This window comes from Eschscholzia californica, unplaced genomic scaffold (genome assembly GCF_041429995.1).
Source record: "Eschscholzia californica isolate CP2 unplaced genomic scaffold, dmEscCali1.0.p SCAF_2, whole genome shotgun sequence".
Classification (NCBI taxonomy): domain Eukaryota; kingdom Viridiplantae; phylum Streptophyta; class Magnoliopsida; order Ranunculales; family Papaveraceae; genus Eschscholzia; species Eschscholzia californica.
The window spans coordinates 16,281,311-16,383,743 of record NW_028238309.1 but is presented as its reverse complement, the minus strand read 5'-3'; the positions used below and the strand labels follow the sequence as shown (position 1 = coordinate 16,383,743).

Genomic DNA, 102,433 nt, shown 5'->3' with positions numbered 1-102,433 from the left:
TGTTGATTATGTTAAGGGGAATTAAAATAATCTAGAAATGCATAAAGGTAATATACGAATACCAGAGGAATGCATTTGACCGTCGTACGTGCTCATCAAAATAATACATCCAACCAATTATTTTTGTCCCAAACTTTATTTATCTCTATATCTGGCCGTCCGCTTTTTATTTATTAAATAATAAGAATATGTTATCTCATTTCCACTCTTTGCTCTAATTGTACTCCCTCACGTTGTGGTTCTCAGTTACTTCTACTTTCGTCATTGTTTGTAGTTGAATCCTACATTTAACCCTTTAAATTAGATCTATTAAATACATGGTTCACAGTATTAAAATCGACATGTTCCTAAAAAGTTAATGCACATGCAACCATTTTTCTTAAAATTGTTTTCTTTCAACTAATTTCATTATATATATATAAGTGAAATTTGAAAAGACGGAAGGTTATTTTTTTTAAAGCTTCTGATAATCATATTATAAGTTTGAATTTGAGCTTTTACCTTGCAGGATAAAAACACAGAGTCAGTTGCCATCCACATTCAAAAACTTTCAAGTCCAATCTAAACAAACGTCCTGGTTTCATTCCAACAAAGAGATGGAACAAATGTATATGCGGAAGATATTGAAGATGGAAAAGTGATTGGTATCATCACCTTGGAAGATGTATTTTAAGAACTTCTGCAGGTAATGAACATGGTACTCCAGTTCTTAAATTCCATGGTTCTCTCCTCTCATGCATGCATGTTCTTCGATCTGGAATATTCAACTAACCGGTCGTTTTTTTTCAAGATAATGTTAAGCTCTTTAGAGGAGTATTCTGCAACACAAAATTGCCGAGAAAAAAGTTAAATGCATTGCTATCAATCATTACAATCACTTTATTCAGGATATCTCTGAAAGGCTTGGTAGACTTTAGCATACTTGGGACGGGATTATACAATAAATTAACCGCTGTACTCATTAACAATCATAACACTTATATCTGCGTGGATATATATATATACACACACACATATATATATATAATATAATATAATATATATATATGTATATAATATATATTAATTTTGTTCGAACTATTGTCTTACACATGATATTATTATGGTTTTATACTGATGCAGGAAGAAATTATAGATGAGAGGGATGAATATGTTGACCTACACAAAAGGTAATCGGACTAAAGATGGTTTATTTTACCATCGTGACAAATTCACAATGGACGAATGGTTGCATAAGAATTTTTCTCATTCTCTTTAGTAGTGAACTTGTAGTTGTTTAAAATAGTAAGTCTTCTTTATGTTTATTCCCAGGGTACGTGTTGTTGCAGCAGCTGCTGCTTCTTCACTTGCAGGAAGCCCATCCGAAGGATCACTAAGAAAGGAATAGTAAGTGCATGTCTTAACTACTGCTTTTCTTCTTTACGTTTCATTTCCTTGTCGTTAATAGAAAAAAATCAAACCAACTAAAAAACATGAAATGGAGATTGAAAGGGTTTGAAAAAAAATTTAAGCCCCAAAACACCCACAACTTTATCATGGGAAAAAACATGCATATGTATTAAGGACACTGTAGAAAAACATGCATAAAAAGGAGATCGGAAGGTTTTTAAACAAAATTTCTCTTCTAAGTACGGTAAAATAGATTGTTAATGGATAATCTTCATTAAAGCATGAATAATAGCATTTGTACTTGCAGTAATAGGTAGATAATCATCCGATATTTGAATTTTTTTCTCCTTCTCAAGTCACATATCATATAAAATTTTGTACGAGATGTTCAAAAGGGTTTTCAATTTTACCTTGAGACACTTTAAGATCAATTTCATGGTCTACAACTAAAAATAGACTTAGTAATAAGGATAAAACAGAAACTGATTCAATAAGGTCATATTGGGATCTTCAGTATTTTATTCATAACATGTATATGATTGTAGACACAAAGAAGCTAAGGCTTGTATTTTATTTTTATCATTTACTTTTTCCAAATTTGTAATTTAGACTTATTGGACGAAGAAATGTATCAGATTTCTCAACCACATGAAGGTTGGAGTTCACGCTTGAGATTTGAATTTCTTTTCAAACGTTAGATATTATCGCATTTGTGTCCGAGTTGTATTTGTTTTATTCCATTCATCACATATGCGAGACAAGTAAAAGTTATACACAAATGAGGTCAATATGACTAGGACATAATAATTACATAAAATCTGACTAGGACAAATATAATCTGATTAGGACATAAATAATGTGATAAGGACAAAATAAATTTACCCCTTCAATCTTCCAACTCGAATGAAATCCAACGGATTCCGATAATGCATCAATCAAACACTTTGTTACCCCCTCACTCGTAACAGATGCATTCAACGGTTCATTTCCCTCGTGATTCTTATTTTTCTTTTCTTTTTCGCGGGAATAGTGACTTTCTCTCTTATCTAAATAGGTTAGCTTCACTTGTCCATCTCTTCATATCATTTTCTGTCTTCGCTCTTGGTACAATTCTATTTTTCTCCCATTACTCCCAGGGTTAGGGTTTTGATTTAGTTTGGTTAGAATATTTCAGTATTAGGGGTACCAAAATTTCTGAGCCTAATTTGGCTGAAGTCGCTCTCTCACTACGGCTGCAACAAGGTTATATCATTGATAGGTTTCAGGAAAGAGGCTGCTGATCAGTCACCGAAAGCATATCAGGTATACTTCTTCTGCTTTCTTTTGATTTGTTAATTATATTTAATAAGGGACTGATGAGATATATCTGGAAGAGTTTCAAATCGTTTCTTAACCTCATACTGCTTTCTTTTAATTTGGCTCAATAAGATTTCATATTTAATTAAAAAATTCTTAACCTCATACTGATGGAGATCTCATTTTCAGTTTATGTTGATTTTATTAATGTATGCGTTTTCTTTTTTGAATGTTATAGTTTTTGAATTATGATGTCCTTGAATATTTTCAGTATTACCTATTTTAATGATTGAGTTGGTTCTGTTTATCATATCATTTGTTCTTTAGATGAAAGAGATTTACGGGTTATCCGCTTTTATAAATATGATTTTCATAAATAGGGTTTAATGGGTTGTTGGGTTCTTGATGTTGTAAATATGTTGTAAAAAGACTAGAAATTTCGGGGCCTCTCACTTTCGTAATCTTTTTAGCTACCATCTTTTTTAGGTTCGATTTAGAGGTTTTCTAACTATTTAAGCATCCTAATCATCCATTCGAATGCTTATCTATTTGGTTTGTAATTTCGATGGAAGCATAAGTTCGCTTGCTCAGCTAAAGTCAACAAGATGGCATCGAAGTGTTAACAGGATATCGTGTTATTGGGGTCTTTGATGAGGCTATTTTCTCTTAAGAATAAATCGAACGAAGAGATTTCTCCTCTGACATGTGGGATGGTTGTATGATCAACTGGTATCCGCATCCCTTATGTTATAAGGGATTTAATGAAACAAATTTGTCATGTTTGTTAATGAACTTGAGACTATCTAGATGTTCTAAAATTTGTCATCAACACGGTTGTCTATATGGTATTTCCTTCGCGGATTTTATAAATATGATTTTCATAAATAGAGTTTAATGGGTTGTTGGGTTCTTCATGTTGTAAATATGTTTTTATAAATAAGGTTCAAATGGGTTCCCTATTTAGAGTGTCCATTTTGATATCAGTAAAAAGGATAGAATTTTCGGGTTCTCTCACTTTGGTAATCTTTTTAGCTATCATCTTTTTTAGGTTCGAATTAGAGATCTTCTAACTATTTTAGCATCATAATAAGCCATTCGAACTCTTACCTATTTGGTTTTGTAATTGCGATGGAAGCATAAGTTCGCTTGTTGAGCTAAAGTCCACAAGATAACAGTGTTAACAGAAAATCGTGTCATTGGTGTCTCTGATGAGGCTATTTTCTCTTAAGAATAAATCGAATGAAGAAATTCCCCCTATGCAATATGGGATGGTTGTATGATCAAATGGTATTCGCCTCCCTCCTTTTATAAGGGATTTCATGCAACAAATTGGTCGTGTCTGTCAATGAACTCGAGACTATCTAGATGTTCTAAAGTGAGGTACTCATAATTTTTCCTCTCGGTTACAATTGCAGGTTCTCCATATGTAGGGCCATAGACGGGCTGTAGCAACCGATGAGTGGCTCCATGTCAAGGACTGCAAGGGCGTCTATGCACTTAGTGACTGTGCCACGATCGACCAACGTAAAGTCATGGTATGTGCAAATTTTGGTTAATTCGTTAAGTATATCAGTTTTAAAAAATATTGTTTTACAATTGAGTTATTATGATAATTTGTTTGTTTTCATTAAATAGGAAGACATTTTGAAGCTATTTAGTATTGTCGACAAGGACCAACAATGATACCTTACCGTGTAGACATTTAGTAAGGTATCCCCAAGTTGAAAATTATCTTAAGAGTAAGCATCTGCATCATATTATAGATTTTTTAAAGGATTCCGAAGAAAGTGATATGAAGGATTTGGGTAACAAAAAGTTCAATTCACATTTTCCCATGAGATTCACAAATGAAGAGTCTCCTTGCAACTGCCGAGGTCAAATCTCTGTCATTTTCGTCGAGCCAACGCTTCTAATTATAATCTTTGATACCCAAAAGTTATCTAATCTAGGAGCATATTTTTGGCATTTTAGTTTGCTGCCCAACAAGGCACATATCTTGCGAAGTGCTTTAACCATCTCCATGAATGCACAGTTAACCATTAAGGGCCACTTCTTTTTCGAGAATCTGGACATCATAAGTTTCGTCCATTCAGGTACGTAATTGCTTGTGAAGTCCATGAATTGTCATTAGGTAGTTGATACTTATGTGATCTTTTTCGCAATATTCTTGATATCTAAATTTCCTTACTTGAAAAAATCCCATAAACTATATATTATAAAGGTACAAGCATTCAGGTCAGTTTACACCTTTGGGAGGAGAATAAATAGCAGCAGAACTGCCAAGGGACTAGGTTTCAATTGGTCATAGACACAATTGCCATGGTATTTTAAAGGGAAACATTTAGATGATCATTTTCGGCTAAATCGAACCAGTTTTTCAGTTAATTTTTTTACTTGATTTCGTTAGAATCTTTTTTAGGTTCGATTTAGAACTTTAACCAAGTATATTTGTAATTTTATAACTATATTTTGTACCACAATTGATTTCTTTGTTTCCTCATATACTATTTAAATGGTTTATATTTTTGTTAAAAAAATAGTACATAAAAATCAATCTAAATGAATACTTGTTCTTTTCATGTCTATATTAGTGTAGAGGTTGATTATAAACTACTCTATTATATAATACAGCTGGACGTTGGTTGCTTGGTATTAGAATCAAACGGCTCTTCCATCACCAGGTATTTCTTATTCTTTCATTATTTCATCAATACGGTTGGTATTTTCTTCGCGGATTATCATCACACAAAGGCATAAATAACCATTCTAGGGTTTGCTATTTCTTCTTTCAATGGGCTCGTATACAATGGTGAGTTTGTAATTTAGTATTTTTATCTCATTGGATCTGCTTACGTGCGATTCTGCTTTTAGGGTTCTTTGACCTCTAATCGTTGTACTCATGGGTATTAGGCATCGCCAATTGATGATGACGATCTTCTGAAAATAGTAACGAGGGAGAAGAAGACACATAGGTTGCAGCGTTACTGTCTTTCATCTTCAGAAACTATCTTCTAAGTAAGGATTCTTTTTATTAGGGTTTAGTAGTTGTTCATGCATATCATATTTGACTAATGAACTCTATGTGTTGTAGGTTGTGAAGAAAGAACATGAATTATTTTGTAGGTAAGGCTTTACTTTGTTTTAGGGTTGAAGTCTCTGATTTTGTTTTAACAAATGCAGGTCCTGTTTTACCCGGAATTTGCTCGAGAAAAAGAGCCATATTATTTTCCTTCCTTACTTATTGGGGTAATAAGTTAATGAAATCAAGCCTGAATGTACACTTATATTAGTATAAATAAATTTAAATAAGTTTTTGATCTTGCCTTTTAGGTGGCGCATCACGGAACCTTAAAAGAGGAGTGTCGTGTATTTTATAATTGTTTGAAGGTTATTGCAGACTCTTTAAACTAAGTTTCCTTATGACTTGTTAGATTCATACATTTAAATTAGCTTCCAAATACGCTATTATTGTTTTGGAAAGTAAGCTAAACTCGTGCTTAACTTATTTGAATTTTATAGTGTTAATCCAGGGCCGTGTGGTGGGGGGTGCGGGCAGGGCGCCCGCACTGGGCCCCCCACCACTCTGGGCCCACTTTCATTAAGCTTTTAGTTACTTATATATAGTTAAAAATAATAGAACAGATCACACAGTTTTCTTTGGCTCTCCTGGTTATGTTAAACATTTTCCACAAAATTGATCCAGGTTCGATTCACTCGGACGTCCTTTTGTTTTTCTCCTGTTTTCTTATGAGGTTGAGGGTGTAGTGTTAAGTCAATCCATATTTTTACTCCGTCCCACTCTTTCTTAAATAATTTCTTATTTTGAATGGGTTTTAGATAATAAAAATCTAACTTTTAGTAAACAAATCCCACCAATTGATAAACCGTAAATGAATGTGAAAATAAGATTACAAAAGCTACCCATACTTAAAACCCGTCTTTAGATTTTAAACTATCTGTTGTAACACTTATCATTTTCAGCTATCTATGCACATATTAGGATCCAATCATACTATACAAGTTTGAAGTTTCAATGTTATTCGTAGTATAAACGTTTGATCATAGATCGAATAAATAGATATATTTGCTTACAAGTGATTGTAGATTCTTAGGTTAGATTTCTTATAAAAATGAAGTACCAAAGTAAGAAGTTTTCCTACAAGTGCTTTGTTCATAATAATTTAGATTCATTTACAGTTTTCATCCATATACTAATAGTTCTGTCTTTTATTTTTGTTTGTAAATTTTTTATTGTATGACGAGCCTAGATTTAAGGTTCGCACCGGGCCCCCACATTCTCAGGCACGACCCTGTGTTAATCTAGGTGATTCGTAACATCAGTGAAGAAAATTGCGTTATGAAGCACTTCCGGATTCTCGTAAATTATGGATTGCGGTTGTGGTGCGTACTTGAATTTTTGGTATTTAGATGGCGTTCTCTCTATAGAATTAGTTAGATTAGCTATCAACACATTCTAACGATCCATGTTGCAATGTTTGATATTTCTTTCTTCATTTTATCATTCGTTAGATATGTATCCCTTTAATTATGTAATAGATACAAAATATAGTTGAATAAAACTATATTTGTGTGAATATATGTCTTTTTGTTACGTTGTTCTACTGGCCAAACATCAATGTCTGGTAATCTTACTATTTATTGACTAATTGAACTGAACGGGGATGATTGAAAGTTGAAAAAAAAAAGAATAACACAAGAAATTGGTTGTAAGTTGCAGCCCTTTAACATTGCTGTATGAAGTGAAAGCTTTGACAAGTGGAATTTATGACAAAATTACCCGCAGTTTTTGTAAGGTAATGTTTTAAGTATTCTTCATGTATTTATCATTTTTACAGCTCCTGATATGAAAATTTTGCATCTCTTTTGTGATATAAGATGATTACTTGCAACAAAAAAATATTTGTAAATGAATGGAGATGTGGGTTCTGGTAAAAATTTTGTTTATCTTACATTGGTATGTTTCAATTTGGGGTTTCGGTAAAAAAAATTAGACTGTATTTTACATATATTTTTCATACTGCGTAAGGGGCATTTCCCCGCCCGTAGGGCGGGGATTATGCCTAGTATAAGAACAAATAAGTAATCAAATGTATAGTATAATAAGAAAAGAAACAATTAAAGATACAGCAAAGAACAAATATGTGGTTAACTGTTCCAGATTATCACATTCTATATCATAACCATTCATCAAAATATTCAGAGCAAAAACTATATTCAAATGCCTTTTTTTGATTGAAGGATTGTAGGAGGAGAAAATTGTGTAGATTTTTTTAAAATGACAACTTAGAGATGATAGATTGTAACCTACAAATAGTTAGTTATTTGCAAGGTAATGAAAAAAATTAAAGATGGTTAATAAATTATAAAAAATGCTACCTTCTTAATTTATAAACAAATTATTTTGACCCGAAAATTGATAAAAGATAAAATTTATAAATTCACGTAAGAAATTATTAGCAAAGTTTACATAAAAAAATTCAGATAAATTATAAAAAAAAAACTTAGTAAAAATTTACATATGAGGAGGAGATATGCCGCTATCAATTTACATAATTCTTAATGTGTAGTTTAAAGATATAAGAATATCAACTAATGTATAGATTTCAAATGATCAAGATTAAAAAAAATAACAATGAACTTTCCAAAAGATGTTCTTCCACACCAATTAATTGGAAACGATTCGAGTGTTACGAAAGATTGAATAATCAAAACTTCAAAAAAATATATTTGTTCACTACAAAAAGATAAACATAGAAACCAAATCGGTAGGTAAGCCAAAATCACCATATAATTTGTATAATAGGATGAAAGTGAAGAAAATGACATAGATGAGGAGATATATATAAACTATAGAGAGAGCGAGAGATTTGTTTAGTATTTACGATTAAATACTTGTAAACATTTTACTATCTGTAATTGTATTTACAATTAAATTGATAAAAGAGTTATATTGAAATTTCGGAATTAACCATATACCGAAAATTACATAATAATAATATCGAATACTAAATAACTAAGAAAAATTAAAATTGAATTGTGAAGTTTGTTTCATTAGTCTCTCTTAATTACATTTTGTTATCTCTTCTCTTGACGAGGCTCACGGAGATCAACAATTAAAATGAAAAAAGAGAATTTCACCATCAACTAAGTACTCCTGACCCATTGTTTCTAGCAATGTTTTTTTTGTATTAGCTAATATTTCTTTGTAGTTCTTCTACTACGAAGGAGAAAGAGGTGTGAGGATGAATGGTTATGAGAGAAAAGTATACATAGAGGAAAGTATGGAATCCATTAATCTTATTTTTTATAACCGATGAACAATTACTTCTTCAGAAGTTATAGAGATGAAGAGGTTATGAGTGAAATACCAAAGGCCGTGATTAAAAGAAAAAAGAAGGGTTGAGATCTAAGGGTCATGTTTTCATAACCTAAAGAACAATTCTTTAAGGAGTTATGGAAAAAATTTAATGACATTTATTTAATATAATATCCATTTAGTAGAGGTCATTTAAAGGAGGTTTTTATGAGTGGTATGCAAGAGGGTGATCAAATTTTACTTTTTTGAAGTAGGTAATAGATCGAACGGTTAAGATGATAGAGAAAATGTGATAAACGGTTGGATTTGTTTTATTACATAGATTTAAAGAAACATTTGAGTATGCTGTGATTTTTTTCAAAAACATATTTGAACTACAGGATATTGGGTCGGAGGCCTAATTTCCTGTTTTATTTTTTAAAAAAGACAAATTAAAGTTTTCTTCTTCTAGGCACCATGAAAACTTTAGAAATAGGCTTGAAGGACAATTTTAAAAGCCCCTCATTTTTTATACCTTAAATAACCTTTATATTTGGGGAAATTTACAACAAACCCTAAGATTTGGGATAAGTTCTAAGTTAGAGAGAAAAAACGAGACCCGTGGGTTGGGCGATAGTTTGAAGATAATTTTGCTAGGGTTTCGATCGATTTCTCTATCAAATCAACAATTTACTTTAGGTTTAGCTTTGAATATCTGGATTTGGTGTTTGAAGTTGAATTTTATGGTTTTCAATTAGTCTTTGGGAAAGAATTCTAGAGAGAGAAAGTACATTTAGATAAACTATTGGAAGATTTTTCTAGAGTTTAACATTGTTTTCTTCATTATTGGACTCATACACAACAGTGGAAGGAGAATCTGTTGTTTCAAGGTATAATTTCTTCTTAGTTGTATATTTTTATTCATCAACAAATATAAGAAATATTTTTCACAACAGATTATGAGTTATGATTAATAATTTAGATTTATTCATGATAATTTATTTAAAAATACAATTTGATTTTGATTTCTTTAAATTTTGTTCTATAAGATTAATTCTGTTTACAAGAGTTAGGAAGAGGTTTACAAGACATCGCAAATTGTTTGCATTGCTTTTGCAGTGATTTGCAAATAGTCGGTTGTTATTTATTATAACTCATAACTGTTTCTTTGTTACAGTTTGATGGTTCCGACCGTTCTCGGAGTATTTCAACATGTGGTTAAATTAATTTGTTTGAAGATTGGAAGTGATAGTACTATACTCCATTTGGAAGAGTTCTTATGCAAACAATGAAACGATTTAACTTCATCAATTTTTGAGTGGAGTTGGGAAATGAACAACCAAGTTATGAAGGTAGATTCTGATTTACATTTACAATTAGTATTTTATTATTGTTTGGCGAAACATATTCACCTTATTGAAATACAAGTTACTGTTACAAATCATCCAAGTTGTTCTTCATCTATCGTTACTACGACGTCATCATCAAATCATAACACACGTCCAAGTGTTGTTCCTTTACTTTCTAGTACTTGGGCATTTAATTTTAAACATGTAGGTCAGAAATTTCCAGGTGGTGTACGTGAAATACGTATGGAGTTAATAAAATACTCTCTTGAGTCGGGTTATGGATTTCGTTTTGTGAAAAACGATCCTTATAGGGTTATAGTGGAATGTACTAGAAAGGAAACTAGGTGTAAATGGAGAATTCATTCCATGAAATTCTCCAAAGAGAGTGATATCTTTGTTATCAAAACGATGAATAATTGTCATACTTGTGGTGCTGGACTAAAAGATATCAAGAAACGTTGTTTCACAAGTGTTTTGATAAAAACATTGGTGATGCAAAGTGTTCAAAGTGATCTATCTATCAAGCCTAGGCAAATTAGTGATTATATATTGAATACATATGGTTTGATGTACTATTACTCTTATACTGGCAAGACACTAACTTTGAAGGATATTCATGAGGACTCATCATCGTCTTATCATCATTTATTTTCTTATGTTGATGCTCTACAAAGAAGTAACCCAAATAGTTTTGTGAAACTTGAGATGGTCTAATTCGAAAGAATTTCAGCGGTTATTTGTTGCATTTGGGGCTTGTATTCATGGATTCAGACTTTGCCGTCCGATTCTTTATTTAATTAGATGCAACAATTTTAAAAGGAAAGTTTAGTGGATGTTTATTAGCTGCAACGGGCAAGAATGTCGAAGGAGGTAAAACATGTTCTTTGTAGCTTTGTTCTTGTATTTATTTTGTTCAAATCATTGCAAGCCTTTGTGTATTGTAAACTGATTTGCAGTGCTTTGCAAATTGATTTGCATAGGTTTGCAAATTGATTTGCATTGTGGTTTGCAAACTGACTTGCAAGACTTCATTGTAACTTTTTTTTTTTTCAAACTATCGGTCACCTGCGGCTTCTATTGAAAAATAACTAAAAAAACATGTTAGTATGTTGTGGTTATTTTTTAAAGACCTCATTGCAACTGAGTTGCAAAGCTCTGCAAATTCAGTTTGCAAACCAATGCAAATCAGTTTGCAAACCGAATGCATAACACTGCAACTTAATTTAAACTTACTGCAACATATAAAAAGAAATATTAATCAACGTAATAAGAAAAAGGGGGTTATTTCCCAAATAGCCCCTAACTTTGTGACCAGCTTCCGGCCTAGCCCCTAACTTTATCAAATATTCTCATATGGCCCCTTTTTTCAGTTACCGTTAGCACACCATTAACACGTCATCACCTTCTCTCCTCCATCTCATCTTCTCTCTCTGCCACCTCATCTTCTCGCCACCTCATCGTCTTCACCGGCAAGGGTCGACGGCCAGCAAATTTTTCGACCGGCGACCTTCAAACATAAAAAAATATATATATTTTCTCTCTCTCTCTCTAAATTTTTTTTATTAAATCTCTCCTCTCTCTCTCTCTCTAAAAACTCCAGCGAAGGGGTTTCTCTTCGCCGGAGGGTCTGTTCATGAACAGAGCCGTTCGTGAACATACCTGCTGTTCACGAACAGCGTCGTTCATGAACATACATGTTGTTCACGAACAGATCCGTTCGTGAACAGACTTGTTGTTCACGAACAGATCCGTTCGTCAACAGCCCCTCCGGCGAAGGAAAACCCCTTCACCGGAGTTTTGAGAGACCCCCTCTCTCTAGATCTGTTCTAGAAAGAGAGGAAAAAAAATAAAATTTAGTGAGTGAGAGGAAAGAGAAAACAAGTTTTTTTTTTTTTTTTATGTCTGAAGGTCGTCATCCGGAAAATTTGCCGGCCGGCGACCCTCGTCGGTGAAGACGATGAGATGGCGAGAAGATGAGGTGGTAGAGAGAAGATGAGATGGAGGAGAGAAGGTGATGACTAGTTAACGGTGTGCTAACGGTAACTGACAAAAGGGGCCATATGGGAATATTTGATAAAGTTAGGGGATAGGCAGAAAGCTGGTTACAAAGTTAGGGGCTATTTGGGAAATAACCCTAAGAAAAACAAAACTGAAAGATACTTACACTATCAAAGTGGCTGATGTAAGTGAATTTCTTTTCAGTCCCTTCCTTCTTCAATTTATATGTAAACCTATCGATGATTGACCCATTAACAAATCGATTTGATAGAAGATCTTCTAATTGATCAACTGTTATGTTGATCCACTCTTCTTTTGAACACCATACAAGATCACTACAAAAATATTGACATACACTTTTGTTATTTTAGTAAAGTAAATTTTTCTAAAAACACAGAAAATGTGCATTACCTTCTACGGTAATCACACCAATCTTTCTGAATTGCATTTTTCTCTTTTGATGACGACATTTTGAAGATTCTCACCTTGTTAGATCAAAAATATTTCCACCTTCAACTAGTGGACCCTCAAAATCATCGTCATCCAAGTTGTCATCAATTAGCACCGTTTTTCTCTTTTCAATTTTTTGTTCCTGCATTTGATAGAATCAACAATGTCATCAAAAGAGTGGTTAGGCTTCAGATATTGATGAAATTTTTTAAAAAAAAACTGCAACTAAAAGACTCTGCAAACCAGTTTGCACAGCTCTGCAGTGAGTTTAGTTGATTTTCATTGCTCTCCGTCCTTTGCAAATTGTCTGAAGAAGAGAGTAATAGAGTTTCTTCATCACTAAGTTGTTGGAATTCATCATTTACTTGCATTAAGTGCATAATGAACAATTTATTAATAATTTATAAGCATGCATCCCAAAATTAACATTCAAAAAACTACTCCCTCTGTCTCATATTGAGAGTCTCACTTTCCTTTTAGAGATGTCTCATATTAAGAGTCCCACTTCCTTTTTTATCATATAAAATCCATCTACTTCCCCACAATGTACTTACCTTGAGTCAACTATAATTTGTTGGAATTTGGTTTTGCAGTAAAAGCACCTAAATGTGTAGTGAGATGGGAAAATGAGACTCTCTTTAGTTTAGATTTTTTTTCCTACAATAAATAAGGGTACAAATGGAAGAACAAAATATATGAAAAAAAGTTAGAGTTCCAAAGCGTGACTCTTAATATGAGACGGAGGGAGTATATGCAAACTACAAAGCAAAGCTCTGTAAACCAATTTACAAACCAGTTGCAAAACAGTTTGCAAAGCTTTGCATATAGTTTTGCAAACTGACTTGCAAATTGATTTGCAAACTGACTTGCACATTGATTTGCAAACTGACTTGCAAATTGATTTGCAAACTGGTTTGCAAGACTTTGCAGACCTCTTGCAAACATTCTCAAGAAAAATAATAACATTTAACAACAGAGATCTTACATTATCACTCCCAACAGTGGCAAGATCAACTTTTTTCAATGTTGATTGTAACATTTGAAGATCCCATCTAGTTACCCGTAGAGTTAAATGTTCATTTCCTTTAATCAGTTCAATAAGATTCACTTTTTCACATAAAAAGTACTACAAAAAATAAAAGATCATTAGAAATTTTTGGAATGAGCAATAATGTTGATAAGATAACGTTAAAAAGAACGGATTAGAAATTTACCAAAATAGCTACTGCACAACTACCCAAATATGAAGTTGTCTCACATTTTGACAACTTATCCACTAATTCTCTATGTATATCAGCAGCCCAATTGTAGTCATTGATTTTTTCTAAATCGATAATAGCACTCTATTGCATGTTGTGGTATAGTTCCCGGACCATTAGCATAGAAAAGTGTCGCTAACATGTAAAGAAGCAACAATTTAACAAAATCTTCATCAAGTTTTTCATCGTATTCTTCCTTCATCTTCTTTGATAGTTCATCCAAACAAGTTTTGACATGCGTCTTTTATATCTTTCCCGATCCATTGAAATATTCGCAGATGAATTCACTAACTTTTAGGTTTTCTTTTGGAAATGTAGTGTTCCCAATGTTTGGCACCCCAAACAATAATGCCAAATATTAGGTCTAAACGTTATACTTTTGCTTCCAATATGGAATTCAGAACTTCTAAAATTGAAGGTTTTTAGTACTTTGTCCACTGAATCGGCAGTGTTGTCCTTGTTACTAGTTGTAATCCTCTTTCGCAACATTGCATCAAATAAGTTTCCAAATGGTGTCTCTTCGAACATCTGGATGATGTTCTCATTTATGATTTCACTAAAACTCTTTAAACAAATGCACAACCCATTCAAACTAGATCTAATTGATATCTTACTACCTATTCTAGTAGATGTATCAACTGATTTACTTTTCTTGTTTCCTTTCGTTCGACCCATATTGTGCTTCAAAAAAAAAAAAAAAAAGTATTATGAAACCAATATAACATTTCATCTTAACAAAATCGATTATAACCCTAGCAAAATCAAGTATTATCTTATACCCCGAATTTTTCTAAGCAATGTGGGACTAAGTGTCTTTTCATTCATACAAACTATTATAACAGAAGCCCTCAAATTTTACCAAATAATCATTCAAATTTGATGTGAAAAACAAGTTACAAGATCACAATTTGGTACCAAAAAGATAAGAGATTTCACAGAGAATACAAATGAGCACATTTAAGAAAGTTATCAAATAAGTACAACTAATCTATCAAATATAATATGCAAATTATATAGAATAAGAATCCAATCAGAGAAGGGCAATGAGTATAAAAAATAATAAGAACAACTATAAATGAGTACTTGAGAACAGCTACAAGGATAAAAATTGAGATAAGAAGAAGTTGCCACAAAACTTGAACACTTGCCCAAGTTAGAAGATCGGTTATTCCAACTGCTACGAAGTTCTCTGGATCTGGGTTGAGAACATTTTACTAACAGTTCATCTTAACAAAATCGATTAAAACAGTACATCTTAACAAAATGGATTATAACCCTAGTAAAATCAACTTATAACCCTAGCAAAATCAACTTAACAAAATCAACAAACTCTCTGAAGTAAATCAATGAAAACCCTAGCAAAATCAACTTATAACCCTAGCAAAATCAAGGATGAAAATCATAGATGAGAACCTTCGATTGTTGAACAAGAGATGGGATAAAGAAAGAGGGGAATAGATTTTTCTAGTTAGAGAGAGAAAGACGGGTAGAGAAAGAGGGAAATATCATGACCGAATTTGATTTTTTAATTTTCTCTAACAAATAAGGGTAATTTAGTGTTTTTTATATGAAATAATTTACAAAAATGCCCCAGGAGCTGAAGCCTACACAAAGTTGATAGATCATTTTTAACCAAATCCCCAATTTTTTAGGGAGTTTTGGCCCAATTTCCCTGTCGCAAAACTATGTAAACCAGATTGCAAAGCTCTGCAAACTGATTTGCACTGCAAATTAGTTTGCAAAGTAGCGAAAACCAATTTCCAAAGCTTTGCAACTCAGTTTGATGAAGGAGACATCATATATACAGAGAAAGATGTCAAGGCGCTTAAATGAGACCACTTAATACAAGGTGCACAACAACAACAAGGGAGGCCAACTAATACTTCTAATTCGAGAGTGAGAGAGGGTTGTTGCCTGAGATTAAAACACAAGATAAACCTAAACCTTGATAGTAACATAACATTCCATAACTAATACCAACTCTATATATTTTTGAAATGTTTACCCAAAAGGTTGATCCTAACTGCTGTTTAACAGTAAGAAAATTGCACAGAGCAAAGGGGTCATGGCCCTCCCGGCCTCCCTGAGCTTCCTAGTGTAAATTAAATAATGTAGCTAATAAAAACAATTCTTTACATGAATGTTACTTCAAATATGATATTAGCAGCCAGGAAGTAATCTGAGTCTATTATGACAGACGCGCTATCATACGTTCCGTACTGCTTTGCAGTACCATTGAATGTCAACTTTGGCATTGCCTCCGACGATCCATAAAACATTATGAATGGCTTCTTCTGATCAATCATAATTTTTTCTTTATAAGTACCAGCACCAATCCAGATAATCGTTCTTTTGGTGTTTTGTTCTGGTATACTACCAAGAGCATCTGAAATAGTATCAAATTGTCCGGACCCATCTTTTCGAACTGTGATTGTTATAAGCTGCGATTCTGCTTCTTTTAGAGAAGGGTCAAGAACAGGATCTGTTTCTCGATCTTTGAAGGAGAGAATATTACTTCTCTCCCACTCTTCCAGACTCCTTGTGTTTTCTGGGATTTCAGTAACAACAATGGACAAGATAACATCAGTGGAAAGAAGAAGTAAGAGAATAGTTGCTAGGAAATTTGTCATTTTGAATGGTATTGGTTTTGATTTTGAATGCCAATTTCCTGTTTTTTTGTTAAAAAGACAACCCATCTTTTTAACTAGCTAGGCTCCAAGTAAGTTTTAAATATAGTCTTGAAGGACATTTTTAAAGGCACCCACTTTTTACAAGTCAAAAATACCCTTTCTTCAATTAGAAATACCTAGTAACCTATCTAATATATCTGGAACTTGAATTTTCTTCACCAACGAACCGAGAATGTTGGATTGTCGACGCCAAGCAGAATTTCTAGGGTTTGAATCGATTTTGGCTGTAAGATAGGTTGATGTTTGTAGGTTTTGGTGATTTAATCTATTTGCTTGTTGTTTGAAGAGGCTTTTAAGGGGTTTGATTTTGTTTTTGGTTCGAAATTCTAGAGAGAGAAAGTTGCAATTTCCTTCATAATTTGCTAGGGTTTCAAAAGTTTATATACTTGCAATGGAAGGAGAATCTGATAGTGTTTCAATGTATAATCTAACTTCTTCATTGATTTATTTTCATTAAACAATAGATTATGAGTTATGAATGATAATCATGAGTTATGAATGATAATCATGAATGATAATCATGTGTTATGAATGATAGTCTCTGAATTATCTTTAATTTATGTTTTACAATAGATTTACAGTTTAATTTTACAACTTAGTTGTTTGTAGTACAAGTTGTTTCCCACTTAGATGCAAAAGAATCTACAATTTGTTCGCAAGGCTACGCAAAGTGATTGCAAAGCCTTGCAAAGGCTTTGCAAGCTAATGCATACTCAAAGATGTTTGCAAGTTACTCACACAATCGAAGTGGTAGATGTATGTGAACTTTGTATACATGAGAACAAATATGAATTATCCTTAATTTATGTTTTAAAACATTATTATGCTTGGAAGAGATTTACAAGATCTTGCAAATATTTTACATTGATTTTGCGCTTCTTTGCAGTGCTTCGCAAACATTGATATTGAGTTTTTTGTTTTGATTTATTGTTTGATGTTGCCTATTGTTATTGGAGTCTTTCAATATCAATGTGATTTTGCTTGTTTCAAGATTGGAGGTGATAGTACTGTTCTTCAATTGAAAGAGTATATATGTAAACAATGGAACAATTTGACTCCATCCCTTTTCGAATTGAGTTGCAAGACAGGTAACCAAATTATGAAAATAGATTTTGATTTTCATTTACAATCAGTATTTCACTATTGTTTGGCGAACCGTATTCACATTATTGAAGGAGAAGTTACTGTTATAAATCATCCAAGTTGTTCTTCATCTATAGTTACTACTGCATCATCTTCAAGTCATAACACAAGTCCAACCACTGTTCCTTTACTTTCTAGTACATGGGCATTAATTTTTAAACATCTTGGTCAGAAATTTCAAGGTGGTGTAGAAGAATTCCTTATGGAGTTCATGAAATACTCTCTTGAATCAGGCTATGGATTTCGTTTTGTGAAAAACGATCCTTATAGGATTACAGTTGAATGTGCTAGAAAAGATACTGGTTGTAATTGGAGAATTCATTCCACGAAATTCTCGAAAGAGGTTGATGTCTTTATTATCAAAACGATGAATAATTGTCATACTTGTGGAGCTGGAATGAAAGACATTAAGAAACATCGTTTGACAAGTGCTTTGATAAAAACATTGGTGATGAAGAATGTTCAAAGCGATCCATCTATCAAACCTAAGTAACTTATTGGTTATATATTTAATACATATGGGTTTGATATTAGTTACTATTACTGTCATACTGGCAAGGCACTAGCTTTGAAGAACATTCACGGGGACGCATCATATTCTTATCATCATTTAGTTTCTTATGTCGATGCTTTGCAAAGAAGCAATTCGAATAGTTTTGTGAAACTTGAGGTTGATCTTATTTCGAAAGAATTTCAACGTTTATTTGTTGCATTTGGGGCTTGTATTCATGGATTTAGATTTTGTCGTCCGATTCTTTATTTACATGGAACGTTTTTCAAAAGGGAAGTTTAGTGGGTGTTTACTAGCTGCAACGGGCAAGAATGCCGAAGGAGGTAAACCATGTTCTTTTTATCTTTGTACTTGGTATTATTTTGTTTAAATCATTGCAAACAAGTTGCAAGACATTTCAGAACTATTTCAATCACTTCGCAAATAGTTTGCATGTAGTTTGCAAACACTTTGCACTGCTTTGCAAACACTTTGCAGACCCTTGCAAACACTTTGCAGAGCCTTGCGAACACTTTGCAGAGCCTTGCAACAAGTTTGCACTACCTTGCAAACACTTTGCAAACACTTTGCACTGTAGGGATTTACACCCTTCTACTAGTGTTTATAGCGGAAATATGACATCTAATGTCTACACTAGTAATCCCAGGATCACATGCAAAACTAGTAATTAATCTAATGGAGATAGTAGATTACCTTAATCGCTTTTCCCTCGAACTAGTTGAATTGATTGAAGAAGACCAAGAGCTTCAAGTGTAGCTCCTCTACTTGGGACACGAGCAATCAATTTGATCTCCCACCTTGTTGTATAGCTAGCACACCAATGGTGGTTGGAAAAGAAGAACACCTTCTTCTTTGACTAGATTGATAGTTAATGGGAATTAGCTCACTTTCTCCTCTCTACTTGATGTGGTAGAGTAAGAAAGCTTAGAGAGAAATTCCACACCTTATTCTCTGCCCTAAGAGTGTTTATATAGAACCCTAATAAGAATCCACCTCCTTTTAGGTTTCCTAAAACACCCTTTAGAATAAGATTTAGGGAAATAGTCGAAAATAGCAACTATTGGTATTTTCTCAATTCCCTAAGGAGGAGGTGCCCAAACACCACGAAAATTGGTAGATATAATGTTTATTATATCAGCAACTAACCCTCAAAAATTCAGCCCAATCCGAGTCCTAGAAGTACCCGAACCGGTCTAGGCCCAAAAACCCTGTTTTTGGCCTTTTTGTACTATCTTTGCCTAATTCCTTTTTAGGCCTATGAGATATGTTTATGGGACACTCCCATGATTATATCTCACTCCCACTAGTCATATCCTAGATCAATTTGTCACTCTTATGTGTAACCCGTTGTAGGATCCGATCGAAGTTAGCCGCGAATTACTCCGTAATTCGACGATCGTAGTTGGTCTCTAGCTACAACTCTACGATCCCTAAATCAATCGGACTTGATGATCTTCCACATCAATTGTCCTATCCGACAAATTGTTCGCATTGTCACCTTGGTCGAAGGACATCTCCTTCAACTCCTTCATGCACTGCCTTGCAAAGATGTTGATTATATAGTTGTTCCTTATATTATTTTTGCAGGTTTTTATCCACTTGCATTTTCCCTCGTAGACACGGAAAATCAAGCTAACTGGTTATGGTTTTTGGAGATTCTTCGTAAGATTATTCCCGAAAGAACTTACACATTTCTTACTGATAGACATCCTGGGTTGATAACTGCTATATCTACTGTATTCCCTTCAAGTCACCATGGTTATTGTGTGTGGCATTTAAAGCATAATATATCTACTAGAACAAGAGATAATAACTTTGCATCGTCACACATCCTTGAGCTTTTCACCCGATGTGCTTATGCACCAAACCATTTAGAGTTCACGCCTGTTTTTGAAGAATTGAAGTCTATTGGTGGCCAATCTTTAGAAGCATTTCTTAGGATAACACCTTTTGAGAAATGTGCAAATGCTTACTTTCCTGGCAATAGATATGGTTATACATGTTCTGGTATAGCTGAGAGTTTTAACTCATGGATTTTAGAAGGTCGCAGTTATCCAATCACACCATTGGTTGACTATATTCGCAAAAAGTTGATGGTTTTGTTTTCTACTAGACGTGATCTTGGGGATAGTTGGACCACTATTCTTGGACCAGAGATGGAAAAAGAACTTGATAAAGGATTGAATAAAGGTAGAGTTTTTAGGGCTATACGAGTTTCATCTTCGACGTTTGAGGTTGTTGATGGTAGATCTTTTCGAGTTGACCTTGAGAATCGTATATGTAGTTGTGGATATTGGAGAGTAAACGATTTTCCTTGTTATCATGCTCTATGTTGTATTTCAGCTGCAGGTTATAGTCCATATGACTTCATTAGTGAATTCTATCATGCTTCTCATTATCGTGCGTCGTATGAGAAGGTTATTGAACCTGTTGTTCATTATGACCTTCCGTGTTATCATCCCGACGAGCCTACTATTTTACCACCGTCTGAGAAGAAGAAACCTAGAAGACCAAGGCAAAAGAGGATACCGAACAGTGGATCAAAGTGGAAGAGGTCGATAAAGTGTAGCGGGTGCCATGCACGTGGTCACAACAAGAAGACTTGTAAATTTGATGTTTGAATAAATTTTCATTATGTTTTACTTTCTACCAAGAATACTTGTCAACTTAATTCATGAATTAGTTTTCATTATGTTTTCACTTACTATTGTCTTCATTGTGGCAGCAGCTGTAACATAATTGCAAACTCTGCAAGGTGTTTGCAAGGCTCTGCAAGGTGCTTGCAAGGCTCTGCAAGGTGCTTGCAAGGCTCTGCAAGGTGCTTGCAAGGCTCTGCAAGGTGCTCTTGCAAGGCTCTGCAAGGTGCTTGCAAGGCTCTGCAAGGTGCTTGCAAGGCTCTGCAAGGTGTTTTGCAAGGCTCTGCAAGGTGCTTTGCAAGGCTCTGCCAAAGCCTTCTAAGCTCTAGCAAAGCTTTGGAATTTTATATTGTAATTGTTGTTGACGTTCTTTTACGGGGGTTCGGGGGTGGAGCCCCCATTTTTTTAAAGAAATGTTCAAAATAATCATACTAAAAATATATATAACTTTAGACGACATTGCAAGTACTATGCAAGCTTTAACAAAACTTTGGAAATTTTCCCAGGATTGATCAAAATCACTTGTAATAACCATGAACTATATTCACATCATTTTCGTCTTCTTGCTACGGGGTTCGGGGGCGGAGCTCCCTCTTTTTTGAAGAAATTTATATGTATCTTTATAATTTAATCGTAAATATTGTCGAAGTTCTTTTTTTTTTAAGAAATGTTAAAAACAATTCATACAAAAAATATCTAACTTTAGATTTTGTAACTTTGTAAGGCATTGCAAGTACTTTGTAAGGCATTGCAAGTACTTTGCAAGGCTATGCAATGTGTTTGCAAGGCACTGCAATCACTTTGCAAGACACTGCAAGGAGTTTGCAATCTATTCAAAACATGTAAAGGTAATATGAAATACACAAACATTCTTCGTTTACATTGAAGTTTACATTGATTTTGCACTTCTTTGTAGTGTTTTACAGTTTAATTTTACAACTTAGTTGTTTGTAGTGTAAGTTGTTTCCCATTTACACGCAAAAGACCCTGGAAATTGTTTGCAAGGCTCTGCAAAGACTTTGCAAGGCTCTACAAGTACTTTGTAAGGCTCTGCAAAGACTTTGCAAGGCTCTGCAAGTACTTTGCAAGGCTATGCAAAGGGTTTGCAAGGCTATGCAAAGGGTTTGCAAGGCACTGCAATCACTTTGCAAGACACTGCAAGGAGTTTGCAATCTATTTAAAACATGTAAAGATAATATGAAAATAAAATACACAAACATTCTTCAAAATGTAATTATAATAAATACCTTCAATTTCTCAACCAATTAACAAAAATATTCATTCATTCATCAAAATATTCATATCCAAGAGACAAATTTAAACTTTTTTTCCTTTTTTAGACCAACAGTAATTCTCATCAGAAATGATATCAACAACTAACTTTGCTCTAAGTTTTGTCATCTCATATTGTTTGATCTACATTCCTTCAAAATCACCACCCTTCGTAATATTTGCAATAAACTGACACACGTATAAAGCACAGTCCACTCTGTAAAGAAAAGACAAGTCATTGAGTTGATAAATAACCAAAAGCATTACTTGCTATAATAAAAAAATGATGATTTTATACTTACGAAGTTTCTAATTATTGTGGACAGTGTACTTGTGTTCTCGTTATTCGCAAAGGAGGTTTTGGACGCGAATTATTGCTACCATAAGCATACAAAAGACAGGCATCTACAACATGGATCTACAATATAAAACAAATACTTAGTTTACATGGAGTTTTCAATGATCTGTAATCACTTTGCAAGGCTCTGCATGGACTTTGCAAGGCTCTGAGTGTGCAATCTATTTAACACAAACATGAAAATAAAAAGAAGACAAACACCAAGGGTTGAAATTTACCACTCTGTTTGCATACGTGAAAAATTTGTCAGGCTTTCTCTTAAAATCTTCATTTTCATAGTGTGTCATCATGGAGTTCAAGTGATACCATTTCCAAGGATTCATAGTCAATACCAAAAGCCACCAATGATAACCACTGAGGTCATTCTTTGACTTCGGATGATTGATTGGGAAGGAATCATCAAATGTTGATAATTTTGATTGAAGTCTATCGGTTCTCTTGGGAAGCTATTAAGAAATATTAATAGAACCATGTAAGTATTCTTTGAAGTCAAAAATCTCTTTCTTAAGTAGCACGGTTTCGCTTCCTGGCCTCTCTAGCTCTGAAGTCTCTTCTCTATCTTCTCCACCTTCTCTACTATAAGGTGTCACTTCCACCTAAAATCATTGGAAGATGAACATGTTAGTATAAGTAATTATAGGGTTACAAAGAATACGTGAATTATAAGAGGATTTGAGACAAACATCTTACATTTGGATCTACAAATTTTTTTCTTAATGATTCAAAAGTGGCAGGTTTGCATTTGGAATTCCACTTAACGATGGGAGGATCGCCATTCCCTCCTGCTTTTCGGTTTGCGCATTCTTCTGCAACTGTGGGTAGGCATTCGTATGCCCAAACCTGCAATCAATTACAACAAAGATAGTTTCACAAAGCTATTCTTTAAATTTAAAAAGTTACTAGATTTGAACTCATTGTGTAAATCTAATAAAAATTAGAAAATAAAATCAAATAACATTACCTGAAATTCAAATGGGCAGCCACTCAAATAATAAGTTATTCTATTTTCCTTCTTCTCTTTCTTTGATTCCATTGCACGAGGCAATGCCTTCTTCAGGCAAGATAAAGTGCGTTGGAAAACCTTAGGACCCCATGGAAATTTATTGAATTTCTCTATATTATCCACCAACTCTATATGTTTTGTATCTACACTCGTCCTACGAGCATCTTTACCTAACAAAAAATAGTTTAGGCACAACAATAAACAAAGCTTAACCTTATCTACATCAACTTCACAGTCTTCAATACATCTCTTTAAGACTTCCTTGTTGATGCTTAACTCTTCTGAAAAGTATTTCTCTCTCAATGATACCTCGTCAAGATCTTCCTCTATGTCTTCTACAAGCGTGTCTTCTTCATCTACTTTCACATATTTCAACCCCATAATCTTAGAGAAGTCAACAACTGAAAACTTCAATTCCTTACCCACAAAAAACTTCATCGAACCATCATCCATATCCGATGATTTAGTTTCACGCATCAACATGTTATGCACAAGTACATAATAAAACTTAAGGTCATTTACATCTAAAAGATGTCCAAAACAACTTTCTTTGAACATTTGCTTTTGTCTATCATTTTTCAAGTTATCTTTAACATAAATCATATCCTCGATCCTTGAAATGCATGTCACTTTCGCATGAGGTGCTTCTTTAGTCTTTAATGATAGGTTACGTGTCATCCTGCATAACAAATAAGAAATCATATTGTCAACCTCCAATTTTAATACTAAATATAACTTACCCAAACAAAATTTAAACAAACACCATTTTACAATCAGATATTGATGTGCATTCAAACACAATAGATTCCTATGAGGAAACATGTCTAAGTGAACAATATAATAAACATGTGAAGAAGCATATATAACACAATTTCATAATTCAGCAATCTCAATGGGAGTTATCCACACTTTTCTTAAGAACAACTATGAACATTATACACACTTTGCTTAAGATAATACAACAACAACAATATATAATGAATGTTAATAATGAGCTCATATATAATTACCGAAAGTCTAAGGAAGTAGATCACAAATAAATGAATACAACAAACTCAGTAAAGAAGAAAAATCAAGTACCCATGAATGAATAGAACAATTTAATCATAATTAACATATTATAGAGAGCAAGAATCGCCCCCTTAACAGCTCGTCCAGTGTTTATGAAAGGGATTTCCAACGATACGTTATGTCATCTATTCTCTTTTGCTAATTTTAGCACCTATTTTTAGTAGAATCACACATGTATATAGTTACATGAATATATTTAACAACTTCAATGATCTCATCTAAATTGTATCGCACACTGTGTATTTTAGCACCTATTTTAGCACCGTATCGCACACTGTGTATTTCTCATTTCTTTTAAGAAAAAAAGACTCCAACCCAAACCCTAATCAGATTCTTTTAAATCCCAATTTGATTTAAATGTTTCAAATGCTCATATTGATTCTATTGAATGGAATTGAAGTGTTATGCCTATTATGCCTTTTCTCCTCTTACTCTTGTTATATCTATTAATTACCTCAATAAATTCCCCTCATATCTTGTTCACAAAAATAAGCCATGGTTGATTCAACTTATTATTGTTGCTTGTCCATGATTGGCTGCTAAGTTTGAATAAAACCCATGTTTTGGTTATGGCCAGTCTTCTTACCATTCCTTTTCTCCATTTTCATTTCGAGTCTGAATCGAATCGGACCAAATTTCGAAGTGTTTGTTTTGTTTTTGTCTCGTTGGAGTTGTTTGATTGCCGTTTTGGATTGATTTTGGCTTTGTTTGTATCCAACTATCTAGATAAAGACGAGTCTGATTTGAAGAATGCAAGACAAACATACAACACCCAAGTCTCTTTCAGAATACCTCCCTTTTCTAAACCGAGTAAACCCCATAGCTAACAAGTGATTTTCAGTCTATTTCAGATCTATATAGAGATAAATTAATCCTTAGCCTATGATAATATGCACTTGCCCGATTTCAGTAGATTAATTTGAACAGGAGAACATATTATTCAGCTCATCTTTTCATATACAAAAGCGCAAAAACACACATAATTAAGACACAGAATTCTTCGAAAACACGAATGTCAATCCTCATCAGGATTATCTAAACCCAAGGCTGGCAAGTTCATATGAGGAATTTTGAGTTCAGGGAGATGAGTAGGGGTTTCAATACGAGGAACAAGTGAGGGTAAATCAATGTCATGTTCATCGTTCCGTTCGCCAACCTTAACTACAAGAGAGAAAATATGTATTGAAGCCAAAACAATTCAAACAATGGAAATTTAGGTCTTTCCACTCTTCATTGGAAGATGAATTCTGTAACACCACTTTTGTTCATAGAACATTGGTTTGAGTAATCATCAAAATCATACCAAGTTGAACCCAATAAATATTCCAACAAAATTTCATAACCAATTCATGGATATACTTAAAATCAACAAGGAAAAAGTGGATGAATGTTATCAACTTTCTGAAATTAACTTCTGAATTCAATGTTACAAACCCACTAGCTATTATCTTCACTCTGACATTTCTACAAACAGGTTATGTGCTATATTTATTATGTGGGTATTATTTCCCTAAACCCTAAATATATACTACTAATAAAATATGAGATGTCATGAACTCAAAGAAGTAAGAACCCTAGTTAACCTCCATTAAAACCCTAACTAGAAGCTTAGCCTACATTAAAATCCTAATTAGAAGCCTCCATTAAAACCCTATTAGAGCTTGCTCCAAAAAAAATCTAGGGATTTAGGATTTAAATTTGGGGGTTAGGGTTCCCAATTTTTAAGAGAGACAGAGGGATACCTGAATCAAAGAGAGTGATCGATTGAGAGTGTTGCGTGAGAAAGATTGTTCGATTCAGAGAGAGTGCCCGAGAATGAGAAAGATGAGAGAGTTGTTTCCCTTTTTCGGTCGACTAGAGAGAGAGAGTAAACTCTGATTTTGGCCAAATTAGGTTGTCTAGATTATTTAGACAATCTTTTATAGTGAGGAGCAAATATGGAAGTTTATGGCTAAATTAGGGTCATTTGACCAATACTTGGAAATAAGGGTCATTTTAACAAATTTGACCCAGTCAAAGCTCAATCCACCTAAATTCCCAATTTCTAGGGTGGTTTAGCATTTTATAGAGTTACTAGAATTTAGATGAATTACTTGCTAATGAAGAATCTTTACAAATCATGTCATCTAAGAAAAAGAAAGAAAACGGCTCTCATCTATTTTAGTTATAAATTGATTGCCATTTTCTTTCGTTTTTGATAAGTATTGTAAAGAAACTAGTTATAGCGCTGGGAGGTTTAGCATTGTACCAATATAACATTGTCACTTACTTGTGTCTTAATTTGAGAGGGCAAGTCATCATGATTTGTTATTCCTATAAAAAAAAAACACAACAACAGGAAATTAAAAACCTCATATAACAACTACTTAAGGAGACTTAAAAAAAATGCCTAGGAAAGAAAATATATATAGTATTATAAAGAATATCATACTTAGTGATGAGCAACACACAGGAACGGCTCAATGCTAATCCGATTAGAAGAGAGACCATTAATTAGAAGAAACATTATTAATATATCAATAAAGAAAAGAACTTGTTCAAGTAAAACTCAAAATTATTATGAAAGTTCACTTCAAAAAAATAAAAGAAAGAGACGATAAGCTAGTTCATGGCTACCTGATCTCTTATGTTGATGATCTTCTTGAAAATTTGGAGAAATTTTATGTAAGACATTTGAGGTTTAGGTGGGAGAAGAAAAACGTTTCAGATTTAGGTATAGAGAAGGTAAAAAATATTATAAGAAAATGAAAGGAGGGAGTGGGATATTTATTGAAGAGAGTTAGGGTTTCTATGTAGCAGCTGGTGCCGAGAAATGGTTCGTAGGTGGACATTTAGCTGAATGGTAAAGTTAGAGAGAAAAAATGGAGAGGAGTCAAGTTTCTATAGGCACCCCCTTCCACTCCCTCTTTTTTACAAATCAAAGTCAACGAGTAAGCCTGGTCAGTCAAGAAGTCTCTCTAATGGTAAAGAAGTCTCTTTTTTACAAATCAAAGGCTCATATATAGGTATTTAATAATTGGGTTAATACTATTTTGGCCCCCTAACGATGACCAACTCGCCAAAATAGCCCCCCAAAGATGACCAACTTCCAATATAGTCACCTAAATCACTTTTCTGTCTACTTTACCGTCCAATATTAGTTTCTCTTTTTGTCATTACCAATTCTACCCTGCTGACATTGATTTGTCCAATATTTATGGTCCCAAGAACATTAAATTTCATTATTAAATTTCACCTTTCACTTAACAATAACTTTTTTAAAACTTTTAGTTAGTTCTTCTTCTCTCTCTATCAACATCTCTATATTTGTATCTTCATCTCTATTATCATCACATTCAACATTTTCTTTTTAGATTTTTTTCGAAATCACTTTTTTTAATTTTATTCTCTCATAAATCACCACTCTTGCTGGTTGAAGATTGATCAGATGTTAAATAAAAAGTAATGATATGTTATTTTGGTACATTATCAGGATACATTCATTTATTTTTGTGTGATGAAGAATTTCCTAATTCAAAATGCATTGTATCGGAGTTAATAAATCATCATCCTTAACAAGTTCCTAAGTTTCACCAAGGTCATATCTATTTGGACCAAATCCATCACCTTTTCTTTAACTTGAACAAGGGAATCAAGCTACTAAACTCTTTTCAAAATCAACTACTCCATTAATATCAACCATCATCGGTAAATAGGTGTTTCAAAAACACCTAATCTAGACAAAGAAAGTATGGAGAATCAAAAAAAGTCATAGCAATCATAATTAATAATAAAGATGAAAATATATCCAGACAATATTAAATATTAATCGACTTAGAATACACTAAATATTAAAGAATGATGATGATGGTGGTGGTGGTGGTGTGGTGGTGGTGGTGGTGGTGGTGGTAGTGGTAGTGGTAGTGGTGATGACAATGAAGAAGATAAAAAAGGTGTTAAAGATGATGATGGTAATGAAGGAGGGAAATAGGAAGATCTTAAGATAATGGAGGATGGGATAGAATTAATAGGGAGAAAACAAATTATTTGTTGAAGGAAAATAAGAATTTATTAATGAAGGATATAACATGGTGATTAATGATCTAGAGACTATAAATATGGGGAATAATGTCAGAAGGGTAAAATTGGTAATAGATAAGAAAAAAATTTAATGTCTGACGGTAATTAGACGAAAAAGTAATTTAGGGGGTTAGTTTGGAAGCTAGTCATCTTTTGGGGGCCATTTTGGTGAGTTGGTCATCTTTAGGGGGCCAAAATGGAATTAACCCTTAATAATTTTAATCCTTTATGTAAACTGTCCAAATAGCCGCACTTCAAAAAAAACTCTCAAATACATATCCCTCCTGTTTTTCGCCCAAAAGTCTTGTCAAAACTTTCCATCTTCATCACAGAATTTGTTATATTTTCAAAAGAAAGAAAATATTTTTCCATTATACTTATTCCATTTTCTCCCTTCTCTCGAACACTGTTGTTCCTTTCTCTTTTAACCAAAGCTTTATGCTCATTTGTCTCTCTTATACTCTTTTTTTCTCTCTTTGTAAACCGAAGCTTTCACTCAGTGTCTTTGTGCTTCAAATCGGTGCCTCTGTTCAGGTGTAAAGGTGAAAGGAAGGGTGGTTAGAGGGTTGGCAAACAGATATGACGGTTTGCTAAGCGTATCACTGTTTGGGTGAGATTTACTATTCGATGCGTATTGAGATCACAAGCTAGCCCGATGAACGATGATGACGACGGGAGAGTTACGGAAGCTCTTATCGGGGTATTACGTTGATACATGTTTACACTGCATTAGTCAAACGTTCGATAAGGTGTCGCCTGCCTACATACTAACAAAGGTCGACCGACTCTTCCTAGCCGAATAGTACGTGAACCCGACTGAGGGCGTAGTAATCTTGGTAAGCTAGAAAAATTATCTTGTTATATTGCCTTATTTGGTGTGCATATTGATATCTCTGTATATATGTAACACTTATAACTATTGATATATCAAATTGTTGATGTGTGTGGTGTGGGTAGGTTGTCTAGGTATCCTACTGAGTTGGCCTTCGGGTTATCTCATTCCTATTTTATTTTGTTCAATTGCAGGTATTAGTGACTCGGAGTGACACAGTTTACTTCGATGGCTCACATTATGTAAGAATATAATTTCTATTATATTTTCAACTTACGATTTTATCACGACGTTAATATTATATATGTATCATCTAGAATAGTTAGGATCGTTCTCTCGCTTGTTTGTGATTGTACACATGTAAATAGTATGCAAGCTATCACTTTGAATTGATGTTATTGATAGGTTGGAGTTTATGAAAACATATATGAATGTTGACACATTTTTCAAGTTTGATGTGTTCAATTTATAGAGAAGATTCTGTCCAAATTCAGTCTCTTCTGTGAATTGTTCATATACATGAATTCAATTTGTTTTTCTCTTTATGAAAACTATTTTGGATTACACATTTTCCAAACATATTTTCAAAGGTTTCAATTATATTTGATTTTTTGTTGCGTTTGTTCTTGATTTGTAACCCGTGATGAGAGTTTTGGATTGGGTTTATATTTGAAACTGGTTTGAGTGAGTATTATACAGAGTTTCTTTTATAAACTGTCTGGCAAACCGTGATTCGGAACACGGGGCGTCACAATTGGTATCAGAGCATGAGTATGTGCATTGGGCCGACTGGCATCAGAACATACTTTTGAGCGCTAGTGTGTAACTAAAAGTACCAAGGCTTGTTATATCCGTAAAAACTTCAAGATAAAATATGAAAAGATAATAATATTGTTGATTTTTTTTTGTTCTTATTTGAGATTTTAAGATTTTGATTTTACCTTTGCTGACTTTTATGTGCTCAGCACATCTGAGTCATGCCTTCGTGAAGGACCACTCAGATAACATAATGTGAGTAAGGTTCATTTAACGGTAAGTTACTTACATTATAACCTTGTTTTCTGAGCACATTGCCTGCAGAAGATAGCGATGATACTGGACCGAGCTTTTCTAAGGTATGAATTGCATTCATATTAGGCTTAGGTTCGTAGCATTGGTTGGTTGTGGATGGACTTCTGTGATTTTCATTACCTACTTCTGTGATTTTCGTTTCCAAAAAAGAAACGTAGATTACGAATATGTAGTGAGACCTTTCTTGTTTTAGGGTTTAATTAGATTGCTTCAAACCCTAAGTCCACCCCTAGACATTTATAATGGAATATAAACCCTAGTTTTAGATTTTTTTTAGAAGAAAATTGGGGACTATTCCTAATCTTATGAATGAAGTTCAACTATCATAAAATACACAAAATGCATGAAACAAATTGTCTTTTCCTCTAAAACCGTATATCTATCGATCTGGACTAATCAGATAATTAATATCTAGGGCTGTCACTGACCTCTTCCGGAATCTCAAATTGCTCAAATTCAATAACAAACAGCTAGAAATCAATATTATGAAGTTATCAGTAGGAAAAATGAAAGCAAATGTTTATGAAGAACCCTAGATTTCAGTTTGAAGTTTGAATCTTCAATTTATACAAGCATTGTATTCGTTATACCAAACAAACAGGATACCCAGTTGAAAAGACATCGATGCAAAATGTTCATGGAATTCTTCAGTGTATTACGGTAGCATGTGGTAAACATGGAGCATTTAAACCGAAAGAAACCAATTTAGTTGGTCCCCAACCTAATGGTAAGAATGGATGCAAAACTAGAGTTGCGGCTAAATTACATAGTAACAGGAAACAGGAGACTACTATTGTGTGTCAAGTCCATAATCATAACCTTAGTCATGGAAAAGTCCGTCAATATAAATGTAATAGGAAGATCAATCCGTTTGTGGCTAGACAACTAAAAATCTATGATATGGCAGGAAGTCGAAGTTACAGGCAACAAGTTGTAGCAGCGGATGGACATGAAAATGTCCCATTTAATGAAAGAGATCGTAGAAATTACACCCAAAAGGCAAGGGTGCTACGTCTTGGGGAAGGAGATAGTACGTCGATTCAGGAGTATTTTGTGGCTCACCAAAGAAGAAATATTGGTTTCATTTTTAGAATGGATTTAGACGACTATTGTTGTGTACGTAATGTGTTTTGGGCAAACCAGAGGAGTAGAGAGGCCTATAAAGAATTCAGAGATGTTGTGACATTTGATACGAGATACTTAACAAATAAGTATGGTCTTCCTTTTGCTCCGTTTGTTGGAGTAAACCATCATGGACATTCTATTCTTCTGCTTTGTAGTTTGTTGTCTAACAAAGACACAAATACATTCACTTGGTTGTTTACGACATGACTTGCTTGTATGGAAGAAATAGCTCCGTCTGCCATTATTACAAACCAAGATAGAGCTATGCAAAATGCATTGCAGGCGTAATCCCAACACAAGACACCGATAGTGTTTTTGGCATGTAATGAAGAAAGTTCCTGAAAAACTCAAAAAATAAAAAATTTCGACGAGATATGTTATTTTCTTGGTAAGATTGTATATGAAACTCTAAAGCAATCTAGATGAGGTGGGTAAAAGATAGATAGACCGAAAGAATAAGATTAAGATCTCATACCTTGAAGTTTCCAAGATGAGTAATGTGTTGGATTTGAAATAAGGTGTTGCGCTTACCTCTCTATCTAGAACTCGATTTGGGTAACCTTCGGCAGCTTCGGTGGGGCTTGAAACCTTCGGCTGCTCGATTTGTGCTCAACGTGGTTAATTCTGTCCATCTCTGGTACTTGATTTTTTGTAGAGATGTAACGGAAGAAAGAAGAAAACCTAGCTCTGGAAGCAAGAAAAACTCACAGAGAGTTCAATTTCTGCTTGGTTTGGTGGGAGACTAAAATCCGGGCTGTTGATTTAGGTACGACGGACCAAAATGAAAACAATCAAAAAAGACGAACTAAACATGAATAAAAGCACGGAACCGAATTACCCAAGGAATAATAGCAGCTTATCCCAATATGTTTTAATTATTGGTCAGTGTGCTTCCAATTCTATTCATCCTACAAACTTCTTTTCTCTTCTTATGTTGTAGTAATCCTACTCACTAACCAAAAATGCAAAATCAACTAATAAGGACCACTCTTAAGGCATTCCTGGTAGTTCAAGTTCATTTTGTCATCTGTGACTGTACCCCAAAGCATTATCCACAATATCATTTCTCATGTTTTCTCATGACAATATGTTCTTATGGAATGAATTTTTTCGGTATTTATTCGCCAAAATTTGAGACGGATAATACGTATTTTCAAGAAATTTACTTCTTATGCAAAAACTCTCTCTCTCTTTGCAAGGACATGATTACAAGGAAAAAATCAAACAAAAGAAAGCCATTTATTGAGACATTTAATTGATGAGTGAATTACAGGACCCAAACCAATTACCACATTGTATCAGAGCAAAAGCCCATTTATAAACCTCCTCTTTTTACAATCAACAACAAAAAAAAAACAAGATTTTAATCCACAAGATCTAATTTCACACTGCACCAAAATAAGAACAAACCGATCTCTTCCTCGAAACCAAATAGACAAAATCAACAGAACCATAGTTGTGACCAAAGCACATTAATAGCTCATCTTCATATACTAGTAGAACATAACGTAAAGCAACTTCGTGAACATGAGAACAGTGAAACAATAGTGAAGCCCTACGTGATTCTCAAAATCCACATTCTCTCTTAACCATTTTATTAAAAGAATGTCAAGAATACAATTGAGAAGGAAAACAACAGATCTGTTATAAGGGTTCACATTTTGTCCATTGGAACGATGAAGACCCAATTTAGGGTTCTTATGATGAAATCCTCCTACGTTAGGGGATTCGACAGGTGGTGACTGATAACCAGTAGGAACTTCATTATCTTGACCATCATTAGAATCAAGAATATTAATCTCACCACCATAAAAAGAGTAATTGAGAAGAGACCCAATTCCATGAACCACAATTGCTTCATTCTTGTATAAATCAGGATGAGTAATAACAATATCGTCGATCGTAAAATTCAAGATTGAGTTGTTTGTGACAAGAATTGTGTTGTTGGGTAAGAGAGTTGGGATTCTTGAACCAACTTGGAAGGTTTCAAGGAGAGAGAAAGTGAGTAGTTGTGGGATGCTATGGTAAGCCATGATTGATGGATCAAGTTTGGAATATGAGATATTGAAGAGAGGATTGTTATCATCAGTTGGGATGAAAAGAGTTGCAGAAGAGAGTGGGAATGATGATGGGTAAGTTTCAGAGAGAAGTTTAGCCCAATAATTGAAACCCCCATTGTTGATTAAAACTTCAACAATGCATTGAAGTTGTTCTTGAGATTGTGGTGTTTCAGCCATGGAGAATGTGATTAGGAGAGAAGAGATCAAGAAAACAACCAGGAAATTAGTATTAGAGTAGTGGGTAGCCATTAAAAAAGACAATAGAGAAGAAGAGAGATGATCTTTCAATTTTCAGTAGACAGATTAATGAAATTATAGAGAGAGAGAAACAATGAGAGAGAAGTATGAAACAGAGGAGAAGAGTGTGTGTATATATATATATATATATACAGTATATACAAATAAAAGTCTTGAAGAAGAGAGCTAACAACTTTATAACTGAAATAACTGTATTTGTAACTAACTTATTCAGTTAATGTGAAGGACTGAAGGTCATGTACACTCACCCCCAGTGCTGACAGTTGCAACGAGTGAGAATCTAGTTAACCTACTTTCTGTTCTAAGGAGATGTTTGGAAATCTGTATGAGTGTCTTACTATCTCTGAAACCCACCCTGCCTTGATAGTAACTTGTTTGTATCTCCACGGCCAAGAGTGGGGTTCCAATAGTAAAAAGAAGGTAGATGTTTTGGGGGAACAAACAAATGTCCTGGGCACAAAATTTCATAAGATGGGAAATAAAAAATGCACTCCAAGCACACCCTTCTTCTCATGTTGCTGACTGACTCTCTGCCGACGACTTCTTTATGTTCTCTTTCTTTCCTCTGTCTCTCTCTCTCTTTCCATCCTTATCCCTGCTTTTCTTTCTCTCTCTCTAAGTTTCGGCGCAGGGGAGGGCCCTCTGTCGAAATCCTTCCATTTTTCAAACCATTTTTCGTCTAAAAAACCAGACGAGGGTTCCGGCGAAGGGCCCCTCCCCTTTATCGGAAGTTAGAAAGAGAGATAGAGAAAGACAAAGAGGGATGGAGAGAGAGAGAAGAGAAAAAAGAGAGAGTGACGAAGATGAGAGATGAAGGAGAGTGGTGGTGGCGCCCGAGAATGATGGTGACGCCGTAATTGGTGGTGGTGAAGTACAAAAAAGTACACTATAACTTACTCCTTTCAAATTGCAAGACACAATTTGCTCTTACAGCCTTCTCTCATCAGATAATACCTCATTGAAAAGCCTATTATCATGCAGATTGGGCTTCGTCACCTATATCATATGAAATTTACAAGCGGAATGTTGGTTAGTTATTATAAGCTCAAATTTTATTGCTCTGAAACTGAGTTACAAAGTTATGCAGACCAGATTGCAAAGCTATCCATAAATTAAAACAGGTTAGTCGGTTACATGAGGTATAAGTCTGGTCGTCTATTTTTGTTGGGAGTTTGACAGAGATCACATCCGACGGCTAATATAAAATCTTCTTAGTGTAAATTAAATCAAAATATAAGGGTATTAGTGTAAATTGACCAAAATCAGTTAGGATATCCCTACAATAACTAGTACCTATGTATTTCTCTCCTTACCCAAGATTTTCTGTCACTCTTCCAAAATCGACGTCATCTTTATTACTGATCGTTCTCTCTTTTTTCCATCTCAAGAGAGTTTTTCTCAGAAATTTTGATTTAAATGTCATCTCCAGCATTATCCAAGAGGGATACGTCGCGTCTGTAGGACGCGGCGGAAACCTAGTGCAAATTAAATTACAAAACTCTGCAAACCAGATTGCAAAGCTCTACAATGAGTTTGCAATGCTTTGGAACTTTGTTTTAAACTACTGCAACTGAAATTCATAACATATAAGAACAAATAAGTAATCAAATGTATAGTATAATAAGAAAAGAAACAATTAAAGATACTGCAAAGAACAAATATGTGGTTAACTGTTCCAAATTATCACATTCTATATCATAACCATTCATCAGAATATTCACAAACGCATTCATCAAAATATTCAGAGCAAAAACTATATTCAAATGCCTTTTTTTGATTTAATCCAACAATATTTATCATCTGAAATAATTTCAACAACTATTTGTCCTCTAAGTGTCCTCGTCTCATTAGGTTCAACCTTCATTTCTTCAAAATCGTGGCCTTTTGTAACATTCAAAATGCATTGACGTACGTATAGATCACAATCAACTCCGCAAAGAAAAAGACAAGTCATTTAGCTGATAAATCATAAAAAAAAATATGTGTAAGCATGAATAATTTATACTTACGCATTTCTAGTTGTTGTGGGCAGTTTAATTTACACATTCATCAAAATATTCAGAACAAAAACTATATTTAACCGCCTTTTTTATCTAATCCAACAATATTTATCATTTGAAACAATTTTAGCAACTATCTGTCCTCTAAGTTTCCTCGTCTCATTAGGCTCAACCTTCATTTCTTCAAAATTGTGGCCTTTTGTAACATTCGAAATGAATTGACATACGTATAAAGCACAACCAACTCTGCAAAGAAAAAGACAAGTCATTTAGCTGATAAATAATATAAAGTATTTTACTTGCTCTCTCTTTATTCTTAAATGAGGTTTTGGACGAGAATTATTTGTATTGTAAGCGAAATAAAGAAGGTCGTCCACAATATTTGTCTAAAATATAAGAAAATACTTGATTTAAACATTATAGTATAAGTTAAATTACACTATTCATTTTATTTTTGCGAATTGTAGTTTTTTTCGCATTAATAAAATTTGTCGCCCTTTTCTTTTCTTGGCATCATGGAGTTAAAGTGAAACCTTTCCATGGTTTAATCATGTACAATATCAAAACTGACCAATGATAACCACTTGAATCCTTCTTTATCTTCGGATGATTAAGCGGAAATATCAACATTTCAGAAAGAAACATCAAAGTTGCATAATTTTTATTTTAATCTTTTGGTCATCAAGGGCATCTATAGAAAAATACTAGTTATAACCCGCCCTTAGGGCACAAATAGTTGTGCCTAACACATCAATAAGAAAAAAAACGACTTGCTTCACCTTTGCCTTCACTTGTGTGTTCATTCTCTCGTACAAAAGATTAGTGATTTTGGAACCCATTAATATGAAAAAGGCGTAATTCACCTTCGCAAACAATAACAAATAAAAGAACCTGAACATGTATGGAGAATTGAAACTAAAAATTAAAATATGTAAATAGTTTTGGAAAAATATAGCTTTAAAATAAAATAAAAATCTGAAATAATTGATGGTTTTGAACATAATACAAAGAAACAAAGAATTGTAAATATGGTTTAAAGGATAAAAAGATATTGTTTTTTACTTTTAAATGAAAAAATTTTACTTACAAGAAATAAAAGATGAGTATGTAGATAAAATTTTGCAGTGGATAGGTGGAGAAGCAAACATAAGAAAATTGGATTGAAGGATTTTAGGAGGAGAAAATTGTGTAGATTTTTGTAAAATGACAACTTAGAGATGATAGGTTGTAACCTACAAATAGTTAGTTATTTGCAAGGTAATGAAAAAAAATTAAAGATGGTTAATAAATTATAAAAAAATTGCTACTTTCTTAATTTATATACAAATTATTTTGACACGAAAATTGATAAAAGATAAAATTTATAAATTCACGTAAGAAATTATTAGGAAAGTTTACATAAAAAAAAAATTCAGATAAATTATAAAAAAAAAAACTTAGTGAAAATTTACATATGAGGAGGAGATATGCCGCTATCAATTTACATAATTCGTAATGTGTAGTAAGTATAAAGATATAAGAATATCAACTAATGTATAGATTTCAAATGATCAAGATTAAAAAAAAAATAACAATAAACTTCCCAAAAGATGTTCTTCCACACCAATTAATTGGAAACGATTTGAGTGTTAGGAAAGATTGAATAATCAAAACTTCAAAAAAAAAATATATTTGTTCACTACAAAAAGATAAACATAGAAGCCAAATCGGTAGTTAAGTCAAAATCACTATATAATTTGTATAATAGGATGAAAGTGAAGAAAATGACATAGATGAGAAGATATATATAGACTATAGAGAGAGCGAGAGATTTGTTTTGTATTTATGATTAAATATTTACAATTGTATTTACAATCAAACATTTTACTATCCACAATTGTATTTACAATTAAATTGATAAAAGAGTTATATTGAAATTTCGGAATTAACCATATATCGAAAATTACATAATTATAATATCGAATACTAAATAACTAAGAAAAATTAAAATTGAATTGTGAAATTTGTTTCATTTGTCTCTCTTAATCACATTTTGTTATCTCTTCTCCTGACGAGGCTCATAGAGATCAACAATTAAAATGAAATAAAAGAATTTCACCATCAACTAAGTACTTATGACCCATTGTTTCTAGCAATGTTTTTTTTTATTAGCTAATATTTCTTTGTAATTCTTCTACTACGAAGGAGAAATAGGTGTGAGGATGAAAGGTTATGAGAGGAAAGTATATATAGAGGAAAGTATGGAATCCATTAATCTCATTTTTATAACCGATGAACAATTACTTCTTGAGAAGTTATAGAGATGAAGAGGCTATGAGTGAAATACCAAAGGCCGTGATTAAAAGAAGAAAGAAGGGTTGGGATGTAAGGGTCATGTTTTCATAACCTAAAGAACAATTCTTTAAGGAGTTATGGAGAAATTTTAATGACATTTGTTTAATATAATATCCATTTAGTAGAGGTCATTTAAAGGAGGTTTTTATGAGTGGTATGCGAGAGGGTGATCAAATTTTACTTTTTTGAAGTAGGTAATAGATCGAACGGTTAAGATGATAAAGAAAATGTGATAAACGTTTGGATTTGTCTTTTGGTTTGTCCCAGTCAATATAAAACTTTGTGTTTTATTATATAGATTTAAAGAAACATTTGAGTATGGTGTGATTTTTTTCAAAAACATATTTGAACTACAGGCCCAATTTCCTGTTTTATTTTGTTATAAAGACAAATTAAAGTTTTCTTCTTCTAGGCACCTTGAAAACTTTAGAAATAGGCTTGAAGGATAATTTTAAAAGCCCCTCATTTTTTATACCTTAAATAACCTTTATATTTGGGGAATTTACAACAAACCCTAAGATTTGGGATAAGTTCTAAGTCAGAGAGAAAAAAAGAGACCTGTGGGTTAGGCGATAGTTTGGAGATAGTTTTGCTAGGGTTTCGATCATTTGGAAGGAGAATCTGTTGTTTCAAGGTATAATTTCTTCTTAGTTGTATATTTTCATTCATCAACAAATATAAGAAATATTTTGCACAACAGATTATGAGTTATGAATAATAATTTAGAGTCATTCATGATAATTTATTTAAAAATACAATTTGATTTTGATTTCTTTAAATTTTGTTCTATAAGATTAATTATGTTTACAAGAGTTAGGAAGAGGTTTACAAGACATTGCAAATTGTTTGCATTGCTTTTGCAGTGATTTGCAAATAGTCGGTTGTTATTTATTATAACTCATAACTGTTTCTTTGTTACAGTTTGATGGTTCCGACCGTTCTCGGAGTATTTCAACATGTGGTTAAATTTGTTTGCTTGAAAATTGGAAGTGATAGTACTATACTCCATTTGAAAGAGTTCTTATGCAAACAATGGAATGATTTGACTCCATCACTTTTTGAATTGAGTTGCAAAATAAACAACCAAGTTATGAAGGTAGATTCTGATTTACATTTACAATCAGTATTTTATTATTGTTTGGCGAAACATATTCACCTTATTAAAATACAAGTTACTGTTACAAATCATGCAAGTTGTTCTTCATCTATCGTCACTACCGCGTCATCATCAAATCATAACACAAGTCCAAGTGTTGTTCCTTTACTTTCTAGTACTTGGGCATTCAATTTTAAACATGTAGGTCAGAAATTTCCAGGTGGTGTACATGAAATACGTATGGAGTTAATAAAATACTCTCTTGAGTCGGGTTATGGATTTCGTTTTGTGAAAAACGATCCTTATAGGGTTACAGTGGAATGTACTAGAAAAGAACCTGGGTGTAAATGGAGAATTCAATCCACGAAATTCTCCAAAGAGAGTGATATCTTTGTTATCAAAATGATGAATAATTATCATACTTGTGGTGCTAGACTAAAAGACACTAAGAAACGTCGTTTCACAAGTGCTGTGATAAAAACATTGGTGATGCATAGTGTTCAAAGTGATCATATATCAAGCCTAGGCAAATTAGTGATTATATATTGAATACATATGGGTTTGATGTTAGTTACTATTACTCTTATACTGGCAAGACACTAACTTTGAAGGATATTCACGAGGACGCATCTTCGTCTTATCATCATTTAGTTTCTTATGTCGATGCTCTACAAAGAAGTAACACAAATAATTTTGTGAAACTTGAGATTGACCCTAATTCGAAAGAATTTCAGCGTTTATTTGTTGCATTTGGGACTTGTATTCATGGATTTAGATTTTGCCGTCCGATTCTTTATTTCGATGCAACATTTTTCAAAGAAAAGTTTAGTGGATGTTTATAAGCTGCAATGGGCAAGAATGCCGAAGGAGGTAAAACATGTTCTTTTCAGCTTTGTTCTTGTATTTATTTTGTTCAAATCATTGCAAGCCTTTGCAAATTAATTTGCAGTGCTTTGCAAATTGATTTGCAGTGCTTTGTGGTTTGCAAACTGACTTGCAAGACTTTGCAAACTGATTTGGAACTCTTCTACAAATGCATTGCAAACATGTTGATTATAGTGTTGTTCCTTTTATTGTTTTTGCATGTTTTTATCCACTTGCATTTGCCCTCGTAGACACGGAAAATCAAGCTAACTGGTTGTGGTTTTTGGAGATTCTTTATAAGATTATTCCCGAAAGAACTTACACATTTCTTACTGATAGACATACTGGGCTTATAAATGGTATATCTACTGTATTCCCTTCGAGTCACCATTCGAGTCACCATGGTTATTGTGTTTGGCATTTAAAGCATAATATATCTACTAGAAAAAAAGATAATAACTATGCATTGTCTCACATCCTTGATCTTTTCACTCGATGTGCTTATGCACCAAACCATTTAGAGTTCAAACCTCTTTTGAAGAGTTAAAAACTGTTGGTGGCCAATCTTTTGAAGCAGTTCTTAGGGCAACACCTGTTGAGAAATGCGCAAATGCTTACTTTCCAGTCAACAGATATGGTGGTACATGTTCCGGTATAGCTGAGAGTTTTAACTCATGGATTTTAGAAGGTCGCAGTTATCTAATCACATCATTGATTGACTACATTCGCAAAAAATTGATGGTTTTATTTTCTACTAGACGTGATCTTGGGGATAGTTGGACCACTATTCTTGGACCGGAGATGAAAAAAGAACTTGATAAAGGATTGAATAAAGGTAGAGTTTTTAGAGCACTACGGGCTTCATCCTCGACTTTTGAGGTTGTTGATGATAGATCTTTTTTGGTGGACCTTGAGAATCGTACATGTAGTTGTGGGTATTGGAGAGTATACGATTTTGCTTGCTATCATGCTCTATGTTGTATTTCACGTACAGGTTATAGTCCATACGACTTCATCTGTGATTTCTATCGTGCTTCTCATTATTGTGCGTCATACGAGAAAGTTATTGAACCTGTGGTTGATTGTGATCTTCCGAATCATCATCCCGACGAGCTTATTGCTTTACCACTGACTGAGAAGAAGAAACCTGGAAGGCCAACGCAAAAGAGGGTACCAAGCAGTGGAGCAAAGTGGAAGAGGTCGATAAAGTGTAGCGTGTGTCATACATCTGGTCACAACAAGAAGACTTGTAAACGTGATGTTTGAACCAGTTCTCATTACATTATTACTTTTTAACAATAAGACATGTCAATTTAATACATAAATTAGTTTTCATTAGCATTCACTTGCCTTTTTGCATATATTGTCTTCATTTTTATTGGATGAACAATGTCGTTGTAATTGCTAATTGTTGTGCCCAATCGGAGTTAATGTGAACAATACGAGTAATCCAAGACAAGCAAAAGAAATAGTAAAGAACGATAAAAAACAGAACACAGAGATTTACGTGGTTCGGTGACCTACTCCACAGCGACAACGGCGCGATGATTTCCACTATGATAAGCAAACAAGTTTACACAAGAGATTCGTGAGATTGTGTCTTACTGATATCTCCTTAGGCTTTAGTTTATATACCCACTAAACCCTAATCCCACCGCCTCACCGACTCTCTCTTTACAACTGACATTATACATAGATACGCTAATTCTAATCACCGACATAAGCCTAGTTTCGCATTCTAGCACTGTCTCGGAGTCCTACTTTGCCTCAGAGCACTGCTTCGCATACCAGCTCTGTCTCAGTACTCCGCTAATGGGGTCCAAGCTTCGGTAGGTTGTACCGAGTTCAATACCAATCCATATTCGAGTCACTTCTAATAATTCTCCACCTTGACATGAATATGCTCCTCTTGACTTAGATCTGCCACCATTATAGCTCTGCGCCTCTGAGCCATCGTCGCTCCAGCCCTGCTAGGGCTAACATCTGGAAATCCCAATCAAGTCTAAGCAATGCTTAAACTTGAAAGTTGTAACTGCCTTGGTCAGCATATCCGCTGGATTTTCTGCTGTAGAAACCTTTTTCATCGTGATCTTCCCTTGTTCAATCACGCCCTTGATAAAGTGATACCTGACGTCAATGTGTTTAGTTCTCTCGTGATACATTTGGTTTTTGGTCAAATGCACTCCGGTTGGCGCAGTAGACCTCTGTCACCTCCTGCTTCAGGCCCAAATCCCGAACTAAACCACTCAGCCATATTGCCTCCTTCACCGCCTTTGTTGCTGCCATGTACTCAGCTTCCGTCGTAGAAAGCGCTACCACCGACTGCAGCACTGCTCTCCAACTAATGGCACTCCCGTAAAGTGTGAACGTATAGTCCGTTAGCGACCTCTTCCTATCAAGATCCCCCGAAAAATCAGAGTCTACAAATCCAACTACCGAACCAGAAGTGTCAGCCCTTCTGTCGTAAACAAGACCAACCTCCGCAGTTCCTCTAAGATACCACAATATCCATTTCACAACCTGCCAATGACCTTTCCCAAGTCTGCTCTTGGAGCTGCTTACTACACTAACAGCATGTGAAATATCAGGCCTTGTGCACACCATAGCATACATAATGCTACCTACTGCATTTGCATAAGGCACCCGAGATATGTACTCCGTCTTGTCATCAGTTGTTGGTGACAGTTCCCCCCAAAGCTTGAAGTATGTTACCAATGGAGTACTGACATGTTTTGCCTCAGTCATACCAAAACGTTCCAATACCTTCTCGATGTACGTTTTCTGAGACAAGAACAGTTTCCCAACAGATCTGTCTCTCCGTATCTCCATACCCAATATCTTCCTTGAGGCACCCAAGTCTTTCATCTCAAACTCACCCTTTAATTGACCCTTTAATATGTGGATTTCCGATATATCCTTGCAAGCTATCAGCATGTCATCCACATACAGGAGTGGGTATACATAAGAACCATCTGATAGTTTCCTGTGGTACACACAACTATCATACCTGCTTCTGTCATAGCCGTTTTTAACCATAAACGTGTTAAAACGCTTATACCACTACCTAGGAAACTGTTTCAGTCCATACAAAGACTTCTTCGGCAAACAGACCTGGTCTTCTTTCCCGAGAATCTCAAACCCCTCTGGCTGACGCATATAGATTTGTTCCTCCAGCTCTCCATGTAAGAACGCAGTCTTAACATCAAGCTGCTCCAATTCCATATCATACAAAGCAACCATAGCAAGTATCACTCTAATAGAGCTATGTTTAACAACAGGAGAAAATACTTCGTTGAAGTCTATCCCTTCTCGCTGTGTAAAACCCTTAGCTACTAACCGTGCTTTGTAAGAACGCAGTCTTAACATCAAGCTGCTCCAATTCCATATCAGACAAAGCAACCATAGCAAGTATCACTCTAATAGAGCTATGTTTAACAACGGGAGAAAATACTTCATTGAAGTCTATCCCTTCTCGCTGTGTAAACCCCTTAGCTACTAACCGTGCTTTGTAACGTGCATCTTCCACCCCTGGGATTCCTTCCTTCTTGAAAACCCATTTGCTACCGACAATCTTCTGACCCTAAGGCAGCTCAGCTAGATCCCAAACCTGGTTCTTCCAAAGAGACTCAATCTCTTCATTCATGGCAAGAGACCACTACCGTGAATCATCGCTCCTCATAGCTTCTTCATAGGTGCATGGCTCATCTCCATCTATGCTTTCTCCCACACTAAGTGCAAATGCAACCATATCTGCCATCCCATACCTTTCCGGTGCCCGGATGTCTCTCCTTCCCCTGTTCCTCGCAACACTGTACTGAACCAGCTCTGGTTCAGCTTCCTCAGCTTGCTCATCTACTTGAGGCCGAACCTCTTCCGGAGTGTCTATCTCAAACTCCACCTGTTCCCTATGATCTTCCTGCTCCACTTGTTTACCAACACCCTCCCGAGCATCTACAGGAGTTACCTTCTGAGTTACCATGGCTAACTCATCAAAAGTAACATCTCTACTTATGAGAAACTTCTTCAATTTTCCATCCGGATTCCATAACAGATAACCCTTAACTCCAGGCTCATACCCAAGAAATACACATTTCTTAGCCCTCAGATCAAGTTTACCTTCCTTAACATGTGCATAAGCCGAACAACCAAAGATCCTCAAGTTCTCATGATTACCAGGATAACCAGACCATACCTCATTAGGAGTTTTACACTCAATAGATGTACAAGGTGAAATATTTACCAGATACGCTGCCGTGTTCACTACTTCAGCCCAGAACACCTCCGGCAGCCCTACATTCGAAAGCATACAACGAGCTCGTTCCAATAGAGTTCTATTCATACGTTCCGCCACCCTATTCTGCTGTGGGGTCTTTCTGACCGTATGGTGTCTCACTATCCCTTCGTCTACACAGAACCTATTAAACTCATTTCCGCAAAATTTCATGCCATTATCAGTCCTCAAGCGTTTGATCGATTTTCCAGTCTGTTTCTCGATCAAGGTCTTCCACTGCTTGAACTTGACGAATGCCTCATCTTTGCGTTTCAGTATAGAGACCCATACTTTCCTGGAAAAATCACCTATTAAGGTCAACATGTATCTACCCCCACTATGTGAGCTGACCCGAGAGGGACCCCAAAGATCTGAATGGATGTAATCCAGAGTTCTTTTGGTATTATGAACCGTTGTACTGAACTTTACCCGACATTGCTTCCCAAAGACGCAATGTTCACAGAATTCCAGTTTTCCAACCTTCTGCCCACAGAGTAAACCCTTCTTACTCAGTATAGACATCCCCCTTTCACTCATATGCCCTAACCGCATATGCCATAGCTTGATAGTCTGAACTTCCTTGTCTGATGATGATACCGCTACAGATCCGGTAACAGTGTTACCCTGTAGCACATATAGACCATTCTTTTTCAACCCCTTCATAACTGTAAGACTCTCCTTAGAAACCTGAAGAACACCACCTTCACCAACATATTTGCAACCATTATCATCAAGAGTTCCCAAAGAGATTAGATTCCTCTTCAAATCTGGAACATGTCTGATGTATGTTATAGTCCTCACAACACCATCGTGCATCTTGATCTGAATAGTACCAATTCCAACCACCTTACAAGGAGCGTCGTTTTCCATTAAAACCTTACCGCCATTAATGACTGGGTAAGTGGAAAACCATTCCTTATGAGGACATACATGGAATGTACACCCAGTGTCCAAAATCCACCTATATTTAGCGAAGCAGACATTGATTGCCAAAACTATAGGCTCATCACATTCTTCAATGATTGCCAAGACACTACCATCATCTCCTTCGATGACTGCTGCCTCTGCTGGCTTCTTCCTAAGCTCAGGACAATTCTTTTAGAAGTGCCCCTCCTTCTTACATTTAAAGCATTAATACTTTTTTGGGTTCGATTTAGACCGAGAACGGCCCTTCTCATCGACCACATGCTGCGTCCTTCCCCTTACCACCAAACCATCACCTGAGCTGTTTTCTTCCATTGACCTCCGTCTCAACTCCTTCGAGTTCAATGCTGCTTTAACATCCTCAAAGGTTGTAGTTGTTTTTCCCGATATAAAAGAATTAACAAAGCTCTCATATGATGGTGGCAGGGATGCAAGCAATAGTACTTGCCTTATCTTTTTCTTCGAATTTGACATCTATATTTGCCAAATCTAATAATACTCGGTTGAGTTCATCCATATGGTCTTTAAACGATTCCCCTTCTAACATCTGTAAACTAAATAATTTCTTCTTTAGATACAAACGATTAGTTAGATATTTCGTCATATACCTTTTCTCCAGCTTACTCCATAGCCCATCTGCTGTAGTTTCCGTCGCTACTTCCCGCAAGACCTCATTGCTCAAACGGAGTAGAATCTGACCATGAGCTCTCTCTGTGAGATCTTCCTTCTCTGCTTTTGAACATGATTCAGTGAGTTCAGCCTTCCCATTCAACGTCTTCAGCAGACCCTTTTGAACCTGGAAGGCCAAGACAAAAGAGGATACCAAGCAGTGGAGCAAAGTGGAAGAGGTCGATAAAGTGTAGCGTGTGTCATACATCTGGTCACAACAAGAAGACTTGTAAACGTGATGTTTGAACCAGTTCTCATTACATTATTACTTTTTAACAATAAGACATGTTAATTTAATTCATAAATTAGTTTTCATTAGCATTCACTTGCCTTTTTGCATATATTGTCTTCATTTTTATTGGATGAACAGTGTCGGTGTAATTGCTTATTGTTGTGCCCAATTGGAGTTAATATGAGCAATACGAGTAATCCAAGACAAGCAAAAGGAATAGTAAAGAACGATCAAGAACATAACACAAAGATTTACGTGGTGCGGTTGGTGAGACCTACTCCACGACGACAACGGCGCGATGATTTCCACTATGATAAGCAAACAAGTTTACACAAGAGATTCGTGAGATTGTGTCTTACTGATATCTCCTTATGGTTTAGTTTATATAGCCACTAAGTCCTAATCCCACCTCCTCACCGACTCTCTCTTTACAACCGACATTATACACGGATACGCTAATTCTAATAACCGACATAAGCCTAGCTCCGCATTCCAGCTCTGTCTCGGAGTCCAGCTTTGCCTCAGAGCACTGCTTCGCATACCAGCTCTGCCTCAGTAATCAGCTTCGCTAATGGGTTCAAGCTTCGGTAGGTTGTACCGGGTTTGATACCAATCCATATTCGAGTCACTTCTAACACTTATAATAGTATGTGAACCTTAAATCTTGGTCTTGGCAGCTGATAAATAATTCAAATCAGTTTCCAACCCATATTGCAAATCAATTTGCAAACCATATTGCAAACTACTGCATACCAGTTTTCAATCGATATTGCAATTCAGTTTGCATACCTTATTGAAACCATGTACACTATGTATGTTAAATTTTGATGAATGACAACCTATTTGTATTACGTATTATTATACGGGGTTCGGGGGCGTAGCCCCCGTTTTTTTCTTGTTGAAATGTTAAAAATGATTAATTGAATAAAAAAATGTGAAGAACCAATCTTTCGAAAAAGATTCAAGTTTTATATTTTAATCTTTCATTCATCTATTGAAAAAGACTTAGCGAAACATGTTGTGAATATTTAAAAAGAAAAGAAAAATTGAAACTAATTTGCGAAGACATGCAAACCACTGCAAATCAATTTGCAAACCAATGCGAACCACAATTCAAATCAATTTGTAAACCACAAAGCAAATCAATTTGCAAACCAATGCCAATCAGTTTGCAAACCACAATGCAAACCACAATGCAAAACAATTTGCAAACCAATTCAAATCAATTTGCAAACAAATGCAACCCACAATGCAAACCAATTTGCAAACCAATTTGCAAATCAATTTGCAAACCAATGCAAATCAGTTTGTAAACCACAATGCAAATCAATTTGCAAACCAATGCAAACCACAATGCAAATGAATCTGCAAACCAATGCAAATCAGTTTGGAAACCAATGCAACTTAAATTCATAAGACCAAATAAGTAATCAAATATATATTCAACAAAATAAGATTAAAAAACTATTAAAGATTCATAAAAATATGCACAGACACATTCATCAAAATATTCAGAACAAATATTATATTCAAACACCTTATTTTGATTGAATCCAACAATATTTTCCATCTGAAATAATTTCAGCAACTATCTTTCCTCTAAGTTTCGTAATCTCATTAGGTTCAACCTCCATTTCTTCAAAATCCAGGTCTTTTGTAGCATTGGAAATTAATTGACATACATATAAACCACAATCAACCCTGTAAAGAAAAGACAAGTCATTTAGCTGATAAATTAAAAAAATTACTTGTCGATTAATAAGCATGATTAATTTATACTAACGATGTTTCTAATTGTTGTGGGCAGTCTACTTGCACTCTTTTTATTCTTGCAGGAGGTTTTGGACGCAAGTTGTCCGTATAGTAAGCCAAATAAAGAAGACTTTCCATAATATTTATCTAAATATAAGAAAATACTTGATTTAAACATTGTAGTATAAGTTAAATTACACTATTCATTTTATTTATGCGAATTGTAGTATATGTTTACCGTATTTTTTGCATATGTGAAGAATGTCATTCCCTTTTTTTCTTGACATCATGGAATTGAAGTGAAACCATGTGCATGGTTTCATCATGCACAATATCAAAACTGACCAATGATAATAGGTTGGAACCTTCTTTTCCTTTAGATGATTAAGCGGGAATATCAGCATTTGAGAAGAAACATCAAAGTTGCATAACTTTGTTTTCTAACTATCGGTCACCTGCGGCTTCTATTGAAAAATAATTAAAGAAACATGTTAGTATGTTGTGGTTATTTTTTAAAGACCTCATTGCAACTGAGTTGCAAAGCTCTGCAAATCAGTTTGCAAACCAATGCAAGTCAGTTTGCAAACCAATGTAAGTCAGTTTGCAAACCGAATGCATAGCACTGCAACTTAATTTAAACTTACTGCAACATATAAAAAGAAATATAATCAACGTAATAAGAAAAAGGGGGTCATTTCCCAAATAACCCCTAACTTTGTGACCAACTTCCTGCCTAGCCCCTAACTTTATCAAATATTCTCATATGGCCTTTTTTTTCAGTTACCATTAGCACACCGTTAACACGTCATCACCTTCTCTCCTCCATCTCATCTTCTCTCTCTGCCACCTCATCTTCTCGCCACCTCATCGTCTTCACCGTCGAGGGTCGCTGGCCGGTAAATTTTTCGGCCGGCGACCTTCAAACATAAAAAATATATATATATATATTTTTTTTTTCTCTCCTCCCTCTCTCTAAATTTTTTTTACTCCCTCCATCCCAAATTAAGAGTCCACTATTCCTTTTTTGGATGTCCCAAATTAAGAGTCCCATTCCTAATATATCGTATAAAATCCCTTACTTTTCCATTAATACCCTTTCTTTGATATTTTAATATATAGTGCATTAATTAAGCTAATTAAGATATTTGACATTTTGCAATACAAGAGTTGGTCTTTCTTTGTAATCTTTCTATTACTTTAAGAAAAGTTAATTATGTCAAGAAAAGTTACATGTATTTCTATGATGAAAATTATAATGTTTGAATTACTTCAAGAATAGTTGTCAAATAAATGAGGGTAAACTTGGAACAAGAAAAAATATGAAAATAAGTTGGATTACCAATATGGGACACTTAATTTCGGACGGAGGGAGTATTAAATCTCCCCTCTCTATCTCTCTCTAAAAACTCCGACGAAGGGGTTTCCCTTCGCCGGAGGGTCTGTTCACGAACAGAGCCGTACGTGAACATACCTGCTGTTCACGAACAGATCCGTTCGTGAACAGACTTGTTGTTCACGAACAGATCCGTTCGTGAACAGCCCCTCCGGCGAAGGGAAACATCCTTCGCCGAAGTTTTGAGAGACCCCCTCTCTCTAGATCTGTTGTAGAAAGAGAGGAAAAAAATAAAATTTAGAGAGAGAGGAGAGAGAGAAATTTTTTTTTATTTTTGAAGGTCGCCATCCGGAAAATTTGCTGGGGTCCGGTGAAAACGATGAGGTTGCGAGAAGATGAGGTGGCAGAGAAAAGATGAGATGGAGGAGAGAAGGTGATGACTAGTTAACGGTGTGCTAACGATAACTGAAAAGGAGGCCATATGAGAATATTTGATAAAGTTATGGGCTAGGTAGAAAGCTGGTCACAAAGTTAGGGGCTATTTGGGAAATAACCCTAAGAAAAACAAAATTTAAAAATACTTACATTATGAAAGTGGTTGATGTAAGTGAATTTCTTTTCAGTCCCTTCCTTCTTTAACTTATATCCAAACCAATCGATGATTGACCCATTAACAAATTAATTTGATACAAGATCTTCTAATTGATCAACTGTTATGTTGATCCACTCTTCTTTTGAACGCCATACAAGATGACTACAAAATATTGACATACACTTTTCTTATTTTAGTGAAGTAAATTTTTTCTAAAAACACAATAAATGTGCATTACCTTCTACGGTAATCACACCAATCTTTCTGAATTGCATTTTTCCTTTTTGATGACAACATTTTGAATATTCTACACCTTGTTAAATCAAAAATATTTCCACCTTCAACTGTTGGATCCTCAAAATCATCGTCATCCGAGTTGTCATCAATTAACACCGTTTTTCTCTTTTCAATTTTTTGTTCCTGCATTTGATAGAATCAACAATGTCATCAAACCAGTTTGCACAGCTCTGCATTGAGTTTGGATGATTTTCATTGCTCTCCGTCCTTTGCAAATTGTCCGAAGAAGACAGTAATAGAGTTTCTTCATCACTAAGTTGTTAGAATTCATCATTTACCTACATTAAGTGCATAATGAACAATTTATTAAGAATTTATAAGCATGCATTCCAAAATTAACATTAAAAAAACTACTCCCTCCGTCTCATATTGAGAGTCTCACTTTCCTTTTAGAGATGTCTCATATTAAGAGTCTCACTTCCTTTTTTATCATATAAAATCCATCTACTTTCCCACAATGTACTTACCTTGAGTCAACTATAATTTGTTGGAATTTCCTTTTAGAGATGTCTCATATTAAGAGTCTCACTTCCTTTTTTATCATATAAAATCCATCTACTTTCCCACAATGTACTTACCTTGAGTCAACTATAATTTGTTGGAATTTGGTTTTGCAATAAAAGCACTTAAATGTGTAGTGATATGGGAAAAGGAGACTCTCTTTAGTTTAAATTTTTTTCTACAATAAATAAGGTTACAAATGGAAGAACAAAATATATGAAAAAAAGTTGGAGTTCCAAAGCGGGACTCTTATTATGAGACGGAGGGAGTATATGCAAACTACAAAGCAAAGCTCTGCAAATCAATTTACAAACCAGTTGCAAAACAGTTTGCAAAGCTTTGCATATAGTTTTGCAAACTGACTTGCAAATTGATTTGCAAACTGACTTCCAAACTGACTTGCAAACTTATTTGCAAACTGGTTTGCAAGACTTTGCAGACCTCCTGCAAACATTCTCAAGAAAAATAATAACATTTAACAACAGAGATATTACATTATCACTCCCAACAGTGGCAAGATCAACTTCTTTCAATGTTGATTGTAACATTTGAAGATCCCATCTAGTTACCTGTGGAGTTAGATGTTCATTTCTTTTAATTAGTTCAATTACTTTTCACATAAAAAGTACTACAAAAAAATAAAAGATCATTAGAAATTTTTGAAATAAGCAATAATGTTAATAAGATAAAGTTAAAAAGAACAGATTAGAAATTTACCAAAATAGCTACTGCACAACCACCCAAATATGAAGTTGTCTGACATTTTGACAACTTATCCACTAATTCTCTGTGTATATCAGCAGCCCAATTGTAGTCATTGATATTTTCTAAATTGATAACAGCACTAATTGCATGTTGTGGTATAGTTCCTGTACCATTCGCATAGAAAAGTGTCGATAGCATGTAGAGAAGAACAATTCAAAAACAATCTTCATCAAGGTTTTCATCGTATTCTTCCTTCATCTTCTTTGATAGTTCATGCAAACAAGTTTTGACATGCGTCTTTTATATCTTTCCCGATCCATTGAAATATTCGCAGGTGAATTCACTAACTTTTAGGTTTTCTTTTGGAAATGTAGTGTTCCCAACGTTTGACACCCCAAACAATAATGTCAAATCATTAGGTCTAAACGTTATACTTTTGCTTCCAATATGGAATTCAGAACTTCTAAAATTGAAGGTTTTTAGTACTTTGTCCACTGAATCGGCAGTGTTGTCCTTGTTACTAGTTGTAATCCTCTTTTGCAACATTGCATCAAATAAGTTTCCAAATGATGTCTCTTCGAACATCCGGATGATGTTCTCATCTATGATTTCACTAAAACTCTTTAAAAAAATGCACAACCCATTCAAACTAGATCTAATTGATATCTTACTACCTATTCTAGTAGATATATCAACTGATTTGCTTTTCTTGTTTCCTTTCGTTCGACCCATATTGTGCTTAAAAAATACCAACAAAGTATAATGAAACCAATATAACAGTTCATCTTAACAAAATCGATCATAATACCCCGAATTTTTCCTAAGCAATGTGGGACTAAGTGTCTTTTCATTCATACAAACTATTATAACAGAAGCCCTCAAATTTTACCAAATAATCGTTCAAATTTGATGTGAAAAACAAGTTACAAGATCACAATTTGGTACCAAAAAGATAAGAGATTTCGCAGAGAATACAAATGAGCACATTTAGAAAGTGATCAAATAAGTACAACTAATCTATCAAATATAATATGCAAATTATATAGAATAAGAATCCAATTAGAGAAGAACAGCTATAAATGAGTATTTGAGAGCAACTACAAGGATAAAAATTGAGATAAGAAGAAGTTGCCACAAAACTTGAACACTTGCCCAAGTTAGAAGACCGGTTAATCCAACTGCTACGAAGTTCTTCGGATCTGGGTTGAGAACATTTTTCTAACAGTTCATCTTAACAAAATCGATTAAAACAGTTCATGTTAACAAAATGGATTATACCCCTAGTAAAATCAACTTATAACCCTAGCAAAATCAACTTAACAAAATCAACAAACCCTCTGAAGTAAATAAATGAAAAGCCTAGCAAAATCAACTTATAACCCTAGCAAAAACAAGGATGAAAATCCTAGATGAGAACCTTCGATTGTTGAGCAAGAGATGGGATAGAGAAAGAGGGGAATAGATTTTTCTGGTTAGAGAGAGAAAGACGGGATAGAGAAAGAGGAAAATATCATGACCGAATTTGATTTTCAGGAAATTGGGTCGGAGGCCCAATTTCCTGTTTTATTTTGTTAAAAAGACAAATTAAAGTTTTCTTCTTCTAGGCACCATGAAAATTTTAAAAATAGGTCCGAAGGACAATTTTAAAAGCACCACATTTTTAATACCTTAATTAACCTTCTTATTTGGGGAAATTTACAACATCCAATTTGGCCAAAGTTTTCAGTGGGAGAGAAAAACCGAGAGCTGTATTTGGGCGATTTTTTGCTATAGCTTTGTTAGGGTTTCGATTAATTTTCTCTATCAAATCAACAATTTATTTTAGGTTTAGCTTTGAATCTCTGGATTTTGTGTTTGAAGTTGAATATTAGGGTTTTCAATTAGTTTTTGGGAAAGAATTCTAGAGAGATAAAGTACATTTTGATCAACTATTGGAAGATTTTTCTAGGGTTTAACATTGTTTTCATCATTATTGGACTCATAGACAACAACGGAAGGAGAATCTTCTGTTTCAAGGTATAATTTCTTCTTAGTTTGTTTATTTTCATTCATTAACAAATATAAGAAATATTTTGCACAATAGATTATGAGTTATGAATAATAATTTTGAGTATTCATGATAATTTATTTGAAAATACTATTTGATTTTGATTTCTTTAAATTCTGTTCTATAAGATTAATTCTGTTTACAAGAGTTAGGAAGATTAATTCTATAAGATTAATTTTGTTCTATAAGCATTGCAAATTGTTTGCATTGCTTTTGCAGTGATTTGCAAATAGTCGGTTGTTATTTATTATAACTCATAACTGTTTCTTTGTTACAGTTTGATGGTACCGACCGTTCTTGGAGTATTTCAACATAATGGGCAATTTTGTTTGTTCGAAGATTGGAAGTGATAGTACTGTACTCCATTTGAAAGAGTTCTTATGCAAACAATGGAATGATTTGACTCCATCACTTTTTGAATTGAGTTGCAAAATAAACAACCAAGATATGAAGGTAGAATCTGATTTACATTTACAATCAATATTTTATTATTGTTCGGCGAAACATATTGATCACCTTATTGAAATACAAGTTACTGTTACAAATCATGCAAGTTGTTCTTCATCTATCGTTACTACCGCGTCATCATCAAATCATAACAGAAGTCCAAGTGATGTTCCTTTACTTTCTAGTACTTGGGCATTCATTTTTAAACATGTAGGTCAGAAATTTCCAGGTGGTGTACATGAAATACGTATGGAGTTAATAAAATACTCTCTTGAGTTGGGTTATGGATTTCGTTTTGTGAAAAACGATCCTTATAGGGTTACAGTGGAATGTGCTAGAAAAGAAACTGGATGTAATTGGAGAATTCATTCCACGAAATTCTCCAAAGAGAGTGATATCTTTGTTATCAAAACGATGAACAATTGTCATACTTGTGGTGCTGGACTAAAAGACATTAAGAAACGTCGTTTCACAAGTGCTTTGATAAAAAATTGGTGATGCATAGTGTTCAAAGTGATCCATCTATCAAGCCTAGGCAAATTATTGATTATATATTGAATACATATGGGTTTGATGTTAGTTACTATTACTCTTATACTGGCAAGGCACTAGCTTTGAAGGATATTCACGGGGATGCATCATCGTCTTATCATCATTTAGTTTCTTATGTTGATGCTCTACAAAGAAGTAACCCAAATAGTTGTGTGAAACTTGAGATTGACTTTAATTCGAAAGAATTTCTGCGTTTATTTGTTGCATTTGGGACTTGTATTCATGGATTTAGATTTTGCCGTCCGATTCTTTATTAAGATGCAACATTTTTCAAAGGAAAGTTTAGTGGATGTTTATTAGCTGCAACGGGCAAGAATGCCGAAGGAGGTAAAACATGTTCTTTTCAGCTCTGTTCTTGTATTTATTTTGTTCAAATCATTGCAAGCCTTTGCAAACTGATTTGCAGTGCTTTGCAAATCAATTTGCAAATTGATTTGCATTGTGGGTTGCATTATGGTTTGCATTGGTTTGCATTAGTTTGCAAATTGATTTGCATTGTGGTTTGCAAACTGATTTGTAGAGCTTTGCAAATTGATTTGCAACTCTTCTACAAATGCATTGCAAACATGTTGATTATAGTGTTGTTCCTTTTATTGTTTTTGCAGGTTTTTATCCACTTGCATTTGCACTCGTACACATGGAAAATCCAGCTAACTGGTTATGGTTTTTGTAGCTTCTTTATAAGATTATTCTGAAAGAACTTACACATTTCTTACTGATAGACATCCTGTACTTATAAATGGTATATCTACTGTATTCCCTTCGAGTCACCATGGTTATTGTGTTTGGCATTTAAAACATAATATATCTACTAGAACAAGAGATAATAAATATGCATCATCTCACATCCTTGATCTTTTCACTCGATGTGCTTATGAACCAAACCATTTAGAGTTCAAACCTCTTTTTGAAGAGTTAAAAACTGTTGGTGGCCAATCTTTTGAAGCATTTCTTAGCACAACACCTATTGAGAAATGCGCAAATGCTTACTTTCTAGGCAACAGATATGGTGATACATGTTCTGGTATAGCTGAGAGTTTTAACTCGTGGATTTTAGAAGGTCGCAGTTATCCAATAACACCTTTGGTTGACTATATTCGCAAAAAGTTGATGGTTTTGTTTTCTACTAGACGTGATCTTGGGTATAGTTAGACCACTATTCTTGGATCGGAGATGGAAAAAAAGCTTGCTGAAGGATTGAATAAAGGTAGAGTTTTTAGAGCAGTACGGGCTTCATCCTCGACTTTTGAGGTTGTTGATGGTAGATCTTTTCGGGTGGATCTTGAGAATCGTACATGTAGTTGTGGGTATTGAAGAGTACACGATTTTCCTTGCTATCATGCTCTATGTTGTATTTCAGGTGCAGGTTATAGTCCATACGACTTCATTAGTGATTTCTATCGTGCTTCTCATTATTGTGCATCGTACGAGAAAGTTATTGAACCTGTGGTTGATTATGATCTTCCGAATCATCATCCCGACGAGCTTATTTCTTTACCACTGACTGAGAAGAAGAAACCTGGAAGACCAAGGCAAACGAGGATACCAAACAGTGGAGCAAAGTGGAAGAGGTCGATAAAGTGTAGCGTGTGTCATACATCTGGTCACAACAAGAAGACTTGTAAACGTGATGTTTGAACCAGTTCTCATTACATTATTACTTATTAACAATAAGATATGTCAATTTAATTCATAAATTAGTTTTCATTAGCTTTCACTTGCCTTTTTGCATATGTTGTCTTCATTTTTATTGGATGAACAATGTTGATGTAATTGCTTATAAATAGTATGTGAACCTTAAATCTTGGTCTTGGCAGCTGATACAGTTTGCAAATCAGTTTGCAAATCAGTTTGCATACCATATTGCAAATCATATTGCAAACCACTGCATACCAGATTGCGAAGTCATAAAAAAATTCATAATCCTTTTGCAACTTCGATGGAAATTACTTTTGGAAATACTTACATATCTTTCAATTTTGATGAGTTCACGTATTATTTTACAAGGGTTCGGGGGCGTAGCTCCCATTTTTTTTTGTAGAAATTTTAAAAATAATTAATAGAATAAAAAAATGAAGAATAAATGTTTCTTTTTTTTTTTTTTTTTGGAAGTCGACAACGATCTACGTATGTCGTTACATTTGGCACTTGATACATCATAGATGTGATAAGCTCGATTACCGCCCACTCAAACACTAACAAGACCGGGCCTATAGCCCAACAAGACATGGCCTAAAGCCCAACACATTATTTACACCCTAATAATCCCAATTCAAATAACCAAAGATTCCACCTTCTCTGGGATTCGAACCTGGGACCTCCAGGGCTTTCTGGAGTTGATGAGTTCACGTATTATTTTACAAGGGTTCGGGGGCGTAGCTCCCATTTTTTTTTGTAGAAATTTTAAAAATAATTAATAGAATAAAAAAATGAAGAATAAATGTTTCGAAAAGGATTTAATTTTTCGTTCACCCTGCATCTATTGAAAAATATTTAAAGAAACATATGAGTATGTTGTGACTATTTTGAAAAAAATCTTGTTTGCAAACCACTGCAAACCATAATGCAAACTACTGCAAATGAATTTGCAAATCAGTTTGCAAACCACTGAATACCAGATTGCAAAGTCACCAAATAAATTTAGAATCCTTTTGCAACTTAGATGTTAATTAAGGAACTCAATTTATGTACACAATGTATGCAACATTTTGATGAATTACAAACTAATTGGATTACGTGTCTTTTTGCAGGAGTTCGGGGGCGTAGCCCTCGTTTTTTTTTTGTCGAGATTTAAAAAACGATTAATTGAATTACAAAATTAAAAGAATCAAGCTTGTAAACCACTGATTTGCAAAGACATGCAAACCACTGCAAATCGATTTGCAAATCACTGCAAATCAATTTGCAAACCAATACAAACCACAATGCAAATCAATTTGGAAACCAGTTTGCAAATCAATTTGCAAACTGACTGCAACTAAAATTCATCAGACCAAATAAGTAATCATATAAATACTCAACATAATAAGATTAAAAAGCTATTAAAGATTCATCAAAATATTCACAAACACATTCATCAAACTATTCAGAACAAACACTATATTTAAACGCCTTTTTTTGATTGAATCCAACAATAATTTTCATCAGAAACAATTTCAGCAACTATCTTTCCCCTAAGTTTCGTTATCACATGAGGGTCAATCTCCATTTCTTCAAAATCCTGGCCTTTTGTAGCATTCGAAATGAATTGACATACGTATAAACCACAATCAACTCCGTAAAGAAAAAACAAGTCATTTCTTCAAAATCTAGTTGTTGTGGGAGGTTTTGGACGCAACTTATCCGTATCGTAAGCATAATGAAGAAGGCCTTCCACAATATTTATCTAAAATATAAGAAAATACTTGATTTAAACATTGTAGTATAAGTTAAATTACACTATTCATTTTATATATGCGAATTGTGGTATATGTTTACCGTATTTTTCGTACATGTGGAGAATTTGTCATTCCTTTTTTTTCTTGGCATCATGGAGTTGAAGTGAAACCATTTCCATGGTTTCATCATGCACAATATCAGGACTGACCAATGATAACCAGTTGGATCCTTATTTTCCTTTGAATGATTAAGCGGGAATATGAGCATTTGAGAAGAAACATCAAAGTTGCATATCTTTGTTGTCAAACTAGCGGTCATCTTCGGCTTCTATTGAAAAATAATTAAAGAAACATGTGAGTATGTTGTGGTTATTTTTCAAAGACATCATTGCAACTGAGTTGCAAAGCTCTACAGATCAGTTTGCATAGCACTGCAACTTAGTTTTAAACTACTGCAACATATAAGAACAAATACAATCAACGTAATAAGAAAAACAAAAATTAAAGATACTTACACTATCAAAGTGGCTGATGTAAGTGAATTTCTTTTCGGTCCCTTCCTTCTTCAATTTATATGCAAACCAATCGATGATTGACCCATTAACAAATCAATTTGATAGAATATCTTCTAATTGATCAACTGTTATGTTGATCCTCTCTTCTTTTGAACACCATACAAGATCACTAAAAAATATTGATAAACACTTTTGCTATTTTAGTAAAGTAAATTTTGTCTAAAAACACAGTAAATGTGCATTACCTTCTATGGTAATCACACCAATCTTTCTGAATTGCATTTTTCTCTTTTGATGTCAACATTTTGAAGATTTTACACCATGTTAGGTCAAGAACATTTCCATATTCAACTGGTGGATCCTCAAAATCATCGTCATCAATTAACACCATTTTTCCCTTTTCAACTTTTTGTTCCTACATGTAATAGAATCAACAATGTCATCAAAAGATTTGTTAGACTTCAGATATTAATGAAAAAGATTAAAAAAAATGAAACTTGAAAGCAAGACTCTGCAAACCAGTTTGCAAAGCTCTACAAACCAGTTTGCAAAGCTCTACAAACCAGTTTGCACAGCTCTGCAGTGATTTTGAAGAGCTTTGCAAGTCAATTCAAAAAGTGATACCAAAATTCAAATTCATATAATAACAGTGAAGTAATCGAATGTACTCAACATAATAAACTATTAAAGATATTGTTTAGAACACATGTTTTTAATTGTTCTCATTCACCTTTGAAGTGTATCCTGCCTTTTTTTGTTTCTTTTCCTTTTTAGTGTAAACAAACATAGGGTCTTCCAGTTGGTTTCTCTTAGGACGCTCCTTTACACCCTTTTCAATGGATCCTTTAACTATTTCCCTCAATTCAACAACATTTTCATCTCTTTGTTCTTCCTCATTAAGGCCTTCCATTTCCACTTTCCCTTTTCTCTTCTCTTTCTTCATTTCGGCATCACATTCTGTTTTTTCCTCATCTTTGTTTTCTTTGTTTGCTTTTTCCTTTTCTAGTCCCTCATTTATCTCCTTCACAACATCAAATATATCTTTGCTCACGTCATGTTCATCCAATTCCTTTCCTCCTCTACTATCTTCATCTACACCATCTTTTTCATCTCCCTCGCCTCTCTCTTCATCTTCATGATTAGTTTGTTGGAACTCATCATTAACCTGCATTAAGTACATAATAAACATTTATTAAGTTTTACCTAAAATGCAAGGGAATCAGTTTGCAGACCATTGCAAATCAGTTTGTAAATCAGTTTGCAAACCAAGACACAAAGATCTTACATTATCACTCCCAACATCATCTTTACTATTATCTTCTGCATCATTATCCTGCCCATTTTCACCATCTTTTTCATAATTTTCTCTCCCATTTTTACTGCTATCTCCTTCTTCATTATCATCATTGCCGTCTTCTTCTTCTTTCTCATTTCCAGAGCTTTCTTCAGCATCTTGTGTTTTTTCTTCATCAGTTCATCAACTTGTTCACCACTTTTTTCTTCATCATCTTCTTACTCCTGCCTCAACTTTGCCGTTTTTTTTTTCTAAATACTTCACTCTTCTTTTTAATTTACTTAATTCTTGAGCATTTTGATTTCATTCGCTTGATCATCAATCCTTTTCTCAAGAATGGCAAGTGTTGTTTTTCCAGCTGAACCATCATTTACTGGCGTTGGAGGTCTTTCCTTTGGCATTGGATGATTTCTATTGCTCTCCTTTCTTTGCAAATTGTTCGAAGAAGAGAGTAATAGAGTTTCTTCATGACTAATTTCTAGGAATTCATCATATACCTGCATTAAGTGCATAATGAAGAACTTATTAACAATTTTAAAGCCTGCATTTCAAAATTAATATTTAAAACTATATTCAAAAACCTATATGCAAACTATAAACCAAAGCTCTGCAAACCATTTTGCAAATTGATTTGCAAACTGATTTGCGAAACTTAGCAGACCTCCTGCAAAACAATTCTCAAGGAAAATAGTAACATTTAACAACAGAGATCTTACATTTTCACTCCCAACAGTGGCAAGATCAACTTCTTTCAATGTTGATTGTAATATTTGAAGATCCCATCTTGTTACTCGTGGAGTTAGAGCTTCATTTCCTTTAATCGGTTCAATAATTTTAACTTTTTCACATATAAAGTACCACAAAAAATAACAGAAAGTTAAAAATCATTTTGGGAATGAGCAATAATGTCAATAACATGAAGTTAAAAAGAACATATTATAAACTTACCAAAATAGCTACTGCACAACCAGCAAAATATGAAGTTGTCTCACATTTTGATAACTTATTCGCTAATTCTCTGTGTATATCAGCAGCCCAATTGAAGTCATTGATTTTTTTTTAAATCAATAACAACACTAATTGCATGCTGTGGTATAGTTCCCGGACCATTAGCATAAAAAAGTGTCCCTAGCATGTAGAGAAGCAACAACTTAACAAAATCCTCATCAAGTCCTTCATCGTATTCTTCCTGTATCTTTGTTGATAGTTCTTTCAAACAAGTACTGACATCCGTCTTTTTTATCTTCCCCGATCCATTGAAATATTTTTGGATGAATTCACTATTTTGTAAGTTTCCTTTTGGAAATTTAATACTCCTAACGTTTGGCACCCCAAACAATAATGCCAAATCATTAGTTGTAAACGTTATACTTTTGCTTCCAATACGGAATTCACAACTACTAAGATTGAAGGTTTTGAGTACTTTGTTCACTGAATCGGCTGTGTTATCCTTCTTACTAGTTGTAATCCTCTTCTCGAATATTGCATCAAACAAGTTTCCGAATGGTGTCTCCTTCAACATCCGGATGATGTTCTCGTTTATATTTTTCCTGAAATCATCTAAACAACTGCACAACTCGTTCAAACTAGATCTAATTGATACCTTACGTTCGATACCAGTAGATGTATCAACCGATTTGCTTTTCTTGTTTTCTTTTGTTCGAGCCATATTGTGCTTCAAAACAAACAATCAAAGTATTACGTAACCACCAAAATAATCTTGATATGAGATGCATCTATAACCATACCAAGAACTGAAAGCAGCAAAATTGATGATATTAAGGAGATAGAAATCAACTAAAACTGATCAGGAGTAAGAAGTTGAAATAAGTTAATAATGTATAAAGAAGATGCTGAATCTTAATGACTACGTGTTTGTTTGAATTGTGTGTACTTTTGTTTGTGCTTGTTTTTCTTTGTTTTGTGTGTGAAAGGGAATAAGAACCGAGAAAACATTTATGCAACTTATGAATCTGAATTCATATATTTTAATGTCTCCTGTTGGACTGAAACAAGACTTTAGGATGAAAATACTTAAACACATGCATTTACTTACACATAATTGAGACAGTCTATCATCTAGATTTCCATGTGCATCATGCTCCGTCCATCTACCCATCAGAGGCAAATTCGAGCTAATGTCGAAATCCTTTTTCAAATCCGTCAGACCAAGCTTAAAGTGCTCGTCAATCCATGCCTAAACAAGAAAAAAATTATTACTACCAAGAAGATAGACTCTTAAATTAATCAACTTATAATAATGTGAGAAATACCTGGAGGAGGGGCAGATAACCCGCCATTTGTCCACCTTTAGTGGAAGCATGACCGAGCTGCCTATAAAGGTAAGAAAGCACAGCCGTGCCCCACGAATATTTAGGGACCTTCGTCAAGTCCATCAAATATGTAAGGTAGCAAACAGGCACCTTCGAACCACTCTTGTCACAGAAAAGAGTCGAGCCCATAAGATGGAGAAGGTACCCTCTGACGCAAAAGTCTTTCTTCCGTGCGTCATCTTTGTCTAAGCTACTCGAACAGATTTCCCTCAACCACAACATTCGGACACTCTTGCACTTAGTCACCTTCAATTCTGCTTCCGCAGCCTCAGGTGTCACCCCTAAACCTTTCACCAGAAGTGCGCATTCATTTACATGATCATTATCAAGATGAACCGAGTGACCTGTAATCTGAAGTCCTGTAATACGATGCACATCCTCTAGTGTGATCGTCATTTCTCCAAATGGCATGTGAAAGGTGTTAGTATCTTCATGCCACCTCTCCGTGAAAGCCGTGACAAGAACCCGGTCAAGTTTCTGGTAAGAATACTTAGCGATTTGCAGAAGTCCTGATGCTTGCACCTTCTCACGAACTACTTTACACTCGAGTCCTAGGTCCCAAACATGTTCCTTCTTTGAATCTCGTATACTTTTACTTTCAAGGGCCCCCACTAGCACACCACTTGCGTGATTATGTAGTTTCAAAACAGAACGATCCTACGTAAACAAACATAAAAGTTACGTTTATTGAAAGTTAACAATATATCATTATATTAAACATTGATAAGTGCGAAAAATAGAAAAACATACACGTACCTTGCCATTCCAAATCTGGTATGCAATATGGTTCTCATAGTTCTTGAGAACGCTTCGGTCCGTCGGCCCTCCTGGAAAAGGATCCGCACCTGCTTCACTCGTCGAACCGTTGACAATCTGCTTCCTAGCATCCTCCTTCCTCTTTCTCGCACTTACAGTTTGTGCGACACGTTCAGACATGACTAAAGGTAAAATAGGATATATAAATAAAGTCAAACAACTTGGAAAAAATGGCATTAGAAAGCATAAATAAAGTCACCAAGATTTGACCTACTGGCGAAATTACGGTGGGCACGAGCCGTGAAATGGCAAAAAAACGGTTCGTGCCAACCGTAAATATGCACAGTAGCTACTGTGCATATTTACGGTGGCCACGAGCCGTATGATGTCAAAAAAACGGTCTGGTGCGACCGAAAATATGCACAGTAAATAATATCATAATTAAAACCCTAAATTGAAACCCTAAATAATTGAAACCCTAAATTGAACAAAAATCACACACATCATGAATATGATAACAACACACATCATCAAATCAAAAATAACTAAATAAAATCATGTAAAGGTTAGATTTAATGGTTTCCCTCTAAAATTTGGGGGTTTTCTATCTCTCTCTCTCTCTTTTCTCCCACAACCAGACGCAATGAACTACAAATTAGGTCTGAAAGTTGTTAGCTTTTGTTGCAAATCAATCAATTGAAGTTATTAAGCCATTAATTTCAAAAATCAAACAAACTAAAACATAGGGGTTTTTTTTTTTATTCCATAGCTGAGACATCATCAGGGATAGAAAGAGAGATACAAGGAGAGAGAGATAAATACAAGGAGAGAGAGATATACTAACCGTGAGAGAAGTTGTAGGAATGGGCTGAGAGAGAGGACGAGAGAGAGAGAGAGGACGAGAGAGAGAGAGAGGACGAGAGAGGGAGAGAGGACGAGAGAGAGAGGGCGGGAGATAGTTGTTGTGTGATGAAATTGAAATTAAATGGAAGGAGAAGGTCATTTGGTTTTAGGTCTATTCTGGTCTTGGGTTAAGTTTGACCTAACGGCGTTAACTTTGCCGTTAGGTCAAATATTGATGAAGGAGGTGCTCTTTTGTAGAGGGGGCCCTATAACCAAATGGGTTACAATGAGGGGTGTTTTTAGCGGGGAGGCCTTTTAACAAAAACGGGGGCCTTTTAAAATTTCCCTCTTTACAAATCATGTCATCTAAGATAAAGAAAGGAAACGAACTGCTCTCATCTATTTTAGTTATAAATTGACTGCCATTTTCTTTCGTTTTTGATAAGTATTGTAAAGAAACTAGTTATAGCCCTAGGTGGTTTAGCATTGTACCAATATAACATTGTCACTTACCTGTGTCTTAATTTGAGAGGGCAAGTCATCATGATTTATTATTCCTATAAAAAAACACAACAACAGTAAATTAAAAACCTCATATAAATTAAAGAATATCATACTTAGTGATGCTCATCACTAAGTATAAATTAAAAACCTCATATAACAGTAAATTAAAGAATATCATACTTAGTGATGAGCAACACACAGGAACAGCTCCATGCTAATCCTATTAGAAGAGAGACCATTAATTAGAAGAAACATTATTAATATATCAAAAAAGAAAAGAACTTGTTGAAGTAAAACTCAAAATTATTATGATACTTCACTTCAAAAAAATAAAAGAAAAGCTAGTTCATGACTACCTGATCTCTTATGTTGATGATCTTCTTGAAAATTTGGAGAAATTTTATGTAAGACATTTGAGGTTCAGGTGGGAGAAGAAAAACGTTTCAGATTTAGGTATAGAGAAGGTAAAGAATATTATAAGAAAATGAAAGGAGGGAGTGGTTTATTTATTGAAGAGAGTTAGGGTTTCAATGTAGCAGCTGGTGCCGAGAAATGGTTCGTAGGGGGACATTTAGCTGAATGGTAAAGTTAGAGAGAAAAAATGGAGAGGAGTCAAGTTTCTATAGGCACCCCCTTCCACTCCCTCTTTTTCACAAATCAAAGTCAACGAGTAAGCCTGGTCAAGAAGTCTCTCTAATGGTAAAGAAGTCTCTTTTTTACAAATCAAAGGCCCACTCATATAATAGGTATTTAATAATTGGGTTAATACTATTTTGGCCCCCTAAAGATGACCAACTCGCCAAAATAGCCCCCCATAGATGACCAACTTCCAATATAGTCCCCTAAATCACTTTTCCGTCTACTTTACCGTCCAATATTAGTTTCTATTTTTTTCATTACCAATTCTACCTTGCTGACATTGATTTGTCCAATATTTATGGTCCTAAGAACATTAAATTTCATTATTATATTTCACCTTTCACTTAACAATAACTTTTTTAAAACTTTTAGTTAGTTCTTCTTCTCTCTCTATCAACATCTCTATATTCGTATCTTCATCTCTATTATCATCACATTCAACATTTTCTTTTTAGATTTTTTTCGATATCACTTTTTTTAATTTTATTCTCTCATGAATCACCACTCTTGCAGGTTGAAGATTGATCAGATGTTAAATAAAAAGTAATGATATGTTATTTTGGTACATTATCAGGATACATTCATTTATATTTTGTGTGATGAAGAATTTCCTGATTCAAAATGCATTGTATTGGAGTTAATAAATCATCGTCCCTAACAAGTTCCCAAGTTTTACCAAGGTCATATCTATTTGGACCAGATCCATCACCTTTTCTTTAACTTGAACAAGGGAATCAAGCTACTAAACTCTTTTCAAAATCAACTACTCCATTAATATCAACCATCATCAGTAAATGGGTGTTTCGAAAATACCTAATCTAGAGAAAGAAAGTATGGAGAATAAAAAAAAGTCATAGCAATCATAATTAATAATAAAGATGAAAATATATCCATACAATATCAAATATTAATCGACTTAGAACACACTAAATATTAAAGAATGATGATGATGATGATGATGGTGGTGGTGGTGGTGGTGGTGGTGGTGGTGATAATGACGACAATGAAGAAGATAAATAAAGATGTTAAAGATGATGATGATGGTAATGAAGGGGGGAAATAAGAAGATGTTAAGATAATGGAGGATGGGATAGAAATAATTAGGGAGAAAACAAATTATTTGTTGAAAGAAAATAAGAACTTATTAATGAAGGATATACCATGGTGATTAATGATTTGGAGACTATAAATATGGGGAATAATGTCAGAATGGTAAAATTGGTAATAGATAAGAAAAAAATTTAATGTCTGACGGTAATTAGACAGAAAAGTAATTTAGGGGGCTAGTTTGGAATCTAGTCATCTTTTGGGGGCCATTTTGGTGAGTTGGTCCTTTTTAGGGGGCCAAAATGGAATTAACCCTTAATAATTTTAGTCCTTTGTGTAAACTGTCCAAAATAGCCCCACTTCAAAAAAAATATATTCTCAAATACATATCCGTCCTGTTTTTCGCCCAAAAGTCTTGTCAAAACTTTCCATGTTCATCATAGAATTTGTTATATTTTCAAGAGAAAGAAAATATTTTTCCATTATACTTATTCCATTCTCTCCCTCTCTCTCAAACACTGTTGTTCCTTTCTCTCTTAACCAAAGCTTTATGCTCCTTTGTCTCTCTTGTTCTTTTTTTCTTCTCTCTGTAAACCGAAGCTTTCACTCAGTGTCTTTGTGCTTCAAATCGGTGACTCTCTTCAGGTGTAAAGGTGAAAGGAAGGGTGGTTAGAGGGTTGGCAAACAGATATGACGGTTTGCTTAGAGTTTCATCGGTGAGAAAGGTATAACACCTAGAAAAAAGGGTTAATTTGACATTGACCCCCAATTATTTAGTGATATTAGGACTTCACCTCCAAAATGAAAAATGTTCCGACGTTAACCCCTAATTGGCTTATTTCCGTCATTTTCCCGGTAAATGGTTGGGTGTACAACACACGCGTGATTCGTGACGAAAATACCCCCATCTAATCTTTCATCTAATCCGATGGTGAACACCCTCTATCGCGATCAACGGTTGTGAAATAACCATTTAACCAAAGAGAGTTTTCACCGTTGATCAGGAGAGAGATGATGGAAATAAATATTGAAATCAATCAAATTAAGACAAACCTTAGCTCTAGCTGTTCCTGATTGAGACGAAGCAGCAAGTGGAGGAATTATACCTTTCCTAACCAGTAACCCTCTGTTTTTCATATTATCACTATAAAGTCGAAAGAGAGTTAGAACAACAAATTCCTTTCCTTTTACTTATCCATCTTTAATAGCTTCACTAAAGCAGGAACAGCTAGAGCTAAGCACAACGTATGAGTATGAAGGAAAACTCAACACATTACCAAAGACGGACTAAATTTTTCGTAAACGGCTGATCTCATAGAAAAAAAAACAACCACTAATACAGAATGGGGAAGCTAACCAATTCTTCTCACCTGATCTTCATTCTAACAGTGTTTCCTAAAGGCCAATAAACACTAAGGATGAACTAGAACTCCTAAGAACTAGACGTCTTCAAATCTTCAAGAACTATTTCAAAGGATAAATACTTAAAAAAAACACTTTTTTTTCTTTCTTTTTCTTTTCTTTTCTTTTTTTTTTCAATTTTTTTTTAATACAACTTCGGTAGTAATACTCGGAATACACAAAGTACTTTCTTGATACTACTTTTTCCTTGGGTAACTTTCTCTTTATTTTTCTTATGCCTTATTCTCAGGGTTCTAACTAATGGATGAGTTTCTATTTTCCTCTAGTTGATACTGCTTTCAAGTTTCTCATACTACAAAAGAAAGGTTTTCATTCCTGAGGACATTTCTAGTGGTTGTAATTTTTGAACTCAATAGATCAAATGAGTACTTCTTCATTATTGCGAGGTTGAGTAACTCTTCATTCTACTCGAAATTAGCATAAAAGAGGTCACTCAAAACGAAATATCTCACATGGGTTAAGTCTCCACTAATGGTCAATCTAGTTCTCTCAGAAATATCTACTCTTCACCTATCTAACACTCACAAGGCTAGTGCACAGACAACTTCAAAACTCGTAATTCATGGAAAAACCTTTAGCAAACGGATAGCTCGACCAACTAGCCTCTATAACTATTAACAAGCAAAAACAACTAAGCTTACCTTTTTCAATCCGAAAAAATTTTAAATTTTGAAAATTTTTGAACCCTTTTGAATTTTTGAAATAAGGCCTTAGCAAAAAATTCAATCCCTTATCCTCAAACTTAAACCGAACATTGTCCTCAATGTGCTGAAGTTTATGCAAAATTAATAATAGGGTGTAGAGAAAGATATTACCCGATTCAACGGCCTAAGCGGGAGAAGGGCAATCACTCATTCTTAAAACCATCATTCTTAAGACCAAAGAGTCGGGCGAAAAAGGCGGGAAAACTCTCCGTTCCTGGTTCTCCTGTAGCTGGATTCTCCGGAACCGCAAGAATCCTTAGAATGGGATTCCAACTCAACACCTTTTGAGATTTTGAGAAGAGTTGCTCTTTGGAGAGCACAGTACGATGAAAATTGTAAGCTGTGTTCGGGGGGGGGGGAGTTAATGTCTATCGTTGGCCTCTATGGTAGATTCAGTCGGGGAGGCCTGAGAGGCGGTGGTTTACCCTGTGGCGGATGTCAGCGGTTCGAGTCCGCTTATCTCGAAAAAATAGAAAGAATTATACCTACTGGATTACGGATGTGTGACTAACTGTAAACCAATAATCGAAACATCTGTGGGTCCACCCAAAACACAAAATATTTAGTGAACGATCGTCTCACATTTGTGTATTTTAATGATAGTGCAGGCGAGACTATGAAAGAAGTAGGGCAATCCCCAAACTTAAACGACAATAAGGTCGTTAAGTTTGGCAATGCACCAGAGAGTACAAACCGGATAGAAGAGGTCTTTATATGGATGATAGACAGGGAGAGAAACCGCTTCAAAATCTACACATGGTTTTAAGGAACAAAATGAAAAGTAATGTAGAGAACTATCAGAGATAACCAGAATCAAATTAGGGGTCTCTAAAACAGGTACTTCGGGTTCCTTCAATGGAGAAACACTGATATCAAACTCACACTCCCTAGAAGTCGGTTTAGATAAACCATTTGTAATCTCTTTTATCACGATGTAATCGGGGTCCTCTAAAAATTCTAGATCTTCGCCTAAGTCAGGCGGGTCAATACACTCATTTAACAAATCGGTCAACCATGATTCATCATCCTGAATTGGGAGTTTAGGCTTCTCATCATCTTCAACTCAATGGGGTCCGGCGAGGATGGGAGTTGGAGTATTCCGACCCTTGGAGTGATTAGGGGATCGACCCAATGTCATGCTTGTCTACTTATTATGCTAAGCCACTGGACTTGTGTGGTTTGAGTTCTGTGTGTTGTGATGGCCCTGCTACTCTACGATGCTCTTATAGTCGTCTGCGTAAGTCATGCCATATGCTAAGCGTATCACTGTTTGGGTGAGATTTACTATTCGATGCGTATTGAGATCACAAGCTAGCCCGATGGGCGATGATGCGACGGGAGAGTTACGGAAGCTCTTATCGGGGTATTACGTGGATACATGTTTACACTGCATTAGTCAAACGTTCGATAAGGTGTCGCCTGCCTACATACTAACAAAGGTCGACCGACTCTTCCTAGCCGAATAGTACGTGAACCCGACTGAGGGCGTATTCAGCCATAATCTTGGTAAGCTAGAAAAATTATCTTGTTATATTGCCTTATTTGGTGTGCATATTGATATCTCTGTATATATGTAACACTTATAACTATTGATATATCAAATTGTTGATGTGTGTGGTGTGGGTAGGTTGTCTAGGTATCCTATTGAGCTGGCCTTCGGGTTATCTCATTCCTATTTTGTTTTGTTCAATTGCAGGTATTAGTGACTCGGAGTGACACAGTTTACTTCGATGGCTCACATTATGTAAGAATATAATTTCTATTATATTTTCAACTTACGATTTTATCACGACGTTAAAATTATATATGTATCATCTAGAATAGTTAGGATCGTTCTTTCACTTGTTTGTGATTGTACACATGTAAATAGTATGCAAGCTATCACTTTGAATTTGATGTTATTGATAGGTTGGAGTTTATGAAAACATGTATGAATGTTGACAAATTTTTCAAGTTTGATGTGTTCAATTTATAGGGGAGATCCTGTCTAAATTCAGTCTCTTCTGTGAATTGTTCATATACATGAATTCAAGTTGTTTTTCTCTTTATGAAAACTATTTTGGGTTACACATTTTCCAAACATATTTTCAAAGGTTTAAATTATATTTGATTTTTTGCTGAGTTTGTTCTTGATTTGTAACCCGTGATGAGAGTTTTGACTTGGGTTTATATTTGAAACTGCTTTAAGTGAGTATTATACCGAGTTTCTTCGGTTCTTCCTTGTTCAAAGTAAAAAAAAGACCCCTGGCTGCTTTTATTAAAGTAACCCTTCCGATTTGAAAATTAACAGAACTACCCATGGCTGCAGCGAGGGGTAGTCTCTTAATGCCTCCGCCCTTGAATCTATGTTTCTATTTTGGATAGAGAAGGCAACGTAGGTGTTGAAACCGCAAGTTTGTAAACTAGCAGATTAATGAAAAACTCAAAGCCTACTCCGGACCTAAACGAAATCAACGATTTTTATTCTCGAGTAGAGTAATCTCTCTTTCTCTCTCTTGATAAAACAAATGAACATTAGGGTCATATTAACATAAATATATCTTGCCAATAACCCTTGGTTGGAGTGGTAAGAGGTATAATCTTCCACCTAGAGGTCAAGGGTTCGAGGTACACGCTGAACAATTAAAAAAAAAACATAAATATATCTCAACTATTAGTTTGTTTGTTTCTGGGTTTATACCAGAATCAAGATCATTATTTAGACATTTTTTTATACAGAGGTACTAAACTAATTGTGGAAAGGTTTGATAAAGAGGGATCTTCAGAAAGAATAAGATCTCTTTGTCTAGTTTGTCTTTCTCGACTTAGTCTCGAGCCTGACCCAAACGGGAAGAGAGGGTCATAATGTGAGTCCCCGACGTTCATTGGTAGTTGATCGGCAGATTTTAACCAAGTCCTTGCTAACTTGCCTGTGAACCCATAATCACCAAATAGAACATCAACCACTCCTTGGCCTTCACTTCCAGGGAACCAAGCGGCCACAAGAGGATCCATCGTGCAACATAAGGGTTCAATCACGACAGACTACCTAAATTGCGCAACCTTTGGCTTCATCCTCACCGATTGACTACCCAAATTAAGTTCTAGAGAGCAGCCCAGAGGTAACTTCACCAATTTTTGTTTGTTACTCTACTGGTAAATCAACAATCTTTTTGTTACTTATTGATCTTTTAATGGTGTTTAATCAACAATTTGGTTTGTTACTGCAACTTATTAAGGTAAATGCTATATTGGTGCTTATTAAGCTAGATGTTTTGTTTGTTATTTATTGGCAAACAACAAAGGTTTTGCTGGTACTTATTAAGCTTTTAATGGTGTTTAATCAACAATTTTTGTATATTACTCTACTGTTTTGATGGTCATCAAGATTTTTTTTCTATATATTGGTTTCTATCGGCATGAGTTCTTTTAATATGTTGGGTTGTTTTCTATTGTTTGGAAGTTGTCATTTATCATTGGTATTTGAGAATGAGTTTGGAAAAAGAATATGTATTGAAGGAATCATCGAAAGTCGAACTTCCTACAGTTGGGATGGAGTTCGATAATGTTGACGACTTGTATGATTATTGTCTTCGTTATGCCAAACAAACAAGATACCCAGTTGAAAAGACATCGATGCAAAATGTTCATGGAATTCTTCAGTGTGTTACGGTAGCATGTGGTAAACATGGAACATTTAAACCGAAAGAAACCAATTTAGTTGGTCCCCAACCTAATGGTAAGAATGGATGCAAAACTAGAGTTGCTAAATTACATAGTAACAGGAAACAGGAGACTACTATTGTGTGTCAAGACCATAATCATAACCTTAGTCATGGAAAAGTCTGTCAATATAAATGTAATAGGAAGATCAATCCGTTTGTGACTAGACAACTAGAGATCTACGATATGGCAGGAAGTCGAAGTAATAGGCAACAAGTTGTAGCAGCGGATGGACATAAAAATGTCTCATTTAATGAAAGAGATCGTAGAAATTACACCCAAAAGGCAAGGGTGCTACGTCTTGGGGAAGGAGATAGTACGGCGATTCAGGAGTATTTTGTGGCTCACCAAAGAAGAAATAATGGTTTCATTTTTAGAATGGATTTAGACGACTATTGTTGTGTACGTAATGTGTTTTGGGCAAACCAGAGGAGTAGAGAGGCCTATAAAGAATTCAGAGATGTTGTGACATTTGATACGAGATACTTAACAAATAAGTATGGTCTCCTTTTGCTCCGTTTGTCGGAGTAAACCATCATAGACATTTTATTCTTCTGCGTTGTAGTTTGTTGTCTAACAAAGACACAAATACATTCACTTGGTTATGACTTGCTTGTATGGAGGAAATAGCTCCATCTGCCATTATTACAAACCAAGATAGAGCTATGCAAAATGCCATTGCAGGCGTAATCCCAACACAAGACACCGATGGTGTTTTTGGCATGTAATGAAGAAAGTTCCTGAAAAACTCAAAAAATAAAAAAATTCGACGAGATAAGTTATTTTCTTAGTAAGATTGTATATGAAACTCTAAAGATGAGTAATGTGTTGGATTTGAAATAAGGTGTTGCGCTCACCTCTCTATCTAGAACTCGATTTGGGTAACCTTCGACAGCTTCGGTGGGGCTTGAAACCTTCGGCTGCTCGATTTGTGCTCTACGTGGTTAATTCTGTCCATATCTAGTACTTGATTTGTTGTAGAGATGTAACGGAAGAAAGAAGAAAACCTAGCTCTGGAAGCAAGAAAAACTCACAGAGAGTTCAATTTCTGCTTGGTTAGGTGGGAGACTAAAATCTGGGCTGTTGATTTAGGTACGACTGACCAAAATGAAAACAATCAAAAAAGACGAACTAAACATGAATAAAAGCAACGGAACCGAATTACGGAAGGAATAATAGCAGCTTATCCCAATATGTTTTAATTATTGGTCAGTGTGCTTCCAATTCTATTCATCCTACAAACTTCTTTTCTCTTCTTATGTTGTAGTAATCCTACTCACAAACCGAAAATGAAAATCAACCAATAAGGACTACTTTGAAGGAATTCATGGTAGTTCAAGTTCATTTTGTCATCTGTGACTGTACCCCAAAGCATTATCCACAATATCATTTCTCATGTTTTTTCATGACAATATGTTCTTGTGGAATGAATTTTTTCGGTATTTATTCGCCAAAATTTGAGACGGATAATACGTATTTTCAAGAAATTTACTTCCTATGCAAAAACTCTCTCTCTCTCTCTCTCTCTCTCTCTCTCTCTCTCTCTCTCTCTCTCTCTCTCTCTCTCTCTCTCAAAGGACAAGATTACAAGGAAAAAATCAAACAAAAGAAAGCCATTTATTGAGACATTTAATTGATGAGTGAATTACAGGACCCAAACCAATTACTACATTGTATCAGAGCAAAAGCCCATTTATAAACCTCCTCTTTTTACAATCAACAACAAAAAAAAGAACAAGATTTTAATCCACAAGATCTAATTTCACACTGCACCAAAATAAGAACAAACCGATCTCTTCCTCGAAATCCACTAGACAAAATCAACAGAACCATAGTTGTGACCAAAGCACATTAATAGCTCATCTTCATCTACTAGTAGAACATAACGTAAAGCAACTTCGTGAACATGAGAACAGTGAAACAATAGTGAAGCCCTACGTGATTCTCAAAATCCACATTCTCTCTTAACCATTTAATTAAAAGAACGTCAAGAATACAATTGAGAAGGAAAACAACAGATCTGTTATAAGGGTTCACATTTTGTCCATTGGAACGATGAAGACCCAATTTAGGGTTCTTATGATGAATTCCTCCTACGTTAGGGGATTCGACAGGAGGTAACTGATAACCAGTAGGAACTTCATTATCTTGACCATCATTAGAATCAAGAATATTAATCTCACCACCATAAACAGAGTAATTGAGAAGAGACCCAATTCCATGAACTACAATTGCTTCATTCTTGTATAAATCAGGATGAGTAATACCAATATCGTCGATCGTAAAATTCAAGATTGAGTTGTTTGTGACAAGAATTGTATTGTTAGGTAATAGTGTTGGGATTCTTGAACCAACTTGGAAGGTTTCAAGGAGAGAGAAAGTGAGTAGTTGTGGGATGCTATGGTAAGCCATGATTGATGGATCAAGTTTGGAATATGAGATATTGAAGAGAGGATTGTTATCATCAGTTGGGATGAAAAGAGTTGCAGAAGAGAGTGGGAATGATGATGGGTAAGTTTCAGAGAGAAGTTTAGCCCAATAATTGAAACCCCCATTGTTGATTAAAACTTCAACAATGCATTGAAGTTGTTCTTGAGATTGTGGTGTTTCAGCCATGGAGAATGTGATTAGGAGAGAAGAGATCAAGAAAACAACCAGGAAATTAGTATTAGAGTAGTGGGTAGCCATTGAAGAAGACAATAGAGAAGAAGAGAGAGGATCTTACAATTTTCAGAGAGAAACAATGAGAGAGAAGTATGAAACAGAGGAGAAGAGTGTGTGTATATATATATACAAATAAAAGTCTTGAAGAAGGAAGTTAACAACTTTATAACTGAAATAACTGTCTTTGTAACTAACTAATTCAGTTAATGTGAAGGACTGAAGGTCATGTACACTCATCCCCAGTGCTGACAGTTGCAACGAGTGAGAATCTAGTTAACCTACTTTTTGTTCTAAGGAGATGTTAGGAAATCTGTATGAGTGTCTTACTATCTCTGAAACCCACCCTGCCTTGATAGTAACCTGTACGAGTGTCCCACTTGTTTGTAACGAGTGACAATCTAGTTGACCAAGGGTGTGTTTGATTTTTTAGCACTTAGTAAGTGATATGGCGTTTGTTTTCTATCACTTCTAAGTGCTTGATTTTTGTTTTTATATTAATTCTAAATGTCATAAAAATGAGAAATTGTCTATTTTGACCTTAAAGTATTTACATATTAGCATTTCATATTAGTTCATTATGCTCGCGAGTTTGGATACAAGAGAATTACGATTTATGAATGCTTTATGTTGAAAATATTAACCTCAAGTAATTAAAAATTATGAAGAAGAAAGAACTTACTTTGCATCATGGAGTTTGGATGGTTCCGCGATTAATGAAGGAAGAGATGTGAAAAGAATTTAAGAGAAAAGCTTAGGTGAAGGATGAGTGAAGAAGGAAAAGGGACATTGATAAAGTCATAAAAAGAATTTTTTTACTTATCAATTGTTTAAGATTTTCTTTTTAGTTATAATTACATTAGTAATTATTATATTCGGTAGGGGATAGAAATGTCTTTTTTAGCACTTAGAAAGTAAGTGCGAAAAAATAAGCTCCAAGTTGAAGCTTATTTTTTTGCACTTACTTTGACCCCACTTACAAGTGATATTCACTTATTAAGTGAAAAAAAAAAAACGGCCTAAAATTGCCGGCCTGCACTTATTAAGTGAAAATCACTTAATAATAGCAAAAATCAAACACCCTCCAACTCGGTGCCGATGACTTCTTTATGTTCTCTTTCTTTCCTTTCTCTCTTTCTCCATGCCTTTCTCTCTCCATCCTTCTCCTTGCCTTTATCTCTCTCTAGGTACCAGCACAGGGAGAGCCCTTTGTCAGAACCCTTCCATTTTCCAGACCATTCTTCGCCTGGAAAGCCAGACGAGGGTTTCAAAGAGGGGTCTACCCCTTTGTCGGAACCTAGAGAGAGAGAGAGTGGTGGTGGCACGCGAGAATGACGGTGACGCCATAATTGGTGCTGGTGAGAGGACAAAACAGTGCACTATTGATTACTTCTTTCAAGTTGCAAGACACAACTTGCTCTTACAACCATCTCTCACCAGATACTACCTTATCTGAAAGCCTATTATGATGCAGATTGGTCCTCGTCGCCCATATCGTACGAAACTTTATTGCTCGTGCTCTAAGAAGCAGCACAGGATAGCTCGTTCAATTACAGAAGAGCAAAGTATAAAGCTCTGCCTATGCAACAACAGCCGCTCATTTGGGTTCACTCCTTAGTCGGAGAACTAAAAATTCAAGAAAATCAGCCTTTAACATTTTTGTGTTATGACTTGGGCTCAAACTTATTTTACTCCTACCCTAATTTTTCAAAGCCATATGAAGCATGTGGAAATTCGTTTCCCATATACTCAAGTCTTAATATACCCGAAGTCAGAGGTGATTGGGGATGCCTACTATACCAGAGGTGATCGGGGATGCATGTCATACGAAAGTGAGTCCATGATTCAGTAACTATGGAGCCCTTTGCTGAGAGAAAGGGGCAACATGTGGTTCTGTTTATTCACATATTCAATCAGACAAATTTGAATTGAATCGAAAAGGAACAAGCTTGCGTTGATACAACATCGCTGCTAATTCTAAGCACAACTAAAGCTAACTCAATCAATTGACTTAATACAATCAAACTCACTCTTGAAACTTAATGGAGTAATACAACGATTATGAAGCAAGATGATACATATACCCAGTAGGATACCTATAAATTCATAAATCCAGTGAAGGCGTTCATGGAGAACGAAGGTCAGAAAGTGGTCAAGGCGAACCTGTTTTGTTCTGCCTGACCAATAAGATGATATCAGATACTGACTTGATTTGAGTACATCATCAGTCACTAATGGTCAATTCCGACAAACTGATATGGCCTCAATCTGAATCAACGAATATCTGAAATACAAAATACAATGACGAGTTGAGTTGTAGAATGAGCAGTCGAGCAGTTATGGTCAATATTTTAAAATACGTTTTTACGCCTCAAGGCGGTTTGCTCTCACAAGGCGAGGCGTACGCCTCATTGCTTAAAAGGCGTAAACTATTTGTTATTATTGATGCCTTCATTACCACTTGTAACACATGATGTGGCGTAGTGTTCAAGTCTAAGCGAGACAAATAAAATGATAAAAAAATCTAACCTCGAAATCCGGCAAGGGGTCGTAAACTTTCTTCTGTTCGATGTCTAACAATGTTATTCCTCTGATCTTTTGAACCCCAATTTTAGTAGCTATTAGACTCTGCATCAAAAACGACACAGTGATTGTTGAAATCCATTTGAGAGTAGTAAAATAGAACAAGAAACCCAAAATATCTTTTTTGAGAACAATTTCTGTAATATTTGAGTAGTCCCAACAGGTAATATAGAAGATGAAAGTGATAGTTATTTATCTCACCAGGTTGAAATCAATGGAGCTTAAGGGTTCCAACTGCGGTATAACCTGTAGGAAGACATTGAATTTGTAAAGTCAAGATAACCATTCTCAAACTATGTAAGCAAGATTAATGATAACTTCAACTAAATATTATACCAGTGTCTGGAGACCATTAACCATAACTGCTTTCTCCTCCTGTGTTTCACGTTGTGGTAAACAAACTTCGAAAGGGCCTTTTTTCCTGTCCATTTGGTTTGTCAGAGTTAATCGAACCTGCAAAAATAGAAATTAGCTTCAAGTCTAACAATTGCAAGCAAGTAAGAGGAGTTCCATCTAGAGATTCAGAAGGCAACATTATTTCCCAAGTATTCTTATATCCATGAGGATCACAAATTGTTTTTGTTCATCCTTCAAATGATTCGTTCCAATAAGAATTTATCATGTTCACTAAAACACGGTGATAAGAATTCATCTTCCCAAGTATTATCATTTTCCATAGTCTTTGGGGGAATGATCAGCTTGTCATTGGACAAGGACCGATTCCAGTCCTGAATCCTGATACCCATCGGGCCGAGCTCAGCATCTATCTATCATGCGCAACAACTAATCTCGGGACTCGACATGGGACTGGCTTAAGCTAACCCCAAACCAGATTACATGCCCGAGTTACTTGGTTGGATACTTGGATCAACCAATCCCAACTACTACATTGTAGAGGCATACAAAGACGTGAGTCAGATGAGACTACAGTCTACATTATAGTCTCTTCAACCGACCAGTTACACAAGTAATAATAAGTGTACGATCTTTACCAGAAAAGGTTTTTCGAGGACTGTGACTGATGGAACCTCTGCAATCAGCAATTCAACATCTCTTCGTGCAATTGGCTGCAAAAATAGGATATTTTCAATAGTGACACATTATGAAGAAAGACATGATGTAGTTTTGACATTAGCATAATCACACTAGTAACTCCACATCTGGAACTTACATACTATGTTGTGAGATATAGCCTGTACTTGTTAGCAATATCGAACACAAAAGTCTATAATTGAAATAATAAATGATAACCTCTAGCATAATGGATCCTTGTGCTAACTTTCTCGTCTTAGATGAGTTACCACTTTTTTGATCATTTATACTACCCCACACATCTGACTGCAGTTTTGACCGAAGAGAAGGTATAGGTCTCTAGTAAAAAAATTCCTTGTTAGCTCATTTTTCACGTTTGGTATATTATAAAGCAATCTTGGTTTTCTGCTTCCCTTTTCAACAGATATGAAAGAGGGGGTACTAGTAATCTATCCACGCAGGATCTTGCCTTCTTAGGTTATACTGATCATATCATTCGACTGTTCCCTTTCGCGGTCATAATGCAAACAAAACAAATAGGGAAGAAGAATAGATGTTGAAGAAGATAAGGCACACAATAAATTAGATTGAAAAGTTTGAAGAGAAAACTAACAAAACAAAGAAGTTTAAAGGGAGAGAAAAAATATATGACGCTGTTCTGCGGAAGAATTTTAGAAAGAAAAGGAGAAAATTTGAGAACATCAAAAGACGTATTCGTGTGCCTTGAATCACTTTGATTTGTGTGTCCAACCTATCTGCATCAATGGCACATCAATCTAGTATTCAGATCTAATAAGGCATATGGGATATGCATCTTAGAAAAATGACAACTATGAAGCTTCTGCCTAAAGCCATCCCCTCTAGCACATTTGGAAGACGAGGAATAACTACAAGTTCCATGAAAAATAATTTTAGGTTGGGAGCATAATACTTGACATAAAAGCTACATTATTTCACTAGAGTAGGAACTCGCTTTGGCAAAAATTTTACCTTTTAATTTTGTTTTTAATTAGGAAGCAATCTTGCATTATAGCTTACACACTACTCTAGATCGACAAAAAGTGTCCAGCCCCTTCATAAACTTATTTCTCCTTCAATACATTAAACCAAATTTTCAAGAAAAACAAGGCAACTGTAGTATGTCAATCAAGTTAATGATATCGAAATAAAAAAAATGCGCATGTCTACATCAAAAGTGAGAATCTCAAGTCAGTTACATGAACACTTTCACAAGTAAAGCCTAATTGAAGGTAAATTTGCACTTACCGTGCCTAGAATGTGCTGTGTTTGTAGGCGGCCGGGCTCCCCCAAGTTAGTACGCCATGTTATCTGAAGTTTACCAAGTGTGTTGCTACCTTCAACTTTAATTTGTGCAGAAGCATCTGAAGATTGCTTTAACTGATATAGATAATTGTGTATTCCTCCTCCGGCTTTTATGAGAACAGGTTCCTTAAATATATCTCTGTTGGTCCACATGATAGAGAGGATAAGCAAGAAATACATTTTACTCTAATAATTCTTGAATTGTGATGCTAGAGGTAGACAATACAGGCCTAGTGGTTCGTCACCAATTAGATGGCGATTCAAGAGAAAGTCATGTGATCTATATGTTGCTAATGAAAAATCACGGGTAAAGAAAAATTAACTATGTTATTCTACATAAACGAAAAATTTAACTAATGTGACTCGATAAATATGGGTTAGCACAAAACACGGGAAATATAAGTGGAATATATTTGTACTTGAGCCAATATAAACACGTAACACCACCTTGTCTGGTCTACCCTTGAATGGTGGTCATTAGCTTTCAGCATTGTCGCACTCCAATTCTGAGTAGGCTCGAATTCAACTTGGTCCATATAAAGATTTGACTTTGTGTGGTTTTCAATGCAAGCTTCCAAAAACGTATTCTCCTGAGAAAGGATAAGGACCCTACTACGTAAAATACCCATTGAAGAGAAATAATTATATCATTTTCTTATGGTTGATTAAGATGAAGAAAGGAGAAATGTTCATCCATCTTGGCTGAAATGGTTGAATGACGAAAGAAGTAAGCATTTTGGCCCCATGGTACATTTTTGCAGCAAATATGAGGCGTCGGTTGACATTGACTAAATACTAATGAATACTGACAATAAATAAGTCATGGCATCCAGGAAAATGTTACGGTATCTTCTTCTCTGATTGAGAAAATGTAGCAACCCTACTGAAACCAAACTACTCCAGGGTTAATACTTCATAAAATATCTACTGAAACCAATATATATATATATATATATATATATATATATATATATATATATATATATATATATATGATATGGATTATCAGTGCACAATCAAAATCAGCAAGAACGTACCTTGACCACGCGAACCTGCATAAGAAAAAAAATATTGTCAGGCTGAGAATCCTCAAGGTACTGAAATTAAGAGTCTAAGGTAATACTTCAAACAACACACAAGGTAGCAGTAAATCATTGAATGATTTTGAAGAAACATTCTGAGCAATAAAAGATGGCTATGATACCTTCGTTCTTACTGAAAGTGGATTAGCAACAATGAACTTGAAAAATTGAGGAAGGTATTTACGCTCACCATCACCGTCATTATACAAAGCGGTACATACCAACCTGAATATGTCAGGTTAAATTAAAAAAAGTAGGTGTTTCATATGACTTGTGATAAAAAAAAAAGTAAAGACGGAAGAAAGTAAAGTTTAGACATACGTATGAGCCCCGAGTTCCTTCACATCATGTTCGACAATGAAATCATACCGTCCTCCTGATCGTATCGACTCAACTGGTGCTTTTGAAGTATCTAAAAGAAGTATTCGCTGCTTTTCTGTTTGAATTTCAGCCTGCGTTCAGTCATTCACTGGTAACAGTTAAACCATAGTTGTTAGAAAGTAACAATTTAAATCCTAATAAGATATTTTCTTATATTTCATCGTAATCTAAATGCATTATCCCAATGAGCTGAACTTATCTTATATCATTCGAAACAAGAACCAAATTTCGATTGTCTTGCACCTTGTTCCATCATTCAATGAATACTATTTACATCCAACGTTACCATATACTCCAACCCCCCGTGCATACCACATACCCGATTCCCCTTACCCTTTTTGGGTGGGTTCACGATCAGTACCCCAAATTTGGCGTACCAGATTCCTCAATCTTAGTTAAGCCCAATTTCTTTGTAATAACCTATAAGCTCTAGTGCTCTACTGCTAAGGAAGATAATTAGAAGATTTTTTATTCAACTCGTCAAGATTTTGAGTTTAATGGAAATTGAATATTTGAGTCTAGGTGTATATATTATGTATGCGTACCTAAAAGTTTAAATTATGTAGGAAAATAGTCCAAAAAGTACTGAAGAGACCCCTAGTGTACCCGATTCTCACATGGCAGTGTGTTGCGTACCGGTACCCATACCACGTACCAGAGTGATCCGCGTACCATGCAAAAAAGAGAATCGCCTATTCCTCGATACCTCATATGGGACTTAATGGAGTAACAAGGTTTACATCATTCAGATCAGTTAAAAACTTAAGAGAAAATTCTTCCAAGAAATAGATACCGATATAAAGGTCCACACATTTTTGGTTTCAACAAAAACCACGGATGGGGTAGAGGCGGGTAGATTAGATGAATATAAAGAGTAAAAGTCCATATGATTTATTTGTTCGAAAAACTTATAAGATTGATTGCTTCTAACTACTGAACCTACCCTTTCTCCATTTGTAATTGTGATCCAAAAGTATACACGAAATTCCAATTACTTGTCAGTTTTCTATCAAGAACCATAATTGTGTGTTCTAGTGTTAGATGTAAGCAATTCAATAGGGTATATAAAGTATGCAATTCTTAAACAAAACAAGAACAAAAAAATCCTACTTCGAAAATCAAAATAAATTACCTTGATTATAATTTCTCTGACTTCAAAACTAGAACTGTTGTTGATACTGATGTAACTACAAAATGTCTCTCCTAAGTAAATTGCTCTGCATTTTGAATACCATACAAATCACAATTCAAACTACATAGATTGAAGGGATATATATATATATATATATATATATATATATATATATATATATATAGAGAGAGAGAGAGAGAGAGAGAGAGAGAGAGAGACCCAAAAGCTTGAGGAAGGACGAGAAGACCAGATATACCCATGGCATCAGAAGGATTGTGGAGCTGAAATCGATGACGATAAGAGAGATCTGAGTCATTGGGTTTGGTGAGATGGGGAGGGAAAAGACGAGGGAGATTTGAAGCGGCGATAGGGTCATCGAAGAGATCTTCACCGGTGAGGAGATCAATTGGGTCGAGAAGCAGAGGATTTTCGATTTGGAAAGATGGCCTGCATAATCTCATAACCCTAAAAGCCAAGGAATGTGATCCCTGTGTAGAGCTCATTTTCACCTTTACTTCTAGAGAGAGAAACTGAAGAAGACGAAGAACAACTTATTAGACCGGTTTGGGGTGGGGAAAATACCCGCCAGCCCGAACCCGCCTGACCACCCGAGCTCATTATAGACCCACTGGCCGTTGTGAGCAAGACCCACCTGCTTCGCGACGTTTCGATTAGGCCTGTAAACGGTAGCTTATCGGATTTGATATAGGCATATCCGTATCCGAAAAGCTATCCGATATCCGATAACTACCTAACGGATATTACGAATCAATATCCGAATCCGATAATATTAACGGCTATCGGATAATATCTGATATCCGAAACTTTAACAAAATTTTATATTTTTTCTTTAAATTTTTAACCATTAGATCTAAATAATAAATCTCAACCATACATTTTATATATTATTATGAATAAATTTGAATTTTTATTATTTTTTTATATTACTTATCGAATACGGATATTTATCGGATCGAATATTAGTTATCTGTATCCGATAAGCAAATATTCGATAAGGAATATCGGAATCCGTATCCAAAATTTCAGTTTTTTTTTTAAATTCGAATACGGATGCGGATCGGATGTCGAATATTCGGATATCCATTGACAGGCTTAGTTTTGATGGGCATGCTTGGATTAGCATCCTACCCGATCTCCCCCCACACCCATGCACAAACGAATAATTGAGACATTTCAGGACATTTGAAATGTCTCAAACGAATAACAGAAATATATGGGGCATTTTATATGTCTCCAACCAATAACACAGACGTTGGTGGATATGAATTTTTCTTTGTAGAATGGTCGTATTTTGGGTAGATTCTGTTTCTGATAACACCGTTGTGTGAAAATAGTCCTACATGGGAGAAAGACAACCTAGCATCCAATAATATAATGTCTAAGTACTCTCCACTCATTGACAATTGATTTGAGTTGGATGACCACAGATTTAACATGGTATCAGAGCTAGACCTACATGTGATAGGCTCAAAACTCGCACATGCTCCACGTCACCCGAAAGAGGAAAAAACACACGTGTTTGACTCAAACAACCTCACACTTGAGGGGGCGTATGAGAATAGTCCCACGTGGAAGAAGGATGATCTAGCAACCAATAATATAATGTCTAGATCATCTCCACTCATTGTCAGTGGGATGACCATAAATTTAGATCTCGTCCAAGTCATACTTGTTACGTGCCTCCCCATCTCAGAGATCGAATCTGGACAACCTAATAACTGAGGAGGAGGTCGACGGGGGGTCGAAGAAGGCCAGCTCGTCAATATAACCCATTTGACTTTGAGAAGTTTACTGTATTGGGTGTCACTAAACCAGAAAAAGAAGAGAGCACAAGAAAAGGAAGAGAGCAATAACGGTGGAGGAATCAATCTTGGTGCCTATGAAGATATTCCTGTTGACACTAGTGGAACTAATGTTACTTCCCATGTTAGTACCTTTGCTCACAAGGATTTGGGTGAAGCTTTAAATGAGAACATCAAGAGGTGCAAATATGTTAAACCCCCAACCGTTCAACGCCATGCAATTCCTATTGTTGTAGCAGGAAGGCATTTAATGGCTTGTGCTGAAACTGGGTTTGGTTAAATTGCTGCATTTTGCTTCTCCATTATTAGTGGGTTCAGGAAGAACCCTACAAATGAGAGAAGAAGATAGGAGATAAATCAAGAAAGAGAGAGAGGAAGAGAAAGGGAAAAGAGAGCGAGGAGAGATGGTGTTGCCCGGTGGTGGCAGTGAAATGAAGGGGAAAAGGGTAAGAAAGAAAAATTTAATAATGGTCGTGGGACGATGACCGTGATGGCTGACGACTGGTCGATCGCCAACGACCGACTGATCGTCGACGAATGACAAGAAGAAAATGGCAAAAGATAGGAATGAAAGAGTTTTAAGAGAAGGGTAGAAGAGGAAAAGAAAAGCTAATAGTTAAAGTTGACTAACGGAAAAACTGAAAAGAGTACTAAAATAGAAGCTATTCATCTTTAGGGACCAATTTTTGATGAGTTAGTAATCTTTACGAGGCCAAAATAAACTTAAAAATATTATAGACTTTTACGTTAAGCCGTTAATCGCAAGGGTGCCCTCAATGTTTTGTAACTCAACTTATAAGTTGTTGAGTTCATAACCTCATTCAGAGAATTGTAATCTTATGCCAACTTGACAGACAATATATATTCGAAAAGATAAAACATGATTGCTATAGAGATCCATTTCTCGTTACTGTATTGGAAATGGTTATATAACGATTGAAAACAGTTACAAATGGAATTCTTAATTACTAACGATACCTTTTCTGTTTTATTTGGAAAATTACATAAAAGCTGAATTTGGCGTCCATGAATAGAATGTGATAACATAGAGGCTATTTACTAGTACTATTTAGTGTGAAGTATCTAGAGAGAGAAAAAAGGGAGAGAAAGTCTAGAGAGACAGGAGATGAGTATTAATAATAACATAAACTCAGTTTTGTACCAAGTAACATATCATCCGATTTTATATGACAAAAGGAGTTTGTTATGACTGAAATCAAGTACTCCAAGAAAAGTAATAGGAAATAAAGAACAATCACATAGAACACAAGAGATTTTACGTGGTTCGGTTGGTGAGAACTACTCCACGGCGCGATGATTTCCACTATGATAAGCAAATAAGTTACACAAGAGATTCTTGAAAATTAGACACAGATATTGTTGGGTTATGTAGTCTCCTAGTGTTGGTAGTGGAATGTTAGACATCTAATGTCTAACACTAGTATTCTCAGGATCTCATGCATAAGTGATTATAACTAAGTTAACTAGTTTGAAGATTACCTTAATCCCTAGTTTTCCCTCGAACCTTTCCAATCGCTTTCGAGAAGACCAAGAGCTCCAATTGTAGCTCCTCTACTTGGGACACCGAGTAATCACCTTGATCTCCCACCTTGTTGTTAGCTATAACTCTAATGGTGGTTAGTGATGATGCATAAATTGTCCAGACGTTGACTGACGTTGATGATGCATAAAATGTCCACACGTTGACTAACGTCTGAAGAGCCAAAGATCATACCAGAAGTCTCTTGGAACAGCTCGGCTTAAGGCAGCAGGACAGCTAAAACCCCTGATGGTCCACCACACATTCCCCTAACTGGGAGATCGGCCAGAAGAAAGCAGCTCTGCACAAAACGCCCTCGGCATGGACAGATCAGCCCTGGGATCTCTAAAGGAATGGGGGGGTCTCCACAGGTTCGGCCCATATCTTACGCCCAGAACTGGGAAGATATCGGCGCTGCGCAACCTAATGACTTAATCCTGAACTTTCCAGAAAGATCTCAGTCGGTTACACATCTTGAAGTGTTTAAGCCCGGTTGGACTCCACGTATTTAAAGGAGGAAACTTCTCCTTTAGAGTCTATCACTCCGGCAAGATATCAACGAAGTATCCTTGAACTTAGGAACTTTCACTTATCAAAGATCCGGGATAGACTCGTAGAGATCCCTAGATACGCAAAAGAGGTAACTTCTATTACGGTTTGACGGCCACCGCCTCACCACCGCCACTAATCACAGTCGGCCTACCTTCGCCTATAAAAGGCCCCCCACATCTTCCTTCAAAGGACAGGATCTCTGGAGGAAAAACACTCTCTCTCCCAAAAATACGATATCTTCATACCAAGAAGGATCACCCCCAAAATAGAGTTCTCATAACTCGCCCCCAAAAGGATCAATCAATATTCATTCTTTTACTGCAAAGAGCACCCTGACTGTCTAGAGCGTCAGAGCGGTTATCGAACTATTTGCAGGTTTTCCCCCCTCGGGAACAGACGAACAGAAGCAAGGTCCAGGAGCTGGAGCATGGAGTCAGAAGCTGGAGCAAGGAGCGAGGAACGGAAGAACAGAGCCAGAGCACAGGAGCAGAATAGAAGAGCAGAAAGGAGCAGAGAAGCAGAGTTGAACAGAGGAATCTCTCCTCTTCAAACAGAATATACCATCATAACGGAGGTTGTCATGCATCAACTCCTTTTTCCATGCTGATTTAACTGTGAGCCAATTTTCGACATCAGCATACGTCAAGGAGTCAAGACTTGGACTGAAGTCCAACACGTCAATTCGGCTTAAGGCAGCCGAACAGCTAAGCCCTCAATGCTCCTGCACCTACACCCCTAACTGGGAGGTCGGTCGGGACAAGCTAAGAGGTATCAGCTCTGTTTAGCCCCGACACAAACAGATCAGCCCTGGAATCTCTAAAGGAATGAGGGCAATCCGCGTAAGCTAGGCCGATGTCTCAGCCCTAAATTGGGGAGGCAGAAGCGAGCCCACAACTTACCGACTTAATACCGGAATCTCCATGAAGGATCCCCGTCGGTTAAAGAACTTAAGTGTTTAAGCATGTTTGGACTTCAAGAGTCTCAAAATATAAAGTATCTCCCCGAAGATCTATCACCTCGACAGGATATCTACGAAGTACCCTTGAACATAAGAACTTCCTATTATCTTAGATACGAGATAGACTTTAAGGGAAACCCTAGATACGAATAAGAGATAACTTCTCTCACGGTTGAACTGTAGCCGCCTCACGTACGCCACTTATCACAGTCGGCCTATCATCGCTTGTAAATAGGCCCCACACATCGTCTTGCAGGACACAAGATCTGTAGACCAGAAAGATCTCACTTTTCTCTGGGTAATACATAACTCGCCCCTAAAAGGATCAATCAATATTCATTCTTTTACTACAAAGAGCAACCTGACGATCTTGAGCGTCGGAGCGGTTTTCGAACCCTTTGCAGGTTTTCCCAACAAGAATGAGGAGCTAGGAGCAGGAGCACGGAGCTGAAGCAGGAACGAGGAGCGGAAAGAAGGAATCCCAATCAACTCACAGAATGTTTGATCATAACGAGCGTTGTCATGCATCAAGTTCCTGTTTCATACTGATATAACGGAAGGCCAATTTTTGACATCAGCATTTGGTGCTAGAAGGAGGGCCTCTCTCCAGCAATATCATCAATTCGGTACACCAAATTCTCTCTCACTCTCAAAACTAACTATTTTTTTAGTCCTCCAGGCAACCATGCCTTCAGACGAACACACCCCTCGGGGGTCTCAGGACAAACCCCTCACTGCGAATGAGTGGCTAGTTGAAATCGAACGACTCGAGGTAGACCAGCTGAGAAAAGAACAAGAGATGAAGCTGCTGCAGGAGAGCCTATGCAGAGCAGAAGCTGCTCGAAAAAAAGCAAGGCCAGAGGAACGGATGGGCCGATCAGAAGACGGTACCTGAAACTCTCCCCAACACCCGCGAGCAGTTATCCGTCAGGGCCAACCGCGAGCAACCGACGGTCCGCTACTCGAAGTATCTGACCGAACGAGGATGATGCCAGAGCGGTCAGCCCAAACCGAACAGGAACCCTGAACACCAAGAGGTCAATACAGGACGCGTAAGCGAACCGACCCTCAACGAAATAATCATACACCAACAGATGGAGTTAACCCATAAGTTTAACGAGGGATTAGGAACTCCAGTGGAGGAACCCAACGAGCGCCGATAGGAGAACGCCAGAACGATAAGGATCGACAGTCCTATCACAAAGATAAAAGACCTTTAAGCAAAGGGAGACTCGAGGTCAACACGCATTCGGCTCGCGCCAAAAGATCAGCCCACAAATCCGAGGAACACTCAAGAGTGATGGCCAACATCAGCACCGTCGTTGGGGGCCCAACCCCCAATGGAAACACTAAGGATGAACAGCACGGGGACAATATCAAAGCAGAAAACCCACCGGCTCAGCCCGAGCCATAAGCACCACCCATCGTATTAAAAAACGACGATCTAGCAGGAGTAGTTAACCCGCATACTGACCCGCTGGTAATTACAGCGGTGATAGCCAACAAGAACGTCGGGCGGATCTTTGTTGACATGGGAAGCTCAACCGAAGTCATAAGCAGGACATGCTTCCAGAGACTTGGGGTAAGTTCTCAGTGCCTCAAACCTTATAAATCTTGCTTAACAGGGTTCAATGGCAATTAAGTCAAAATCGACAAGATTTTATCATTACTAATGTTGATCGGGGACGGAGTAGCAAACAAAATCATGACGTTGAATTTCGCCATGGTCGATAAGCTGCACGCATCATCTTAGGAAGAAACTTCCTAAGAGAGTCTGGGTTTGTCATCTCTATGAACCACTTGACGATGAAACTCCCAATCCTGAGAACGAGCCTCGTAGGAACAGTTCGGGGAAACAAAGAGATGGCCCGAGAAGGCTACGTAATCTCAACGCAGAACTGCAGAAAGGAGGTGACCACCCCAATCAGCAATGGAAAGGAGGGATCCTTTTACGACGATCCCACAACAGATATGCAAGAGTGAGGCATGAATCGCCCAGGTACAACAAACCACTTCCGTAACTATTTCCTTTCAACTTATCTTACAATAAGGCCAGTATGCCATGATGTAGCAGTAGCTATAATACTTATTAATAAATAATGCTTTCCAAAAGTAAGTATTATTCAAGGAGAAGTCCTAGTTAAACTAGTCATGCTCAAGCCGACAAACAGCTCTGATAGCGAAAGCAACGACCAGGGACCCTAAGGAGAAGTCCTAGCTAAATTAACTTTGCTAAAGCAAAACGGACAACCCTGATAGTGAAAGTAAGCCTGTAAATGGACATCCGAATATACAACATCCGATCCGCATCCGTATTCAAATTTTAAAAAAATATCTGAAATTTCGGATATCGAATACGGATTCGAATACTCCTTATCGGATATCGGATACAGATACACTAATATTCGATCCGATAAATATCCGTATCCAATAAGTAATATAAAAAAAAATTTAATTTATTCATAATAATATATAAAATGTATGGTTAAGATTTATTATTTAAATCTAATGGTTAAAAATTTATAGGAAAATTTTGAAATTTTGTTAAAGATTCGGATATCGGATATTATCCAATATATCCGATATCTGTTAATATTATCGGATTCGGATTCGAATATTGATTTACAATATCCGTCGGATAATTATCGGATACGGATATTCGGTAGACTTCAGGTCTGATCTTGACTCTTCAGACATTAGTCAAATCTGGACATTTTGTGCATCATCAGCCTTCATCACCACAACTTCCCACCACCACCATTCTGACCACCTCATATCCTCATCTCTTCCCCTCTCACTAAATGTTACCCTCTCTCTTTCACAATTATACTTCACTATAAATCCAATCACCCTTTACCCCCAATTTTCTTCTTCACAACTTTACCCAGATTTCAATAGAGAGAAAGAAACCCCAAAATCTCTTTAATCAAAACTTTACCTCCAAGTTACGCAAAGAAATTCGATATAAAAAAAATATGATGATGATCAGAATTCATAGCAGAAATGGTTTAGAGAGAGTAGCAGTAGGTAACCCTGACAAGGTAACCCTAATTGATCTTGGTATAACACCCTTGTTGATCATTTGATGAGAATAAAAGAGGGATTCTTCAGGCATTTGGGATTGGATATGGGCATTGATGATTGCTTCATACAGATGAATAATAGGAGAATTGGAAGGATTAGAATCAAAAGGGCATTGTTGAGTTATGTATTGGAAAATAGATGAAGGGATGAATAATGAAGAGGATAATTTACCCGGGAGTAACTGTAGAAAGAGAGATTGAGTTTCTGCCACCATATTTGAAGAGGAGAGAAGGTGAATGAGAACAGATGTGGATTATTGTGTGCGTTTAAGGCCTTTTTGGGTCGAAGAATTGAAGAGGGAAACTTCTTTCAGAGGTGAGATTTTCAACATCTCCTTAATCAAACTTGAATCTGGGGAGGTTGATTTCACGTTCCTTCTCCCTTTACTTAATTCACGTTTTGGTTCCAAACTATGAATCTAAAATTTATACACAAATGACAGAGATAGTAGTGTGATTTTAACTTATCCGACAACATATTTTAGGGATCCTGAGAGGGTAAGAGAACCAAAGAGAGAGAAAGAAAGATTGGAGAGAGAGAGAGAGAGAGAGAGAAAAACATAAGAGAGGGAGAGAGGGAAGATGAAGGTTAGGGGCAAATGTTTGATTAAGTCAATTTTTGGACTAAAAAAAAAAGAATATGCCCCTAAGATCATGATTATTGACTAAGTCTTTATGCCCCGAAGATTTCTTTTATGCCCCAAAGCCGCGACCAAAGTAAAAGCTGCCACATCTTAAAACCCAAATTGAATTTTGCATTGGAGATACTTTTAAAAAAACTCAAAAAATCTTAGGTCGCACTTTGAGTTTTTCAATTTGAGTCGTGCATTAGAGATGCTCTTAGGGTTGCCTCTTGCTAAGGACATCTGCTTGCTTCCCCCTTGCCCCACGTGGACTATAAATAGATTGAACGGATAACTAGACGTTCAATTAATTGATCAAATTTAATGGACTTGTAATGGTTGTTCAACATTCAAACTCATGGTAAAGATGAAGACTTAAGTTTGATTTAGAATAACTTGAGAAACCCTAGAATGTTAGACCTCTATTAGAGTTGGTTCTTCAGAGGGTTTTAATGATCTTTTAATTTGGTTTGAGTTAGGATTAGAAGCTGAGAAATTAATCAAAAATTGGTAACAGATCAGATGATTTAGGAAAGTCGCGGCTTTGGGGAATAAAGAAAATTCTCCGGGGAATAAAGACTTTTCTTAAAACTAGTCAAATAAGATTGACTTTTTATGTTTCTTTTTATTGCTAAGGGGCTTCTAATTTTGGAAGATGCTATAAAAAAGGCTCCTCCATCTCATCACCTCTCTCTGCCACTTCATCTTCTCGACACCTCATGATCTTCTCCGGTGAAAGTCGCCGGCCGGCGACCTTCACACATAAAAAAAAAATTTAAAATTTTCTCTCTCTCTCTCTCTCTAAATTTTTTTTTAATTTTGTCTTCTCTCTCTCTCTAGAACAGATCTAGAGAGAGAAGGTCTGTTCTCACGAACAAACCTTTAATGGTCTGTTCGTGAGAACAGACCAGATCTGTTCTCACGAACAGACCTTTGTGGTCTATTCGTGAGAACAGACCTTCTCTCTCTTTAGATCTGTTCTAGAGAGAGAGAGAAAAAAGAAAAAAAAATTAGAGAGAGAGAGAAAATGAATTTTTTTTTTTATGTTTGAAGGTCGTCGGCCGGAAAATTGACCGGTCGGCGACTTTCGCCGGAGAAGATGATGAGGTGTCGAGAAGATGAAGTGGCAGAGAGAACAGATGAGATGGAGGAGAACTTTCAAAAAAATGTATTCTGTATTCCCCATAAAAATTTGTTCCCCGGAGAATTTTCAAAAAAATCTGGATTCCCTCGAGAATTTATTCCCCGGAGAATTTTCTTTATTCCCTAAAGCCGCGGCCTTTAGGAAAAACTACTCCATGATTTGGGTCAGATTTTCAAAATCTAGAGCGAAAGATTTAGTAATATATGTAAGATGAAGAAGAACAATGTATTTGGGAAATTATTGTTAAGAAAAACATGTTTCGACACATATCTACACATTCACTAAACAATTATTACATTAGTTTGTGTTGTGGAAAAAAAAAAATATGTTCCCGCACACATATCTACACATTCACAAAATAATAATATATTACTGATGGATTTGTGTATTTGAATGAGAAACAAATCAGGGGTTCAAAAAATAGACTATTACCTACTACCATTTCTTTATGGACCTTAAACTCATCATATTTTTTATTTTATTTCAGACCCTCCCACCAACCCGTTGGCCATCTACACTTTTAACATTTTGTTGTTGTCGTGCAAATAAACTTGTATGGATAATACTTTTTGAAAGACAAACTAATCATCTTTCTACCTATTCGGGATGGGTCACAAAACCTAATTGCCTTTGGGCGGGAGGCTGATGCAGCCAGCTATGTTATGGGTAAGAGCATGTGGATAGACACCCCTTCTTATGTTAGTACTTAGTGAGCAACCAAATTGTTGTAATTTATACATTTTGAGATTGTCTAAGTTATGAAAGGGCCTTTCAACAAAAAAAAAAAAAAAAAAGTTATGAAAGGGAGTTTAGGAAATGGATTTTCAAAAATCCCCCCACCTATAAAATATTATAGATTTAGATAAGGAGTCTCATGAACTAGGATGAGAAAAAGGCATCAAGCCTTGTATTGTTTCCTGCCAAAAATATAAAAACTCCCTAATCACAAGATAAAATAAGTCTTGTATTGTATTCCAAATGATGGAAACAAAAATTAATTACACCAAAAAAAAAAATACAAACTTGCATGAATACATGCTTATTGGTATACAATACATGAATTCAAATTAAATGGTAATTAAAAATCAAAAGGAAGAAGAAGACCCAACTGATTAGCAACATCTCTAACCCTTTGTGACAAGCTTTGTTCTGTCATTTTAACTCCCTTTCTCTTTACCTGCATTTCATTCAATACATATTTTAAACAAAAGTCTAAGTGGAGTTTTTCTTTTCCTCTAAGTCCGATATGACATCTGACTCGACATCTGAATTGAATCGAATAGTTTTATAATAATTTTATTTGACTCTTGATGTCTGATTCGTCAGAATGCTTATTGTCTAAAATAACCTGAAATGACTACAGAAGCTGCCCTCACTTCTCTTAATTTCATTCATAGCATTTGTAGTTTTAACCAGGAAAGGCTTAATTTATCCTATTAATCAATTATAAAGTAGACGACGTGGAGATGGCAACTTACGCGCACAAAGGAGGAACTTTCAAAATTGTGTTCGTCGACCTCTACGGTTGAAACATTTATGATATCCAAACCCAACATCTCTATGGTCCTTTGGATTTTACCCGCTGCTCCAAGCGCCTTGTTGAATTTAATCTTCAAAAAGAATCTCTCTTCTACCAACAACTCGACTTCTATCTATATATATTTCAAAATAGAATCATATTAGCTATATCACTGAACAAGAAATAACAGATTGTTACGTGAATTAATCCGAACAAAGACGAAGAACTAGAGACTAAGAGCATCTCCAATGCAAGACTCAATCTTAAAATCTTAAGTGCCACCTAGGACTTTAGAGTTTTTTTTGAGAAAAAACCTCTCCAATGCAAAACTCAATTGAGATCTTAAGATGATGCGGAAGCATTAAGTTTTAAGATGTCTCAACTAGGAACTCTATTTTTGAGATCTCTTTTGAGAGTCTTAAGTGTCCTAGTCATCAAATTTAATTTTTGGACCAATAAAAAGTCTTTCTTTCTCAACCACTTTTTTCTATTAAATGTATGTGTGACATGTGTCTCTATTAGAGTTTTTTAGAGTATTGCATTGGAGAAGGACTTGAATTAGAGACACTCAAGTTAGCCACATAGGAAAGAGAATCTCAATTGAGACTCAACACATAAGCCAATGGGAAATGATAAAGTTACAAAAGATTTTGACAAAAAAAGGTACCCAGCTGATGTGGCGGGTGTGGTTTCAAACTTTGACCAAATCTAGGCCGTTGAGAGATGAAAATCACAAAGGCCACATCAGTTGGGAAGTTTTTTTTGTCAAAATTTTTTGTGATTCTAGCATCTCTCTAAGCCAATTAGAGTTTTTTTTGAGTTTTGCATTGGAGATGCTCTAATATAATTGAAGAAACCAAAGGTTTAATCTATTATTGGGCTTGGATATTGTAAGCAAAACTCGATAGATCCAACCCTTTCCACAAAATAGATCCAACCCCATATAGTGATTTCATAAGGAACTGGGATGCTTTGATTAGGCTTTAAGCCTGATTGTGTAACCTCTAATCTATAATGACTTATTTTGAGTAAATAAAATTAAAAATACTATAGGATATGACTGTTTTTGGAAGATATAGGATATGACTGTTATGAGTCAAATCTTGGTCAGTTTCAGGGTTAGATTGCACTTGCCATAATACATGGTACCCAGTCTCGGAACGAAACAACCTAAAAATGAGAAGTATAGTCGAATAGTGGATTGAATTGCGTCAAACCATTTATAGACAACCCACATTCTTAACTACTGAACTACAACTTAGACTTTTTTGTAAAATCATTCAAAATATTAAAAGGATTAGCTTAACTAGCTATGTAAGACCTAAATTTTCGGTTCGCATTAGGATTTTGACGACTTTGGCCTGGACCGACCTCGCAACTAACCTTTGATATGGCTGGACGTAGAGCTGCACAAGGACGTTCACATGGTACTACTGGTGAGGGTTCCATTTCCCGGAAAGAAGGTTGGTCAGATAGTGATGGTGAAGATGATATACTACTTATCTTCTCCTCCTCAATTTGTGTTTGACTAAGTAAACTTTTCAAATAGGCGAGAGCATCAACCAAAACGGATTGCCTGTCCATCTGTTTCAATGCCATCAATAATTCACAATAATTAGTTTCTTCACTTTTTTTATTTAAAATTGTGTTATTTCTTATTAGGCCCCCAATGTGTAATCGATTTGAAAGTTTGACCCTCATATTTGTTCAGCATTCAATTTGGCCCCAAGACCATCATTTCATTAGTCAATTTTAACAATTGACTGTTTGTTTCTTTTTTACCCTTTCATGAAAAGGTTTTCCTCCTCGTCCTTTCTCTTCTTCTTCTTCTTCTTCAGAAATGGTTACTGGCAAGTGGTCGGCCGACAATCCGCCAACAACCTCCAACTAAATAACAAAACTTTTGTTACGCTCCCCCTCCTCCTCCCCCTCCCTCCCCCTCCCCCTCCCCCTCCCCCTCCCTCTCCCTCTCCCCCTCCCGCTCCCTCTCCCTCTCCCTCTCCCTCTCCCTCTCCCTCTCTCTCTCTCTCTCTCTCTCTCTCTCTCTCTCTCTCTCTCTCTCTCTCTCTCTCTCTCTCTCTCTCTCTCTCTCTCTCTCTCTCTCTCTCTCTCTCTCTCTCTCTCTCTCTCTCTCTCTCTCTCTCCGTGTGTGTATATATATATCCTCTACAAGGTGTTTACCATACCATTGTAGCTTCAACAGCCGATTGAAAACCCTCATCTAAATCTCAGTGAGGGTTCCCAGTGGAAGCTTCAAATATCGAGAGAGGAGAGAGAGAGATGAAGATGATGTGGTGGATCATACGTAGTTATGTTGGTTCTAGTGGTAATAGGGCAAGGAACACGAAGAAAGAATTATTTGTTTATGCTGTAGTCAGTTAAAGGTCGTCGATTGATGACCGGTCGTCGTTGTCGGCCTTCAATCGACGACCTTTTCTAACGAGGAAAAAGTATAAGGAGGGAAAACTATTGAATGGAAGGGTTAAATGAAAACAAATAGTCAACAGAACGATTGTCTTAGCTCGTAGGAACTAAATTGGAATGTCAAACAAATATGAGGGTCATATTTTCCAGTTGATCACAAAATGTAGACCAAATTAGAATTAACCATTTAAAATTAGAAAGAATTAGTGTCTTGAATGTACCCTAAGGCCCATCTTGAGAAAACCCTAATATTACCTTTCCAAAAGAAAATATGACCTAGTCTATATATATGTACCTTGGTAATGTTGGGGACAAGTGACCTCAAAGTGAATAACTGTTGATTCATTCGCTTCCTCCTATTCCGTTCCGACATTAAGTTCTTACTATTAATTGAAGAAGATGATTGCGATCCATCTATATTATCATCTTCCTGCTGCTGCTGATTTTGATCTTCATCATGAAGATTGTTGTTCATTACCAGAGACGAAATTTCATCAGATTGATGAAAACCCACATCAAATTGATGATCATGATGCTCAAAAAGTACTTCAGAAAAGTATGACCCATAATCCATTTCATTGTTATCTTTCAAAAGAAGTGATATTTCATCAGATAAATCAAAACCCACATCTAATTCATGATCATGAACTTTAGAGTCATTATAATCAGGTTGTGTTATCACAGACCCATGATTGATCATATAAGGGTTATTGTTGGTCAAGAAAACTTCATTAGATTGATCATCAATTATTTGCTCACTAATCTCCAAATTATTAGATAATGATGATGATGAGAATAAAAAGTCAAATACATTTTCATCTATATCACCACCCACAATAGAATTAGCAAGAACATAATCAAATTGAAACCAAGAAACTGATGATGGCTCAAAATTCTGATGATGATCATAGTACTCCTCTAGCTCATGATTGTCATCCATTAAAAACTCAACTAGGTTTTCCATTAGAGGAAATTAAAGAAGAATAGATATATGTTGACCACCTAAAAGTAGGGCAAAATTACCCAAGTAAGAATAGCTGTTATCTTTATTAGGTTGACATAAAATCCTAATGAAAAGCACCAACTTAGCTACCTATTTATGTATGTAGAAATTAATGAGTGACGTGCACCTACGATTATGGGATTAAAATAATATTTAGATCGTCCGCGTAGATTTTATTTTTATTGTAATGGTATACTATTGTTATTTCGTCTTGTTAAACACGATTTAAATATGTTGTGATAACCGCTTCTTAACTATTTTCATCCTTTCAACAATATAGGGAAAAAAAACACTTCTATTCTATTTCTCATTTTTGTATTTCTTAGAACTTTAAACAATATAGATGTCAATGAATTCATTCAGTTGTAAATGATTGTTAAAAGACTATCTTAAAAGTTGATATTAAAGTATATTAGCGGCGGTTAGAAATACCTCCGAACCAGCAATACATATGTCTTGGCAAGTCTATTTGAGCAGGGGCGGATCCACGTAGGGGCTCGTGGGGAGGCCCCAAACTTTTCGGATCGTATCGGTTAAATATGTGTGATTGTTAGTTTGTTTCACAAAAGCGAAGTTGGCTTAGTGGTGCCGTAACTAGCTGGGATGCTACATGTCATGGGTTCAAGTCCCGCCTTCTACATTTCTTTTAGGGTAATTTGTTTTGAGAAGATTTATAGACATCTGCTTTAGTGTTAAAGGCGTCTCCATCCTTCACAAGTATGAGGGGCTTTTTTGAAATTTTCATTTGTTTTTGCCTCTACTATCTTTGTAATAATGTAATGAGTTATTTTCTTCTTGGCCTCCTACTTTGTGACCAGCTTCCTTCTTGGCTCCCTGTTTTCCATAAATTCAAATTTGACCCCCTATTTTCAAGTAAATGTCATAACTACCCTTCGTATTAAAAATATTAAAAAAAAAAATATTTCCACCCACCTCTCTTTTCACCTCACCTCTCTTTTCTCCGGCGAAGGTATAGTTATGGCGAGAGAGATGAGGTGGAAATATCTCTTTTTTTAATATTTTTATTTTGAAATTAGAAAGGGTAGTTATAGCATTTACTTGAAAATAGGGGCCAAATTTGAATTTGTGAAAAATAGGGGGCCAAGAAGGAAGCTGGTCACAAAGTAGGGGGCTAAAAAAGAAATTAATCTAATCTGATTGGTACTTCAATTTTTTTTGTAACTCCTTTTCTTTTTTATTAAATCTTTTTTCTAACTCCTATTTTTTTAACAAATTTTCTTATGTTCTTATTTCTTTATGAATTCACCCAACTTCCGATACAGTTATTAGCATCCCATATTATCCTTCTTTTTAGAAATTTAGACTTATAACTAATTTTGGTAGAGGTTAGTAATGAAGCTCCGCAGTTCGTCATTAATGACGGTTTTCGTTTTTTACTGTTTAACAGTGCCCCCACAAAGAAAAAGTTTTGGGTCTGCCACTGCATTTGAGTACACCTATTAAGTGTTTGCTCCACTTTGAAATAAGGATTATTTTCTAAATGTCCACATATTCTATGACCAGCTTTCCGCCTAGCCACCCAGTTTATCGAAAATATCGAGATGTTTTTTTTGTCGTTACCGTTCATTAACCATTAAAGTCAGATTTTCAATGCCAAAATACCCTTCTTTTAATTCTTTCACATCAATTCTCTTTCTCTCTCTAAAAACGCTATCTCTCATCATCTTTTTCTCATTTAGACAGACATAAAAAGAGATTTTAGAGATAAAGTTTTCGTCCCAACTAGAGATTTTAGGCGGTTGATGCACCCGAAAAGGTTGCACACCCAAGCGGAGGTATCAAGTAGTAACCGGTAAAACCGGAGTCGATCCAAGGATAAGTTGGTAGTTTGGATATCGAAGGGTCTTATCCCTCGGTCTAGATATTACAAGCTAACTTAGACTAAAAAGGAAAAGAACAAAGGTAAACGAGGGTTTTGATTGAATAAGCAATAAAGAAAACAAATAAACTAATTAAACGATAAAAGTAAACGGGCGAGGGAGATTCGAGATAAGTGTCGGAGAAACAAGAGTCGGGAGGCAACAAGAGTCGGGAGATAAATAAGTGAGAGAGGTGTCGAAGTCCGGGAATCCAGAATGATAAACCTACGACTATGTGTAGTCCGATTCGATGTGTCGAGGTACAATCGATATTCGACTCCTAAAGTAGATGTCTCTAAGTACTATGTATATCCAGAGATCATACTTAGTCAAACAAACGTCTAAATCGGTTAATCCCGAGTCATCGAAAGTGTCGTCTAGTCGCCTAACTATGTGAAGTGCATGACAAGACACATGAAATTATGACTTAGACTCCGATCGATATCGAATACTTCGTTTCGTCTATTAACTATGCGAAGTGCTTGACAAGACACATGAAAATACGATCAAAACGATAATCGAAATAAATGAACATCAATTTATAATCAAAACATCAAATCATATTAAACATAGTCACGAATTCATCACATTTCATCTCATATAATCGACAAACTAAAGTTAGCTAAACATGGTGATTCAATAAGAAATGGAAAGGAAATGGTGAGAGAATCCCCCTTTTTCGATGTTGGTTCGAGGCTAAGATCGTCGGAAAATATGAGTCTTTAAGGTGCAGCCGATCTCCCCTTAGCAATTTTCAGGGTTCCCCATAGCGACCACCATCATCTTCTCCATTTAGAACACAACCTCCATTAAAGCTAACCCTAGCTTTCTCTCTCTACAAATTTCTACTCAAATATCAAATCAATTCATATGAGAAGCAAGCCAAGATGATGGGGAGTAAAAACCCTAAGTTTTCCGGCCAAGAAGATGGCCGGAAAACCTAGAATAATCCGGCCAAAGAAAGGGAAGAAGTCCGGTCAAAAACCATGGTATCCGGCCAAATCCGGGTCGCTAGCTCTGCAGCCGCGTCCTCCATGCCGAGCACGTCCCTGCGGTCGCGTCCTCCATGCTCCGAGCAAGCTTCCCGTGAAGCGAACAGCAGCTCCGAGCATATGAGGAGCTTCTGTCCCGTGCTTTAATGGTGCTGCTCGGCTGCAGCTGCTCGGCTGCAGCTGCTCGGCTGCAGCTGCTCAGGCTGCAGCTGTTGTTCCCGTGTTGCTGTTGCGCGTCCCTGAGTGCTTCCCGAGCAGCCCGAGCTACTCTATGCAGCCCGAGCTGCTGCCGGCCAAGCTTGGCCGGCCTTGAGCTTCGCCGGCCTTGCTTGGCCGGCACTCCTCCTTCTCCTTCCTCTCTTTTTCTCTCTCTCAAGCTCCTCTTAACTCTCTAAACCCTTGAACTTCCAAACTTGAAACCCTAGCCTCTCCTCTTTCTCTCCTCTCTTGGTTGATCTATGAAGAAGATGATGAATAGTAGCCTTTGACCCCTTACTCTAACTTGAGTCAAACCCTAAACTTAGTCAAACTTGACTAAGTCTTTAGACCACAAATGGGTGCCTATAAAATCTCTACCCAATTCTTCTTCTCTTAATATTTCTTGGGCTTGGACTTGGTTTTGGGCTTTGATTTAGAAACCAAGAGAGTGCCTCCATCCTTGTCTCTACATTTTCAAATTCTTACAAAGGACTAGAATACCCTCGGACTTCTTTCTTCCACATCTTCCCCGTCCGAACTCCGAATTGAATACCGTTTTCACCGTCGGACTCGTCATTGACTATACTTGTTATTTGATTTGCTTGAAGTCCTTTTCTCTCATTTTAGGCACATGAAATGATAGTGATAATTCGCTCCTTTTATTCCGAATCACATGCTTAACTCCAAAATAAGTACCTAACATGAAAAACACATAAAATATTATTGATAACACTCAAAAAGGACTAATTAGTCTAAGTTAGGCTCTCCAAATGTGACATTTTCGTGTCACATCAGCGGTCAACCTGAATCTCTTAGGCAAGCAAAGAGGTGGATCCGAGTCAGCTCTGCTTCTCTGCTCGAGTCTTGAAACATAGTGGGGAGGTCTGCAAAAACCAACTCAACGCCTTGAGCTCATCTCCGCCTCGAGGCAAATGCAAAGGTGCATTTGAGTCAGTAGTGTCCTTGAGTATGCTCAAATCAGAAAGATGAAGTAGGGAGGTCTACAGAAGTCAGCTCAACACCTTAAGTTTTGCGCTTCCCAAAGAGTACGACAGTTACAGAGGGATGAACACTCTCAAAGATCCGGTTTTCATACACGAATTATTTTGTCAAAGGATCTATTATTGTCGAAATATACAAATTCAATCAAATATTATTCTCCAATTAACGGGCATAACACGTGGCTTCCTTCAAATCGGTGTCCACACACCGCATCATCTTAGTTGGTGTTTTGCCACCGTCATCTAAATCTATATAAACATATCAAATTTGTCATAAAATGAATTCACACTCTTGATGAATTATTTATCTAACTTGAACACTTGATTGACTTGAGATGTCGAAGTGTCCTCGAGATGAAAATTAAATATTTTGACTTGAATGATATTATCAAAATTAACTCATAAGTAAACCTTATTTGCTACGTTGTTAAAGCTTCACGTCTATTTAGCTGTTCAACAAAGTACTTTTCTCCAAAGTCAAAAAGCATACTGTCATATTATACATAATAGTATGGTTTGGTGTTAAGAAATAAAATACTCTACTGGCATGCTAAACACGAGATGTTCAAATGGGTGGAAAAAGTTAATATTAACATATTTGAGACAAATAATGATTTATTGAGATTTGACAGGGACCTTTATAAAAAAAAAAAAAAAAAAGAGATTTGACAGGGACCAGCATGGCACCAAATAACTACATCTCGTGTGACTTATTGATTTTTTTTTTATTTTTGAATAGTGTGTTGGGAAAAACGGACACTTAGGCGCAGCGGAAATATAAAGGTTTCGCCCTTTCTGTCGGTTATGAGGATAATATAGAAGAATAAGTGGGAGCAATAAACAAAGAACGGAAAGTAAATAAGACAACGATTTTTAACGTGGAAAACCTCCTCAAGATGAGAAGTAAAAACCACGAGACTCGTAGTCCAACCAAATCAACTATAATAACAATATAGTTACATACTACGTCCACCCGTGACTCAGACCCTTCTCAAAAGAATCAATCTCAAACACGAAGAAACACGAAGAAAACCTCACAAGCAAGAACAAAACAGCCAAGAAATATTCAGTCTAAAACGACCCTAAATTCACTAGGATTCCGGCTACTAATCAACGATCACACCGTACAAATAATAGATGAACAGGTTAAGAACACTTATGCCAAATTTCAGCTTGAGCGGAGAAGAATTCACCGTCGGATTTTCCGAACAACGACGACTACGCACTCTGAAACAGATCAGCCCTGCTCTTCTCGGCAACCTTCTTCTCTTGTGTGTTTCTAATTGTGCAACTTACTTCTAGTTAAGATTAAGGAAGTTTTTATAGACTTCCCTCAACCCTAATTCACCGACCTAAGTAACCAACATAAATCACCGACCCAAAGAAACTCGACTTGGGTCCGGGTTTGGTTTCCTAATCCAAACCCAACTAGATTTCTCCACTAGAAGGAAAACCCAACATAGTGACTTATAACTTAAACGTGAGAATCCCCCTAAGGAGCAATTAAAGTGGCCTTCACATGCATAAATGAATGAACAAATAAAGTGGCCTTCACATGCACAAAATTTAAGGCCAGCGCTTTGGGGAAAGCTAAATAGTTTC

General features: G+C 35.6%; 6 protein-coding genes, 1 long non-coding RNA gene and 1 pseudogene across 8 annotated transcripts; 4 read left to right on the top strand and 4 right to left on the bottom strand.

Moving 5' to 3' along the window:
- Window positions 1–1,138: 1,138 nt before the first annotated feature.
- LOC147556545 (uncharacterized) lies at window positions 1,139–4,210 on the top strand. The gene is made up of 3 exons (XR_015234917.1): window positions 1,139–1,386; window positions 2,564–2,691; window positions 4,101–4,210. It is a non-coding gene; the product is annotated as an uncharacterized LOC147556545 (long non-coding RNA).
- An 11,979-nt stretch (window positions 4,211–16,189) lies between these two features.
- LOC147556544 (pectinesterase PPME1 pseudogene) lies at window positions 16,190–16,687 on the bottom strand (annotated as a pseudogene).
- Window positions 16,688–17,377: 690 nt separating this feature from the next.
- Window positions 17,378–21,022, top strand: LOC147556543 (uncharacterized). The gene is made up of 5 exons (XM_086658656.1): window positions 17,378–17,503; window positions 17,634–17,835; window positions 17,923–18,318; window positions 18,629–18,724; window positions 19,989–21,022. The coding sequence occupies exons 1-5, from the start codon at window positions 17,378–17,380 to the stop codon at window positions 21,020–21,022; spliced, it is 1,854 nt and encodes a 617-aa protein (XP_086514782.1).
- Window positions 21,023–22,727: 1,705 nt separating this feature from the next.
- Window positions 22,728–27,570, bottom strand: LOC147556542 (uncharacterized). 2 transcript variants are annotated; one of them, XM_086664562.1, is made up of 5 exons: window positions 27,358–27,570; window positions 27,011–27,054; window positions 23,629–24,349; window positions 23,358–23,507; window positions 22,728–23,263 (listed from the first exon to the last, which is right to left on the bottom strand). In XM_086664562.1, the coding sequence occupies exons 2-5, from the start codon at window positions 27,040–27,042 to the stop codon at window positions 23,117–23,119; spliced, it is 1,050 nt and encodes a 349-aa protein (XP_086520688.1). In that variant the 5' UTR covers window positions 27,043–27,054; window positions 27,358–27,570; the 3' UTR covers window positions 22,728–23,116. The 2 variants fall into 2 exon arrangements, with proteins under 2 accessions (XP_086520688.1, XP_086520687.1); XM_086664561.1 differs by lacking the exon at window positions 27,358–27,570 and adding an exon at window positions 27,173–27,191.
- Window positions 27,571–40,935: 13,365 nt separating this feature from the next.
- LOC147556541 (uncharacterized) lies at window positions 40,936–41,706 on the top strand. The gene has a single exon (XM_086658655.1). It carries the CDS (start codon window positions 40,936–40,938, stop codon window positions 41,704–41,706), a length of 771 nt encoding a protein of 256 aa, XP_086514781.1.
- Window positions 41,707–71,663: 29,957 nt separating this feature from the next.
- LOC147556540 (protein FAR-RED IMPAIRED RESPONSE 1-like) lies at window positions 71,664–72,428 on the top strand. Its single transcript, XM_086658654.1, has one exon. It carries the CDS (start codon window positions 71,664–71,666, stop codon window positions 72,426–72,428), a length of 765 nt encoding a protein of 254 aa, XP_086514780.1.
- Window positions 72,429–76,454: 4,026 nt separating this feature from the next.
- Window positions 76,455–82,634, bottom strand: LOC147556539 (trafficking protein particle complex subunit-like protein). The gene is made up of 12 exons (XM_086664539.1): window positions 82,311–82,634; window positions 82,092–82,176; window positions 80,900–81,030; window positions 80,701–80,803; window positions 80,534–80,548; window positions 79,944–80,086; window positions 79,440–79,635; window positions 78,134–78,208; window positions 77,478–77,594; window positions 77,343–77,387; window positions 77,088–77,186; window positions 76,455–76,842 (listed from the first exon to the last, which is right to left on the bottom strand). The coding sequence occupies exons 1-12, from the start codon at window positions 82,592–82,594 to the stop codon at window positions 76,822–76,824; spliced, it is 1,314 nt and encodes a 437-aa protein (XP_086520665.1). The 5' UTR covers window positions 82,595–82,634; the 3' UTR covers window positions 76,455–76,821.
- A 10,024-nt stretch (window positions 82,635–92,658) lies between these two features.
- LOC147556538 (uncharacterized) lies at window positions 92,659–96,707 on the bottom strand. Its single transcript, XM_086663973.1, has 4 exons — window positions 96,053–96,707; window positions 94,717–94,917; window positions 93,293–93,466; window positions 92,659–92,991 (listed from the first exon to the last, which is right to left on the bottom strand). Exons 1-4 carry the CDS (start codon window positions 96,695–96,697, stop codon window positions 92,893–92,895), a joined length of 1,119 nt encoding a protein of 372 aa, XP_086520099.1. The 5' UTR covers window positions 96,698–96,707; the 3' UTR covers window positions 92,659–92,892.
- Window positions 96,708–102,433: the final 5,726 nt, after the last annotated feature.

Bases quoted from the DNA above. Each gene is read 5' to 3' on its own strand.
- LOC147556541 (XM_086658655.1), top strand. From the start codon at position 40,936: ATGTGCTTATGCACCAAACCATTTAGAGTTCAAACCTCTTTTGAAGAG.
- LOC147556542 (XM_086664562.1), bottom strand. From the start codon at position 27,042: ATGATGACTTGCCCTCTCAAATTAAGACACAA. The intron at 24,350-27,010 runs GTAAGTGACAAT...TTTGTTATGCAG, and splicing joins CCTCTCAAATTAAGACACAA to GATGACACGTAACCTATCAT. The intron at 23,508-23,628 runs GTAATGTTATTT...AATTGATTGCAG, and splicing joins GCTGCCCATTTGAATTTCAG to GTTTGGGCATACGAATGCCT.
- LOC147556543 (XM_086658656.1), top strand. From the start codon at position 17,378: ATGCAAAAGAATCTACAATTTGTTCGCAAGGCTACGCAAAGTGATTGC. The intron at 18,319-18,628 runs GTGCTTTGATAA...TCATGGATTTAG, and splicing joins TAAGAAACATCGTTTGACAA to ATTTTGTCGTCCGATTCTTT. The intron at 18,725-19,988 runs GTAAACCATGTT...TTATTTTTGCAG, and splicing joins GGGCAAGAATGCCGAAGGAG to GTTTTTATCCACTTGCATTT.
- LOC147556539 (XM_086664539.1), bottom strand. From the start codon at position 82,594: ATGAGCTCTACACAGGGATCACATTCCTTGGCTTTTAGGGTTATGAGA. The intron at 77,595-78,133 runs GTAAAGATCGTA...CTATTTTTGCAG, and splicing joins TCCTCGAAAAACCTTTTCTG to GTTCGATTAACTCTGACAAA. The intron at 77,187-77,342 runs GTGAGATAAATA...TTTTTGATGCAG, and splicing joins GCTCCATTGATTTCAACCTG to AGTCTAATAGCTACTAAAAT.
- LOC147556538 (XM_086663973.1), bottom strand. From the start codon at position 96,697: ATGGATGACAATCATGAGCTAGAGGAGTACTATGATCATCATCAGAAT. The intron at 94,918-96,052 runs GTACATATATAT...GCATTGAAACAG, and splicing joins TTGTCCCCAACATTACCAAG to ATGGACAGGCAATCCGTTTT. The intron at 92,992-93,292 runs GTAAGTTGCCAT...AATGAAATGCAG, and splicing joins AAAGTTCCTCCTTTGTGCGC to GTAAAGAGAAAGGGAGTTAA.
- LOC147556540 (XM_086658654.1), top strand. From the start codon at position 71,664: ATGAGTTTGGAAAAAGAATATGTATTGAAGGAATCATCGAAAGTCGAA.